We start from the raw sequence: 129,553 nt of genomic DNA on the forward strand, positions 1-129,553 counted from the left end.
CCTCCCACAAGCCAGGTGGCCTTTTGGCAAGGCTGGAAGATGCTGACCTTGGCCCTGGCTTTGAGCTTGGCTCCCACGGATGCCTTCGCTAACCTCCTGCCTGGGGCCCCATGGTGATGCAGGCACACACACACGGACACAAGGTAGGCATGCAGGCACAGAGTACATGCATATACTCAGGGAACACAGCACGCCTGGTACACATGGCAAATCCCACAGCACATATATACATGCATACATAGAAGGACAAACGGCACATGTGTGCAGACACATGCCTGTGCGTACATGTTCGTGCACACACAACACAATGATTACACATATGTGGGACACACACAACCCACACAGGCAGCCACAGAGAGCAGGGAACACTGCCTTCCTGGGGTGGCCCTTGGGAAGAGCCAGGACTCGTTTCCTCACCCAGGAGTTAGGAGTGCTGCTTGCTGACAGTGCAGCATCCCCGGAGAACAGCGTTTAGGAGGTGGGCTGAGGATAGGTGGTGGACACGTTGGCTGCCTCACTAACTAGTTGGCTTGAAAAAAGTCTGCTTTTCTAGCCCTGTACGGAGCTAGGGGAGTTGGCATCGGGGCTCCCTCGGGTCGATCCCACATTCCCTGTGCCCTCCGCCCACTTGGCCATTGTCCTTCCCACCCCACCGCACCCCACCCCAAGCACTCCTTGGGGCATCTGGCCCTGCTGGGCACCTCAGGGAGTGCTCGGGTGCCTCGGGGGGGAGGAGCCGGCCCTCCCCTGGCCTCGCGGGCGGCGACTCGACTCGGTGCAAGCAAGACCGGAGCCTGTGTGCCCGCCCGGCAGGGCGTGCGGCCCCCTGCGGGCAGCGCGGGCGCAGGGTCCGCGGTTCCCGGAGTTGCCCAAGACGCCGGTGACTCCTCCCCGGGACCCTCCCCTTCTGGGCGAGTCATTCTCCCCACCCGGGTCCCAGTGTCCGGACCCCAGCAGCGGCTGCTAGCTCCGGCCACCTGCTGCGAGGCGCGCGCCTGGGCCCTGCGCACCCCGGGGGCCCCATGGAGCTCCGGGCGCCCAACGCCAGCTGCGAGAATGGTGAGTGTGGTCACGGAGCCGGGGAGTGTCTGCAAGAGAGCAGGCACCCTGGCACCTTGTTCTGGGGGTCCCTGGGGCAAGGGATTCTGGAGCCCTTCCCTTCCCCAGGCTTGGGAGCTAGGGAAGGTGTGAGGAAAGGAGTCTTGGGGATGTAGCAGTGATTGGAGCCAATGCACAGAGACTCTGGCCAGAGATGGCCACGGGGGAAAGGGAAGGCCAGGACCGCCTGACCTTTCAGGGAAAAGAAGGGAGCACCCAGCCTGGAAAGATCCTGGCTTTGGGGAGGAAAGAATAGTATAGTTGGAATAGAAGGACTAGTATAGTAGGGAGTGATAGTACAAGGAGCGATGGTACAGCTTGCCTTGCACACACCAGAGCTGGGTTCAATTTCCAGCATTTTACAGGGTGCTCCTGAGCATTGCCAGGAGTGATCCCTGAATGCAGAGCCAGGAGCAACTCCTGAACAACCCACAAAGAAATCCTGGTTTTGCTGGGAGCAGTGCAGTCATCCTGACACTCATCTGTAGCAAATCATGGATTCCCACGGGTCTTCCCCAAATCAGAGTCCTGTACCCATCCCAGAGTCTGAAGCGGGCATTGGCAGTCCAGTAATGTCCCTCAAACTGACTCTCGGGGTCTCAGCCCTGCACCCACTTCCCTCATCTTGGTGTTCACTCTGGCCTGAGTCTTCAACTTCTTTCTTTGCAGAGGTTTACGCTGGCTGTCCCTGGCTTACCTCCCCTTCCCATATTCCCCTGGAAGCCGCCTCACCTGCCTTGCCCTGTGTTTCAATGGCGCATCTTCGGGCCATTTTCTTTTCTTTTGATTCTCTTTTGATCCTCATTTCCCCCTTTCTTTCTTTCCCTTGAGGGAGGCCAGGCTGCACAGAGGTGCCAGGGTGTTTGGGGGGCTCCCCTGGAAAGCCCTTTGCCTCCCCCTGCAGGAGGGCAGGGCCAAATCTGAGCATAGGCTGGCCTGGCTCCAGGAGTGTCTCCATGGGTCCACGCCCTCCATCCAGGCCCTGTCTCATTTCCTGGGTGCAGGGAACTCCCCATCTCTCCTCCTTCCAAGCTGGAGGAACAGGAGAGAGCGGTCCGGACAGTTCCATTAGAGACTCAGCTGGCTTCTAAGTTTCACAGCATCTGGGCTGTGATGCAAATGTTGGTAGGGAGCAGCCTGGCTACCAGATATAAAAGGATGCAGGTGTGTGTGTGTGTGTGTGTGTGTGTGTGTGTGTGTGTGTGTGTGTGTGTGTGTGTGAGCTCTGATCTCCTGGCCTCTGTACTGGCATTAAAGGTCAGCCTGGCCTAACTTGTTCCACCAGAGGCCACAAATGCCACAGCCATAGCCAAGAGGCCTTGGCCTGGCCACCACTGACCTGAGGGGCACTGGCCATTCTTCTGTCCCAGGGTATTGGTGAGGACAGCTGGTTTGAAAGAGACCTTTGCCCCAATGCCACAAACTGACTCTGGCCTGTTGGTGCCATGCTTATGGGACTGAGGAGAAAGAGAGTGGGGTGCAGTACAGATCTGGGGGTTGCTTGCAGAGCTGGTTCTTTGTGTGTGGTGGGGCTGGAGGTGACACTGCCCAGTGGATCAGCACCAGGAGGTCCATCAGTCAGGCCAGCAGAGCTACTTGGAGCTGAGTTTTCATGGGAAACCACCCTTGGTCAGGAATCCATGTCTTTTTTGGGGGGTTGGTTTTGGGGCCACACCCAGCAATGTTCAGGGGTAACTCCTGGCTCTGTGCTCAGAAATTACTCCTGGCAGGCTCAGGTGACCATATGGGATACAGGAGATTGAACCTTGTATAAGGGGTAGGCCACGTGTCCTTTTACAGAAGCCATCACAGCAGTGCTCGGGGGACCCCTTCCAGCATTAAATGGCCTGATGAGGATTGGGGGATCCTGCATTGCTAGGCATCAAACTTGACACTGTTAGATGTTACACATGGGCTCTTTCACTCCTAATTCACATTTCTGTGGGGAGGGGCCCCTAGCCTCTCCTGGCAATCTTTGGACAACCTGGCAAGACCCTGAGGCTGCTCAGGCCCTGAAAGACTGGAGGTTACATGGACCCAGTCTTTGGGCTTGAACTGGGGGTGAACATGTGCAAAGCATGTGCCTGGTCCCCTGTACTATCCCCCTAGTCTGTCAGCCTCATTTTAAAATAACCCTCAAGAAGCCAAGCCCTGGCACTGGAGAGATAGCATGGAGGTAAGGTGTAGGAAGGTCGGTGGTTCAAATCCTGGCATCCCACATGGTCTCCTGAGCCTGCCAGGAGCAATTCCTGAGGATAGAGCCAGGAATAATCTCTGAGCTCTGCTGGGTGTGACCCAAAAACAAAAACAAAACAAAACAAAACAAAAAAGAAGCCAAGCCCTGCTGTCCTCACCTGGACATGCTTCTGTGCTTTCCATTTCCTGGCCATCCTGGAGGTTCATGGGAAGCTCCAAACTGAGCCTAGCTGCTGTGGGGGTTGGCACTGCCTCAGCCCATGTCCTGAAGTCTGGTGTCTACATTCACAGGCATAGCAGGATGTATCAGCACAAGTATCAATCAGGTCCTGGTTCTTAGGGGATGGCTGGCCCTGGAAAGCAAACTAAACAGCCAATAGTGCCGCGCGCTGGGGCTCATGACCTCAGGGTCCTGACCAAAACATCAAAAGGTGGACGACTCACACTGGGAATGGTGTAGAAAGTAGGCTGAGTTCTCTGTACCCATTTTCCTCTGGTTGGTTGGTTTGATTTTGGGCCACATCTGATGGTGTGGTGGTGCTCAAGGCTGACTCCTGGCTCTGTGATCTGTAGTGGGGTTTAGGGACATCTTTGGAATACGGGTATTGAACCTGTGTTGGCCGCATGCAGTACTATCATACTGCTATAGTACTGCTATAGTACACTATAGTACTGCTGTACTATTGCCCCAGCCTTTATCTTTTTTGGGCTCTTTTAATTTTGGGGACACACCCAGGGGTGCTCAGTGCATACTTCTAGCTCTGTCCTCACGATGTATTCTCAGCAGTGCTCAGGAGACCCAATTAGATGCTGGGGATTGAACTCAGTAGGCTGCATGCAAGGCAAAAACACCCTACCCGAAGTACGATTGCTCTGGCCCTATGCATCCTGTTTCTTGGTTACCCTATGTCAAGGGTCTCTCCATATGATGATTAGTAATTCAGAAGGGAAGAAACCTGGGAGAGCAGAGTTCTGGGGGAGAAACTGCTGGGGGCCTGGGGAGGGAGGGAGAGAGATATAGCAGCAGCCCAGAGCTCAGAGTTCCCTTCCTGCCACAGGCACCACTATGCCAGGCCTTTCTCTCATGGTCTCGGTCCTCGTGGTCACCGCCTGACAGGCCTCTGCAGAGTTGGGCATGCAGAGAGAATCTCAGCTTCCAGGGGTTGAGATGGCATGTTCATGGCAGCTGGAAAGTGGCTTGGAGCTGCCTCTGAAAAGCACTTTGTGTCCATGTCTTCTAGGGTCCCTGCTCAGTCTCTACTGCTCAACACGGCAAGTCCTCTGCCAGGTGGTCCGCCACCTCGAGCCTGAGCCACCAGGCAATGTCACAGCCCTGCGCTGGCAGGACCGCTTCTGGAAGAGCTACAGCTTTTACGTGGGCCTGGGCCTCGCTGTACTGTCCAGCTTCCTCATCGGCAGCAGTGTCATCCTCAAGAAGAAGGGGCTCCAGCGGCTGGTGGCTACGGGGGCTACACGGGCAGGTAGGCTCCCGAGGCAGAGTGGGGGTGCGGTTGAGCTGGGGGCCACGAACTCTCAGGCCCTCTGCACCGCTGGCATTTGGCAGCTGCCAGCCCTGCGACCTTCCTGTGGATTCAGCCAGCTTCAGCGGGAAGCTCCTCTTCAGCTGCATCAAGGCCTGTACACAGTTCCCCTGTGACCCTGGATCCAAGCCCTTGCTGAGGTCACTCCAAAATGCCCTTTCTGTGTCTGCTGGGTGGGGGCACTGTGAATGCCACTGGCCCAGCAATGGGCTCAAAAAAGCAGAGGTGATGTCATATGCACCACCCTGACATCACCGTGTAGGGATTGTCATGCTGACGTCATCATACCTGATGTCATGGTGGTGGCAATGCCCTGCTGATGTGCAAGCCACATCCCTTGCCATCATCATGAGCTTTTCCTGGGTTGCCCAAGAGTGGCTGTGAAGCTCTGTACACCAGAGATTTTCTGCTTGGGGGCACACAGTGGAAGTGTGGCAAGGACTGGAGGCTCATAGAGACATCCTTGAATGGGGCCCAGGCTGGACTCAGAAACACAGATCCCTGGCAAGGAGGGGGGGGGGGTGGGAAAGGCAGGAGTATAGGTCATAGGTCCATGTACAATGGTGGGGGAGAGACTGGGGGTACTGCGGCAGTAGTGGGGGCACTGCAGTCACAAAGAAGCAAAATCGGGGTGCTCTGGGAGGAAGGAGCATAGCTGTGGAGGAACCACAGCACAGGAGGCATGGCAAGATTCAGATGCACAGTTAGATTAACAGGGGACCCTGAAAAGAACAGATTCCTGGGAAAGTAGGGTGGTGGGTGAACCAGACGCTGGGAGGCCAATTTGGGGAGGAGGATGAAGGAGGCTGCAGACCAGTGAATGGGGGCTAGCCCACAGTGTGGGGAGGGGACAGTGATGGAACACTGACATCAGGGTTTGCTGCTGGCTCGGGGCAGCCAAGAGCTGACACCATCCTGAGTTCCCAGGAGCCACCGTAGGCTGCCAAGGGCTTCTTTCTGAGCTGATGGATGCAGGTGGCAAAGCCCAGGGAAGGTGATACACTCAGTTCACAGTTGTATGGGGCACAGTGGTTCAGGGTTCACCTTAGTGGCAGGTGGTCTGAGCCCCTGGCCACAGGCTTGTGGAGAAGATGAGTGGGGGAGAAGACAAGTCTATATTTAAGCTCCATGCCTTGAAGGAGATCTGGAGCAATGCCAGGGGTCTTGGTGGTTGTTATAGGAGAGAATCTTTGGACAAAGAGGTCAGAAAACTGCAAGGATGGCTGCTGTGGTCTGGAAGAGGAACAGACAGGAACTTGCAGGAAGGACAGGGGAAACGCTGTCCTTCCTGCAAGCTCTGTGAGCCATGCGTGGCATGTCCAGCCCTAACTGTTCTTTTTACTTACAGTGGATGGTGGCTATGGTTACCTGAAAGATGTCATGTGGTGGGCCGGCTTCCTTACCAGTAAGTGCATAACCATCCATGCTTGGTGTCGAGGGCTCAGGTGTCACTCCCAGCTCCGGGGATGGGACTTGGGGCTCCAGTATGCACCCTCTCCCTGGCCAGAAGCCCACACTTGACTCCACTATCCAGATCCCTGAGGATCCTATCTCAACCTCAGCTTACTTGCAGCACCCCAAGAATCTGTCCACAGAGAGGCTATGTAGTTGACTCAGTTGGAGCGGAAGTTTGTATTTCCTAACACTGTTCCTGCTGAAATCTGACACTTCAGCTTAGGGGAGGGTGAGGGTGGCAAGATCCTGTGTACCTGCCCTGCTTTCCATACCCCTCCACTTTCTTTCCAATTCTAACTTCCCCTAGAGCCAAGGCCCAAAGGCAGGATGATCTGGGCCCATCCAAGAGTTCCTTTTGGGAGGACAGGCCTGGTGGGGGCTGTACCCTGGAAATGCCATCATGTGTTAGGATCTGGTTGACCACCTGAGTCGGCACTGAGAGCCAGAGTTAGATGATAATGCAAGATGCAAAAGGGAGTTTTTTGTTGTTGTTGGTGGTGGTGGTTTATTTTTATTTATTTAATTTTTTTGGTATTTGGGTCACACCCGGTGGTGTTCAGGGGTTACTCCTGGCTCTATGGTCAGAAATCGCTCCTGGCAGGCTCAGGGGACCATATAGGATGCTGGGATTTGAACCACCAACCTTCTGCATACAAGGCAAATGCCTTACCTCCATGCTATCTCTCTGGCCCCAAAAGGGAGTTTATTTGGCTAGCCGAGGTCCAGTCTTATCCAATCAAGGGAGTCTTGACAAGGACCCTGATGCAAAATCTTAGCCAAAATCTCACAAGCATTAACAGCAGCATAAGCATTCCATTGGTAAATACAAACAGTTAAACCTTTACAATATATTTGACAGGGCTATAACTTTCATCACATGCATGATTGGCTTATATCAGTTTGCCCACAAAGCACATTTTTTTCTTTTTTCTTCTTCTTCTTTTTTTTTTTTTTTTTGGTTTTTTGGACCACAGCCGTTTGATGCTCAGGGTTACTCCTGGCTAAGTGCTCAGAAATTGCTTGGGCTTGGGGGGACCATATGGGATGCCAGGGATCGAACCGCGGTCCTTCCTTGGCTAGCGCTTGCAAGGCAGACACCTTACCTCTAGTGCCACCTCGCCGGCCCCATTTTTTCTTATTATTTTTGTTTTTTTGTTTTTGCTTTGTTTTTTGTTTTGGGTCACATCCAGCAGTGCTCGGGGGTTTCTCCTGGCTCTACGCTAAGAAATCACTCCTGGCAGGCTCAGGGACCATATGGGATGCCAGGATTTGAACCACCGACCTTCCGCTTGCAAGGCAAACACCTTGCCTCCATGCTATCTCTTTGGCCCCAGCACATTTTTCTTAGCATTGATGCTTCAGCTTATCTCTGACTCATCTGACTCAACTTTGGTTGTCAATGGGGCCTTATCAGGTGGAACATTCCAGACCCACTTAATTCCTCTATCCTATCACAATAGGGAGAGTCTTGACATCCCTGCATTCCTACTGTGGTTTTATTTCTGAGTTAACTCCCTCTGCCTTGGCTCAGAGGAACTCAGTGGAAATGAGTTAACTACCTCCACTTTAGCTAAGAGTGGGAAACTACCCAACCTTTTAACCTTCTTGAAGAACTGCTTTTAACGTGTCTCAGGAAAAACTGCTTTTACTAAGGTTTGGGCTCTTCTTAGTCTAGGACCTTACCTAGGGGATCTTGGCTCTCACACATACCTTCCTTTAAGGCGGAAGGTTCAAGTCTGCAGGCATCTTCTGGAAAGATGCCAACCCCCCCTCAGCAAGAATCTTAAGTTTGCAGGAAATTTTGCTTTCCTTCCAACATGAATTTACCCCGAAAAACTGAACCTCCTTGGACCTCCAAAAACCACAGTGCTTGGAGCTGACGGCTCCAAGAGATAGGGCAAGAGCTGTCTGGCTCTTGGATAGGTGGTCTGGGGCTGAGCTGATTGCACCCCTGGAAGCAGTGAGACTGCACTACCGGGACCTTGGTGGACTGGACACAGGGTATTGCATTTCCTTATGGTCTCCTTTTTCTTTTTTCCTAGTGGCAGCAGGAGAAGTGGCCAACTTCGGGGCATACGCCTTTGCTCCAGCCACAGTGGTCACACCTCTGGGAGCGTTAAGTGTCCTCATAAGGTGAGGTTTACCTCTCTGTCTGTCTGTGGTGGAGGTTCACCAAGGGCCAGGGGCTTTGGTGTTCCCCTGGACAAAGAAGGTGTGGTAAGCCAGTAGTACTTAATCAACTTCGCCTTGCATGTGGCTGACCTAGGACAGACTGTAGTTCGATCCCCTGGTGTCCCATATTGTCCCCCAAGCCAGGAGCAATTTATGAGCACAGAGCCTGAGCATCGCCAGGTGTGCCCTCCCCCCCCAAAAAAAGTGCACTTGCTGGTGCCTGAGTAGTAGCATTGCTTTGCACGGGCCAACCCGGTACGGATCCAGGTTTGATTCCTGGCATCCAAATGGTTCCCGAGCCTGCTGGGAGCAACTTTTGAGTGCAGAGTGCAGTAACCCCTGAGCACTGCAGAGTGGGACCCAAACCCCTCATCTCCTCCCAATAAAAGAAGCATACTTGCTGGGTGGGAGGCAGCAAAAATGACACTGGCCTGGAAGCACTGACTGCAGAATGAGCTGCCCAGCAGTGGGATCAGGGAAGGCGGATGCTGTCATCACTTACCACACTGGCGTAATCTGGTAGGCGTCTCTGTGCTGACATCATCACACTGATGTCATCATAAAGTCAAATCCCGGTTGGTGTCATGGCCGCAATGTCACTGACATCTTCATGCTGCCATCTGTGTGTGCTTTGGCATGGCCTTAGGGTGGCTCGAGGCTGCTGCTCCAATTTTGTTCCCTGAGCCCCCCAGGAAGGGCAAGCCTTTCCCTAGTTTCAGTTCAGGCTTCCTTCCTCTGTCCTGCCCCATGACCTGAGCAGCTTCTTTGCAGGTTCATATGGGCTGCCTGTGTGTGTTTGGCAGGGATGCACGGGATGGAGGTAGAAATGAAGGGGTGCTATTGATCCCTTCTGGGGCCCTGTCATAAGCCACAGCCCTTGTCGCCTCTGGCTTTTACCCAAACTCAGTTGACAGTTGTGAGGCTGATACATCTAGAAGCAAATGGAATGCCCCTCCATGTGGCCCCTGTGTCACTGCTTGTCTTCTAATCCCTGTGAGTCCTATTTGTGCAGAGAGAGATGTTGTTTGTTTTCAGGGCCACACCTGGCAGTGTGTGTGTGGCTAAGGTGACCCTACGGGGTGGTGGAATTGGAACCTAGGTTGGCCAGGAGCAAGGAAAATGCCTACCCACTGTCCTTTCTCTAGCCACTAGGAGTCAGTCCTGAGCCCCATCAGGTGTGGCCCTCAAACTGAAAAGGCATGCTGGGGCTAGAAGCTGTGCAAAAGATCAGGGTGTCAACTGGGTCTTGGTCAGACAAGCAGGCTCTGGAGGGCATGTATGTGTCTGAGATGGGGCACTACATCCCTTCATCCAGGTTTGCCCTGCACTTCTGGTGAGGGGTATAGGTCAGGGAAATGTTCCCCCTGGAGAAAGCAGGGGTTTAACTTAGAATCTTTTTTCCCCACCCACACCCGGAACAGTGCCATTCTCTCCTCCTACTTTCTGGGCGAGTGTCTGAACCTGCTGGGGAAGCTGGGCTGTGTCATCTGTGTGGCCGGCAGCACCGTGATGGTGATCCATGCCCCTGAGGAGGCGAAGATCACCACGATCATGCAGATGGCGTCCAAGATGAAGGACACAGGTGGGACAAACAGGAGGCCACCAACCCCCACTTATTCGCTTACTTTGAGGGCCCCACTTGCCATGTGGTCATTTCTGGCATTGCTCAGGGAACACTGCATCCTGGGGAATTGTTCCCAGGCTTCTCACATGCAAAGCCCTTGCATTCCTCCCTGGGAGCCATCTTATCTCCATGGCACACTGCGCCTCTACGTGCCTCATATTGGGGTTCATAGGAGACCTGCACTGCACTGACTTCCCTCCCCCACTATATTGTCTCATCTATTCAAGCTTCTCTTATGGAACCCCTGGGGCCAGAGAGGGGCCTCGAAATTATAGAGATGGGGTGTTCCTGTGAGTTCAGGAGGCTAGAGGTTCAGACCCAGGCCTAGGCTCTTTTTATGGGGGCATATATAGCACTCTCCAGGCCCCCTTGTACATGGCATGTACAGGGTGGGGGTGGAGACTAGGTCTGAGAATTGGACATTGGAGGCATTTCCAGCAGACTGAGATGATGTCTCTCCCCAGAAGATGCCCAGAGATAGGGCCTGTTCTTAGAACAAAAAAGAAAAGGGAGGTTTGGAGGGATAGTGGCAAATGTAGAGGGTGGTCGTTACATGTCTCAGAGGCTGGGAAGACAGAACAAGTGCAAGAGCTTTGGGAAATAGATTGTGCCAGTTCCTAGGCCCTGCCTGGGGTTAACCTTGGTATACCCTGAGACCTCCTCCAAGGTGTGGCCCCTATATTTACCTTTTTTTTTTTTAGTTTTTGAGTCACACATTGGCAGTGCTCAGGGTTACTCCTGGCTCTACACTCAGAAATCACCCCCAGCAGGCTCAGGGGACCATATGGGATGCCAGGATTTGAACTTCTGTCCTTTTGCATGAAAGGCAAACACCTTACCTCCATGTTATCTCTCCAACCCCCTATATTTACTTTTCATTTTTGAGCCATACCTGACAGTGCACAGGGCTTACTCCTGGCTCTGCTTTCAGGAAAAGTTCTGGAAATGTTCAAGGGATCCTATGGGGTGCCAGGGATTGAAGCTGGGTCAGCTGTATGCCAGCCAAGTGTCCTCCCCATTGGACCATTGCTCTGGTCCCTGGCCCCCGAACTACAAAAAAATTCATGTGCTCAAGTTGTGATTGAGTTGTGAAGCCCGGAGGGCTGGAGGGGTGCATGGTCCTCAGACTCAGTTTCTCCCTGTGCCCATGCCCACCCTGCAGGCTACATCGTGTTCTCAGTGCTCCTGGTGGTCTTCTGCCTCATCCTCATCTTCGTGGTGGCCCCCCGCTTTGGGCAGAGGAATATCCTAGTCTATATCACCATCTGCTCAGTGATCGGTTCCTTCTCAGTGACGGCCGTCAAGGGCCTGGGAATCTCCTTCAAGAACTTCTTCCAGGGGCTACCTGTGGTGCGGCACCCCCTGCCCTGGGTCCTTGCCCTCATCCTGGCGCTGTCACTCAGCTTGCAGGTCAACTTTCTGAACCGGGCACTGGATGTGTTCAACACTTCCCTGGTGTTCCCCATCTACTATGTCATCTTTACCTCCCTGGTTGTCACCTCCTCCATGGTCCTGTTCAAGGAGTGGCACAGCATGTCGGCAGTGGACGTGGTGGGCACGCTGGCTGGCTTTGTCACCATCATCCTGGGTGTGTTCATGCTCCATGCCTTTCGGGACCTGGACATGAGTCGTGTCCACCTGCCTCATATGCACAAAGCACCCACACCTGCACCCGCACCCACGCCTGCGCCAGTCCCAGCAGAGCCCACAGTCATCCGGCTAGAGGACAAGAACATACTGGTGGACAATATTGAGCTGACCAGCACCGCCTTGTCGCAGGGCAAGCCCCAAGAGCTTACAATCCATTCTTAGGACTGGGAGGTCAAAGGGCACAGAAAGTGACCCCGGGCAGCCAGGCTTCTCAATCTTAGAGCCCAAAGGCTATGGTGTGCAGCTCTGTGGCTGCTCACGGAACCGTGTTCTCTGCAGATGTTAACAAATACCTCATGCTGTTTCCAGGAGGAAAATGCCTCTGCTGGTGAGCAGTGGTGGCAGACATTTCTAGAAACAGCCTCTGTGCAACTGTATGTGGACGCCGGTGGTGGGGCTGCCTTCCTCTGTGCGTCCTGGGTGCTGCCTCTCTGTTGCCTGGCAGAAGGCAAAATCTGACCCATTGAATGTAGAGGGTCCAAGGACCTCCCAAGCTGGTCCTGTCCAGGCAGGTTTGCCATGATCTCGGATGGACAGACAGTGAGATTCATGGGCCCCCGTGCTTTGGTGGCTCCTCTAGGGAGATGGAGGCTGGGCGCTCCATCCTTACTGTGAATGCCAGAGATGTCTCAGGAACTGTCCCCCAGCTGGTAGGGGATGCCCTGCTTTTCCAGCCCCACCCGTTCCCCAGTCAAGCCAAGACAGAAGTGTTGACCTGGAAATTGCCCCATCTCAGAACTCAGAGCTGAAGCATGGGGGTCAGTTGACTATTGTCCAAATATGACTGGGGAGTTTGGGGGGAAGATGGGGTAGAGAGTTGGGGTGTGGCAAGAGCACACAGGTGAGAAGAGTTTACCCTAAGACTCATGAGTTACCACCTCTCTACCCTGCTCCCAAGCAACTCTTGGTAGAATCTGGCAGGGCCAGATCAGCTGGAAGGTACTGTTTTTCTCCCTCCTGCACATAGGAGGCGCTACACCATTGGGTGCTGAGCAGAAAAGAGCTGAAACAGATGTCGAGAGGTCTCCTAGTCTTCAGCTCCACCACTCACACGTGTCTTCTGTTTACCTCCCTGCCAGCGTCCAGCTGGTTCCTCTAATCTCCAGCATCAACCACCTGTCTGCTCATGCCTGAAGTCAAGGCCTGGGGGCAGCCGGGGGCTCTGAGCAGGAATAAAGCCCTCATCTGTTCCCACACACTCTGCCTTGGCCTTCATTAAACACGGGTCACTTGTGCCAGGGACTGGAGGCTTCAGTGCCTGACTGCCAGAGGCTTATAGTCACTTGAAGAGCTCCTGACACTCTTAGGGCATGGCAAGGGGAACAGGCCATCTGGGGTGCTCATTCTCGTTACCCCTTTGTCCCCAGAGGACTCAGCATGCGCTAGGAATGAGTTATAAAGGTTCTTTCCAAGAGGGTCTATGGTATAGACTCTATGCTTATTCATTTGTATCCTATGGGGAAAAGGACTCAAGGCCTTAAGAAGGAGCCTGGGTCATAGCCAGGATGAGCAGGCTGCTAAATGGCTCTGGGGGTTAATTTTTTGGGGGAGAGTAAGAGGAAGTCTTTCCTCTAAAGGACTCTTGTTGGCTGGGTTGGTCTCGCCATCAAGAACTGCACAAGCCCCCACCCCACCCCCATCAAGAACTGCCATGCCTAGACAACCCTCAAATGCTATTTATTTTATTTAAATAGAAAGTGGAAGGCACTATGGCCCATTCAAGTATAGACATATAAATATTGTAAACAATACATGGCAGAGATTACGAGATCTGTTTTCCAGGAACAATCTCCCCAATCAGAAAATTCACATAGTCCTGGATCCCAGAGTCTACACAAGAGATGCAAGGGGACAGGCGAGTGGGTGGAGGGGGGTCAGGGGCCCTGGATTTGACAGAACCTGGCAGTGAGCGAGTGAGCAAGGCAAGATATCTTTCCAGTCAGCCTAGTTCAGGGCCTGTCTGGGCGTCCAGCAGGGAGCCCCACATGTCAGAACTGTTTTGAAATGTGAGTCTGCTCCAAGCAAAGCTAACCTGGCCCAGATCTGGGAGGCTTTGTTCCTGAAGGCTACCAGCGACTCAGAGCCTGGCACAGTGCTGCATGCACAGAAGTCAAGGTCAAAAGCACCTCTGGCAGCGGGATAGGGGCAGACTGATGAGTTTAGGAAGTGGGGAGCCCTGGGCTTGCTCCTCAACTAGTTAAAGGTTGTCTGAAGCTTGCTAAGGAATGGTTCTGAGGTTCTTCGAAAAAGCAGGTCCCTAGAGTGCCAAAATGACTGGAGGTGAATTCTGGCTCTGCACTCAGGGGTCACTCTTGCTGGCTTGGGGCACCATATGGAATTCTAGGGACAGAATCTGGGTCAGGTGTGTGCAAGGCAAATATGCCTTATTCTCTGTCCTGTGTCTTTAGTCCCTCTGGAGGCTAATTTGGCTTTGCAAGGTTTCTGCACTTCTCCACTCATGCTGCTAAGGTCCCCCACAGACCTTCCTGAAGGTGGGCGGAAACCCCCTTTCAGTCAGTACCACTCCCTGCCTTGCCATCTTCCCTTTATCCTTCTGGGAAGAATCCTCTGGAGGCAAGCCTTCCTTCTTGAGTCAGTAGCTGTGTTGAACTGTCACCTCAAAGCAACATGGGCACACAGAGAGGAAACGGGGTGCCTAGGGGACCCCCTTCACGCCCTGAATCTCCTAGATTCAGACTGGAAGCAGCTGCTGCTACAAATCTCCTCCACCTTCCAGTTCACAGTAAGAGTTTGAGGGGGCAGAGACGGGACCCCAACATGAGGAAACAGAAACAGAAGCAAAGACAGACCAGAGCTCTGCCACCATGCTTGGAGGCAGGCTTGGTCCATGGGCCCAGGGTGTGACACCCTCCTAACGGGGTGTCTGTGAAGCCTGGGCTAGATTTGGAGATCACTGCTTTGTTTTAGAGGGGCATGTGAAAGGGAATGGCTGTGGGTGAGGTGGGGGACAGGCTCCACACAACCCCCTCAAACAGGACGGGGTATGCTCACCATTGTAAGGACACATGTGTGAGACTCCGGGGAAACCAGCCCCTTGACCGCCCACTTGAGACTTCTGTTGAGCACTGTGCAGAGAACAGTTGGTGTCCTGGGTGGGGGCTGGAGCCTGAAAAACTCAAGTCTTCTTTTGCACTGAGGTTCTTTGGGGCTTGAAAAGCTATAGCTCTCTGTGGGAATTGGGGCAGCCTGAGCACCCAGCACCTTCTAGGGTCATCCTGGCAGCCTGGGCCCCCCTCCCTGATCTGGGGTAAACCCTTATGGCCCCCTGCTGCAAGGGACCCCTAAAGGCCAACACCAAGCAGGGGGCACAGGCAGTGGATGGTGTCAGCAACAGCAGCGGTCCCCTCTGAGGGTCTGTCTGTCCCCATCTGTTAGGGGGGCCCAGGCCCCGCCGAGGTCAGAAATTACAACAAGTTATGACCCCGTGGCCACCTCTTGGGAGAAGCAAGGTGGAAAACGGGAGCCAGTGCTGAGTGGAGGCCCCAAGCACCAGGTAGGCCCTCTAGAGGCTGCCCAGATCACTCTCTATAGCACCACATGTTGGGCGGGTCTGGAAGGGATAGAGGTAGGAGGACAGGGCGAGCAGGGATCTGGGGTCCAGCGAGGAAACTGAGCGAGCAGGGCTAGGGTAGGGTGGAGGCAGCCAGGGAGGTACACGCTTTGGCATCACTGTGGGGGGACGCCTATGCCCCCCGCTGCTGTCTACACTATCAATAGTACCTGCATGAGTCACTAACTCAGGGAAGATGGGGGAGGAACGTACATGTCCACCTGTGGCCACACAGTGGGGTCTCAGCTCGGATGTGGAGCAGGCATGGCGTGGCAGTCCCTTGTTCTCCTGTCACTCGTGTACACACACACACACACACACACACACACACACACACACACAGAGCAGGGCCACCTTTGCCAGCTCTGGGGGTGAGGGACCAGAGGGGAAGGGGCTGGCAGGAGAAGCTGCCTCTTTCCCTGCCTGTTATTGCACAGGTGACACTCCCCCCAGCCACTGTGTGGGGGGGGCCTTAGTGGTAACTCAAGGGGACACCTAGAGCGGGGAGGATGGGAGGCAGGGGGAGCACCCGCATGCTCATCTGTGGTGGACGCAGTCCCAATGACAGGTCTAGATCTTTGAGCTAGTCATGCCGTTGAATCTCTGTGATCTGTACCCAGGAAGCTGCAAAGAGAGGAAGAGTGTGAGGGGGACACACCTACTAAGTGCTAAGCCATGGAGTCCCTGCAAGTCTCACCTGGCAGGTGGGAAGGCTGGATGGACTTTGTTCCCCATGCCCTCAGCTCGCCCAAAGAGCCCTGGGGGCCCCCACTCTGCAGAGGGCTCCCTACTTCTGGCCTGCTGGGCCTTAAGAATCCTGGAGGCTTTGGCCTCATGAGCAGCACCCAGTTACTTCCTCGCCAGACTCAGGTTCAGTCTTCACCTTGGTTTTTGTTTTGGCGGGCCACACCCAGCAGTGATCAGGGGTAACTCCTGGCTCTGTCCGCAGGAATCATTTCTGGCAATGCTTGGGGGGCACATGGGATTCTGGGAATTGGACTTGGGTTGGGTGTGAGCTAGTTAAGCAGCCTCCCTAATGTCCTATCGCTTTGATCCCCTTAGTTTTCACGAAGCCCCCCTGCACTCACCTTTGGCACTGGGGCAGCCTGAGGTCGGGACTGCTGAGGAGCAGCGACTGGAGGCCAAGGGACAGTGAGACCACCAGGGCGGGGCTGGTTCTTGCGACCAGGCACGGGGTTGGCAGGCAGTGCCTTTTGGGGCGGCCGAGGTCTGGAGAAATCCTGGGTGAGGAGAGTGGTGAGCCTCAGTCAATGGTCAGAGTAGCTGCCCAGAGGCAGGCACTTTTTTCCCAATACACCCCAGTACCTACTCGGACAGAGTCCCTATACACAGTCACATCTATCCACATCCCCTGAATGGTGTGGCCATACAGTTTACTGCAAGGGTGACACTGCCTGTCTCCTGTTGGTGGGCCTGCTAGACCTCATTTACTGAGGAAGAACCTGCCTTCTCAGAGACCCCTCTACTCTCCATTAAAATTAGACATGGGGCTAACCTGCCCACCTCTGTCTCCTACTAATCTCTACCCTCCTGCCCATGCCTGAACAACACTTGCAGAGATGGGACCATCTGTGGCAGCACAAGAGCTATAAATAAACACAATGTCAACAGGGGACAGAAGTGAAGTCGGGAATGACATAGGGCAGTGGCCAGCAAGCCATAGCTCGCAAGCCACATGCGGCTCTTTATATTTTTTAATGCGGCTCTTCTGTGTGCCGGGCGGCCGCTCCCGGAGTCAGGACTCTGCTCCTAGCCTCTGTCAGTACACATCCTGTGTGGCTCTCAAAATAAATTTCAATCGTGGTTTTGGTGAGATTTGGCTCAGTGCCCACCACTGACATAGAGCAATGGTCTTACATTCAAGTGAAAAGCAAAAACAGTTGGTGGGCCACAAAGTCTTTCCCTACAAAGTGCAAAGATAGAAGCCAGTCAGGAATAATAGAGCGGGAGGGGTGGGGGAACATCCTGGTATGTTGGTTTATTTTGCTTTGTTTTGCTTTGTTTTGTGTGTGTGTGTGTGTGTGTGTGTGTGTGTGTGTGTGTGTGTGTGTGTGTGTGTGTGTATGTGTTGCTGTTGTACTTTTTTTTTTTTTTTTTTTTTTTTGGTTTTTGGGCCACACCCGGCATTGCTAAGGGGTTGCTCCTGGCTGTCTGCTCAGAAACAGCTCCTGGCAGGCTCGGGGGACCATATGGGACACCAGGATTCGAACCAACCACCTTTGGTCCTGGATCGGCTGCTTGCAAGGCAAACACCGCTGTGCTATCTCTCCGGGCCCCTGCTGTTGTACTTTTTAGGGCCATAGCTTTATTCCTGGCTCTGCACTCAGGAATCACACCTGGTAGGGCTTCAGGGACCATATGGGATGCTGAGGATCGAACCTGGGTAGATGTGTGCAAAGCAAGTACCCTCCTCCCTGTACCATTGCTCCAGCCCCAATCCTGTTGGCTTTGAACAGGAACTCAGAGCATGCATGTGTCCGCACATGAGGGGACAGGTATGCCTGGAGCAAAGCAGTCTCTCCTGGTCTGGGGACATGGGAACGGACAGCCTCCAGGATTATCCCAGACACCTCCCTTCCTGCTAGCCACCTTTTCAGAAGGGCCTGCCTGCTCAACCCCAGCCCAGCTCTTCTGTAGGTCTGTAGTTCCATGCCCCCAGCCACATGCGCTGCCATCAGTACTTCTCACATGAGGGGTCTGGGCTCCAGACTTGGGCTCTGGGGCTGGGGGAAGTGCAGCTGCAACTAGCAGGTTCAGAGGGAGAAGGGTGAGGGTGGCTGGCGAGTTCACTGGTTTTCAGGGAGCCTCTCCCTATCTCCTCCTTTCCCAGGAAAGCAGGATGGGTGTGTAACTGATGTTTCAGGGAGCACTTGCATGGTTCCTATACCCCACTCCCTGCCCAAGACCCTCTTACCTGGGCAAGGAGGCAGTGTGGGGCGGGAGGCACAGGTCGGCTTGGGGGAGGCACCCGGGCTGACTCCTTCCTATCTATGTGGACCCCAGGCCCAGAAGTTGCCCTAGTTGGCCTGCTGAGGGGAAGAGGAGGTGGGGGCAGGGGGGGTCCGCTGTGCAGGTAATCTGGAGGGGGTTTGGGGGGAGGCTGGGTGGGCTTATGCAGGATCTCAGGGGTGCTGGTCACCTGTGTGCAGAAGACAAGGAAGGTGAAAGGATGAGAGACATGGGACTCTTTTTTCCTTTCTTTTTTCTTTCTTTGTTTTGGGACCATACCCTGTGATTCTCAGGGTTTACTCCTGGCTCTGTACTCCGGGATCACTCCTAGTGGAATCAGGGGACCCTATGGGATGCCGGAGATTGAACCCACAAAGCATGCTGTACAAGCACTCCAACCCCCGGGAATTTTTCTGGGGGTGTGTGAGAAGCAGTCAGGATGACACGGAGAGGATGTTGCTTACCTTCCTCTTGCCTTGGGGTGTCTGAAGCTTGAAAGTGGGGTTGGCATGACCCGAGCCATTCTGAGACATCCTGAAAGGGCAGCTGGAATATGGGGACAATGTGGGAGCATGACTGTTGTTGGCAGCTACAGCTCTGGGTCCCACTAAGCCCTGATCTGCCTCATTCTCCCCACCATAGATGGCAGGTGTTTGGGGGACAAGATGGGCAGAACTCCCCCTCCTCAGACACACAGTCCCTGCAAAAAGTAGCCTTATACACTGCACAGCCCTTTCAGATCTGGGTCTCCTCATCCACAGCGCAAACCTAGACCCTCAACCCCACTCAGATTCTGACACAAACATGCCACTAAGATCCCCAGAGTACGTGTATCTCCACAGGGTCCCGGGGACTCCTCAGGGTGACATCCCGAGACCACCTTGGGGAGAGGCCACCAGGGAGGGAGGGACGGAGGGATCCTACCACTCACTCCTGGCTAAATTATTGTTCCCAATGCTAAAGCAGGCCTCAGTCAGGGCAGCAAGACCTGGGAAGCCTCCATTCGAGCACCTCATCTCCACCCTTCCCCCAGATAGGGTACCCACCCCTGCAATGCCAGAGACTGAAATGGCATAAATTAAAATGATATGACATAAGGGAAATGAAACAAGATTCAATGTAAACGAAGATAGAAGTGGGATCAAGGGGAGCCAAGTAATCTGATGCAGGTGATCAGGTTTGGGCAGGGGGAGGGCTGGGACCCATAAGCAGGCCCGGGTGAAGAAGGGGGGCTAGGGTTCTCTGCGGGGTAGGGAAAGAAGGGCCCACACCACACATGCACAAAGCCTGGCTGGCCTTACCGGAAGTGCTGCCGCAGTGTGGCAGGGAGTGCCCAGGGTGCCAGGTGGTCCAGCTTGGGGTTTCGGCAGCGGTAGCGGTAGCGGTAAAGCAGCAGCAGGGCGGCCAGCAGGAAGATGGCAGTGCACACCCCGGCCACCACTGCCCTGGTACCTGCAGTGGAGAAGGGAGAGAGAGGGGCCAGGACTGAATGGGGTGTACACATGATGGGGAGTTCCCATCATGTAACTACCCAAGATGCCGGATCATGTACAGGTGTAGCTGGGACCTTCATGTTGCTGAAAGCACAACCCTGGGAAACCACAGGGGGTGGCTGAGCTTTTCCAGATTGTCTTTGTAACTGGAGAGACAAGCTCAGGCTCCAGCACATGAACACACCTCTGCCCACTTTCAGCCCCAGCATCGAATGGTTTTTGAGGGGAGGGAGCACAGCCAGTGGTACTCAGGGCTTACTCCTATCTGTGCACAGGGATCACTCTGGTGGGGTTCGGGGGCCTAATGGGGTGCCAGAATGGAACCCAGGTCAGTGAGGTGTGAAACAAGTGCCCTCCTCCACTATACAATCTTATCTCTCTTGCCCTCTACCCCTACCTTTTCCCTCACATTTAACTTTCCTGCCACAATCCATAAGTTATACATGATTTTGTCAGAATCACTATTTATAGGCACCTAATTTATCCATATGTCTGGGAGGCACTGTTTGTTTTTGACCCACCCCCTGGTGGTGCATGGGAGACCATGTGGTGCCATGGATCAAATCAGAGCTCTGACCCACAAAGCACACACTAGTCCTTAAGCCCCCCAAAAAACGCATTTTCAACTGCTTTAGAGGTTAAGATTTCTCCCTTAAAAGACTTTGTTCAAAGACAAAAAACAAAACAAAAACAAAAACAAAAAAAAAAACAGGAGCCAGAGAGATAGCACAGCAGTAGGGCAAACGTTTGCCTTGCAAGCGGCCAACCCAAGATCAATGGTAGTTTGAATCCCGGCATCCCATATGGTCCCCCGAGCAGACATGTGGTCTGAGCTGGAGGAGAAAGACCTCGTCCTTCATCGCACCATCATCCAGCCCCATCAAGGGCTGACTTGCAACATAATGGCGCCCGAACAAGCTGAACCTGGACCCTCAATAATTGTAAGTGAAATACTTTATTGGAAATTTCCTCTGGAGACCATTGGATGGCTTCTGTGGTTGGTCAAGTGGATTGTGCCACCTTGTTTCAAATACATTGGTGCTGCATTAGTCAAGTGGATTATTCAGTCTTGTTTTAAACCAATTGGTTTGGTGCTAGGGAAAATCATTGCCATTGGATGGTTGTGGTCTATATTTCAAATGAAAATTTATACTCCAATACCTGTCTCTCCTGCACTGTCTCCATCCGTCATAGTTTGTGGAATTTCTGTGTTGGCTAATATTGTTATTGTGAGCATAGGTATTAGCTGGTGTTTAGGAAATAGAAAGTGTAAAATAGTGAGGCTAAAACCAGTATGGATAATAAGAAAATCTATCCGACGAAAATTCAGACCAAGGTGCACGCTGACAAATCCAGCACCACCATCAAAACTATAGGCATTTTTCCCGGAAAAAAATAACAACTTGGAAAAATAATTTAGAAACTCACAATCCTAATCCAAATTTTAACACGAATGACCAACTTCCAGTGCTAATAACTCCACAAGTGAAGCCTAATTTTATTTACAAAACTGAATCATAAAACAGCGCTGACTGACTCAATGACCAACCTCCAGTGCTAACTCCACGAGTGAAGCCTGATTCTATTCACAAAATTGAATCTCATAACAGTGCTGACTCAGACAATGAACCACATGCACGTCTTTATGTACCTACTCCACATTTCAGGCCTCAGAGTCCTATTCAGAGTAATTTTGCTAACCCGGCCTCATTTCCTTTACACAGGGTAAATGTTTCTAACTATGTACCCTTTCAGATGGAAGGATTAGATCAGTTTAAAAAAAAGATTATGGCTCAACATCACAATACTGTGTGGAGTTATTAAAAACTTTGGTGTCATAACTCATCTTGGACTTTGTATGATTTTAAAACAATCACTGACATATGCCTGCCATCTAAACAGCGAACTGAACGAGAAATGTTTTATTCAGAAGGTGTAAAAGCCAAATTATATAGCCCAGATGGTACAAAAAAAAAGTGGCAGGGGTTACTCTCCTATGAATTATTAATGTCAGAAAATCAATTTGCAAATATTCAGACACAAGCTGCTTTACCTAAAGAAATCTTAAATATAATTAGGGATATTGCATTGTTTTCATGGGAAAAAATTGATTCTAACAGCACTGGTACAAGAAACTTTTTCAAAATTACCCAAGACCCCTATGAGCCATATGTAGAGTTTGTGGGTAAGCTTAAAGATGCTCTGAAGTTACAAATCAAAGATAAGGTGGTGAGAAACTTCCTAGAAAAATGTTTGGTTTATTATAATGTGAATTCGGCCTGCAGATTAGTATTGGCTAAAATTACATGAAAAGGCAGATGTGAATGATTTCCTTTATGCCTGTCAGAATGTCTATGGGGAACCCCAACCCACTTAAACTCGGTACAAACATTCACGGTTACCAAGGGAACAATGCCTTACTCCCCTCGGGAACAAAGCACTTTCCATAAACAAGAGTTTTGCCCAAAATGTGAAAAAGGCTGACACTGGGCAAAAGACTGTAGATCCAGAAACTTTGTTGATAATAATCTGAGGAGAGGTTTCAACACAAATCCCAGGAGGCAAATCAACTGTTACCATTGTGGGAAGCCCAGGCATATCCAAAGACATTGCAGACTCCTAAATTCAACTCCTAGGGTACACACAGACACAATGCAGGGAAACGCCCACAGGGCCTCCCCCCAGGCCCTATTGAAACAGGGGCAAATTCCTCAAACTATAATCCTTCCCAGCCCAGACCAAGAAAATTCATCACGATTAGGGAATTAATTCATGCTACATCGGGGAGCACCAGATTGGACATAGTATACCCAGAGGACATTACAATTTACCCAGGAGCATGCCCTTTTATGTTAAAAACTGGCATTGTGGGCCCAGCACCCCCAGATACTATGGGTTTGATTCTTGGCAGAAGTTCCCTCAACATAAAGGGTATATCAATAACCACTGGTGTCATTGACTCAGATTCAATGGGACAAATCATCATAGTTATTACTGTAACAGCTATGTGGACCTTTAAAAAAGGGGAAGCAAGTGCCCAGATTATGATAGTACCTTATGTCAAATGTGGGAACTCAGATAAGAAAAGAATTGGAGGTTTTGGAAGCACAAATCTGGGTGCTGCTCACAACCCACTCGTGGCTCTGGTTACATTAAGAGATGAAAACCCAATGATCACAAACTTCACTTGGAAGGGTGACCCTTTCTGGGTATGCTAGACTCAGGTGCTCAGGTTACCATAATCTCTGATAAAGAATGGCCAGAAAATTGGCCTCTCCAGGAAATCCTGTATTCTCTGGAATGGAGTAGGAGGTTTAAGTTCCTGTTTGTTGAGTACGAGGAACTATGGGGTTTTATGGCCCAGAAAATCAAAGAACTATAATCAGACCTCACATGGGCCCATTTTCACCATCATTGTGGGGCCGTGACCTACACAAACAGTGAAAGACAGAATTCCACATCCCACTAGTTCCAGAAGCACCTGAACCTTCCCTTGATTTAAAAACCAAAAATTTTTCGTACAGGCCACTGCCATAAAAAAAAAACCAGCACAATAAAAATAAAATGAAAATCTGATGAACCAATTTGGACAGGTCAGTGGCCCCTTAAAACTGATAAATTAAAGGTGCTGACAGAATTAGTGGACGAACAGCTAAGTTTAGGGCATATTGAACCATCTTTTTCTCAATGGAATATGCCTATATTCACTATAAAAAATAAATCTGGTAAATGGAGACTTGATGCATCTTAGAGCTGTGAATTTATCCATGATACCAATGGGAAAATTTCAGACTGGTTTACCATCACCTGTAGTTATTCCAAAGGAATGGCCACTAATTAAAATTGATCTGAAAGACTGCTTCTATCATATTCCTATTCACCCAGATGATAAAAAAACGTTTTGCATGTTCAGTTCCTTCTCTCAATAATACTCATCCCTGCAGACGTTTCCAATGGACTGTTCTACCCCAGGGCATGTTGAATTCCCAACAATATGTCAGTTTTTTGTAGATAAGGTTTTGAGGCCTGCTTGTGAAAAATTTCCTCAAGCCATGATATTTCATTATACAAATGATATCTTGCTCATAATGAACAATGAAACAGATTTACAGGACTTATGTTATTGACTGTTTACAAATATCAGGACTAAAATAGCTTTAGAAAAAATAGACTATGCCACTGTATCAATATTTGGGTTTTATTTTGGACCGAAAGTCAATACGCCCACAAAAAAAAATTTTTTGGGGGGGGTCACACCTGGCATTGCTCAGGGGTTACTCCTGGCTCTAAGCTCAGAAATCGCTCTTGGCAGGCTCAGGAGACCATATGGGATGCCGGGATTTGAACCACTGTCCTTCAGCGTCTACCGGGATTTGAACCACTGTCCTTCAGTGTCTAAGTCAAACGTCTTACCACTGCGCGATCTCTCCAGCCCCCACAAAAAATTTCTATCAAAAAAGAAAACCTCAGGGGCTGACGAGGTGGCGCTAGAGGTAAGGTGTCTGCCTTGCAAGTGCTAGCCAAGGAAAGTTGTGACCGTGGTTCGATCCCCTGGCATCCCATATGGTCCCCCCAAGCCAGGGGCAATTTCTGAGTGCTTAGCCAGGAGTAACCCCCGAGCATCAAACGAGTGTGGCCCGAAAAACCAAAAAAGAAAACCTCAGACCGCTTAATGATTTTCAGAGACTTTTAGGTGACCTAAATTGGCTCCTGCACTAGGAATCTCGAATGCAGAGTTACCTAATCTGTTTAAAACTTTGAAGGGTGATCGTGCTTTAGATAGCCTGAGAAATTTAACAACTGCTGCCAAAAATGAACTGGACATCTTGAACAGATTACAAAAATAATTTCTCTTAAGATTCATCCCAGGAGAAAAGGTATTTCTGTTAATCTTCCCTACAATAGAAACCTGCATGGTGGCATTGATGCAACAAGCAGGACCTTTGGAATGGGTGTATTTACATAACAAACAGTCTCGCTCAGTTGTCTCCTACTTGCAACTGATTTCAGAGATTATTATCAAGGCGAGACTCAGATCTTTACTAGGTCTCGACCCAGATATAGTAGTTTTGCCAATACCAAAAAAGAAAATTGAGTCAATATTGCCTCTTATGAATCTCTACAAATGGCCTTCTCAGATTTCACAGGAGAAATATCCTCTCATTATCCAGAAGGAAAAACTTGGGACTTTTTAAAGAAAACTCAGTTTGTTATTTCTTCAATTGTGTGGGATTCCCCTATTCCCAATGCCAAAGTTTTTTACATCGATGGATCCCAAAATGGAAAAGGAGGAATAACCGGGGACAACATTAATATGACCATAGATACCAAATATAAATCTGCACAGAAAGTTGAATTATCAATGTTAATTTACCTATTAGAAAATGTATCTGGGGGCCGGTGAGATAGCATGGAGGTAAAGCGTTTGCCTTTCCATGCAGAAGGACAGTGGCTTGAATCCCAGTATGCCATATGGTCCCCCGTGCCTGCCAGGTGTGATTTCTGAGCATAGAGCCAGGAGTAATAACCCCTGAGTGTGCTGGGTGTGACCCAAAAACCAAAAAAAAAAAAAAATGGAAGAAAAAGAAAATATATCTGAAGCAATGAATATGGTTTCTGATTCTTTGTATGTGGTAAATTTATGTTCTGTAATAGCCACTGACTCCCTTAATGCTAATAACCTGATCATACAGAATTTACTTAAACAAGTACAACAATAGAAAACTGCAACATTTGTGCACGGTTAACAAAAATAAATAAACTCACATAGCAGGAACAAACCCAAGTGGCTTACAGTCTAACGAACTTTGGCAAATGGATATTACTCAAACAGATTTTATTTCCAAGAAAACCTTATCTTCATGTTGTGGTGGACACGTATTATTGGTTTGTGTGGGCAATCCCTATGTCTTCTCAAAAGTCTAAGGCTGCTTGTGTGGGGAGCCTAGCTGATGAAACCTAGAACATAGGACACCTCAGTAATTCCTAATCTGGTCACCCACGTGACCAAAGGCGCCCATGCCCTGAGAACAAAGGAAATAGACAAATACTAAAGTAATTCAAAGCAGCCCAATACATCCAGCCAGAAAGAAAAATATATAGAGCAACTTGCCTTTGTGTTAGCAAAAGGTTATTAGGATTACAGCTGATGTTTTATTTGTGCTTGCTGAGTGGAATTTGTGGGACTCTGTTTGGATCTTGTGTTTTCTATATAAACTCTCTTAGTATAAACATGTGCTCAGGTCTACCTCTTTGCCCCTCCCTATTACCTGCCCCAGTTTATGCTAATGAATGCTTGTAACTGTAATTGGTGGAAAAATCTGTAACACCCTCTGACGTATTTCAGCCCTTAAAAGCTGATTCCCCCCGACAATAAATCCCTTTTGAAGAGCATGCGTTGTCTTGAGGGCCCTTCTTACTAATTTCTCAAGTTTTTCTTTACAGGTCGGTTCTGCTCGGGCAAACCCGCGAATAACTAGCAACCTTCATTTCCACACCCCCGCGGGTCGGGGGGTCCCCCACGGGAGGTTGCATGCTTGTAGTTTTCTTTTTCAATGTTTTTCTGTGATGGGTATTCTATATTCTATAAAAACTGATAATGGACCAGATTATATTAGCAAAACTTTTGAATTTTTTGTAAAGAACGGCAGATAAGACATCTGAAGGGGATTCCTTACAATTGTAGGGGACAGGCCATTGTAGAAAGGACTCACAGAACCTTAAAAACTCAATTACAACAAAATAGAAAAAGAGGCTTAGCACCAACGGATGTGTTATCTTTGACTCTTATCACACTAAATTACTAAATTTACCCCAAGGGGAAAGTTACACTGCAGGGGAAAGACATTTTAAAGAAGATATTCAAAGACAAGAAAAAACCCATATACCTATTTGGATCAAGGAGGATAATAAATGGAAAGCTGGATATCTTCTCCTGAGAGGAAGAGGTTATGCCTATGTTTCTACAAATGACAACCCACCCAAGAAATTTTGGGTCCCATTACGCCTTGTTAGAAATTGGGCTAGTACAAATATTCAGGTTCAGACTATAAACTCCCCTTCAGATCAAAATACAAAATACTCAAGACACTAACAACAGTAACACTGCTGAGGACTCTGAGGCAGGGAACAAGGATTTAGCTTTTACACCCCATACCTTGAGTGAGACTGACAGTAGTGATAAGCCCTTACATTCCAGGATACAAAAGGAAAGACAGGAACCTGTCTTAACTGGGCTTCAAAATATAGGAGACTCTTGCTACTTGAACTCAATATTGCAATGCTTGTATAATATTTTAGACTTGACTCAGTATTTTCATCAATATCATTATAAAAAGGATATTAACAGGAAAAATCCAATGGGGCATGAAGGTAAATTAGCCGAAGAATTTGGTCAGCCCATCAAAACCATAGGAAATGGATATCATAGATATATTAACCCTGAAAGCTTCAAAGTAACAATTGGTTTACTTAATGACCAGTTTGCTGGACACAATCAGCAGGATCCAAACAAACTATTGATGTTTCTAATAGAGGGACTAGATCAGGATTTATTTACTGTAAATCTAATGACAGATACAACTATACATCTTATGGAAAATAAAAATTATGAACAAATCTATTATTTATGATCTCTTTCAAGGATAATTCAAATCTATACTTCAGTGTCTCACATGCCACCAAAAGTCTGAGGTTTATGAGACATTTGTTCATTTGTCCCTGGCTGTCATGTCTACAGATAAATGTACATCACAGGAATGCCTCTTTGAATTTTTTAAAGAAGAAAAGTTAAGAGAGGACAACAAATTTCAGTACAACAACTGCAACACTAGAAGGGATTTTTCAAAGAAAACATATTTATGGAAACTGCCACCAGTACTAATAAAACACTTGAAACGTTTTGCTTTTGATGGCAAACAAATAAAAAAACCTGCACACTTACATGGATTTTCCTTTAAAAGACCTCAATTTAGCAGAATTCACTTCAGATAATAAAAGTAAGATTAAGAAATACAACTTGGGCCCGGAGAGATAGCACAGCGGCGTTTGCCTTGCAAGCAGCCGATCCAGGACCAAAGGTGGTTGTTTCGAATCCCGGTGTCCCATATGGTCCCCCGTGCCTGTCAGGAGCTATTTCTGAGCAAACAGCCAGGAGTAACCCCTGAGCACCGCGGGTGTGGCCCAAAAACCAAAAGAAAAAAAAAAAGAAATACAACTTGGGGTCGGAGAGATAGCATGGAGGTAGGGCATTTGCCTTGCATGCAGAAGGACGGTGGTTTGAATACCGGTATCCCATATGGTCCCCTGAGCCTGCCAGGGGTGAGCATAGAGCCAGGAGGAACCCCTGAGCGCTGCCAGGTGTGACCCAAAAACCAAAAAAAAAAATACAACTTATCATCAGTGTCAAACCATTATGGTAAAGTACACTATGGACACTGTCTTTCATACTGTAAAACTGCTGCAAGACAATACTGGATCAATTTTGATGACAAGAAGATCAAAAAAGTCTCTAATACACTGGTGAAATCCACAGCAGCATACATCCTGTTTTATATTTCTTAGAGATCTACAATGAACGCCAGATAATCATTTCACTTCCTTACTGGTTGCTATTAATGCACTATGATTCTTTTCACAGGCATGATCGCTGAATAGGATTGGAAATGATGGACCCCCAATGCATTTGCTTGTATGATGGATCTATGTCTTAATTTCATTATTGCTTTAGGTCACAGTTAATCATGAAATTTTGCAATTTAATTCATTTTACTCAAGAGTCACCTGAAAGAAAAATTTCTCATCATATTAATGTTGTTTTTCTTTTTTAGGTATACTCATTTAACGACTTTCACTCTTTTTATTCTAACATCATTGCTTTATTTCCCTCAATTTAGGTTTCAAGATGGAAATGAATCCATAATGCTGACATAATGATACTTTTTATGTGGACTCTCTTCGCAGTGCTCCTCATCTATGATTGAATATCATAGAGTTACTGTTATACACTTATAGTAGCGTTTTCCATGTTCGTATTGTCCATGAAATTCTCTTTCAGATCTGCTCTACTCTGCCATAAAAAAAATTTGTGAATTTGAAGTCATTCATTTAAACATTCTGCCAACTATTATATCTTTTTTTTTTTCCTTCATGCACCCCCCCCATTCACAATATAGACCAGGCAAAGGGCTTGGGCTGAGGTGTATATGAGGTGCATTTACTGTACCTCCTCTTTCTATACAGTCAGTGTAAAGAACACAGCCTGTGGTAGGCATTGGGAGGCCTTATCTTTTTCTTTTTTGCAACATTCCCATCATCAATATCCCAAGTGTCCCTCCTCCCCACCCCACACCGACCTGTACTCTAGACATGCTTTCTACTTCCCTCATTCAGTCACATTTTGTTATGATAGTTCTCAGTATAATTATTTCTGTGACTGCATCAAACTACCTCTGTGGTGAGCTTCATGTCAGGAGCTGGACCCTCCAGTCCTCTATTTTGGCTCTGAAAATCATTACACAAATGTTTTTCGTTTTTTCTCAAAACCCATAGATGAGTGGGAACATTCTGTGTTTATCTCTCTCCTTCTTATTTCACTTATTTCACTCAGCATAATAGAGTCCATATATATCCATGTATAGAAAAATTTCATGACTTTATCTCTTCTGACGGCTGAATAATATTCCATTGTATATATGTATACCATAGTTTCTTCAGCCATTCATCTATTGAGGGGCATCTAGGCTTTTTCCAGAGTTTGGCTATTGTAAACAATGCTGCAATGAATATAGGTGTGAGGAAAGGATTTTTGTATTGTATTTTTGTGTTCCTAGGATATATCCCCAGGAGTGGTATAGCTGGATCGTATGGGAGCTCAACTTCCAGCTTTTGGAGAAATCTCCATAGCGCTTTCCACAAAGGTTGGACTAGACGGCATTCCCACCAGGAGTGAGTAAGATTTCCTTTCTCTCCACATCCCCGCCAGCACTGCTTGTTCTCATTCTTTGTGATGTGTGCCAATCTCTGTGGCGTGAGATGGTACCTCATAGTTATTTTGATTTGCATTTCCCTGATGATTAGTGATGTAGAACATTTTTTTCATGTGCCTTTTAGCCATTTGTATTTCTTTTTTTGTCAAAGTGTCTGTTCATTTCTTCTTCCCATTTTTGATGGGGTTAGATAATTTTTTTCTTGTAAAGTTGTGTCAGTGCCTTGTATATTTTGGATATTAACCCCTTATCTGATGGGTATTGGGTGAATAGTTTCTCCCACTCAGTGGGTGGCTCTTGTATTCTGGCACTATTTCCTTTGAGGTGCAGAAGCTTTTCAGCTTAATATAGTCCCATCTATTTATTTCTGCTTTCACTTGTTTGGAGAGTACTGTTTCCTCCTTAAAGATACCTTTAGTCTAGGGCTGGCAAGGTGGCGCTAGAGGTAAGGTGTCTGCCTTGCAAGTACTAGCCAAGGAAGGACCACGGTTCAATCCCCCGGCGTCCCATATGGTCCCCCCAAGCCAGGGGCAATTTCTGAGCACTTAGCTAGGAGTAACCCCTGAGCATCAAATGGGTGTGGCCCCCAAAAAAACCCCAAAAAACAAACAAAAAAAAAGAAAGATACCTTTAGTCTCAATGTCATGGAGCATTTCATCTACATGTTGTTCTATATACTTTATGATTTCAGGTCTGATATCTAGGTTTTTAATCCATTTGGATTTTATCTTTGTACATGATGTTAGCTGGAGGTCTAAGTTCACTTTTTTTTACAAGTGGTTAGCCAGTTGTGCCAACACCACTTATTGAAGAGGCCTTTCCTGTTCCATTTAGGATTTCTTGCTCCTTTATCAAAAATTAGGTGACAGTATGTCTGGGGAACATTCTTAGAGTACTCACGACTGTTCTACTGATCTGAGGGTCTGTCTTTATTCCAATATCATGCTGTTTGGATAACTATTGCTTTGTAATAGTTTAAAGTTAGGAAAAGTAATACCTCCCATATTCCTTTTCCCAAGTATTGATTTAGCTATTCATGGGTGTTTATTGTTCCAAATGAATTTCAGAAATGTTTGATCCACTTCTTTGAAAAATGTTATGGGTATCTTTATGACTATTATATCTTAAAGCTCTTTTTTATTTTTTTGATTCAGCTTAAATTTTTTCTTTTGCTCAATTTTGGATTTTCTCCATATAGTATTTTTTGTAAGTATGGGCGAGAGTGATGGTCATGTTGTTTGTGAGGTCTGTATGTGTGTTTTGTTATGTGTATTTTGTATATAGTTCCTTTTTCTCAAACTTTATCTTCCCCAATTTATTTTTTCTTCCTTATCTTTCCCTCTCTCCCTAGTCCATAACATTCAATTTTCAGGAATCTTTTCATATGTGGAAATCATCTTCTTCACCTACAATGACAAGCCTCCTGATTTTGGCCGGAGGAAGAAATCCTTGACTTTGGGAGTTTTGCATCACGTACCAAGTGATGAACCACCTTTCCAGACTCCATCGAGTGTCTTTGGTCAGACTTTTTCAGAGTTCCAAACCCTTCATCTCTACAGATTGGCACTGGACTGTAGAAAATTCACCTTTTGTATTTTACTTATGATTGTAATCATTTGAATCTATATTTAATACTTAACTTCTTTTGACTATTGTAATTAATGTTCTTCCCATTTTAATTTGTAATTTTAGGAACTGATGCTTTCTTGACTTTAGGCTAGTGGGTTGGATATTGTTGTCTATAATTTCTTAAATGATATTTTGGTCTATTCTCATGGTTTGTTGCGTGGGTGCATCATAGGAAAAATAAAGTAGGTTCAAAGGGAGGTTCTAATCTATTTTGTATGGAACCTCAAGTTGTTTACTTACATGGGGAGGTTTTCAGTCTTAAACATTTTGTTATGATCTGTGACTCAAGCTCCCATCTAGAAATAATCGGCTGCACTTGGTACATCACTTTCAGACCTCTTATGGATTTCTGCCAGGACTTAGAACTTGGATTAAGTTCAGATACCTATTGATCATCATTACAGTTGACCCCTCTACTGAGCAGGGGTGTGTGCCTCCTCCTCCAAAATAGGGGCCTATTTCTATGCCCTCAATATGGGCTTTCTGGTCAACTTGGACATGAGAGTAGAAAAAGGACTTTGTTCTGCCTGCTACACAGCCTTTCTAGCATCTCTTCGAAGGAGCTCCGTGTCAGGATGATAATTGGGCTTTTTGATTGCCCCGGGAGCTCCCCATCGCCTACTAAGATCCTGGATCATTGAATTTCAGATACTCCACTGATTCTTCCAAGGAGGAACTTATTTGGAATCCTTCATCTTGTACATCGTAGATCGATCTATCATCTCTGGAGCTTGTAGTTGATTCCTTGGCACATGTTTCTCGTTTTAGACACCCTGTGTTTAGGTTACAAGTTTTTCTTTACATTTCTCTGTGATGCACTTATGCAAACAACTGTTCTTTTCTTATTGCTTAGTTTTTCCCTTGATAATTATAGAAAATATTACTTACTTTCTTACATTATTAATGTTCATTTACTAAAAAAGGGGGAATTGTTATATATGAAAACATTTCCATAAGATTATTATGTTACTGATTCTTCCTAATCAATAACTGTGCCCTGCCCTAGGGTGTGACCTGGCATTTTGCTCCCACCCTAGGGTGGTACCTGATTCTGGTGTATAAAAGCAAGGGTCTGTGGAAGGCAAGGGCTTTTTTCTGGGGGTGATTCTGGGGCTTTTTGCTTCAGCCTTATCCACTGAATAAAGCTGATATCTTCTGAAGTTCGACTGCCTGTGAGTTTTCTACCTGCTGCTTTCACCTCAGAACCTCTGGCTAAACAGGTGGCAGACGCGTGGTCTGAGCTAAAGGAGAAAGATCTCATCCTCCATCCCACCATCAGCCAGCCCAGTCAAGGGCTGACATGCAACAGCATCCCATATGGTCCCCCAAGCCTGCCAGGAGCAATTTCTGAGCAGAGAGCCAGGAGAACCCCTGAGCACCACCAGGTGTGGCCCAAAAACCAAAGACAAAAAAACAAAGCTGAGGAAACAGAGAGAAAGTGAGGGCACCGACCATGCACATGTGGGACCCCAGTTCAGCACGATAAAGCATTACAGGGAGGTCCTGGAAGCTCCCAGGCAACACAGTGGCTGGGCAGCTGCACATCCTGGGCTCCCTCCCCCGCATGAAACCATTTAGCCCAGTGACCTCCTGCACACCCTTCAGGCACGAAGAAAGAAAAGGAAAGAAGGAGGGAGGAGTGAGGAAGGGAAAGAGAAATAAAGAGAAAGGGAGTGAGAGGAAGGATGGGAAAGAGGAATTTGTCACTATTTTAAAAACAGCATGGAAATCTATACCGTGCTAACAACTAATTGGAATATGAATCAGGGAAATGTGCCTAGAAGCTTATTGGCCCAGAAGGGCTACTTGCCACCCCCAAAGGAAGGAATGGTTTACTTCCACCACCACCCCTACGCAAGCAAGCCAAGTCCCCAGAATCCAGGCAGAGCTGCCCCCTTGGCCTTTCCTCTGTGCCCAGGTGTGAAGCCGACCCAAAGTGACCACTCTTCACTGTGCCCCTCCAAGAAGGTGGGCAGACCACGGGCCCCGCACTTACTTTTTGCAGGCAGGGGTCCGCTGTCCGTGCTGCCCCCAAAGCCTGGGGTTTCACAGAAGGGCGGGGCCCAGCCAAAATCGCAGTGACAGTTGCCATTATTGTTGCACACCTGGAGGGAGGAGTATGGCTTAGGTGTCAGCACCATGGACAGCGCCAGCTACCCAACCCCACAGCTGGGTCGCAAGTACATACCCCGTGGCCATGACACTGCTTCTGGCAGTCTTCCACATGGAGGAAGGAGATGTTTCTGCACTGGCCCTCGAAGCAGATCTGCGGGGAGGGGGGATCCAACCTCAGCACACATGGAGGACAAACTGGGTGGATGAGGGTTACAATTGTCAGGATCCTCTGGGAACCACATTCTGCTATTGCTTTGTGATTAGGGAGGAATCATTGATACAGAACACAACATGAATAGGAACAGGTGCTGGATGGTGGCCCCACCTCTTTATCATATATTTATCACTTCATCACTTCTTCCTGTGCGCTCATTTATCTATTCCACAAAGGAATAAGGGCAGCCACGTCATCTGTGGGCTGTCACAAATGCAAGCTCTCTTGGTCTCACAACCAGCTGGAGAGACATGCATGTCCACATGTCTGAAGGCCAGGAGGTCCAGTTCCTAATTCACATGCCAGTGACAGGACTGACATGCAGTGAGGAAGGGAGAGAGCAAGTCTAGTTCTGTGATTTGCAGGGACCAATTCAGTTGTCCTCTGCAATAGCCCCTGAAGTGTAGGGTGTGGGCCATGCTATGCTAAAGAAATCACTACAGAAGGACAAGGAGAAGAAGATGGGACACGGGGCTTAGGAGGGAGGAACTCACATGGTCGTGGCCACACTTGGTTCCTGTCATCACCAGTCCTGGATCCAGAATGTCCCCGTCTTGCCCCGGTTGGTCTGCGTAATGGAAGGTTCCCCTGCACAGGATATGCCTCCCATCTATGTAGACATTGGTGTTGACGGACACAATGCTGGACTCCAGGGGCTGCTGGTTGGGGCTCTGGCATTGGATCTTGCCACACTTGGCGTCTCTGCACACAGGAGAGAGGAGAGTGAGGCGATGCAGTCACATGGAAATGGAACATGTTGGTGAACAGATGAAGAGACAGGTGCATGGGTGAGTGGATGGACAGATGAGTGCACAGTGGGGGAGTAAGTAGGAGGGAGATGGATAAGCGGGTAGAGGATGGGCAGATAGCTGGGCGGCTGGGTGTTTGGTGGGACTCGTGGGTGGTTAGGTAGATGAGTGCACAGGTAGATGGATGGGTATGTGGACAGGTAGATGAGAGGACAGGCAGACAGACAGATGAGTGGGTGGATGAGTGGGCAGATGGCTGGTTAGTTGGATGGACAGATAGGTACAGAGATGTGTGGGTAGATGGGTGAGAGGGTGGGTAGAGGCTGATGCCACCATAGGTGGACTTTGACTTCCCAGAAGATGGTTCCCAGAGACAGTAGAACTGGCTTTCCAGGCCTGGGCACTATCCCTTCCTGGATTTTCCCAGGACCTATAGTGTAGGGTCACACCCAGGCCTGTGATGGCTAACTGAAAAACAGACTGACTTAATGGCCCACCTCTGAGCACAGCAGGCTGCACAGCGGGCGAGAGAGAGAAGGCAGGGCAAGATGTATTTACCCCTACCCGAAACACACACAGCCCAGCTCACTGGTGGGGAGGATCCTCTGTTGTTTGGTTCTTACCGAATGCTACACTTCCTGTGTGCCCCAGTTATGTCCTTCCCGCAGTTTCCATATTTGTTTCCAGCCACATTCACCTGCTCAAAACAGACATCTGGTGCAGGCCAGGCATCTGCATGGGCAAGAAATTGCTGTCAGTGCACCAGTCATTTCAGCAAGCAACAGAGCCCCCAGCAGCTATGATAGGGAGCTTAGGGAGATCATGAGTTTAAATAAGTTTAGGGGGGGGTGTGGAGAGATAGCACAGCGGTAGAGTGTTTGCCTTGCATGCAGCTGATGAAGGAGGGATGGTGTTTAAATCCCGGCATCTCATATGGTCCCCCGAGTCTACCAGGAGTAATTTCTGCAGAACCAGGAGTAACCTGAGCACTGCCTGGTGTGACTCAAAAACCAAAAAAAAAAAAAAAAAGTTTTGGGGCACTATTTATTTTTACCTTTTACATACACAAAGACATTAAATTTTTTTTGCCTTTACACACACACACACACACACACACACACACACACACAAACAACACTTTTCAGTTGTGTTGGGGAATTTTTTCAATAAGTTGTTCTGCTCCCCCATGAAGGGAGCTGCTGAATGCTGCATGTTTTAGAGGGACATGCCTCTTCCAAACACCATCCCTTTCTCTGAAAATCCGCTGGGGACCAGTCTTGCCTCCTTTCTGTCAGTACTCATGGCACCAGGGACTACACTGCTCCACCTACACCACCAGAGAAGCCCTTTGGCTTCCTTTCCCCACACCCCCCAGAAAGAAGAGGCCAGAGCAAAGTGAAAGGTTGGTGAGGCTCCTGACTGCTTTTTCCATAGGGACTGGGCTGTCTGTGTCCCCACATGCTGCCCCATAGTAAGGGGCCTGCCCTCCAATGTTCCCCACTTCCCTTACAGGGCAGCCCATCAAAGCCAGGAAATGCCTCCTCTTGGGAGTCAGACAGATGCGTCCACCTGCATTTCTTCTGCCCATTTTTTGTGGGGAGGGCTCAGACCCATTCATCACCCCCAAGTGGAAAAGCATCTTGGAGCCGCAATGAGAGAGCAGAGCTGGCCGCTGCCTCTTCCTGGAAGCCCATCCAGATGGAAGAATGCTCTGAAGCCAGGGAGGGAAGAACTCACTGTTCCCCCACAGCTGTTGGCACTGATCCTGGTATGTAAGGCAGATGCCGTTGTAGCAGTAGGCCTGGCCCCTTTCACACGATGTGCCGTCTATCTTGTACAAGTTAGTGGGACAGTGGGAGGACGTGCCCGTGCAGAACTCTGGGAGGTCACACTGGCGCATCTGCTTGCGGCAAAGAGTGCCAGGAGCCAGCAGCTAGTGGGGGCAAAAGGGAGATAGAGTGAGCACCCCCGTACCCTGTGGGCACCCTGTCCCTCTGTTCCTGCCCTGATTGGCTCTCCAGGGAAGCTGACAGGTGAAGGCACCCAGCTTGGTCTCCTCCTGGGGGTGGTCAAAGAGGAAGCCAAAGGCTACACAGGCACCGGGGCACTCAGCAGCTCTCTGGGGCTCCCAATGCCGCCCACTTGGCTGTTGGGAGGGCCCTTGGCTCCCCCAGAATTGGAGGGTGCCTGGGCTGGCACTCACCTTGCATTGGTAGCAGCAGGCACCGTGGGCACACTGAGCCCCTGACTTCAGGGTGCAGTTACGGGCATTACAGCAGGGGTTGTCACACTCCTGGGGAGACAAGTTGGGGGTATGTGTGAGCTTCTGGTTGGGGAAACAGGGACCATCACCCTCTGGATGGTCCACCCCCACCCCACATTCTACTGGGGAGTTAGCAATAAAGCCACCAGGGAGAGCTGGGCTGCAGCGAGAGTATAGTGGGAGGGTGCTCGCCTTGCATCGTCAGCTCATCGTATGGTTCCCCCAGAGCCCCACCAAGAATGCAAAGCCAGGAGGAAGTGAGCATCAGTGGGCATAGCCTCAAAACAACATCCAAAAAACAACAACAACAACAACAACAACAACAACAACAACAAAAACCCAGGGGCTGGAGAGATAGCATGGAGATAAGGCCTTTGCCTTGCAAGCGGAAGGACGGTGGTTCGAATCCCGGCATCCCATATGGTCCCCCGAGCCTGCCAGAAGCGATTTCTGAGCGTAGAGCCAGTAGGAACCCCTGAGCGCTGGGTGTAACTCAAACAAACAAACAAAAAACCCAGAGTCCGGACACAGGGGAGGCATGCCAGGGGCATTGGGTCCTCATCAGCTACAAGTTCCTCCACAAGCTCCTTTCATGCCAGCAGCTCCAGCCCAATTTACCACAAGTTCTTGCACAGGTGGGGAAACTGAGGAAGATTTTCCCTTCCCCTGCTTCCCAGAGACATGGGGTCAGAGGTCACTCGCAACCATACTGCTCGTCATATCTGCCCTGACACCATGTCCCAGCATCCACTGTGGACTGACAGGACAGCAATTCTAACCAAGTACATGCCCTGCCTGGACTGGACTCAGACTCTGGCCTCTGTCCCAATCCTGGAGTGCAGTAGCACATCCTAACCCAACCACAGCTGACAAGCAGGGATCCATGTACTTAATACTCATTAGCCAAGCCTACTCCTGGTTCTACACATACACACAAACATACATACATGAATGCACACACACACACACACACACACCATCTTGGGGTCTGGGCTGATCTGTGCATTGATGGTCAGGGTGGAGGCAAGGCAGGATCTGCTGCATTATGAAAGGTGAATGCAGAGGTCAGGAAATGCACCAATCTTACCCACAAATAGAGACTCTCACTTCGTCTCAACCCAGTCTTTGGATAGTCATGAACTATCCATGGACTCCCCCCAGGTGGTTTTGTGTGGGTCAACAGACAGAATTTTGTGTTTAAAGAGAAATAACAACAAAACACTCAACTTCTCTACTCTCCTCTGCATTCTTCTTTTCTCTCCCTTTTCTTTTTCTCCCCTCTCCCACTTCTCCTCTTTTGTTTTTGGACCACACCCTGCAGTACTCAGGTTCTGAACTCAGGGGTCACTCCTGGTGGGCTTATGAGACCATATGGGATGCCTAGGATCAAAGAATCAACCCCAGGTTGGCTGCGTGAAAGTTAAGACCCCTCGTGCTATACTACTGCTCAGGCCCCAGTTCCACCTGGCCAGTAGTAGAAAACATCCCCTGTGGTGCACTCCTCCAAACAGAAGAGAGCTTGGAGGCTCAAAGTACTATTTCTCGTTCCCCCATTTCTATCCTCCCCTCCAGGCTGAGCTCAGCCAGCCAATTATTTGTAGCAGCATCCTAAGGCCCAGTTTCAAGTTCATACATCTAGTCCCAAGATCATGCAGCTGGAAGAGGAAGGGTTTTGTGTGTGTGTGTGTGTGTCTGTGTCTGTGTGTGTCTGTGTCTGTGTGTGTCCGTGTGTCTGTGTGTCTGTGGCTCTCTTGGGAAAAAAAGACTGCAGTTTCTGGGGAGACAGACGCCCCCAAGAAGAAGAGAGACCATGGAGACCAGCCAGTGCCAACTAGAGCACTGGGCTTGAGGGCAAGGTGGGCCACAGAAGTAGGATATGGTGGTGTTGGAGCTGCCAAGCCTACCTGTGATCAGGGGCCACAACAGCCGGCAGAGGAGAGGCCCTGAGTCGAGGCTGCTCCACAAATACTCCCAGCAGCCACTGGCCACGCCTCCCACCCAGGACCTGGCCTCACCTCCTCCTCACCGCAATCACAGTCTTCTCCCTCCTCCAGGTAGCCATTCCCACACCTGCGGCCACCGTATATCCGACTGGTGTCTGGTATGTTGGACAGGCACATGCCCCCGCCAGTCTTCAGGTAGCGCTCCAGATCCTTCCGGTTGCAGTTGTTGAACACTTTGGGGAAGGGGTCACTGGAGGGAGCACAGGGTGGGGGATTCAGGCTGACTTAGCCTCCCCTGAGCTCAAAGCAGCCTTAGGTGGCACACGGCAGCTACCCCGCCTTCCTTAGATAAATGTGCCAGAGGCTGGCTGGGAGGTAGGCAAGAAATGAGGCCCCATAGGGACCCCCGCCTGGTCCCTCCCACCCCAGGGCTCCCCACTAGGAGGGATGCTGGTACCTTCTCTCTCTGTGGGGATCCTAGCTGAGCCTTTTCTGAAACTGAAGCTCAGGAGTTTTCTCAGACACCAAGCTCTTGGGTTTCAGGTCTGTTTCTTTTGTTTTTGTTTTTGGGTCACACCCCGCAGCACTCAGGGGTTACTCTGGCTCTATGCTCAGAAATCGCTCCTGGCAGGCCCCAGGGGACCATATGGGATGCTGAGATTCGAACCACCGACTTCTGCACACAAGGCAAATGCCTTACCTCCAGGTTATCTCTCCGGTCCTTCATGTCTGTTTTCAAGGTGGAGACGGCCATTCCCATTCACATAGCCATATAATACACACAAACACAGAGAATCACACACGTTCGCTCCTCTCACATGATCAAACATGCTCAAGGACACACAGACGCTGACACTGATATGGATACACTTTCACTCTCAGGTTTATACCCCACACATGCTCACATGCTCACATGCTCATGTAGACATTCACCTGGACTCACATATGTTCACATGCTTAGACACGTTTGCACTCACAGCCCACATCCAGTCACACATGCATAGTCAGAGTCACTCTCACACATGCATACTGTACTTTCACACAGTTCCTCACATGTGCTTAGACATGGTCACACTCAAGTGTGTTCACTCTCCCTCACTCACGTGTGCTTACCCTCACACTCACATATGCTCCCTCTCCCTCAATACTTGTGTGTTTTCACACTCACAGATCCACGTCTACTCACATTCTCACCCTGGGTTGTTATATATGAAAGTATTTTCATAAGATTATTATCTCTGCCTGTAGTCCCACCTTGACCTTCCAGGTGGGGGCGTGGTTGAGAGTCTAACAGTCTGGAAGTGAGGTGTTCGGAGTCTTTTTTGTAGAGTTTACGAGCTGCTCCAGGTATTTTTTGGAGCTGGTAGTAGGCTTACAAAGGACTCTACACCCAATCTTCTTACCCCTTTACCCTCCTGTCTGTGCGGATTATTTGCTGTGGATAAATATTACCAAGATCTCCCCCCCCACACACACAAGGGGATAGAGGTATGGGAATAATTTCTCATTCTGGGAGCTCTTTGAGGATACACCGATAACCAATCAAGGGGTAAACAGGACCCAACACTGGGTGACATACTCACATGATTTCACACTCATACACCCACATGTACTCACACCCGCCCTGCTCAGGGACTCCTTCCTGCCCCCCCCCCACATCTGTCCGGCAAGTTCTGACTCACCCAGTGGCAGCTGCCATGATGCAGCCCCCTTCCTCTGCACTGGCCTGGCAGCAGTTCGGAGAATCGTGGCTCATGCCGAAGTTGTGGCCCAGCTCATGGGCCATGGTGGCTGCCACACCTAAGACGTTCTCGGAGTGGTCCTGTCCGGGGCACAGTCAGGTCAAGGGCATGGCTGCTTCCTTCCGTGCCACTCCAGGCCCCACATGCATGGCCCAAGTGACTAACGGAAGGACAGAGCAAGGGGAGACAGGTGGGGAACACTTGCAGGCATCCCTCACGAGGGAGCAGTGAGCCCAGAATCTACTACTTCCCCCCAAATTGGCAGGGATCCTCAAAGAGGAAGTGGTACGCTAGCAGATTTGCACTTGCGATATGGACAGAGATCGGGGTACAAACACACTTCCTCTCTGGATGCTCAGCCCTGACCCAAAGCAGGTAGGAGACTGTAAGGCACCCATGTAATTTCTCACCCTAAAACCTCACCCCAGGTGTCCAAAAGGTTTCATCAGCAACTCTTCCTGCCTCCCTGAATGTTAAAGGTTAAGCCTGACCTGGCAGCGGACACCCCATACACTCCCAGGGTCCTAGCTGAGACTCACCATGCTGACACCCCCGGACTGGTACATGGAGCACATGGACATGAGTGGAGCCAGGCCAATGGTGATGCCCTGGAAGGCCACACCCCTGTGAAGGACAGGAAGGGTGGGTGTCAGATGGGAGTGGTTTTGCCAACGTGCCCCCATTATTCCTGGGGAGAGGCCTACACATTCAAGCATCACTCCTCACGTATGCTCTTGACCGCCCACCCACTGCTCCCGGAAAAGGTCCTTTCTTTCTCTCACAATGGGCCCGGGGCTTTGTCCCTGAATAGATGTGAGCTGAGACTACCAAAGCTGCGACCTATTCCCACTATCCAGGAAATGGGTAGAAGGAGGGGAGGCTCGCCTAGGTCCCCACAATCATGTCCTAAGTGAATCATGCCCATGTCTACCACTTCACTAGGGGGCGGCTGGGGACTGTGGGGAAACAGCTGGCAGTGATGGTGATGCTTGTTTCATATCCATCGGGGTTCAGGGAAATAGCTGTGGCTCTGGAGCCCAGAAAGAGCAGCTGCGCAGCTGGGGGCCCAGTTTCTGATCCTAAGGGTCAGCAACCCCCTTTGGGCCTCCCTCTGGGGCAAAGCCAGAGAAACTTTCAGGCAGGCCACACACACACACACACACACACACACACACACACACACACACACACACACACATGTCTGTGCGAGTAGGTTATGCACCACCTCATCTCTGAGCTAAGACTCTGTAGCTGATTCTGGAGCTGCAAGGAAAAGTGCTGGAGCTTCCCTGAATCTGGACAGACTCAGAGGCAGGGCCAGAGGGACAGTGAGGCAAGACACTCATTTCCCAAGTGCAGCCTGGCTCTGCAGCTGTGGAGCAGTCTCTTTCTCCTTTAGCATGAGCTAAAGGCAATGGTGGGCGGATTTGGAACTTAGGGACCCACGGGGGGGGGGGGTGAGGAGGGCAGTGCCTGAGAATGCCTTTGAGCATCTAATCATGATCGGTGAGGAGAATCAGCCTGTCCCATCCTGTGTCTTCCTCTTGCAAATACAGAATTGCCCACAGCCCTCCCGCTGGCGCCCTCTGCACCCTAGACTCTCTAGGGCTGGCAGCCCCTGGGACCTAGGAGCCAAAAGAAGAAAACCTCAGGACCCTTGCTTAGGGTGACAGCTCATGCACAAATCAAGGTGCCTAGTAGAACAGCCAGAGCCCCTGGGAAAGGTGGTGGTGGTGGTGCAGGCAATCTTGGCACCGCCTCTCTATTCTGTTTCTTTTTGTTGTTTTGTTTTGGTTTGGTTTTTGGTTTTTTTTTGGGTCACACCCGGTGGCGCTCAGGGATTACTCCTGGCTGTATGCTCAGAATTCACCCCTGGCAGGCACAGAGGAACATATGGGATGCCAGGATTCGAACCACCGTCCTTCTGCATGAAAGAAAAACGCCTTACCTCCATTCTATCTCTCTAGCCCACGGCTCTCTATTCTGAAGTGACCCCATTCCTGGGCTCACTGGGGTTTACTAGATGTTTACTGAGGTGCACTGAGGGCAGAGCCTTTGTCTGAGGGGGCAGCCTATACCCTTAGGCCCCCCGCAGAGATGTGGAGGAGTCTCCTTACGTGATCAGCTGCGCATTGTCGTGTTTTATCCCGGTCAGCAGCTTGTGCCGCCAGCTGAGGAAGGACGAAAGGGTGGAGTAGGGATTCGCAGACACCTTACACTGGTCCCCATGTGTCCACACTTCCACGCCCACCAGGGCAATGCGGATGTTCAGGGGCCGGTAGAACTAGAAGACATGAATCCACACAGGTCACCTGGATGCCTGAGCCACACAACACATTGATGACAACCCCTCCTGGGTCCCACGGTGTAGATATGGTCCTTGTCACAAAGATGTCAACATCTTCAACCTGAAGCCAGAGCTATAGTACATAGAGTAGGGCACTTGCCTTGCACACAGCATCCCATAAGGTCCCTGAATCTTCCAGGAGTGATTCCTGAGCACAGAGCCAGGAGGGACCCCTGAGCATTGCCAGGTGTGGCCCAGAACCAAATAAACAAAACAAGACAAAACAACCCAAATCTTCAATCTCAAAAGTAGCTCTCATGGGTTTAGAGCAGTAGTAGAGCAAAGAGGGTGTTTGCCTTATACACAGCTGACTTGGGTTCAATTCCCTGTATCCCATATGGTCCCCATATGGCATCCCATATGAACCCCACCATGATGATCCTGAGTTCAGAATCAGGAGACCTGGAACTGCCAGGTATAACACCCTCCTGCTCCAAAATAGAAATAATAAAAATATAAAATCAAAATAACCCTGTGTATGTATTCTTTGCGGGGAAAAAGGAGTTTGGGGCCATACCTGGCTCTGCACATAGAAATCACTTCTGATGGTGCTCACAGGACCATATGGGATGCCAAGGCTAGAACCCGGGTCAGCTACCTGCTCCAGTCCCTAGTGTGCAAATTTCTATTTCTATTTCTTATTGGCCAAGTTTAGCAAAGCTGAGCACCTTAACTTGAGCCTAGGAGAGCCCATTGTGGCAGCAACATCCCTTCCAGCCATATTCATATTCAGGCATTGCCACAGTCAAGTCTAGGATCAGTCCTCTTTGAGCCACTTTCTATCTATGTATTTGCCATTTCTGATCTTTCTCTTTAAAAGTAGTTATAGAATACACACACACAAGGGCCCGGAGAGATAGCACAGCGGCATTTGCCTTGCAAGCAGCCAATCCAGGACCAAAGGTGGTTGGTTCGAATCCCGGTGTCCCATATGGTCCCCCGTGCCTGCCAGGAGCTATTTCTGAGCAGATAGCCAGGAGTAACCCCTGAGCACTGCCGGGTGTGGCTCAAAAACCAAAACCAAAAACAAAAACAGAATATACACACACACAGTGATCTTCAAAAACTGCCATCTTTCACTTTCCAGGTTTTGAGAATTCATGGATCTGGGATTGCATTGTCATATCTCCTTTTTGTGTAGGTAAAAAGAGCTGACACTGTGGCACCCTGGTCACTCTGGGGATCTGCATGCCAGACTTCTCCCAGAACTACTGAGAGTCAGCAGTTGGCACTCACTGGACAGAAGTTCCCTTTCCACTCCCAGGTATTCTGGCTTCTTCGAGAACACGCTGTCATCTGGTATTGGCAATTATCCAACTACGGAAACTTCCCCTGTAATTAATCTTCAGGCTTCGATACGACCCTGAGATGCAAGTCTACACATGATTTCACACCTTTGGGATGCCCCATGATGAGCAGGCCATAGTCTTTCTGGTCTTCCTTCTTGCAGATATGCAAATAGGAGAGTGTCCTTCTGGGGTAAGCCGAAAGGCTGGAGGTACCTGGATCCCCAGGTTTAAGATTCTCCCCTTGAGATTGCGGAAGATAAGTGACTTAAGTACAAGGAAAATGCCACATGCGAACCTGGGTCTCATGAACGAGAGATGCTGCATCAATCTCAAACTGGCCGGTACCACCCTTGAGCTGGATTCCAATGGACATGCAGTGGTGACTCAGCTGCTCTTCGTGGGAGGATGACGAGCCGGGATGAAATCCAGGTGGTCAAACTCTTAGTGCTGGCAGCCTTGCTTGTCTTGACAGGCAAGGGCCCCCCAGACACTGTGGGGGTGAGGCTAGCTTCAGATTTGATGGAAAATTTCCTTTTTCTATTTTGTGTCCAACCAATCATTATAGCAAACAGTCTGGCTCCTAACTTGAACTTGCATTAAAGAGAGCATCTTCGGGCCTGGAACTTGGCTTTTCCACACTTCAGGAAAAACATCTCAGACCGGCTGTGATGATTCAGCGATTTGAGGCTCATATGGCCCAGCTGTGGCTTAAGAGCAGTTCCGGCCAAACAGTTACACAGCTGGCTCGGCAAGGCTTGAGGGGAAGAGAAGGCCTGTTTCATGGACCCCCCCTTTGTGGGCAGGCGAGACAGCCTCCTGGAGCAGACAGGGGGTCGCTGAGGCCTCTCGTCCTGGGATTTCTTGCTGCACACGAACCAGCTGCAGGTTGTCACAATGGAAAGACAGGACCAAGCCTCCCACCTTCAGGGTCAGCGGAACAATGGAGCCACGTGGGAGCAGAGTGGGGCCTCCGGGTCCCCTGCCCCCAGGAAACAAGCTTTCCTTGTTTTCCCACATGCAGAACGCTAGCATGGTGGGACTGTCGGATGTGGGGGCCGAGTATGTGGTGGTAGCCTGGGCACAGGACATGGCCCTGGAGTCTTTCCTTCCCAAATGTGCCAATGCCCGCCTTCCCCTGCCACTGTCACTGATACCAGTGTCATTACCAGTGTGGCTGGAGCCAGCCGGGCAGACAGGCACCACAGGGGCCACTCTGCCGGCAAGTCTCTAGAACTCCCAGTTCTCTATATTCTTCAGGACCTGGCCCATGGCCTCTTCCAAAGTCCAGGCCAGTTCTGGCAAATGGGAAACATTTGGGAGATTTGGGTTGTGTGGCCTCCATCAGAAGCAAGGATGGATTCTGGACATTCCCACAGGACCCCCTGCTCAATTTTTGGTTTTGGTTTTGGTTTTGGTTTTTTCGGCCACACCCGTTTGATGCTCAGGGGTTACTCCTGGTTAAGCGCTCAGAAATTGCCGCTGGCTTGGGGGGACCATATGGGACGCTGGGGGATAGAACCGAGGTCCTTCCTTGGCTAGTGCCTGCAAGGCAGACACCTTACCTCTAGCGCCACCTCACCGGCCCCAGTACCCTCAATTTTTAAGGAGGGTCCTTCCTAGGCTGGCCCCATTTCCAGCCTGAGAGGTTCCTGGGTTTCAGCATGGGAGGAAAAGAGCAGAACCTGGCTCTGGTGAGCTCCAGGGGTGGCCACAGCTTATAACCCTTTGTTTATACTCATTTGAGTTTTTCCAGGAGATGCTGACAAAATTCCAGCCAAAACACAGGGATTCAGCCAGTTTTTCATTGGTTCAGACATGCTGTTGCGAGCTTGTGAGTTAACAGCAGGAAGGGCACTTGCCTTGCATGTGGCCAACCAGGGTTTGATCCCCAGCATCCCATAAAGTGCCCTGAGCATTCCCAGCACTCAGCCCTGAGTAGAACCAGGTGTGGCCCCCAAACAAAAACCAAACAAAGTATAAGAAGCAAACAACCCCACATGGTGTCCCCCCATCTAGAAACATTCCTGGGCAGGTCACCTCACTGGGGTTCTGCACCCTCACCCCTACACACATACACACATACCTAGTCTTACCTTATCAGCGTAATTGGCGATTTCCATGAGCCTGAGCTTGGTGGCTTCTAAATTGTAATGGTTCTTCTGAAACTGTGTGGGGTGGAAAGGGAAGGTGAGGGACTAGAGTCATTGCAGTCCCTTGTCCACTACCCTGGCTCTTGTTTTTGGATTCATCCCTTTCTCTTGCATAAACTGCCCTCAATCCCCCAACCGTCCATTGACACAGGGCTAGCTGGTAGGACATCCAGAGCAGAATCCTGGGTCCTTCCATCCTGGTATCCCCACACTCAACTAGTTCAATTCTAGACAGGCTCATATGCAACTGGGCAGAGAATATCACAGATTCTCTCTGACCTGTCTTCTGAATGACAAGTGTTTTCACCAAACTCCCTCAGGGTTGAGAAGGTAGATGCAATGCCCCTGGTTTATGCCCCCCACCCCAAAACCCAGCCTCGGCCATACCCTCTCATGACCATGTGGCCTCCCTTCAAATGGCTGCCCCTGGGCACAGTTGCTGGGTGCCCCTGGTCTAGCCCAAGAGTGGCCATCAGAGACAGGCTGTGACAAGCAAGGTATGAGACCAGGCAGGCAGGACATTTAGGGGATGGTCGGGTCCCCAGGGACTATGAGGGCCTGGGAGCAAGCAATCTGTGAGAACACATGCACGAATGCCTGAGCCACTGATATGGAAGCATGGGAGCATGGGTCCCGCCTAGTTTTTTTGTTCTGCCTTTTTTGTGGGAGGGGGGTGAGTCATACCCAGCAATGCTCAGGAGTTACTTCTGGCTCTATATTCATGAGCTTTCAAACACCTGATAGTGTTTGGGGGACCATATGGGATGCCAAAAAAGATTATTGCCCATCATTCTGGCCCCAGATGTCTGGGGCACATCTGGACACATGACTTCGCCATCCCTTCAGTTCCAAACCTTCATATCCTCCCTCCAACCTGGCCCATAAAGATGTCCAAGGGAAGAACAAGCCGTCAACCAGCCAAACTACTGGTGTATCTGTCAGGATACTGGGGAGAAGCCCCCACCACCCCACTCCCCACTGTCATACTGGGTCTTTCTGGGGTCTTTCTGGGTCTTTCTGGGGTTTCCCTGGTGACTTTGGGAAGATAAGTTCACTTGTACTTTCTATTTCTGGTTGGTTTTTGGTTTTAGGGCCATACCGGCAGTGTTAGGACTTATGCACGCAGAGCCAGGTAGATTCGGGGGATGCAAGGCAAGTGCCCCGCCCCACTGTAAGCCTCATTCTCAGTGGGTCACCCTCAGGCATTTTCGGGACATGCATGCCCTTTAAGTGTCCTCTTTCAGACATGCCCTCTAAGTGGCACACAAGCACTGTAGTCCTTGGGGGATCCCAGGCCCAGGGATGATCCACACTATCTTCTGGCGGCTTTTCACCCTCCCACAACTGCCTGACACCCAACCTGTTCTTTGGGGCACAAAGTTCTCATCCAGAACCGTCCAGAGCTGGAGTTTTCCAAAAAAAAATCCCAGTAGAGGTGCTTGAGGATGTGTGGGGCTGTAAGGGGACAGGATGTGAGGCTGTACACACACACACACACACACACACACACACACACACACACACAGCCTTGACCAAGAGCTGGTATGAGCCACTGTCTCCCACTGCATATCCCTGATGGAAAGCAGAGACCATCCCAGGCATTCTGGTGCAAGGGCACTGCTGTTCAATGCTGGTGCCAATCTCCAGGCAGGTGCTGCCAGTATGGAGTCAAGGGCTCAAAAGTACAGTCCCTGGCTGTGTCCAGGCCACCTAATTGACAGCTCTCCCAAATATGAGAGAGGGGAGGGAGAGGGAGAGAGAGGGAAGGAGAGAGAGAGAGAGAGAGAGAGAGAGAGAGAGAGAGAGAGAGAGAGAGAGAGAGACCAAGCCCAGCACTCCCTCTGCACCTTGTGAATCATCCAGCACTTCCATTGAGTGCAGTTTACGACGCCTGTTCTTCCCACAGTCCTTGCACTCTGGAATTCCCAAACCCCCTTCAACCCTGTAGGCTTGCACCATCCCCTTGTAACTATATGAGGAATGCTGGGAGAAGAGGGCACCCCTTAGCCCAGGAATGCAGCGCTGATGGCAGCACCACTCTTAGAGGCACTTTGGGGAGACACCTGTCCTTGCCGGGGCTCAGGTGGGCACACCTGCTGGGCAGAGGGGAGGTGAAGGGGAGCACCGCTCTGCAAGGGGGAGGATTCAGGCAGAAGTACTGGCAGTACTGGGGCACACAGGGACCTGGAACCCCATGGGGTCTCCTCCGATCCCCATACCCTCTGTCCTGTCTTCCCATGTAGCAACACTGCCAACCAAGCTCCCCCATGCTCCACATGCATATCAGTGCCTGGAAAGAAAAACAGGAAAAACGGGGAGTGGGCTGAGATGGGGTGCAAACGCTGCTGGCAAAGCCCCTGGAGCCCTCAGGAACAAACAAACCTCTTCTGCGGGGAGCCCCAAGTCCTCTCCAACCCCTGCCCACGCCACTCCCTGTCCTCAAGGAGGGTTCAAGGGCCACTCTTCTCCAGCTGCCACTGCTCAGAGCTCTTGTGGGGGGCCTGGACACCACCTCTCCAGTTTACCTCTCAGGGATCAGGAAGAGCTGCCTCTGGCAGAAATGTGGGGGGGGGGGGGCTGGCCACTATGCCATCAGCTGGGGGGCAGTGAGGACCAGCACTAGGCTATAACTTGCTGATTTAGGCCAGTAGACACACTCAGCCTGGGGCCCATTGGCAGAAGCCAGATTCCAGGGCACTTCTCCTGCTCCCCAAGCCTGCCTGTCAATCCTACCCAGCATCATGACATGAAGGTGGGTCAGTGCTGCTGGCTGCCCACAGACCCTGCAAACTTTCTGGGCCTTTTAACATTTATGGCCTTGGGCAATCCCCGAGAAAATTCAAGAAAATTCCGGGGCCAGAGCTATAGTACAGTGTGGAGAGCACTTGCCTTACACAGCTGACCCAGGTTCGATCTCCGGCATTTCATATGGTTCCCCTAAGTCCACCAGGCTTAGGGGTAGAGCCAAGAAGAAGCCCTAAGCACCACGGAATGGGATGTGGCCCCAAAATAAAAAAAAATGACAAAAGAAGAAAATACCAATTGGGGTAGATGTTCAAGTGTGAGGCCCTATCCAGGGATCCCCACTTGCCAGAAAATGGTGGATTTTTTAGGTTAGATGTACAAACCTGCTTGAAACACAGGCAGAGGGGTGGAGATGGGGCTGGGGATGCCCCCCAGGACCATCACCATTAGGAATCCCACAGCTTTGGGTCCTCAATATGGGACCAACAAGATCACAGTACCAGCAGCAGCACCACCACCACCACAGGCAAGGATACAGCTAAATGAGAAAGAAGAAGCTTTGCTGAAACAAAATCACAGGAGCCATTTCCAGGGAGGCTCCCAGACCCACAAACTCATATCATCAAACTGAAATGTCCTGCCTGAGACCCAGCCAAGTGGCAGGGGCTAGACTGATACTTGATGGACAGATTCAGCTGGGGGGAGGGGCAGCTCCCTTTTTAAAGTTTTATTTGGGAGGGTACTTGCCTTGCACATGGTCAACCTGGGTTCAATTCCCAGCATCCCAGATGGTACTGATCTGGTGCAAAACCAGAAGTAACTCCTGAGCACTGTTGGGTGTGACCCAAAAATAAGCACATAAAAATTTATTGGGGGGTGGTGGTGGAGCAATAGCACAGCAGTAGGGCATTTGCCTTGCATGGGGCAGATCCAGGAAGGACCTGGTTCAATCACTGGCGTCCCTTTTGGTACCCGTGCCAGGAGTGATTTCTGAGTGCATGGCCAGAAGTAACCCCAGAGCATCACTGGGTGTGGTCCCCACAAAGAAAAATTTATTTGGGAGCTGGAGATTTAGTACAGTGGGTAGAGTGCTTGTCTTGTATGAAGCCAACTCAGGTTCCATTCCCAACACAGCACCGCTTATGGTCCCCTGAGCCCACCAGGAGTGAGCTCTGAGCAAAGAGCCCAGAATAAGTCCAGAGCACTTAAGGGTATGGCCCCCATACTGAAAATAATAGTCAAAACAAGTTTTTAAATAAAAATTTTAAATGTTTGTTCTCAACTCTAAAGCACTGGAAAGAGCTAAGGGTGACAGAGTGGGACAGGTAGAGAGAGGAGAAAGCCACAATCTGTTCCCTTGGTTTCTGGAATGATCACAAAGGTCCCTTGATCAGCAGGTATCTATGAAAAGCCCAGAACCTCCTACCTCTAGGTAGTCGGCCACGAGGTACAGCTCCACGAACTTCGTGGTATGCAGGTCATCCCTCTTCACCTGCGGGAGAGATGGGGCAAATGAGAGTAGGGTATGGTGGAGACCACCCCACCTCCATCCACATCTCTTTCTCATGAATGTTAAATGTTTTTTCCAGAACTTGGTCCAGTGGGGTTGGGGAGTGTCCCTCCTACCTGATATTTAAACTTAGCATCCAGTGGAAGAATCACTCAAACCTTTTGAGCCAGTGTTACTTTGTTGTTATTTTTTTTCCCCTTCAGTTTTTGAGTCACACCAGCCATGTTCAGAGCTCACCCCTGGCTCTGCACACAGAATTTACTCCTGGTTGTACTCGGGGGACCTGGGTGGGCTGCATGCAGAACAAATGCCCTCCCTGCTGTACCACTGCTCTGGCTGAAGTCCTTCTAGCCGAAGACTCCTGAATGCAAAGTGGAGGAGGGGTACCATGGCATCGTGTGGCCTTCCCTTCTGCAACCCGCCAACTCACCCTGTGAGGTGGAGGTCGGGGCCTGGTGTGGTTGATGGGAAGGAGCCAGTGCAAGGTGCTGGGTGGGGAGAGCGTGAGCCCGCAGGAGCCCTTGGGCATCGATAAGTGGTCCAGTCTGTAAAGGCGGTGCTGGGTCTGGAGGCCAGGCACTGGCTCCAGGACGTAGCTGAGGTTTCCTTTCAATGTGATCAACCCCCTTGGGGAGAGAAGCAGGACAGGGGGCCCTCAGAAGAACTGCTCGGGAAATGGTCCTCAGTTCTTCATGGGCAGGTGCTGGGTGAAAGACTTCCGAGGGATGCTGAGATGGCGCCCCAGCCTTCCACTCCCTCCTGAGCCTCTCTGGAGAGGAAGTCTGGCTTTGCATCCCTGACCAACCCAGTGTGATGATGCCAAGGGTGTCCTGGTCTTCTCCTACAGATGGGAACAAAGTCCTGGAGGGATGCAATAGCAAAAGCTCCCAGGGGTGATGGGGAGTCTGCTGGGGTGGTAGACTCTAGACCCCAAATCCCTGCCTCTATCTCCATGCGTGAGCTTCAAATCTATGAGGAAGAACCAGGAGTAAGTCCTGAGCACCGTTTTGGGGCCCCAGAGCGGACTTCTGGTGCCATGTGTGAGAATATTCCGGAGGCTTAGAAAAGCAAGAGAAGGAGACCTACAAGTGTAGGCTACTCACCAGCACCCAGCCAGGCCTCCAACCTAATCCCTGCCTGGCATCTGTCTTGCCCACCTCGGGGAACTGGGAAGATGTGAGGTCATGGCACCAGGAGGTACCTTCCTGCCAGTGTCTGTCCTGCCAGACTACCTGGTCCCAACATCCTCCCACCCTCAAATCATCAGCCACACCCCAAAGTATACCTCCTCTGATGCTCCACCGGGCATCATTTGCTCACCACTAAAACCTAGGGCTGGTCCTTCCCAGCTGGGTGGCCATGCAATGTCCATACACTGTTCACTCCAGATGGCTGAGAGCTTGAGTGAGGAACTGGGTGGGCCAGGCCATGGGTGGGACTAGACAGCAAGATGTAAGGAAGCTGCATAGACTTTCCGAGAGTGAGTCCAGTCAGGGGCAGGCTGGGGAGGAGGGCATATGTACCCCACTTCCCCACGGACAAAACAGGGAACGTCTTTTTTAGAAGAGTCAGCAGCCACAGAACCACTTTGAGCATCAGTGACCCTGAGAAGACACGTAATGTAGCCCCATTCATGCTTCTTTACTCCTCCATCCGAGAACCATTTCCCTTTTTTTATTTGGGCCACAACTAGCGGTGTTGAGACTTACTCCTGTTTGCACTCAGGAATCATCACTCCTGACAGTGCTTAGGGGATGATATGGGATGCCGGAGATCAAACCTGTGTGCGAGGCAAGCACTCTCCCCGCTGTGCTCTGGTCCAGCCCCAAGAAACAATTTTTTATTTTATTTTATTTTATTTATTTTTTGGTTTTTGGGCCACACCCACGGTGCTCAGGGGTTACTTCTGGCTGTCTGCTCAGAAATAGCTCCTGGCAGGCACGGGGGACCATATGGGACACCGGGATTCGAACCAACCACCTTTGGTCCTGGATCGGCTGCTTGCAAGGCTAACGCCGCTGTGCTATCTCTCCGGGCCCAAGAAACAATTTTTAAATGCAAGCACAACATCCAGGAACAGTGTCACCTCCGGAGGGGGATGGTAGGGAACCCTGGAAATCCAGGGTATGAAGGAGCTGAGCTGCCTCCACTGGGGTATTTGAATTCACCTCCACCTGGATGACAGTGCTGGCGGCTGCACAGTAAGAAAGGCCTGAGAGAAAGGGGAGGGTCCAGGCCTCCTCTCAGAAACTGTCAGATTCCCGAGTCCATGTTATCATCGCCACTTGGATACAAGTGATACAAAATCTTTCTCTGTGCAGAGAAACTTCTGGAAGTACAGTAGAGATTTTCCACTGCAGTTTCAGGCCTGTGAGTCTGGGGATTTGAGGGGAGCCCTGGGGGTGAATCAGGAGCTGCCTCACCTCTGCAGCTGCTCCTTCTGAGTCTGAAGGGAGCCCTGGGGCCTGCCTTTCTTATAACCTATTTTTTTAACTAGCTGGAAGCATAAAAGCAGGAAGCATGGAGAAGAAGAACGCCCGGCATGACAGCCCTACCCTGTCAGCTCAACTGTGGGGCTGAGGAACAACCAGAGGCTGAGCCAAGTTCCCAGCATGCTAGCTGCACCTGTTTGTTCTGTTCCTCTCCTGGGGATAGGCCTTGTTTACTTTCAGAACCCCAGGGGCCCAGTCTGGCCACACCACCAGCAGGCCAGATGGCTAGAGCAGGTCACTGGAGAGGGTAAGGGTGTCTTGGGGACCCATGATGTGGCCTCCTGGACAAAGCTCATTTCCAAATTCGTGGAGAAGTCAGGCCCTCTGATCAACAGATGTGCTGGATCAGGTCTGGGCCTTCTACCCCGAAAGTGGGGGACAACAAGGGTGCAAAAAGTAAATCCCCGTTGGAGCCTGAGTGATAGATAGTACAGTGGGTAGGGCGTTGGCCTTGCATGCGGTCAACCAGGGTTTGATTTCCGGAATCCCACATGGTCCCCCGAGCACCTCCAGGATAATTTCTGAGCTCAAAGCCAGGAGTAAGCCCTGAACACTGCCAGATGTGGTCCAAAAACAAAAAATAAAATTAAATAAATAAATAACCCCCTCCAGTGTGCATGGAAACTGAAAGGCAGGATCAGGGAGGCAGTGGGCAGAGAGGAAAAGGCCTCCTCCTGGTCCACAAAGTGACTTACAGGCATGCCTCATCCTGCCTCACAGCAGTGCCCCCAAGACCCCAGTCCAGCTGTCCATGTAAAATGGGCTCAGGTGATGGGCTCAACACTCTGGAGACTGGCATGCTGGGCCATTTCTTGGCATGCAGGCAGACCCTTGTTCCCATGTAGGCATGTTGGGAGTTGCATAAAGCAAACAGCACCCCATCCATGCCCCTGTTCCTCCCCATGTTTCCTCTGTCCCTCTGTCTGTGTCCTGCCAGTCTGGGCACCTCTGTGGCAGACTGCAGCAGACAGATCCAGAACCATCTGTCTCCTAAGGCAGACAACCTCTTTCTCTGCTGGCCTCACCAAACCAAACTCAGAACACTGCCAAGTCCCTGCAAAGAGCAGGGTTAGCTCCAGAACACCCTTGGCAGAGCTGGTGCCAGACCACACTGGTCCTGGGGCACTGCTAGGCACCATCCCCACCCCCTGCCTACTTTAGAGGCTCTTACCTCATCCCCTGGCAGGTGCTGAGTGCGACACTGGACCCAGCTACGTTCTTCACCGTACCATGGTAGAAGCAATGATTCTAATGGAGAGAGAATGAGAGAGTAGGCATTTGGCCAGGCCAAGGGACTGCATTCCTGGCTTGTGGTATGCAGAAAATACCCTCACCATGTCTTCCTGCCCAGATTTCTGAACAGAGGCTGAAGCTGGCCTCAAGCATGGTCCCTAGGCTCAGAGGCCACCTGCATCCCAGTCACCTCTGTGACCCCTTGCCTCTACACACACACGCACACACACACACACACACACACACACACACACACACACACTTTCGGAAGGGAAGCAGCAGTAGGGCCTACACAGAAGACCCCAATGGCCTGTCCTGAGGTGGGGGTCTGGAACAGTTATGGGGAACTGCCTGTCAGGATAGCTATAGGCCTCAGGATATTTTGCTACAGTGGCCTCAGGAACATACTTCACTCTCCTACAGTGTGCGTGTACATATACACACTCAGAGAGACATGCAGACATACACACAGAAACACATGGAAATATACACACACAAATCAAACACACAGAAGAAACAGCCTAGACTTGGCCTCTGTGCCCACACCAGGCTGGGTCATAACTGGGTCATTACCGGACCACCCAGCAACTCTGCCTGTCTGCTCATATGCTACCCCAACAGGGATGGCATCTGCCTTGCACATGTGAACCCAGATTAGATTCCCAGCATCCCACATGATCCCCTGAGCACTGCCAGGAGTGATTCCTAAGCACAGATCTAGGATTAAACCCTGTGTACCACCAGGAGTAGCCCAAAAACCAAACAACAAAAACCTAGGTACCAACTGTCTGTTCCTTCAGCTGACCAGAGGCCAGCAGGTTTTCAAGTAGATCACTGGGCTAGCTGCATGTGCACATGAAACTGGCCTTGTTCTGTATGTGGGGGGGAGGCACATCTCCTTCCCACCGAGGTTCTGGTCTCCACAAGGATCCTTCCACCTCCCAAGGATGGGGCAGAAGCTCTTAACATGGGCCCTGATAGTCTGCATTGACCCTGAGGCCAAAGCCAGACTCACTCGTGTGTGTGTGTGTGTGTGTGTGTGTGTGTGTGTGTGTGTGTGCGCGTGTGCGTGCATGCATGTGTGCTGGCCTGGAGCCTCCATCCTGATTCAGGTCAGTTCGGAGTGTCTGTGCCTATCTGAGGCTGGAAAAGGGCCTGAGAAAGGGCCAGAGTGGTAGCTCAAGTGGTAGGGCATTTGCCTTGCACATACTAACCTAGGATGAACCGTGGTTTGATCCCCTGGCATCCCATATGGTCACCCAAGCCAGGAGCAATTTCTGAGCGCATAGCCAGGAGTAACCCCTGAGCATCACCGAGTGTGGCCCAAAAACAAAAACAAAACAAACAAACCAAAAAGGACCTGAGAAAGGGACTGGGCTGGGTCCCCCACAAGTACTCGGCATCACAACTCTTGCCCTGCACCCCAAGTGCTAGGGGCCAGTGTTAGATGAGAAGACTCTGAAGTGAGTCACCTGGACCCCAGGTCCTGCCACTCCTTTGCCCCTCTTCTGTCATGCCCAGCAACTCTGGGGGTACCACAGGGCTTGGAGCAATCAAGCCTGACTCTGGGTCCCGGCCAAGTATGGAGAGAGGCCTGAAGCAATCATTAAGCAACCTCGCTCACCCCCAGCCCACAGGGGCTGCTAGCAGGAGTGCTCAAGGGGTTGTTTCAGGTCATGGGGTGCATGTCAGCCAAGACTCTGGCCCTGGTTGGCTTTACACCACAATCTTGTAACTCTTGAATCCACCTCAATCCACCCTGAGTGACCCGCCCTTCACTTAGGCTGATCCCCAAAGCTGGGGTGGAGTCAGCTGCAATTCCCAGAAATTGTGCTCCCCAAGGCTTTCAGGCCCCTTTTGGCTGACAGAGGTGCAAGCCTGGACAACCCTGGAGGCCTGAGGGGCCTGGACCATCTCTGCTGATTCTGGGAGCACAAAGCCGGAGTCAAGGCTCTCATGAGTTCATCACATTCCTTCCTGCACTCTTGACCCCAGGGGGCCCCCATGGGGTAGGTAGTACAGCTGGATGTATGAGCTCATGGCACATTTGCAGACTGAACCCCATTCATTCTTCAGCATAGATAGGAGGAGGGGGTGAGCTCAGAGGAGATGCCTCTGTGCCAGGATGGCCTTAGGGGTCTGATTGACCTCTCCCTGGGGACAGAGACGGAAAAGACTGTTCAAGAAGGGAGTACTGTAGACAGCTTCCAAGAAGCAGGCTCCAGGAGGGTATCTAGAGGATATCCCAACAATCCCCCACTGCCATGTCTCTAGGTCTCAGAAGGCACAGTGGGCACAAATCATGGTCACATGTTTTGAGCCCACCCCGTAAATCACACTAGGCCACATTAGCACCTCAACATTCAAAAGAAAGAAATGCCTGAATAAACTTAAGTTCAGCCTCCACCTCTGACAGGCACTCTTGAGAGGGAATGTCTGACACCCACCTTCCCTGCCATGGCTCCCAAAAGTGGACTATGGCTATACAAATAGATTAGAATGTGTTTCCTTACAAGTTTCCTACCTGAGCAGGAACCATAGTATAGAGGGAAGACTGCTTGTCTTGCAGGTGGCAGACCCAGGTTTGATCCCCGGATCCCCTGAGCAGCCCCAGGAGCAATCTCTGAGTGCAGAGCCAGGAGTAAACCCTGAGCATTGCCAGGTGTGGCCCCCAAACAAAACAAAACAAGTTTCCTTCAAATACTTGCTTTGACATGAAGCCAGGAGTGGGAAGTCGGCCACTAGGGGAGCTGTGGGGAAGATCCACCCTCAACTCAGACCACCCACACACCAGAAAAGAGGCCCCTGAACCTCCACATTGGGAGTGAGGGGACCACTTGGGCTCATCACTTCCCTCAGGCTGACATTTCTCAATCTCACTGGCTTACAGGCAAAGACACTTGTTTTAGGGCTGGGGCCAGAGTGTTCCACTAAGCTCCATGGCCATAAGGCACAACTGGGTTGGGGAGAGACCCTCTCCTTAGTCCTCCAGGAGGGATTCTGGAAAAATCCAATCCATACGAGGCTACCCTTGCCATTTCCGGGGTTCCTGGCATGAGGGTGGTGCCCAACGTACCTCGGATTTCAGCGTGCTGCGGACGAAGCGGCCAGGGGCAGAGTAGTGCGTTTCCATGTAGGTGGGGGCGAAGAGCTGCCTGCAAAGAAGGGGCCAAGGTTTGTCCTGGAGGTGAGCATCATCCTCCTGGGAGATAGGATGAGCTATCCCAAACACCACCCCGGGCATGGGAAGTCAGGGGCAAGGGGAGCCGAGGAAAAGGAGGAGAAGATGGGGTGCTGGTTCTGAATGTGGAATCCAGGGATGCAGACATGCCAGGGGGCAGAGGGCAGAAGGACTGAGACAAAGGCCATCACTGTCCTAGAAATATCTGTCCATACACAGACATACACAGACACACAGACACAAAAGCACACACACACTCACATACAGTTCCTTCCTTCCTTCCTTCCTTCCATCCTTCCTTCCTTCCTTCTTTCCTTCCTTCCTTCCTTCCTTCCTTCTTTCCTTCCTTCCTCCCTCCCTCTCTCCCTCTCTCTCTCTTTCTTTCTTTCTTTCTTTTTGGTTTTTGGGTCACACCGAGAGTGCTCAGGGGTTACTCCTGGCTCTATGCTCAGAAATCGCTCCTGGCAGGATTGGGGACCATATGGGATGCTGGATTCGAACCAATGACCTTCTGCATGAAAGGCAAACGCCATACCTCCATGCTATCTCTCCGGCCTGCATAGTAGTTTCTTCCCTCTATCTTCCTTCACTTTGTCCTCCCTCTCTCTCCCTTGCCACCTTCCTTCTGTCCTTCCTTCTTTCCTCCCAGTGAAGTGGACTGTGAAGAGTGGAATATTAGGTTATAATCCACTCTTATAGGTGGATTACATAAGATAATATATATCTTATATAAGATAATATATAATTGTCTAAAACCAAACCAATCTACCATCAACAAGGAAGACTGTACGATAATAACCCTGCATAGCACTGGTAAGTCACTACATAGATGAACAGTAGAAATCTGAGCCTCAACTATGATAAGCCACTTGCCCCCCAAGTGCTCCTATCTTGACAGAAAACCTCATTTACCACCAATGCCATACTTGACCACCAGAGTATGAAAAGGACTTCAATGGTATCGCCCACCTCAATGCTACGCTCATTGAGGTCGCTATGCATATGTTGCGTTCATGACATATGTGGTCATAAGTATTTGTGTGGAATAAATGATTGCCAGCATCTCAGTCTAAGTCATATGTCTCATAGATTGCACTCATGACTTTCTCTTCCTTCCCCCTTTTCTCCCTCCATGGACCCTACTGTGATCTGGCTTGGCTCAAATATACTTGATTTTAGGATGAGCACAGAGCTTTCTTTCTTGGTTTGGGGATGGAGGGGAGGTCAAACCTGGGCAGTGTTCAGGGATTACTCCTGGCTCTGTGTTCAGATATTATTACTGGCAGCACTCAGGGATCTTATGAGATGCCGGGAATTGGACTCAGGTTGACCACATGCAAAGCAAGCACTCTACCTGCTTGTACTATTGTTCCTGTCCCCAACAATCTCCTGCGAAGAAGAAAAAGTCCATACTGGGGATCGGGTGGGATTGCAATTGCCCGTTGCATGCTGCACAGGTGGGGGTGAATGAGCTGGGGGTGCTAGAGTAATAGTACAGAGGGCAGGGAGTTTGCCTTGCATGCTGCTGACCCAAGTTCTATCTCCAGGACCCCACGTGGTCCTCTAAACCCACCAAGAGTGATCCCTAAGCATACTCAGGAGAAAGCCTTAAGCACAGCCAGGTGTGGACTCCAAACAAAAACCAAACCTAAAAAAGGGGCGGGTCTTCTAAGAAATGACTGTGTACTCAACATGAAAGCCAGAAGCCTGACTTGAAACTCAGAAGTATCAAAAGCAGGAGTGGAAGCCAGGAGGAAAGAGTTACAGGAAAGAGTTGCAGGGATAGACTTGAATTCAGAAGGGGGGTGGGAGGGTCATTCCCAGAACAGCCATCCCAGTCACACATTCTGGACACACTCCAGATCCAGCCACTCCATACCTGCCACCTGCCAGCCTCTACCTCTCAATCTGGAATAACTCTACATCAGAAAGATCCAGAGACAGGAGTCATCTTGCAGCCAGCCTAGTCCCCACATCCTCATTGTGTTCTATCCTCACTGTTCCACATCCACTTCCCTGTACCCCTCTGGAGCAGGCACCACTCCTGTCCTTTCTGCAAAGGCATTGGGCTAGGGACGTGGCCCTGAGTGGGGATTCGGGGATTTGAAACTCTTTGAGTTTCTTTTTCTGTCACGCCTAGCAATACTCAAGGGTTACTCCTGGCTCTGAGCTCAGGAATCACTCCTCGAAGAGTCGGAAAACCCTATGGGATACTGGGGATTGAACCCAGTTCAGCTACATGCAAGGCAAATGCCCTACGTGCCTTGTCACACTTTGATGGGGATGAGAGTGAACGGTGACCTTGAGGACAAGTGTAATGTCATTGGAAGGACTTAACGGCTCAAAGATGACTGCTACAGATAAACAACAGGGATCAGCAGGATGAGGAGTTCTGGAAACAAGCACCTCCCCCAGGGGGCTTGTGGGTTTGTGCCAGGAAGGGCCATCCTTCTAGAAGCTGAGGGAAGGGCCTGCTCTTTCCCATAAAACCCCCACACTCTGCTATTCAGTGTTCCCACCATGCCCCATGCTGGACCCAGCTCTGCTAAGATGCTCTGGTGGGGTGTCCCTGCACTGCCCGACTCGAGCTAGGCTGTCCCTATGGAGAAAAGCCAACTAGTCCCCTCCCCGGCCACATCTTGTTCTCATCTCCTCCCTGACGGGGATGCTGGCTCAGCACAAGGACAGGAAGCAGCCTCTCTCCAGGCCAAGCTGGAAATCTCAGGAAGCCGACCCACTGACCTGTGTCAGTATGTGAGGCAAAATAACCGATGCAGTAGGCTGGTGTCACTTTGGTTTCTTTCTCTTTCAAGGATAAAAGGGAGAAGAGTGCTCAGGCCAGCCCATTTTGGAAGCCAGGCCCCCCAGCCAGGGTTCACTGCATCACTGGCTCCAAAGGAATGGAGCTGAACCATCGTGTCAGGAATCTGGCTGGCCCCACAGCCATGAGAGGCCACACTGTGTCCTGGGGCCCATTGGTAAAGGCACCTGGTTTTTGAGGGCAGAGGAAAGAGGGCCAAGGAAGGAGGGCAGTGAAGGTTGCCCACCCCACCCCCACTGCCCCAGAACAGGGGATTAGCTCCTGCCCTCAGATCCCTTGACCACTCTCACCTCTCTCCACAGCCAGCGCTGCAGCAAAGAAAGGGACAATGCCAGGAAGCAGGATGGCACCACCAGAGTCAGCACGGCTGCAGCTCTATGAGCTCTGTTCAAGCCTCGACATAGGAGGGGGCTTCCCTAACAGGCACTGAAACCAACCCTGCTCTTTACCCACCACTTCCCATTTCTCTGAGTTCTATGAGACTCGCCTCCTGGGCCGCTCAGTCTCTGGGCAGTAAAAAACAAAGCAAACTAAGTTAGGATGAGCTGAGTCCATGCTCTGGCCCCACAGGTCCTTTGTCTTTTTTTAAACTCCTCTGTACGTCCCTTGTGGTGGCCTCTTAGGACATGAGCGGCCTCCTCTGAGCGGATCTCCTGGAATCAAGGGGGGGATGCTGAACAGGGAACAGATGAAAGTGGGGAGGGCCATGGAAGAGCTCACAGACCTGCTGTCACGCTGGAACTCCAAGGGCATTTGCTGGAAATGAGTCAGAATGATTCAGGGAAGCTGGTACTTACTTGGTACTTCTGGTACTTTTGAGAAAAATGACAACGCCAACAGCTGCAGTGTGTGTGTGTGTGTGTGTGTGTGTGTGTGTGTGTGTGTGTGTGTGTGTGTGTGCGCATGTAATATCATGAGTACATGCATACAAGCCTGTGAGGGTGAGAAGATATGCACTCTGGAGAAGAATGTGCACATTGAGATTTGGGGCACGAGTGTTAGTGCATGAAGGACTGTGTCATGGAGGAGGCTATATCAACATGAATGTGGACATGTGTGGACATGAGTGTGCTATATGTGTAAAGGTGTGTGCACATAAGAATATGTAGCCAGAAACTGGTGCTCCCTGCTCAGTCACGTCCCTGCGGCAGCTGAACCTCCTCCATATGCCTCCTCCAAATCCCCCATCAAGCAGCAGGAAGCCAAGAAACAAAGAAGCTTCTAGAATGTGAGGGCTCTGACATCTTTCCAGCCCTTTGTCACCTCTGCCGCCCATGTCCAGCCTCCCTCCAAAGGCTCCCTCTGCAGCACTTGCCCTTCCTGTCCTCAGAAGGGGGGGGCTTGGAAAAGGGGATCAGGAGTGATATAATGCAGCCATTATGGCCCCATGGCCCATCTGGAGCTTTCTCTGGGGAGGCTGATGCAAGAGAAGATGTGGAGTTTGCCAGCTTTCTTTTTTGTTTTTAATTTTTTAATTTTCTACAGGCCTTTTGGTGGGGGTGGGGTGGGGTGGGGTGGGGTGGGCAGGAGAGGCAGGGAGTAGCTGGAAATGAGCCCCAAGTGCAGAAGCCAGAAAGCCTCCATTTCTCTTCGGGCTGCTGGGGACAGCTTGGTCCAACTGCACCCCTCAATGTGATCATTGTTTAAGGCCTGCGAGGCGCAGCTGGAGAGGATATGAGTGAGGCCTCAGTAGCTCCCAGAGAGAGAGATCAAGTGCTGAGAAGGAAGATGAGGAGGAAAATACAGTGGAAACCGCCACTGTGGTTTCCTCCAGGCCTTGGGGAAGGGTGGTGAAGGAATGTATTGTGGAGGAATGTCACTTTGAAAAGATCCTATCAGCAGTATCACCTCATCCTGCTAGAGCAGCTCTGTCTTAAGCAAAAAAGTTCACAACCTGAGAGCCCAAACAATGCATCCAACGTCCCACCACAAGCCCAGCCTAGGAAGCACAATTCTGTCCCTTCTGCTGAGCCCCAATTCTCGGCTCCCTAACTATACCAGATCAGTATGTCAGGAGCATCTCAGGCCCTCACATCAATTCCCACTCCCCTAAATTGATCCTATCCCCTCACTTCACTCAGACTTCATAAAAGGTCAGGGCGCTGTACTCTTGTCCACTTCCAATCCGCCCCTTCCCTTGGTTCCAAGTCCTGAGCAGTCACCACCATCAGCAACCTGGTGCCCTTGCGAGAACTCCCAGTGCCTCTGTGAGACTCGCACAGTCAGTCCAGACCTCCCACATGTTTGCCTGGACAATCTCTTATCTCTCCTCCTCTCCCTCCTTTCTGGAATGCCCAGCCTCTATGCTCCTTTACTTCCTTTGTGCATGTGCCTTGGCCTCCTGCAAGAATTTTGCTTTCTTCACTAAGTTGAACGCCCTTCTCCAGGGAATAAGATTCTGCACTGCCCCTCCTGGGAACAGCCAACACTTAGCCCCAAGGCTGCTGGAGAGCTGGCGCCAGCCAGGCTCGCTGAAGAAAGAGAAGGAAGCAAAGGTGTGAGGTGAAGAATTCTTACCCTGAGGATAGAACAGCAGGACAGCAGCAAAGAAACTTTCCCTGCACAAAGCCAACCTAGGTTCTATCTCCGGCATTCTCACATGGTCCTCCAAGCACAAAGACAGAAATAATCCCTAAATATTGCCACAAAACAAAACAAATCAAATGGAGAAAATATTTTTTTCAGGCTGGAACAATAATACAGTGCTTGTTTTGCATGTGGACAAACTCAGGTTCAGTCCTCAGCACCTTATATTGTTCCCTGAGCTCTGCCAAGAGAATTTTCTGAGCATAAATCACCGGCTGTGGTCCAAAAATAAAACAAATAAATTCTCACTAAGGGGCCAGAGCTACAATACAGAACAGGGTAGTTGCCTTGCACAAGGCTGAAGTGAGTTTGATCCCCAGCACTGTCCATTGATGGGCAAATTACATTTTGGCTCATTCATTTGACGTGATCCTATGGTGCTCATTAAAATGAATTAAGGTAGATCCATGCATGTGCTGATGTGGAGATAGTGAAGATAAATAGTGAAAAAGTAAATTAACGGTAGTAGGTCAAGTCTGATCGCATTTGTTGGAGGGTGGGGAAGGTACCCAGTGAAGCAGACTCTTCCACTAAGCCACACCCTAAGCTCCAATGTCATGCATTTTATTACTTGTGCCATTTTGTTTTCTAGAATATTATCACCAAAGGTTCTAAGCACACCAAAAACCCTTGTATACATTTAAACAGATGATCATTGGATGATGAGCAGCTATGTTATTATTTCCATGCAAAGGGTGGTAATGGAAGTAGACTATAAAACAAACAATAACAGACTCAGTTCATCTGGGTAAACACAACCTATACTAAACATCCTAAGCCAACCAGCCTGCTCAGGGCCAGCATGCCTTGCCTGCATACTGGCTGGCACAGGTGGTTATCTTGGTGAAACAGCCCCATGCATGAGGGTTTTACATGCTAAGAGTAGGCTCCTGGCTTCCTTCACAACTGCTGCCCTTGCCTATGGCCAATGGGGCAGGTGGCAGCTTCCTCCTATTCAACTCACCCTGTGCTCAGCTGAAGGGCCGCCAGGAGAAATAAAGCCAGGACATAAGAAAACCACGGACATCCTTCCTGCTCCAGCGCTGGGAGCGCCTGGCAGGAGATAGAGCCAGAAGCAGTGAACAAATCCCCACCTCCTTATCACAGCAGAGTCAAGGCTCTGGGCAAAGGAGAGCCAGGCACTGTGGCAGCAGCCAGGAAAGGGGTACAGTTGGGCCTAAGTCAAGAGCTGGGTGGCACCGTCCAGATACAGTGAGGTCAAAACTGGGCAACGCTGGAGTGCAGAGGGCACTTCCTGCTAGGTTTCCAGGTCAGCTCCTCTTAATGAGAACTGGAAAGGCGCTCTGGGGAATTCCCTCTGACTTCATTCTGAAATGTTTTTCTGAGCATAATAGTGACTGTTTGCTGAGCTTTTGCTCTTCCCAGGAACAAGAGCCCCCTAAAGAGGAAGGGAAGTGCATAGGGGAGGGCTGGGGGGTTTTGTGTGAGGCCACTCCTCCCCTGACATCACCAGGATTCGGAAACCTTCCAACAGTAAAGCTGTAACTAGCCCATCATTTGGGTGTGGAAGCTGAGATAGGTCAAGGGCAAGACCTGCACAGATGCAGGGAGGAGACCAGAAGCCCACTCCTGGCTGCAGTGCCCTGCATCCGTGGCACCCCGAAACTGACTACTAAGAAATAGCACCTGGGCAAGGCAGAGGGTGAGTGGAAAGACAAGGGGCATGTTGGCATAGGCAAGAGCAGCTAGACAAACACAGGGCACATGGAGTGGAGACATGGAGATTCCACAGCTAAGAGGCTGGGCTTAGTGAACAAACATCTGCATTCTGCATCCTCCTTCCAATCCCCAAGATGATCCTGAGCATCAGTCCTGGGGCCCCCGCCAGTCACACAGGGCTAACACACAGGGAGAACTCGCACCTGTTGGGAGGTGTTGCTAACAATCGCAGTATCATTGGATGCCCAGAATTTAGACAAGGACAGATGATAGACATACCAGGTTCCCTCAGCATTATCTCTTTTTTTGCCAGCCAACCTACCCGGCACCAGCATTATCTCTTTTGTCACCATCATAGAACTGACCGTAAGAACTCGGAACCACATATGAGACTGGGCCTTGCCACCATGAGGCTTAGGAAAAATCTGTCCTTGCCTCGGCCTGGCATTGCTCAGTACTGCTCTGCCTAGCAAACTTGCTGCATAGGTGCCAGTAGTCTCGTCACTATGGCCTTGACCTGAAAGGCCCCAGACACTCACTTCCCACATGCCACTTAAAGCGGCAGAGAGAGCCTCTCATAAAGCTCAAGAGCCTAGAAGTACTAAATCCAGCCTGGCATGAGAATCCACACCTGGCCTTGGCTTCTTTCTGGTGGCCAGTGGGACCATCATGTCCATTTCTGACCCCTCCTCTAAGATCAAATCTCCCTCTGCTCCCTTATAAAAGCACAGTATCAAGAAAAGGCAGCTGCACTCCTATATTCATTGCAGCACTACTCACAATAGCCAGAATCTGGAAACAACCCAAATGAACAGATTAACAGGTGAGTGGGTAAAGAAACTATGGTACATCTATACAATGGAACACTACATGCTGTTAGGAAAAAAGAAGTCATTAAATTTGCTTATATATGTATAGATATGGAGAGTATCATGCTGAGTGAGGGGAAAGATAGACAAAATGGTCACACTCATCTGCAGGATATTAAAAAAAGTTGTATAATATCAATAAAATGTTGGGTAGAAAGTGCAGGCTGGAGCAGTGGCGCAGTGGTAGGGCATCTGCCTTGCACGCACTAAACTAAGATTCAATTTGATCCTCCAACATCCCATATGGTCCCCCAAGCCAGGAGCGATTTGTGAGCACATAACCAGGAGTAATCCCTGAGCAGCACCAGGAATGGCCCAAAAACCAAAAAAAAAAAAAAAAAGACAAAAGACAAAGAAGAGACCACGACAATAATAGTTGGAAATGACCATTCTAAAGTGATATGCATGATACCCCTTCAGGAACAGGATTGCAAACCTTAATAATGCCTAAAAGGAATAGGGAATTAAGAAAAGAGAGGAAAGGGGCCGGCGAGGTGGCGGTGGCACTAGAGGTAAGGTGTCTGCCTTGCAAGCGCTAGCCAAGGAAGGATTGCGTTCGATCCCCCAGTGTCCCATATGGTCCCCCCAAGCCAAGGGCAATTTCTGAGCGCTTAGCCGGGAGTAACCCCTGAGAATCAAACGGGTGTGGCCCCCCAAGAAAGAAAGAAAGAAAGAAAGAAAGAAAGAAAGAAAGAAAGAAAGAAAGAAAGAAAGAAAGAAAGAAAGAAAGAAAGAAAGAAAGAAAGAAAGAAAGAAAGAAAGAAAGAAAGAAAGAAAGAAAGAAAGAAAGAAAGAAAGAAAGAAAGAAAAGAAAGAAAGAAAGAAAGAAAGAAAGAAAAAAGAAAAGAAAGAAAGAAGAAAGAAAGAAAGAAAGAAAGAAAGAAAGAAAGAAAGAAAGAAAGAAAAGAAAGAAAGAAAGAAAGAAAGAAAGAAAGAGAAGAAAGAAAGAAGAAGAAAGAAAGAAAGAAAGAAAGAAAGAAAGAAAGAAAGAAAGAAAGAAAGAAAGAAAAAGAAAGGAAAGTAGAAAGAGGAGGAGGAAGAGAAGGAGTAGGAAGAGTAAGAGTAAGAGGAGAGGAAAAAAGAGGAGAAAGAGGAAAGGAGAAAAAGGAGGGGAAGAGAAGAGAGAGGAGGAAGAAGGGCAGAGAGAAGGAGGAAGAGGAAGAAGAGAAGAGGAAGGAGAAGGTAAGAGAAGAAGACTAAAATGACAATAACGAAGAAGATAAAGAAGAGGAAGAGGAGTGTTTGCTATAGGGGTAGGATGGAGAGTAAGTGAGGAAACTGGTTGCTGGAAATGAACACTGGGTGTTAGAACACTATATGTCTGAAACTCAGCTATCAACAACTATTTAATTATCTCATGGCGATTTAATTTTAAAAAACATGGGGCCGGGAAGGTGGCGCTAGAGGTAAGATGTCTGCTTTACAAGCTCTAGCCAAGGAACGACCGCCGCGGTTCAATCCCCCGGCGTCCCATATGGTCCCCCCAAGCCAGGGGCGATTTCTGAGCACATAGCCAGGAGTAACCCCTGAGCGTCAAACGGGTGTGGCCCAAAAACCAAAAAAAAAAATAAATAAAAATAAAAAAAATAAAATAAAAAATAAAAAAAATAAATTTTAAAAAACATAAAGAAAAATACATGTCTCCTAAAAAGAAAAAGCAGCCAAAGGTCAAGCAGCCAAAGGTCGGGGACACATGTCTTGCACATATCTCTCTCTCTCTCTCTCTCTCTCTCTCTCTCTCTCTCTCTCTCTCTCTCTCTCTCACCCCTCTCTCTCTCCTCTCTCTCTCTTTCACCCCCACAGGTGCTCCTGCACTGCTGGGTCTAGCCTAGAAGGTCCACAAGTACTACCAGGGTGTCCCTAGTAGACCCCAGCGTTGAGCCATCTGGCCCAGTGGGCTGAAGGTCACTGGGAAGAGCACTGTTTGGGGGACCACCATAAGTAAATGTATATGAAGTCACATGAAATATGATCCCATCTAGGGCCCAAGGAGATAACCTCCCTTCTCAAAATTGGGGATTTAATCACACTTATAAAGACTCTTATTTGTCACAACAATATCCTTTACACCAGGAATTTGAATGTGGATCTCTTCTGGGGATCATTCCCGCCCCCTTGCCTTGCCAGGAAGGTATTGATTCTATTTTCTACATGGGCAGTAGGATATAGCTAAGAATAAATTTAATCTAAGCCTGATTCCCAGCTCAGCTGGATGTTGGGTCATATACAATATTGGGTAACATCCAAATATTTAAATGCCTCGTGTTGGAATGTCCTCATTTTAAAAAAAAAAAAGGTGAAAAACACCAACATCCCTTGATAGCAACACAACAGAACAATAAATAAGTGAGCAGAGGAGGCCACAAAGTCCAGCAGGGAAGGCATTGGCCTTGCATGTATCCAACCTGGGCTCCACACCCAAAATCCCACAGGGTCCCCGAGCCAGCCAGGGATCAGAATAATTCCTGAGTGCAGAACCAGGAGTCAGCTCGGAACATGACCACGTGTGGTTCCCAACCCTTGCAAGTCCCCATGAGCTAAAACAAGCATAGGATACAAACATCTCCCCAAAGACAGAGGAACTGTTAAAGAGTTCATCCCAATTGCTGGGCAGTGCTGAATCTTGTGTGTGTGGAAGGACATTCCCAGAGGGGCCAAAGAGAGTAGGTGCTGGTGGAAAGGGGCCATGTGGGCACCCTGTGGGTGGGAGTGGAAACTGGCTGACAGCATGAGCGTCCTCAGACAGATCTGCTCTGCAAGTCAGCCTGAGGATCCACCTCTGGGTACTTACACAGACAAAATAGACACTAACTCTTGCCTGCATCCCCATCCAACGGCAGAAATCATTCACATTCACCATGAGGAAGAATGAGCAAATTTCTATTGATGACTGGGTGGGTTAAAAAATAGGACCATAGGGGCCGGAGCGATAGCACAGTGGTAGGGCGCTTGACTTGCACGCGGCTGTCTAGAAAGAACCTGGGCTCAATCCCTGGCATCCCATATGATCCCCCGAGCCAGGAGCAATTTCTAAGCACATAGCTGGGAGTAACCCCTGAGTCACTGGGTGTGGCCCAACCTCCCCCAAAAATAAACATTAAAAACTGGGATGGGGCCGGAGAGATAGCATGGAGGTAAGGCGTTTGCCTTTCATGCAGGAGGTCATCGGTTTGAATCCCGGCGCCCCATATTGTCCCCCGTGCCTGCCAGAAGCAATTTCTGAGCCTGGAGCCAGGAGTAACCCCTGAGCACTGCCGGGTGGGACCCAAAAACCACAAAAAAAAAAAAAAAAAATTGGGACCATGGGGACAGAGAGATAGATGGAGGTTAGGTATTTGCCTTACATGCAGAAGGATGGTGGTTCAAATCCCAGCATTCTATATGGTCCCCTGAGCCTATCAGGAGCAATTTCTGAGTGTAGAGCCAGGAGTAACCCCTGAGCGCTGCCAGGTGTGACCCCCCAAAAAAACAAAAAATTTGGGACCATAAGCATGCATATGTACACACAAACAGCAGAATAGTAACCAACCATTAAACCATTAAAAGGTAGTTTTCAAGCCTTTTTAGTACAACTTTTTAGTTTAGCAGTTTAGCAGTAGTAGAGCATGTGGTGTCTGAAAAATAAAATTAAATAAATAAATAAATAGGCAGTCTTAGGACTAAAGATAGCATTCCCCCTGCATACAGCCAGTCCCCTATACCACGTAGGAGCCCCACCAGGAATACCACGGAGCTCCCGTAAAGTGCATGGCTGTGCAGAGGCCCTTCCACTCTGAGGATATGCGAGGGATGGGACAACCCCTTTCTCCTCTTTGGGATCTGCTTATTTCTGGTTCTGGGGGATTTTTGCAGGAAATTTCAGCCACTCACAGGTGCTTCTCATCCAGCCCTGCCATTCTCCACACAGACTCCAACCAACTCCCTCCAGTCCCAGAGGTGGGAAAGGGGAGGCCCAGCTGCATGCCAAATTGGTAAACTGCTTCAAACCCCCACCCCACCCCCACCCCCATAGTTCGAAGGACTTGGTTAAAAATGAAACCAAACCAAGGCTCTCCTCTGATTCCTGTGTGGCAGTGGAGAGACTGAAATGTGATCCACTAGCCACACAAATAGTGAGCAGTGACTCACCAGCAGCCTCGGGAACAAACTGAACCAATCAAGACAGCCCCTTAGTTGTCTGAGCCCCTCTAAGCTAGCTCCTCTTTGATCTGGGGAAATGAACAGAACTCTGAGAACTAAGGGGGCCCCTTGTGAGGAGAGGTGGGACAAGGTGGGCGCTTCCCTAGAGATAAGATGCTAACGGCTACTTCTGACAGGGGGGGCAGAGTGGAGGGTTTGGGGGAGTCAGGGCCTGCACCCCATTCTGTACCGTCCCCAAAGGCCTCTTGGGTTTCTTTTTGATGGCACCTGGTGGTGCTCAGGGCTGATTTCTAGCTCTGCACTCAGGGATCACTCCTGGTGGTGTTCAGCAAACCCACCTTCTGTGTCGGGGATCAAACCCAAGCTTGGGTGTATGCAAGGCAAGGTTCTTCTCACTGTGCTTCCTGGAGAGCAGAGAAAGGTGCTAATTGTGGTCCCCAAACCTCCTCACTGGCCCTGTGGAGCTGACAATGCCATGGGCTCTAAGGCGATGAGACTCCACGCAGAGCTGAGGCCTCTTGGTGTCTGAGAAGGGCCAAGTCGTGGGGGAGAGTGCAAGGAGCAGCAGAAGCTGTTTGGGATCCTCTCCAGCCCCCCTTCCACCCTCACCCACAGGGAGTAAATACCCACAGGTCAGAAAGTGAATCTCAGGGGGCCAGAGAGATAGCACAGCGGTAGGGCGTTTGCCTTGCATGCTGCTGACCCAGAACCCCCAGAACGGGGTTCGATTCCTGGCATCCCATGTCCCATAATAATAAAGATATTAATAAAAAAGAAAACATTAAAAAAATTTTAAAAAAGTAAGCCCTGAGCACTACTGGGTGTGACCCACCCCCCAAAAAAAAGAAAAGAAAGAAAGGAAGCCTGGAATATCAGACAATGGCTGCCTAGCTGGAGCAACACAGAAGATAGAGGTTAAAGGCTTGTCTCTCCCTCTCCCTCTCCAGAGCCTCACGGGCCAGTGCAGAGCACAGACATGTGCACAAGGAGTGGACACGGGTCCTCACATGACACCTCTGCCAGCCACTGGCTCTTAAAAATACGCAGCTCTTCTTGAAAGAAGGTATCATGGGGTGGGGGGTGGGGGTGCTGGAGAGATAGTATGGAGGTAAGGCATTTGCCTTGCATGCAGAGAAGGCTGGTGGTTCGAATCCCGGCATCCCATATGGTCCCCGAGCCTGCCAGGAACGATTTCTGAGCGTAGAGCCAGGAGGAATCCCTGAGCGCTGCTGGGTGTGACCCAAAAACAAAAAAGAAAGAAGAAAGAAAGAAGAAACCAGATCTCAGAGGTCTAGGTTGATCCATTCGCCTTGGAGCAAGGCTAAGCTTTCCACGGCTGGAGAACTGGTTCTGTGGCCTTGGAAGATGAGGGCTCCCCTGCAGGCTGTCCAGAGGTGCAGGCATCTTCTAAGCAGAGCCAAGAGTTGCCAGAAGGGGTGGGGAAAGGGAGGGAGGTAAGGCCAGTTCTCTGCAGACACTCACCCTCTTCCCCCAAGCCAGGCTTGTCTGCAGCAGAGGGAGGATCCCTCCAAGCAGTCAGCAAGGTTTGTCATCTCCAGTTTCTGGATTGCAGAGGTCCCCAGAGCCCAGGGGAAAATTACAGAGAAGGGAAATAAAAATATCCTGGTTTTGGGTCCTTTCCTGCTTCAATGGACACCCCTCAAAAAGCTGTGGGGCCTTTTTGCTGCTGACCTACGGGGAGAACTGACCCTCCCTTACCCACAAGCATAAGTTTCTTTTCTGTTCCTTGCAACCTGAGAGAAGGTAAGAAGTGTGGCCCCAGGGAAGGGTCCTGCCACAAGTCTGCACCAAATCCCCAGCTACTGTGCTGTTACCCTGCCCCGTGCCCCAACCACCTGCTTTCTTGCCAACACCTGCACACTGTCTCCTGAGGCGCCTCTGGCACCCTTCCTGGGGTACAATGACGCAGCACATGGGCAGCACCAGATAACAGGAGAGAGGACTGGGGTGGTGCTTTCCCCTTTCTGCCACTGCCACCCCCAACAGCTCTCTTGTATACCCATGTCTTGGCACTGAGTTGCCCCCCACAACAGCCTAGGCAACTCCCACCCATCTGTGCACCCCATGTTGTCCCACAAGCCGAAGGGACTCTGTCTTGCTCTCTCAACAATAGTGCCCTGGGCTGGAGAGATAGCATGGAGGTACGGCATTTGCCCTGCATGCATGCAGGACAGTGGTTCCAATCCTGGCATTCCATATGGTCCCCTGAGCCTACAGGAGCAATTTCTGAGCATAAAGCCAGAGAAACCCCTGAGCACTGCTGGGTGTGACCCAAAAGCCAAAAAGCAAAAACCAAAAAAAAAAACAATAGTGCCCAAGGTGATGTGCACTGCAGGGCACAAGCAGGAACCAGAACACCCAGGGGTGCTTACCATAGTTCTCCAACCTGCTCCAGTGTCTGCTGCAGGGAAGGGCAGGGAGATGAGGCCAAGGAGGGCTGACCCTGAGATGCTAATGCACTGACTCGATCCGTGAGCTCCATCTGTCTCTCCTGAAGGCCACACATGTCCCCTGAGCTGCTCCCTAGTGGGACAAGCGGACTCAGGTTCCCGAAATGCATCTGTGGCCTCCTCACTGACCCCAAGGTGGTGAGTTCCAGTGACTTCTGCTATTCGGACACATGAGCTAGTCCAGACCCAGACAAAAATGAGAAGCTGCAACTTCAGAAAAGCCTCACCTATGAGTGGTGGGTAGGTGGTGGTGGTCGTGGAACGGAGCTGAGGGGCAACAGAAACCTCCATCACTCAACAGAGCTTTCAACTGAGCCACACCTTACCCCTGGAATTGTCACATTAGCTGTTCAGCTAGCTATTCAAGATCTTTTTGTTCATCCACTGGAACAGGGGCCCCAAAAGGCTTGTGTACACTAGGCCCATGCAGGGGGACTCACGGACTGATGAATGATCCTTGGGAGGAGAAAAGGAACCTGAGGAGGGACATGGCCAGCAACACCCCACACACACCCCAACACACACATCCCAGCATCGGGGAGCACAACAGCTTAAACTCTCAGTGTAGGAATCCCAGGAGTCCTGAGAGATCCTGGTACTTGCATGTATGAGGAGTACCAGGCAAGCCGGGGAATAAACATACAGGAAGTTGCGTGCATGACAGGAATTCCCCTTGCCAAGGCGGCAGTTGAAAACAAAAGTCCTGTCAAGTCTCCTGTCTTGTGCCCTCTGCTATCCTAAAGCCCCTAAAGCACCCCGCGTGGGTAGGCCTGGAACCTGGGGCTCCTGGCACAGTCACGGCGGTGGTGACAAGGGAGGGCTCTGTACACTGGGGCATTCAGCCTTCATGACCCCAGGAAAGCAGCCTCGATACACAAGTAGGAACCCAAGTTCCAAAGATGCAATGGCTCAGCCCCTAAGCAACTGCGACTGTGTTTCTGGGACTCTGAACTCGAGCCCAGCGCACAGGTATCTTGGCCTCACCTCTCTATCCACTTGCTGTGTGATGTTCCACACAGGCCTGTCCCTCTCTGAGCCAGAATCGTGCAAACCAGAAACACAGGCTGTTCCATTTTCTTTTGGTTTCTGGGCCATAACTGGCAGTGCTCAGAGATTACTCCTGGTGATGCTCAGGGGCCCCTAAGGGTTGTTGGAGATCAAACTGTGTGCAAGTCAATCACCCTCTCCTGCTGTACTAGCTCTCTGACCCCAAGCTGCTCCATTTTCTAAGCCACCTCACCTCCTAACTTTTCATTTCAGCTCACCTCTCACAGAGATTCCAGATTGGGGGGGATGGAGGTGAGGAGGACTCCCAAAGTGTCTGGTCCACCTCCTGCTGGTGGCTGTGCCACCCAGTACAACCTCAAGAAGCTCCAGGGTGAAATGTACCTCTTGGTAGCACAGGATGGGGCCACTGAAGCCAGAATAAAGGAGAGGCAGGTCAGGGTGGAGAGATAGGTCTCCCTGTCTGTTCCTGCACCTCATTTCTGTCTGGTTTTTCTCTCAGAGGTGGTAAAAAAGCCACGCCGACCATCAGCCTGCCTTCCTGGCCCTCCACAAGCCACAACTTATGGAGGAAAGGGGGTTGGTGGTGACTAGGCTTTCCTCTCAGCTCTCGATCTGCTTTGCAGCGTCCCCAAAGCCCAAATTTGGAATCATTTATAGTCTCGCTTCCCTTCCTCCCACTCCCTCACCCTGCCCCGCCCCTCCCCACTCAGCCAGGCCACCATTCCCATCCTTCTGGATGCAAGAGGGTCCCTCTCCGTCCATTCCTTTCTTGGCAACAAAGCATCTGATTACTCATCCACTTCCAGGGGGCGCCGCACGCATGCTGCCTGCAGAGAGAAGCCAGGCAGCCAGCCAAGCCCAGTTGGCCTTATCTGCAAGGTCTGTGTGGCAGAGTGAAAGCAGGACCGTTGCAGGGAGCCACAGGTCTGCCAACATCAAACCATGTAAGGCCGGGGCAGTGAGGAAGGACTCTAGGTCAGCCAACGACCAGGAAGAATGAGGTTGGGAAGATGGAGGAGGCGGGAACCAAACCCTGCCGGGTAGAATCTCAGCCTTGGCTGCTGACCCCAAACAGATGGAGCAACCAGAGGCACCAAGTCCCAGAACGTTGCTCCTCAGGGCTGTTTTCTTCTAATCTCCCTCATTTCCTGCCATACGCTGTGCTGGAGCTGCCTAAGGACAGCAACCCAATCCTGCAGTCCGCCCCTTCCTTCTCTCTCTCTCTCTCTCTCTCTCTCTCTCTCTCTCTCTCTCTCTCTCTCTCTCTCTCTCTCTCTCTCTCCTCTCTCTCTCTCTCTCTCTCTCTCTCTCTCTCTCTCTCTCTCTCTCTCTCTCTCTCTCTCTCTCTCTCTCTCTCCCTAAGGACAGCAACCCAATCCTGCAGTCCGCCCCTTCCTTCTCTCTCTCTCTCTCTCTCTCTCTCTCTCTCTCTCTCTCTCTCTCTCTCGTCTCTTTCTCTCTCTCTCCCTCTTTCTGTCCCTCTCTCTCTCACACACACATACATGCTCTCTCTCTCTCTCTCTCTCTCTCTCACACACACACACACACACACACACACATACATGCATAGATGCATACATGTCTCTGGGCCAGCAAAATTCCCCAGCTCAAAGCTCCACAGGCTTGGGGCAAGGCTGGAAGCCTGAGACGCAGGGCCTGGCCAGAGGGAAGCCAGCCGGGGTCACTAATCCAGGCTTCCTTCCAGGCCACCTGTGTCCGGTCCCTCGGAGCCTGGCTGTGAATTGCTGTTGTGATTAAGACCAAGAAGATTTGGGGTGGGAGGTGGGGTACTTACTTATTTTTCTCTAGATCAAGAATCAGCTCCCGGCCCTCAGCCATGACCCTGAGCTCAGCGCGGTGTGGATGCTGCAAGAGACAAAGAGAAATGGATCAGCTCCTCGGCTGCAAGGAAGGATCAAGGTTCCCAGGAAAGGGCCCCAAAACCAACCCAGCAGGGCTTGGAAACAGAGAAAAGGGAGCGAGGAGGCCGCCAGCAGCACTACCAGCCCATGGAGAACTTCATGTCCTGAAGGAGCCGCCAGACACACAAAGCTCCAAAGTGCCTGCAGATTCAGCAGTCAGGTCAGGACCCCACTAAGAGAACCCCAGACATGATACTTCCAGCCCCACCCCAGATTTGTTTCAGTGTGCAGAAAGCAGAATCCCTGATATTCAGCTGCCTCGGATTCAGTGCTGGTGAAAACCCAAAGACGGCATCATTGTACCAGGCACAAGCTGGATATTATCCACAAGACCAGGGGAAGCCTTCACAGGGGGTCTTCTGCCTTTCATAGGCTTTGTTTGGAAATGTCTGATCCCTCAGGGAGGACAGCTAGAAGAACCCCCAGTGAAGGTTTTATAGCCCAAAGAGACATAACACACCCCACACGGGGGGGGGGGGGGGGGAGGAAGGGAGGATTGGATGATGGCCAGAGCAACTCTATGCTCAGATCATAGATAACCTATCTACAAACACAAAAAAATGTGTCAGACATCACCAGTAATTGTCGTAACTGCGCTCTCTTGCCACAACAACAAAATTCTTTGAAACAAGATGCCTCACCTTTCACAAAATAAAAAGCCACAGGATGTTTGAAAACTGCACTATGCAATGCAGTATCACAAGCTGCAAGCTCTCACTCTTACTCTCTACTGAGAAGGCACTCTGAAGATATGGAGGAGAGTTGAAAAGTATTTAGATCCGCCCTGGCCAGGAAAATTAGACTGTACAGGGAGCATGTGGAAGCAAAAGGTCTGTGTACAAGGATGCCCATTACTTGCAAATATGAAGAACAGATCATAAGCTGAATGTCCAAACTTAGAATAGGTTACAAGCATCCTATGTTCAAACTCTAGGCAGTCATGAAAACGATGAATTAAATACTTGATAAATGATTAAGAAAGTAGGTATTATTAAGTAAAGGCTCAATATATAATACTTTTTTTTTTGGTTGGGGAAAGTCACAACTGGTAGTCAACTCAGACCTTACTCCTGGTTCTGCACTCAGGTGATCGTAATGGGTGCTCGGGATCAAACCCAGGTCTTCAGCATGCAAGGCAAAAGTCCTACCCACTGTATTATTGCTCTAGCCCCAATACTATAGCTTTTTTGGTTTTTTTTTTGTTTTGGGGTCACACCAGGCAGCGCTCAGGGGTTACTCCTGGCTCTATGCTCAGAAATTGCTCCTGACAGGCTCAGGGGACCCTATGGAATGCTGGGATTCGAACCACAGTCCTTCTGCATGCAAGGCAAATGCCTTACCTCCATGCTATCTCTCCAGCCCCAATACTGTAGATTTTACTTTTTTTTTTTTTTTGGTTTTTGGGCCACACCCGTTTGACGCTCAGGGGTTACTCCTGGCTATGTGCTCAGAAATCGCCCCTGGCTTGGGGGGACCATATGGGACGCCGGGGGATCGAACCACGGTCCTTCCTTGGCTAGCGCTTGCAAGGCAGTCACCTTACCTCCAGCGCCACCTACCCGGCCGCTAATACTGTAGATTTTAAGTGCACTTCTGTTAGGAAGGAAGGAAGGAAGAAAGGGAGGGAGGGAGGGAGGGAGGGAAGGAGGGAGGGAGGGAGGGAGGGAGGGAGGGAGGGAGGGAGGGAGGGAGGGAGGAAAGGAGGGAGGGAAAGAGGAAGAAGGGAAGGGTGGGAGGGAGGAAGGGAAGGAAAGAAGGAAGGTGGGATGGAGGAAGGAAGGAAGGAAGGAAGGAAGGAAGGAAGGAAGGAAGGAAGGAAGGAAGGAAGGAAGGAAGGAAGGAAGGAAGGAAGGAAGGGAGAGAGGGAAGGAGGGAAGGAGGGAAGGAAAGAAGGAAGGTGGGATGGAGGAAGGAAGGAAGGAAGGAAGGAAGGAAGGAAGGAAGGAAGGAAGGAAGGAAGGAAGGAAGGAAGGAAGAGGAAGGAAGGAAGGAAGAAAAAAGGTACAGAAATAAACCAAAAGATTACTTCTTAGCAGTGGGATCTGGAGTTAATTTTATTTTTTAAATTTATGTTTTTATAATTACATCTATAAATTTAAGAAAATGATCTTTTAAAAATTTTTAAATTTTGTTTTGGTGGGGACCTCACTCAGCAGTGCTCAGGGTTTACTCCTAAGTGCAATCAGTGATCACTTCAGGTGGTGCTCAGGGGAACCATTTGGGATGTTGAGGATTGTACCTGGGTTGGTCATAGGCAAGGCTACCTTGCTGTACTATCTCTTCTCCCCATTCTCTCTTTTATTAATCGTTTAACATGAAAAATTGCAAGGGAATTAAAAATACAAACTTCAAGGCTAGAGTGATAGTACAGGGGGCAGGACACAGACACAGATTTGGTACCCAGCATCCTATATCTTTTCCTGAGACCACCAGGAGTGATTCCTGAGTGTAGAGCCAGGAGTAAACCCTGAGCACAGCCGGGTGTGGCCCCAAAAACCAAAAACAAAAATGTGAATACTAACCGAGCTTCAACAATTTAACATGGGATATATGACTCAGTTTTGCTAAAAGAAGAAGTGATGGTATTTCCACATCGAAAATATCCAAAGCAGGCTGTTCTGCTTCACGAATCTTCTAATTTTAATTTTAATTCATAGAAGTCTGAATTAAAACAAAGCTTCAGAATCCTCCAGCTTGACCTCCGAACAAACGAGGTCTCAGGGTACCTGAGAAATAAGGTGCTTCTGGGCATTTCCAGAGCTTGGAGGGAGCTGAGCGTTCATCGGCCCCAAGACTCAGGCAACCCTGTTCTTGCTGTCTTTGACTAGCATATCCCAACAACTTCTCTTTAAAAATACTTTAGAGGGGGATGGAGTGGCGGTGCAAGCAGTAGGGCATTTGCCTTGCACGTCCTAACCTGGGACTAACCGTGGTTCAATTCCCCGGTGTCCCATATATTCCCCCCAAGCCAGGAGTGGTTTCTGAGTGCTTAGCCTGAGTGTCACGGGGGATGGTCCTAAAATAAACACACAAAAAAATTTTAGAACAGAGGCCAGAGTGATAGCACAGTGGGGAGGGCGTTTTGCCTTGCACATGGCCAACCTGGTTTGATTTCAGGCATCCCATATGGTCCGCAGCCTGCCAGGAGTGATTTCTGAGAGCAGAGCCAAGAGTAACCCCAGAGCTTCGCCGGGTGTGGCCCAAAAACTAACCACAAAAAAAAAAAATTTTTTTTTTTTAGAACATTTCAAAACCTTTTTTGCTTTAGAAGAGGAAGTTTGCCCAACTTTCACTACGGGACTCACTCATGTTTGTGGTATCCCTGTTTGGCTTGGTCATCACCACCTGCTTCAGCCAACAGGTCCCCTGACACCTTCTCTGGTGTCTCTGGCCAAGCACCAGAAGTATCAGAGAATTGGTCCTAAGTGAACAGAGGAAGGGGTGGAGGAAAGCACCTCCCTTCTGCAAGACGGAGGTGACATCCCAGGCAGAAAAATAAAAACACACAAAAAGGGAAAGTTATCTGGAATCAAAGCAGGGCCACCTCTCCTGCAAGGACAAACAAGTTTCAACACAAGGACTCATCTTTATTTTTACACATGTCATCCAAAAATATTCCTTCCCAGGCCTGGAAGATGCTCAGACACCAATCTTTTATATGGTGTCCCTAGTTCCCCGGAGGCATGTCAAGCCAAACAATAAAACAGCATAGCCATCCACCCATGGTGGCCAGTGGCCGAATGCCTAGTTTCTACAGCCCTGAAAGATAAGGGGGACTGAGGCACTACTTGAACTTCCCCAGGCCTGGGCTAAAAAGCTCCTTTAGATTTACCGTTGGATGAAAGAGACCTTCAGCCCCAGAGGTTGTGAGAATCATCAATCTTCCCTTCTTGGAACTAGGCACAATATTGAATCTACAGCAAACAGTCATGGACATTTGACGAATGAGTGGATGAAATGATACAGAAGGCCTGGGCAGGACTCACACACACCCTCTCTCGGCTCACACAGTCATCCGTTCAGGCACTATTCAAACCGCTGCCTAACTCCATGACTATATTCTCGGGGCAGAAGGCAGCTGGGAACAAAGGCAGGATCTGGAGGCCCATTTGTTTCTCCGGCCCTTCCTGAGGATGCACCCACCCCCCACATCTGGAGACGACAGTGAAACCTCTGTCAAAAGGCCCAGATCCACTCCTTGGGTGACTGGGGATCAGATGGACCAGGCCAAGCTCCACTTTTTAAAAATAGCCTGTTGGAGCAGAGGGATCCATTCATCTGTCTAGACTTCCTGCAACTATTTACAGCCTCTCCACTTTAAGGTGGACTGAGTTTCGTGCTTGTGCTGTCTCCGAGATCTCAAATTAACTGACTTTTTCTTTTGTCTTCCTATTTTCACTGGAATTACCCTTCCTTAAGAAAGCCCTTTAGATAGCTCCTGCCATGCTGTGTGGAGGACAGACATTATTCCTCTCTGAGCTCAAGAAACACCAGGTCTAAATGCCAGCTCCAAGATTCTCGCTCGTAGGAGTGGCACCATGAGTGTTTGACCATCTCAAACTGAGGACTAAGGAGCCCAACACCCCACCCTCTTTTCTCTCATTCTAAGCCCCAGTTAAGAAAACCTTTTTTGTTCAAGTTGGCAAAGAGGTTGAGCCATGCCCAGCAGTGTTCAGGGACTACTCCTGACTCTGTGCTCAGGGGTCACTCCTTGTGGTGTCTTGGGGACTTTATAAGATGCCAGGGATCAAGCAGGGTTGGCCACATGCAAGGCAAGAGAGTTTTACCCGCCCTGTTTATCTCTCCAGCCCATGTGTTAAAAAAGACCCTCCAAGCTGGGTCCTCGAGTACAGTCCTCCCTTCTTCCTTTCTGGCTCTAGCCAGAATTCTCTTGAGAATTATGAACAACAGGAACATAAATTTAGACACACATCCTGGAAGCCCAGGATACCTCTAAGGATGGTCCCACTCCGAAGTGCTAGAAGGGTGGAGAGCCCAAAGAAGTTGATCTTTTTTGTGTGTGTGTGGTTGTTTCTTTTGCGTGGGGACACTCCTATTATTAAGTAAAGGCTCAATATATAATACATTTTTTTGGCTGGGGGAAGTCACAACTGGTGGTCAACTCAGGGCTTGTTCTTGCTCTGCACTCAGGAATTACACCTGATAGAATTTGGGGGTTCGGGGATCCAACCCCATTGACCACAATCAAAGCAAGAGCCTCATACACTGTACTATTACTCAGGCCCTGGTTGGCTGGATCTTAAATCCCTCTTACATCCCTCCCCATTTCCTGTTTAAAGCCAGAGCCTGCCCACCCTGAACACTCTCTGGCTGTAATGAGATTAAGACTGCATAAGAGTGGACAGGTGGCAGCCAATGCCCAAGGGAGCTGGTTGCATGAGTGATACAGTCTGCGCTTAGGGTGGATTTTCATTTCCCTAACGAAATGCCTTCAGAAGTAGTTTAGACACCAGTCACTCACTGAGTGATAACAAAGGGAATGAGGAATTTCCAAAGCCAGAGCAGAAAGGACAGGGTAGGCCAAAAATAGAACTCCCAGGGACCAGAGAGGTAGCACAGGGGAAAAGATGTTTGCCTTGCATGAGGCTGACCAGGGTTCAATCACTTGGACCTCCCAAATGGTCCCCTGACCACTGCCAGGAGTGATTTTCAAGTACAGAGCCAGAAGTAGTGCTGAGTACTGCTGACAAACAAAACAAAACAAAAACAAAAAGAAAGAGAGGAATCCAGAATGACAGCACAGCATATAGAGGGTTTGCCTTGCCAGAGTAATTTCTTTTTTGTTTGTCTGTTTTGGGGCCACACCCATCAGAGTTCAGGGGTTACTCCTGGCTCTTAGCTAAGAAGTTACTTCTGGCAGGCAGAGGACCATATTGGATGCTGGGGATTGGCCACATGTAAGGCAAACGTCCCACCCACTATGCTAGTGTGGCCCAAAAACCAAAAATGAAAATAAAAGAGGAAAAAACCTCATCTTCTGGAGATGACTAGATGGCCCCCCTCTCTCACAAGCTCCAAGGTTGAGGACGTGGTCCCTAGGTGGAGATAGTGGTACCTGAGTACCTCTTACCTTTTCTCTCCTGGGGCTTTCTGGCCGTACAGACTTCCACTGAGGTATGACGAGCTCGTGCTGGTGTGGAGTGCTACTTTCCCCACTTCTTCCTGTCAAGAGAGATAGTGCACACTGCCACCCAATATCCCAAGCCCTTTAATCTGTCCCAGGACAGAGCACTGTGGCTCAGCCACCACATGGTGAGGATCAACAAGGGCTCCAGGTCCCTATCTAGTGTCCTTTGGGAATCAGGCATGGGACAAGATACCAATAGGCGCCAAGGATATGGGCTGAGTGGGGTCATTTCCAACTGGCAGATGTGCAGAAATGGAAATCTGAGAAAAGCAGAGACAGCAGGGGATCCACAAGGGGCCTTCTTGAGAGGAGGGTCAGGGAGGTGAGGGGGGGCAGTGTTGGTAGGAGATCTGGCCAGCAGAACAGTCCACGGGATGTCTATTAGAAATGCACTCAGAGGGTTGAGCCCCAAAGCAATAGTAAGTGGATTGGGTGAGAGAGAGAGAGAGAGAGAGAGAGAGAGAGAGAGAGAGAGAGAGAGAGAGAGAGAGAGAGAGAGAGAAAGGGCTGGGATGAGATCAGGGGAAAGGAATGAAAGGGGGGGCTACACTGGCCATCCATCCAACCCTCGAGTATTGTTTCCCACAGAGCAAAAAGAAGACAATGGCCTTTCTGCCCATCTCCTGGCAGCCAGGACCTCCCCAGAAAAGCTTCTCAAGCCCAACCAGCCTACCTGCCCCTGGGGGCCATTGGGAAGGCTGAAGAGGGCTTTGTCATGGGCAGTTCTAGTGGCACATAGCTCTGGCCTAGGGCAAGCCAAATCTATAGGACAAGAGGGATTGGAGGGAGGTGGGTGTTGCAGAGACCAAATCCGAGTTTCTCAAGCCCAGTCATATCTGCCAGCAAGAGCTGTGACCTCTAGAACCACTACAAGTTCTGTCAAGAGGGTCTGGGTTGCAAGCCACATCTCTTTCAGTTCACACAGACAAAGCACAAAACTCCTCGGACAGTCCCCTGAGCCTGGGACTTCAGCTCAGGGCACAGGTCAGCAGCTTGCCTCTAGGGCTTTGCTCTGGGCAACCTTCTCATGCCCACAGCATTATTTAGGAACCTGTCCACCACCCATGGGTTGGTCAGAACTTGCTCTGCAGACTGGAATGCCTGTAGATTCTTTGCAAAAAAACAAACAAAAAAAAACTTGACAATTATTTTTCTATTTTCTTTTCTTTGGGATGTCAGGGCCACACCCAGTGATTCTCAGGGCTTACTTCTAGCTCTGTAGAGGAATAGCTCTTGACAGTGCTCTGGATCATCTCTGGGTCAGCCATGTGCAAGGTAAACATCTTACCGGCTGTTCTATCTCCCCTTTCCTCTCCAGCCTGCAATCTACATTGTAAAAACAAGACTTGTTGTTTCACAAGACTAGTTAAAAAGAGATATGCACGCAGAGTACTGCAGCCAGACCACAAGCTCCATAGTAAGAAAGATGGGGGAAGAAGGCCCTTGTTGAACAGGGTCTCTCCTCCTGGACCAACTTTTTCTCCCCCTACACTTTGGTACCCCTGTGGGCTGGGCCGCATGCTGATGGCAGAAGTGCCAATGATTCTGCAGAACAGAAAGGAAACTGAGGATAAGGGCCCCGTGGCTCCTGGGGGCAGTGCCTACTTTGGTACCCACCGAGTTTTGGGCCAAACAACCCTTCTTTCTACCTTTGGGGGGGCAGCTCCTTCATTCATCCTTGCATGTAGGGGTCGAGGAACCGCACTCTACATGGAGCGCAAATAAAAGAAAAAAAGGAAATCAAATAAATTAATGAAACCCGGCTTTCTAACGGTTTCGGGTTGGAATCTCTTAACTCTTTACATCTTGGGAGCAGGGGAAGGATGGGGGGCCAATGGCCCAAGGCGCAGTGGAACCCAAAGGGCTCTCTCGGTCCAGGGGGACGCATCGTGGGAACAGACACACACACACACAGAGACACACACAAAGCCCGGAGAGCCCGGGCCGGGAAGCAGCGGAAAGAGAAGGGAAAAGGCAGGAAAGGGAGACAGAAAGGGGGAGCTGGCGGCTGCAGGCCACTGGCCGCCTCCCACCCAGGGCGCGGGGCAGGGGAACAAAGCCCAGCGCTCGGGACTCGCTGGGATGTGGGGCGCCGGGGGCCCTCCCAGTCTCCCCACTCCCGGCCCCGGGACCCGCTCTCCGGCCTTGCACTCACTCACCCGCCGTCCAGCCGGGCAGCGCCAGGGCCAGCAGGCAGAGCCGCGCGGCGCCCAGGCCGGGCATGGTGCAGCGGCCCCTCGTGTCCGCGGCCACGCCAGCCCCTCGGCCGCCCGTGCCGCTGTTTCAAGGCCGCCAGCCGGCCCGGCCACGCCTCCAGCGCAGGGGTGGGGGATCTCGGGGCGGGGACTCGGGGACCCCCGGGAGGGAGGGGCCCGTCCGCCCAGGCCAGCTCAGGTGGCCGGAGGAAACAACCCGGGCCGGACCTGCCCGGAGGCGAAGGGAGAGGCTGGTCGGTGCGTTGCAGTGCGATGTGGGGGGCAGTCTTGGGCTAGCAACTCCAAAGCCTTCTGTTTTCCCTCTTTCTTTCCCCCCACAGGGCGTGCCAAGACGCCTTTGGGTGGCCCTCGGGACACTGGTCCAGGAAAGGTGCCCCACCTCCAGTTCCAGGCCTCTAGGCTCTCTGGAGATAAACCCCGCGAGAGGAGTTAAGGCCGTGGCCAGCACAAAGAGCTAAAGGCCGAGGCGCGGTCGCCTGGGCCCGACCCAGATCTGGCAGAGGAGGAGGGGATAGGAAGAGCCCAGGGTGGAGGAAAACTGGGGAGTCTGGCTGGAGGAGGCAGGGAGACAGACAGCACAGATAGACAGGGCAACCTAGAGGGCAGGATGGAGGCTGGTCTGGGAGCAGGCCCTGGGAGACGAAAGGGGACACTGGATGAGACTGCCTAAGAAAGGACGCTCGCTCGGGCAGTAGAAAGCAGTTTAGCCTCCCTGCTGCCAAAGCCAAGAGGAAAAAAAAAGAACTGGGGTAACAAAGACCTCGTGGTGTGGTGGTGAATGGAGAGGCATGTCCTTAGGGGTGCTCAAGTCCAGCTCACACTCCATCTAGGGAAAGCGCTCACGAGTGCCAGGCATGCCTCTCTGCAAATAGACTGCTTCCAATGAGCCCAGGAGTCCCCCACCCACCCACTAGACCAGCGTAAATCAGTCTCTCTTCCCCCCCCCCCCCCTCCATGAGAAAACAAAAGCAGAGAGGGGTTGACTGGCCCAAGGTCACATACACATATGCCAAGCAAGTGCCAGATTCTGGCCCCTAGCCTGGTACTTAAGTTCAGTTGGCAGAGAGCATGCCCATCCACTGTGCCTTACAGGGGATGACTAGAATGCAGAAGAGTGGCCAGTCCCAAGATTCCCAGCAAAGGTTCCGGGCAAGCCAAGTTGTGGGAAGGGAGGGCCCAGCCTCGGGGGTCTGTTTCTTTCTCTGACCTCTTTCTTGAAATCAATCCCTGGTTTGCTCAGCTCAGAAGGTGAGGGCCAGGCGCTGGGGGATGATGTGTCAAAGCCATTGGGCACCGTGAGAGAAAGCGAAGCTTGCTATGGGCACGTGGGGAGGCTACCCTGGCCTGCTCAAGCTGCTACCATAAAGTATTCCAAACCAGGCAGTTTATAACTCGGGATGATCTTGCCCATGGTTGTGTAGACAAAAGCACCGGATGAAGGCGGTCGGGTGTGGTGACTCTATCTATAGAGTTAAAATGATGGACGGGTGATGACTTCAACATAATGTGGGCAACATGGAGGGCAGCATGGCACAGGCCACCTAGCAGCATCCACTGGTCAACATTTGTGTCCTTCACAAGTTCAAAATACATTCAGCCCCTTCTACCCACGAGTCTTTTGTTTTGTTTTGTTTTGTTTTTTGGTCACACCCAGTAGCGCTCAGGGGTTACTCCTAGCTCTGTGCTCAGAAATCGCTCCTGGCAGGCTTGCGAGACCATATGGGGTGCCGGGATTCAAACCACCGTCCTTCTGCATGCAAGGCAAATGCCCTACCTCCATGCTATCTCTCCAGCCCCCCACCTTCGTGTCTTAACCCATCTACTTCAATTCCAAAGTCTAAACCACTATCAGCCAGATCAGATAACCCTGAGACACACCTGGGGGCAAAATTCATCTCTTCCTGTGACATCATTTGCTGAAGTTATTTACTTCCAAAACACAGGGTAGGTTCAGGAGGGCAGCCATCTAAGAGTTTGTAATGTTGTTACCCTACCTCCACCAGGAGTGATTTCTGTGGACAGAGCCAGGAATAACCCCCCAAGAATTGCTGGATATGGCTCAAAAACAAAACCAACAAAAACAGAATTTTGAGTCAGTGTTCTTAGTGCTGTTACTTCTGCTAATGAGAGAACTGGAAATAACCTCAGTATGCAACTAGAAAGTAGTAGATAGTTACAGCATATCCATGTGATGGATTGCTAGGCAGCCTTCTCAAAAACATTTACTAATGTATTTACCACTCCGATGTAAAGGGAAAAGTGGAGAGAGGCAGGGTTTAACATTATATGCAAGGGGCTGGATGATAGTATAACAGGGACCTTGCAGAGATGGCCTACCAGGGCTGGATCCAAGGCATACCAGAGGGTATTCTTGAGTGCAGAGCCAGGAATTACCCCTTAGCATGACTGTGTGGCCCCAAACCCAAAATAAATAGAATAAATTACATGCGAGTATAAGTCTGTTATATCGGTAAAAGTTTGTTTTAAAAAAAAAAGTACCACCGGCTGGGAGAAAGATCAAGAGATAGAAGTGAATACATAGGGAGGGCCCTTGATTTGTACGCAGCCTACCTGGGCTCCACTCCTGGTACCCCACAGGGTCCCCTGAAAACTCTCAGGAGAGATCACTGAACCCACAGTCAGGAATAAGCCCTGACATACTGCTGGGTGTGCCCCCCCCCCCAAAAAAAAAGACAGAAACCTCAGAGATCCGAGTACATGCTTTATATGCAGGAGCCTGGTGTTTGATCTCAGCCATGGCTTGGTCCCCTGAGCACTCACTAAGAAGGGAACAACCCTTGAACACCGTCAAGTGTGGTTCAACCCAAAATCTGGACCATTGGGAATGTACCCAAATGTTAGCAGCAGTTAACCTAGTCCTAGACAGTGGGCCTATGAAAAATGAAGGAGTTTTGTGTTGGTTTGGTTGGGTTTTGTCTTTTTTTATTTGGGCTTGTATTTTTTTTTCTTTGTTTTGTTTTTTGTTTTGTTTTTTACTAATATGGGGGGCTCTTCCATTTTTAAATAATTATGTACTTTATGAATGATGTGGGTGGTTATGTGTAAGCCCAGGGGAAAACCTCGCAGGAATAATATTGGTCATCCTTGGTTCTTCCTTAGTAGAAGTTTGCTAAATACCTTTGCTCATCTGTGAAGGATGCTGGAAATGACAGTTTCACAATGAAATCATACAGTTTGCTGCAACCTAGTTGCAACAGGATGATCGTATGTTGAGTGAAGTCAGCCAGAGAAGAAAGACAAACACAGGATGATCTCGCTTATCTGTGGTATGTAGGATAACTGGATAAGGAAATGTAATGTAGCAAAGGGGGATGTCTAGCTTCCCCCTTGACCCAGAACTAAGGGAGAAGGACAGAGAAAAAAATTAATGAAAGGGGCCAGAGTGGTGGCACAATGGAAGAGCTTTTGCCTTGCATGCGGCTGACCTAGATCAGACCACGGTTCGATTCCCCAGCGTCCCATATGGTCCCCAAGCTAGGAGTGATTTCTGACTGCAGAGCCAAGAGTAACTGCTGAGGGGTCAGGAAGGTGGAGCTAGAGGTAAGGTGTCTGCCTTGCAAGCGCTAGCATAGGACAGACAGCAGTTCGATCCCCCGGCGTCCCATATGGTTCCCCCAAGCCAGGGGCGATTTCTGAGCACATAGCCAGGAGTAACCCCTGAGCGTCAAACTGGTGTGGCCCAAAAACCAAAAAAAAAAAAAAAGAGTAACTGCTGAGCCTCACCGGGTGTGGCCTCAAAAAATAAATTAATTAATTAATTAAGGCAGAAAGGAAAAAGATGAAAGAGGGAAATAGGGGCCAGAGAGATAGCATGGAGATAGGGCGTTTGTCTTGTATGCAGAAGGATGGTGGTTTGAATCCTGGCATCCCATATGGTCCCCCGTGCCTGCAAGGGGCAATTTGTGAGTGCAGAGCCAAGAGTAACCCCTGAACGCTACCAGGTGTGACCCAAAAACAAAAACGAGAGAGAGGGGGGGGGAGAGAGAGAGAGAGAGAGAGAGAGAGAGAGAGAGAGAGAGAGAGAGAGAGAGAGAGAAGAGAGAGAGAGAGAGAGAGAGAGAGAGAGAGAGAGAGAGAGAGAGAGAGAGAAAAGAAGGAAGTAATGGGGAAACAGGTGTCAGGCAGAGCTGTGGTTAGATATGTGGTTAGTTATATGTCCAAAGCACAGACTCAGCAACACTGAAAACATGAGATCTAGGCTGCAGCCACCAAACTTTGTGATGTGCCTGTCATGGTGGCAGGCAGCAGCAGGTGTGGGGTAGAAGGAATGGAATACAGTTGGTGATGGGAACTGACACGTGATGGGATTGGTGCTGAACTATTATATGCTTAAAACCTATCAATAACTGTGAATCCTGGTACTTTAACTCAAAGATATGGGTTTTTTTTGTTTGTTTTGCTTTTTTGTTTTTGGGCCACACCCGGCGTTGCTCAGGGGTTACTTCTGGCTGTCTGCTCAGAAATAGCTCCTGGCAGGCACGGGGGACCATATGGGACACCAGGATTCGAACCAACCACCTTTGGTCCTGGATCGGCTGCTTGCAAGGCAAACGCCGCTGTGCTATCTCCGGGCCCAAGATGTGTTTTTTTAAAGAGATAGAAACAAAAAGAAATGACAGTCCCAGCTCACCAGGTTTTTGTGTGATTGAAATGTGTGCTCCCCACCCAATAAGCAGTGAGAGGGAGGTAAGTGTTCTCATCCCCCCAAGTGGGAGGGTACAAATCAATATCTTATTAACTACTTACATATAATAATCATTTCATTCTGGCTCATCAGAGTATTCCAAAAGGCTTGGAATGGTGTGAAGAGGGTGTCTGTGTTGGCTCCTAACTGTGGGAATCTCATGAAATCTGTGCTTTCTAAACCATTTCCCAGCAGTGAGCTCTAGTTTGTTGGTTTGTATTTTTTAAGTTTTTTTTTTTGTTTGTTTTGGAGGGAGGGTCATACCTGGCAGCGCTCAGGCGTTACTCCTGGCTCTGTGCTCAGAAATAGCTCCTGGCTTGCACGGAGGACCATATGGGATTCCAGGATTCGAACCACCGTCCATCCTAGATCAGCTGTATGCAAGGCAAATGCCTTACCACTGTGCTATCTCTCTGACCCCTTAAGTCTGGTTTCTTACAGTATAATGTATTATGTTAACATGCTCCACTCTCTTGTCTCCACAGTTCAAAGTGCCAACAAATGAGGACATTCAAACAATTCCTTCTATTATCATGATCAAGTTCAAAGCTTCCCCTCCTACTTCTTGATCCCAGTTGGCTCCTATGCTCCTATACATTACCTTTTCCAGAATAGTCTGTAGATGGAGTTATATATACTATATCTTTTGGAGCATGTTGTATCTAAGACTCCTTCACAAGGCACATGAAACAAACTTTCTGGCTTATTGGCATTGGGACGTTATCCATTGTCTGGCTCCATCACAGTTACTTCATGCACTTTTTAAAAGAATTTATTTAAAGAATATGCATCTGGGGCCGGAGAGATAGCATGGAAGTAAGGTGTTTGCCTTGCATGCAGAAGGTCGGTGGTTCGAATCCCGGCATCCCATATGGTCCCCTGAGCCTGCCAGGAGCGATTTCTGAGCGTAGAGCCAGGAGTAACCCCTGAGCACTGCCGGGTGTGACCCAAAATCCAAAAAAGGAAAAGAAAATGCATCGTGTAGTTGACATAATTGATCATAATAGATTTGGTTTCCAGATAAGTGAAAGTAAAGTGATTTTGTTTGTTTGTTTTGGATCACACCCAGCAGCACTCAGGGGTTTTACTCCTGGCTCTACGCCAGGGGTCTCAAACTCAATTTACCTGGGGGCCGCAGAAGGCAAAGTCGGGTTGAGGCAGGGCCACATAAGGGATTTAGCTTACCAAATATTCGCAATAAAAAATCGCATTAGTAAGAATAAAAATCACAAAAAATTGCATTAAACATTTGCATACCCCAAACGGAACTGCTCGGGGTATGCGAATGTTTGATGCGATGCTTTTCTTTTTTTTTTTTTTTTTTTGGTTTTTTGGGCCACACCCGTTGACGCTCAGGGGTTACTCCTGGCTATGCGCTCAGAAGTTGCTCCTGGCTTGGGGGACCATATGGGACACCGGGGGATCGAACCGCGGTCCGTCCAAGGCTAGCGCAGGCAAGGCAGGCACCTTACCTCTTGCGCCACCGCCCGGCCCCCATAGCGATGCTTTTCTTACAAATTTTTTGTTTTGTTTTCAGCCACACCCGTTTGATACTCAGGGGTTACTCCTGGCTAAGCGCTCAGAAATTGCCCCTGGCTTGGGGGGACCATATGGGACGCCGGGGGATCGAACCCCACGGTCCTTCCTTGGCTAGGGCTTGCAAGGCAGACACACCTTACCTCTAGAGCCACCTCACCGGCCCCTAATACGATTTTTATTGTGATTATTTGGTAAGCGAATAATCGCGAATACTGCGATATTTGAAGGCCGGCCGCGGGCCACAAAATGTTATATGGAGGGCCCGCGGGCCGCGAGTTTGAGACCCCTGCTCTACGCTCAGAAATTGCTCCTGGCAGGCTCGGGGGACCATGGGATGCCGGGATTTGAACCACCAACCTTCTGCATGCAAGGTAAACGCCTTACCTCCATGCTATCTCTATGCCCCAGAGCAAAATTATTTTAAAAAATGGAAGATAAGGGACCAGAGAGATAGCACAGCAGTAGGGTATTTGCCTTATGCATGGCTGACCAAAATGGATGGTGGTTCAAATTCCAGCATCATATATGGTTCCCTGTGCTTGATAGGAGCCATTTCTGAGTGCAGAGCCAGGAGTAACCCCTAAGCGCCACTGGGTGTGACCCCCCCAAAAAAAAATCAAAAGAAGAAAAAAGTGCAGTTGCAAGCACATTTGTGAAAATGATTGTATCTCCAATGAAGTAATTAATGACAAGATTTTGTTTTGGTTTGGTTTGGTTTTTGGGTCATACACAGCAGCGCTCAGGGGTTCCTCCTGGCTCTATGCTCAGAAATCGCTCCTGGCAGGCTTGGGAGACCATATGGGATGCCGGAATTCGAAACTCCATCCTTCTGCATGCAAGGCAAACGCCTTACCTCCATGCTATCTCTCTGGCCCCTAATGACAAGATTTAATAAGCTCTTGCTGTTAGCTATCCATTCTGTTAAATTGGGGGTATTCCTTTAGGGAAGACAGCATCAAACAAATGAAGTCATCCAGAAATTCAAAGCACTATTTATTACTGATACTACAACCTTTAGTGGCATGTCTGGCAGGCCTGGAAAAAAGATGATACATGGTAGGGCGCCTGCACTCACTACAAAAAGCCCGAGTGATATCAGCCCTAAAATTGGCATATCTGAAGTCTGGTCAGATTGGTATCCCAGCAGAGAATCAGAGTGGCGATGAGGCAGGGCCATAGGGGAAATAGTGTTTGTGGGTGATGGAGGCAGCAAATATAGCTTTGGCAGGGCAGGGACTTTGCCCACAGTTTCCTTCCAAGATAACCAGTTTTCTACTGTATGGGCCAGCATACCCATGATGTGTCACAGCTCAGTTGACATCTTGTTCAAGAAAAGTGTGAGTCTATGAAGCTGGCCTGATTCAAACAAAGCATCTGCTTGTTGGATGGCCATAAATCTTCATCAGCGTCTAAGGGCTTTCAGGGGCTTCCATTTTGGCATAGCAATGAATAAAGTATCATTGTGATTATTCACGTTTATATGAGCATACATTTTTATTCTTCTAAAGTAAATAATTAGGTGTGGGCTCATCCATCGATCTTCTGGTTAAATATGGCTTTGACTTTGTTTAAGTATATTTCTTTAAAAAGGCGTTTTTCAAAGTGGCTCACAACTTTTGCATTCCCACTGGCAGAGTAGGAGGAAACAGAGGTCTGTTTGGTCCATGCCAGCCCTGGACCTGGTATGGTCAGTTCTGATTAAGGCCATTCTAAGAAGTGGTATTATTAGCTAGACTCTCCATGAAAGAACCATGCCAGAATTTCATTGGTCTATTAGGATGGAAAGACATAAAGCCTAAAGAGGATCCTGCTCAGATCTCTTGTTTCTGTTCAGATTTCAGTCTTAGTTCAAGGCTTTCCCTCCCTCACCCATGCCCTGTCTCTCTATAATTCATAGAAGCAGCAAATTCCTCCCAACTCTTGGCAAACCCAGAAAATTCTTGCAATCACCCATTCAGCAAGTATTTATTAACATCCAAGACATGCTGGCATCTGCTAGGGTTGTCAAAGAGACCATGATCTAAAGCAAGATGTTCCTTTTAACCAATAGAAACCCCATGTCTCTAGATGACCCAGTTTCTTAGTATATAGCCTGGGTACCTTGATCTCTCCATTACAGCAACTAACATCAAGACTGTGGTACTTATAACTGATGCCATGAGTTGGAGCCAAGCACAGGGCCTATACAATCTAATTTGGTGCCTGGTAAGAACCATAGGAGCACTAAAGCAAAGGGAAATACTTATTCTGGAAGGCAGAAAGCTTGCCTTTTGTTTTTATGGGTTTTTTTGTTTGTTTGTTTTGGATTTTTTGGGACCACACTTGGTATTGCTCAGGGTTACTCTGAGCACTGTACTCAGGAATCACACCTGGCAGTGCTCAGAAGAACATATAGGAAGGTGTAGATTGAACCCCGGTCAGCCATGTGCAAGGCAAGCACTTTACCTGCTGTACTATCACTCTGGCTCCCATAAAGGTAGAAAGGGGTGTCATCTAGCTCAAGCTGAAAGGAAGTGATAATTTATGCCATGAAACTTATGGCATTGTAGGCTGTGGGGAGGGAGCTTGCCTTGCATCTGGCCAATCCAGTTTGACTTTTGGTATCTCATATGATCTCTCAAGCACATTTGGTTCTTCCTTGTAAAATAAAAATCCATGAGTGGTGAGACCGCCCAGGCACCATGTCTTTAACCCCTTAGGCAGACGAGTTTGATGAAGCAGGGTAGCTTTGAAGAAATCAAAAATCAATCGGAGTCAGTCTGCTTTTTGCCTCATGGCCTGCCTCTCTCTCTCTCTCTCTCTCTCTCTCTCTCTCTCTCTCTCTCTCTCTATATATATATATATATATATACATATATATATATATATATTTCATGCTGCCTCTGTCCCAGTCAAAAGCCAGAGTCCTCTTTTTTTGGGGGGGGTCACACCCGGCAGTGCTCAGGGGCCACTCCTGGCTCTACACTCAGAAATCGCTCCTGGCAGGCTCGGGGGACCATATGGGATGCCAGAATTCAAACTACCGTCCTTCTGCATACAAGGCAAACGCCTTACCTCCATGCTATCTCTCTGGGCCCAGAGTCCTTTATTTATCCAGTGGGATGGGCTTTTATATATCAAAGGAAGAGGTTATTGGGAAGAGGAAGTTGGTAAACCACCTTTGTTTAGGGTTGTAGCTAGTCTCACCTTATACTTCCTGCCTGCAGAACCAGAAGTAAACCCTGGTTTACACCTGCTGAATGTGGCCCAAAACAACAATAAAAAATATATATACCCAGACCATTGACATTTCTCTTCTTGGGACTACCCCTCAGTGGTAGGTGCTTGTGATCCTGCTGGGTAGGTAATATCTACCAGAGATATCTACACAATGACATATTTGGTGGTACCTGGGAAGGTCTATGGTGGTGGAGGAGGAAGCACGTGCAAGCTGCTGGGTGCTGCAAACTTCTTAGCTACAGGAGTTGGGGAGACACCATGAGCCTCAGCTGTGCAGGGTGAGGACTGAGGATTCTGGGGACCCACCACGTCCAAGTTCTTGGGACACCCCAACTTCAAAGTCCTGGCCAGAATGTCCATTCTCTCTCTCTGGAATTGGGCTAAATTCAAGCACATCCCAAGAGCAAAGACATTCAAGGGGGAAAGACAGCAGGACTACAGCCAACTCACTCAACAGCTCCCCAGGCCCAGAGGAAGGAAAGCAGGAATTCAGGGTGCTCTAGGTGACGCTTTCAGGTCTTTAAATTCAGTGGCTGTGTTGTTGGACTTTTTTTTTTTTTTTTTTTTGGTTTTTGGGTCACACCCTGCAGTGCTCAGGCGTTACTCCTGGCTGTCTGCTCAGAAATAGCTCCTGGCAGGCATGGGGGACCATATGGGACACCAGGATTCGAACCAACCACCTTTGGTCCTGGATCGGCTGCTTGCAAGGCAAACGCCGCTGTGCTATCTCTCCGGGCCTGTTGGACAACATTTTTATTTCTTCTTCCCCACTATATCCCTCTTTTTTTCCCCTGGTGCATTAGCCAGGACTTCTGGAAGAAAAGTGGAGAGCAGTTGGGAGAGGGCAGAGCTTTGCCTTGCTCCAAAGCTTAATGGGGAAGCTTTGAGTTTCTTTTGAGGAACTAGAAGTCCATATCTTGCTGGTGTAGGTGAGGAGTAACACTGGGACCGTCACCCCTGTCAGGGAGGCCCTAATATCTTGGTTAATTTGTTCCCATTTTCCTGAGGGACAGAATTTTTCTTCCCCAGTTCTCTTTAAGACAGGGGTCTCAAACTCAATTTACCTGGGGGCCGCAGGAGGCAAAGTCGGGGTGATCCTTGAGTGCAAAGTCAGTAGTAAGCCTTGAACATTGGGGGGTGTGACCCAAACAACTAAAACAAAACAAAACAAAACAAAAATGATTCTTCTAGGGCAGGGCCACAAAATGTTGTACGGAGGGCTGCAAACGGCCTGCGGGCCGCAAGTTTGAGACCCCTGTCTTAAGAGCTCATTTAAAATTGTGGTTTTTTTTTTTTTTTTGGTCTGGAGCTATAGGATAGCAGGTGGGAAATTTGCCTTGCATATGGCTGACCCTGATTCAGTCCCCCAGCCTCCCGCAGGATCCCAAATTCCCAGGAGTTATCCTGAATGCAAAGCCAGGAGCAAAACCTGAGCACCACAAAATGTGGCTACAAAATAAAATAAAATAAATAAATAAATAAATAAAAACAAAAGGTTGTAATTGGAGGCACCATGGTTTACAAATGTGCTCCTTGTGGAGCACAAAGTATGTATGGGGAAACCTTATAACCTTTATAACTTAAAGCCATATTTCTGTCTCTAACAACAGCCTGACATTTCTAAAGATGGGCCCCTGGTAAGCTCACCCCCGCCCTGCTTTCGGTTATCGATTGCTGCCAGTGGCAGTTGGCAGAGGGCCTGCCTGCCTGCTTTTAGGTCAGTCTCCTCTTCCGTATGTGTTTGGCACATACATAAGTATATTGGACAAATCTATATCTAATGCAAACGTCATGTTCAAAGAAATGACTTTGCGTGCTGCTTCCTGCGGGAACCCTATATAATGGTATGTAAGACTGCTAATAAACAGATTTTGCTGCCTGTATGCATTTTCCTCAACTGCATAGTGCATGGTCTTGCCAGCTGAGTCTTCTCCCCTAGCTGGTCCTCAATTCTGGATAGGAATGACGGGATAGCAGCACCCGCAAGGGAAAGTTCTCCCCTGCTGCCTTTTGTGAGCTATCGAACCCTCTGTGCAGGCTTTTTGTCTAGAGTTGCTGCACTTGCACAGTGGGCAATGGACAATGGGGCCCAAGGGCTAGTGAGGAAGAAAGCGGAACCCTGCTGTGCCGGACCAACAAGCCGTGGGTCCGAAAAGTACATTCCTGCACCCACACCCACCACCTGTGTGCCCACTTCCTTCTGGGAGAGGATCACCTGGTGGGCATCTTGAGAAGAACTGCGATTCTTTTTTGTGGGAAGTGGAGTTGGGCCACATCTATCAATGCTCAGGAATGAGTCCCGAGGTGGTTGATGGGTTTCCATATGGGTTTCCAGGGATCAAACTCAGATCAGCTGCAGGCAAGGCAAGCACCCTGCCCACTGTAATATCTCCCTGGCTTCAAGAACTCCAGCTCTAAGTGCTTGTGGATATTCATTTCTCTCTGAGCTCCCCAAGGCACACAATGGTGGACACTCTAAGGCCAAGGCTTCACTTCCAAAACCGTGTGGATGGGGTCTTGTTTGGTCCTTCCGTTGTCTGCAGCTGTGATTCTTGTGACTTCAAGGTGATTGGGCAGGCTCTGGCGGCCACCCTATCCTTGTGGTTGTGGCTTGACATCTGAGAGCTGCTAGCTTTGGAGCCCAGCAAAGGGATGTGCTGATGTTTTTTCCCTCAAGGTGACCAACACTGGGTAATCAGATTTAGTCTTTGAGAAGAAAAAAAAGTCCGAATCCTGTGCTCCTCTTGAAAGAGAAGGCGAGGGCCAAAGGTCGCCTTCATTATCTGCATACGGGCCCTTGGGGCCCTAAGGGTCCACCCGTGTCTTCTGCCTTTGAACATTCTTCTCAGCGGCTTTTGGACAAGAAGCCCTGGTTTCACTTCATGTAGGATCCCAGCCACCCCCCATCCCCCCCCCCCCCATGCATCTCAGAGCCAAATGACCCCACACTTACTGACTCACTGGTATCTTCAACTCCAGGCTGCTAAACATGTGGGGTGAGGGGCATGTTATTCCTGGGTTAGAGATCTCAGTATGCCGGGAGGGGAGCGCATACTCTGAAGACAAGGCAATTCCTTTTATTTCAGAGCTTAGTCTTCAAATGTTACCCCCTCAACACCCATTTTCAACCCCTGCAACGAAAAAATGAGGAGGAAGAGGAAGGGGAAGAGGAAGAAGAAGAGGAAGAGGTGGAGGAGAAAGAGGAAGAGGCAGAGATTTCCACCGAACTGAGAAACAGTCCCTCCCCCCAGTTTGTGGGCTGAATCCCGTAGTTGGTTAGGGGGCCTAAAAATACAGCCCAGTCTCCACTCCCTGTTTACACCTGCACTGTGGTTGGGGTAAGTAGGGCAGTGGCCCCCCACCCCCACCCCTTCAGTGACAGCCAAGGATCCCAGATCTGGATGTCTAGTTCCGCCATTTAGAGGCAGGCAGGTAGGTTGGAGGGTGTTGAAATGAGAGACTTGCCTTTTTCAGATTTGGTGAGCAAAGAAGTGGCCCTTCTGAGACCCTGTCAAATGGTCAGGTGGAAACGGAGGCCCCATTGTGGAGAAAGGGAGAGAGGAGAAAGAGCGGGGATGAAACAGTGTCTGAACCTGTGCAAATGAACCAATGCCCAGTTACTTGCACCCAGAGTCATTTTGCTGAGTATGTCCTTCATTCTGCTTTGTTTTGGGGTTTGCACCCAGCAATGCTTGTGGGGAGCTCAGCTCAGTTCAGCCTGAGTGATCAGCTTATTGATCAATTATGTCTGGCAGTGCTCAGGGGACCATATAGGATGCCAGGTATTGAACTCAGGTTGTCAATGTGCAAGGCAAGCACCTCAAGCGCCCGAGTCTGTTCTTCAGGAGCAATTGTAGGGGCATTTTTGTTTATTTGCTTCAGGATCACATCTGGAAATGTTCAGGGCTTACTTCCAGCTCTTCATTCAGGGATCACTCTTGGTGGAGTTTAGGGAACCATTTGGGGTCCTCGCAACTGAACCCTGTGAGCCACGTGCAAAGCTAGAGCCCTCCCTGCTGTACCATTGCTATGGCTCCAGAAGGAGCTGTTAAGTCTGGAAAAGAGGTGACTTTTAATTTTGGGGTATAGCCTTTTAACTTTGGATTTCAGTGTGTAACTTTTGAAAAAAGACTAGGCCCAAGGAGACAGCTGATTCCTGAGACCAGGCTGTAAATCACAAAGGACATTCCAAGGAATGCAAGGACATCTTCTTTTCCACCAGACACCTTGAAGAGAGGGGAAACCAACTAATCATCTTACATTCCAATAGGGGAACACCTCGACCCTTGTGGAGGAGATCCCCCGCAGAGGACAGATGGCTCTTGAAGATTAGGAAGGAATAATTGCACACAGTCACAAAAAGGAATAACACATAGGTATAAAATAAGGGTAAAATCTAGTTTAATGCTATTCTCGCTTCTGTCCCTGGCTTGCTTGATACAATAATCACTCCGATCACTACACTGTCAGGAGAATGGGTCCTCCACTCTGTGGATTGGGGGACCACCTGAAAAGTTTAACACGTATCTCTGCATACCATCAATCTGGGAGTTGGGGTAAAATGATATCATGAAGGGGCTGAACAGAAAAAACAAATTGTGCCTTTTCTGTAAAAAAATCATTGAATGATTCAAACTGTATAAACCTATAAAATGCTTTAACCTGTATGCTCATTATCATATAAATTCCCTTAAATGTTTGTAAATTTGAGGGCCCGGAGAGATAGCACAGCGGTGTTTGCCTTGCAAGCAGCCGATCCAGGACCAAAGGTGGTTGGTTCAAATCCCAGTGTCCCATATGGTCCCCCGTGCCTGCCAGGAGCTATTTCTGAGCAGACAGCCAGGAGTTACCCCTGAGCAACGTCCGGTGTGGCCCAAAAACCAAAAAAAAAAAAAAAAAAAAAAAAAAAAAATGTTTGTAAATTTGGATTCTCGAGGTTTCGCTGCAGACCGAATTCCTGGCTTGCGGTGACACCCCAGGATCCTGGAAAGAAAATAAACCTACGTGTGATTGCATCCTCCAAGGTTTGTGTCTCAATTGAGCAGTGGGCTTTCCTCGGACCTTGTGTATCCCTAATCTGCCCTCCTCGGGCTTGGCATCTCCAACTCCGAACCCCAATCCAGATCCAGGCCTTTTTGTTTGTTTGTTTGTTTGTTTTTGTTTTTGGGCCACACCCGGTGGTGCTCAGGGGTTACTCCTGGCTATCTGCTCAGAAGTAGTTCCTGGCAGGCATGGGGGACCATATGGGATACTGGGATTCGAACTAACCACCTTAGGTCCTGGGTTGGCTGCTTGCAAGGCAAACGCCACTGTGCTATCTCTCCAGTTTCAGTTTGGTCAGCTTTAACAGAGCCACATTTTGTGTGTTAAAGCCACATTTTACTTAAAGGAAGAGATTTTTGGGCAGGGGTGGAACTGAACAATTTTTTCCTGTAAAAGGGGCAGTAGGCAAACTTAAATTTAGTGCCCCTCTGTGCTATCCAAGGCTGTCTCCTCCACGGCCCAGCTCTGACTGTGGAACCCACAGCTATCTTCATGCCGAGAGCCTGAGGAAAGCAGACAAACACACAAATAAGCTAAATGGAATAATTGAGCATTGGTATCTGTCAACAAAAGGAGTGAATGATGAAGCAGAAGGGATGGAAGAGCATGAAACAGCAGAGGTGGGCACAGACTCTCAATGAAAGGTCTCAGAGTCAGCTGTGAGGACAAGTCAACCACTAGAGCCATAAGACTACACAAAGGGTCCTATGTATGCCTTGCACACAGCCAACTTGAGCTCAATCCCCCGTATTCCATATGGTCCCTCCATGAGTACTGCTAGGAACAATCTGAGTGCAGAGTAGGCCATGAGCACTACCAATATGATAAAAAAAATATATTTTTTTATTAAAAAAAGGGGGGGCCGGAGTCGTGGCACAAGAGGTAGGGCATTTGCCTTGAACGTGCTAACCTAGGACGGACTGCGGTTTGATCCCCTGGCATCCCATATGGTCCCCCAAGCCAGGAGCAATTTCTGATCCCATAGCCAGGAATAACCCCTGAGCGTCACTCGGTGTGGCCTAAAAAGCAACAAATAAATAAACAAACAAACAAACAAATAAAAAGAAAAAAACTGAGCAAGAGTTCCGTGCAAAAGAAAACTGGAACTGCACTGAGGCTTGAAGGGGCCTGATTCACTCAGGGAACTGAAAGCAAATCCTTCACATGCATCTCCGTCCACTGAGGCATAGTTCATGACACAGAGGATAGGCAAGCAGTCCGTCGGGGTCCTTGGGTAAGGGGTACTGGGAGTTGGAAAAATGTCCAAAGCATTTGACTTTGTGATCGCACCTCTGGGAATTCAGTCAAGGGAAAAGAAAAAAGAAAAAAGAAAAACCCAAGGATGTTTGCAAATGTGTGGCAACAGGCAATAGGGGCAGCATCGTGGATTCCTTCTATTTTGTGCTGATGCGTGCTTCAGCACACAGCTCCATGGCTTGCCAAGTACATGATTCCTGAAGCAGAGACCAGGTCAGCAAAGAGAATAAGACCCTTTCATCCTCCCTCTGACCCTCTACTCATGTTTGATTTTTTTGGCCACACCTGGCAGTGCTCTGGGCTTGCTCCTGGCTCTGCACTCAGGAATCATTCATTTGTGTGGTGCTCGAGGGACTGTATGGAATGCCAGGGATTGAACCCAGGTCAGCTGAATGCAAGGCAAGAATCTTACCTACTCTACTAGCGCTCTGGCCCTTGCCCCTTCAATTCACGAATCCTTTCCTCCCCCACAGGGAACTGTAAGCCTAATTTCTCAGAGTGTTGCTGTCGATTAATATTTAGCCTCACTGCATACTTGATTTTGGGGCATGTCACATCTGGCAGTGCTCAGGGGTACTCCTGGCTCTATGCTCAGAAATCGCCTCCAGAAGGCTCGGGAGACCCTATGGTATTCGAACCACCGTCCTTCTGCATGCAAGGCAAACACCCTGCCTCTATGCTATCTCTCCGGCCCCTGAGTACTTGACTTTTAATTCAAAAACTTTTGGTTATTGTACCACACTTGGCAGTTCTCAGGGCTTATCCCTGGCTATGTGTTCAGGGATTACTCCTGGTAATGTGGGATTGGGGAGCAGGAATATGAGATGCTGGAAATTAAACCTGAGATAGTGGCATACAAGGCAAAAGTCCTACCCACTGTATTACCTCTCTGGCCCCCAATGAGTACTTTAGACAAAAGGAATCACATATAGCTTGCTGGGGCCCAGGAGTTTTTCTCATTACTTTGGTGTCCGTTGGGTTTGTTCACTTCCACTCAATTGTTTATGTAGTTAGGGATTTCCTATGCCATGCAGTATCCCACCGTTGGAATGTCACAGTGTTTCATCTATTTAGCTCTGCAGGCAGCTGGGTCATTTCCAGACTAAGACAACTGTAAACAGTACAGTTGTAAACTTTCTTTGGGTGGATATAAATCTGAAAGCTTTAGGGATCTATGACGAATTACTGTGGGCTGGGTCACAGCATATTGTCTGGTTCTGAAAATTGACATGGCCACCAGTTTCATATGCAGCTTTGTCATTTCTTTATATTAAAAAATGTTGTGCCATTAAAATGAGAAAATACTATACATACAAATAAGATCCTATCTAATAGAGATTGGAATACACAAATCTTGTAGTGCAAAGTGACCTTACACCCTGAACACTGACATAATGACCTGGCACAGGTCTCAGAAGAAAGGGCTTTTTCCATTCACCCCTGAACCAGGGAAGCCATCCATGAAACATTCAGGTTTGTCTATAACATCACCTGGAAGCAATCCTCTACCACGGAAGACCCTACCACTGCTCAGACATCGACCTGCTCAAAAGAGATTTCCCTTAACACTGAGAAGACTTAACAACAACGACCTGCTTACAGGACAGGGCTTCCTGCATTGCCCTTTAATGGTGAGGTGAAACAAGAAGACGCTCCACATCCTGATTTCAATGTAGAATATGCAGATTCCAGGATCTTTAATACAGAAACATGATACCAACAACAGAGACTGTGTGAAAAGTGTGTTGGTACTACGGACCATGTTTTGGATTGGACGATAACTTGCCTGGAGCCTAGAGTTGGTCTTATTCCAGGAAACTTCAGGGGTAGGATCTCTTTGTATTTAGGCCAAGGTTATTCCTTTCCATGCCTCTCATATTTTGGTGGGCCTATGCAAACAACAATTGCTACTCTAACACCGTTTTTACTGTGCTCCTTTGACTCTAATCCTTAAAAAAAAACCCACTTAAAATTTGAGGTTAACTTAAGCTAATATGCATGTACATGGAAATGTAAAAAATACTATGCCTCTAATGTTTAAGGAGTTACATAAGTTTTATGGCTTTAGATTGCCTTGTGTGCTGTTAAGAAATACTATAATGTGTTACAATTTGGGGACTTGAGGAACAAAGTAATTGTACATGGATTCTGTTTTATTTATCTTAATGTTCTTTGGCTGAAAGTTCAAAGTTAAGATATCAGCAAGGGGACTTCTTCTGAGAATTATGTTATGGCTGATTGTCCTTCCACTGTAACTTTACCTTGTCCTCTTTCTTTGCATCTTTGTTCTCATAATTCAAAATAAAAAAAATTTTAAAAATGCTGTGCCATATTCAGCAATGTTCAGGGCTTCCTTCTTGTTCTGCACTTAGGAATTGCTCCTGGTGGGGTTTGGAAGACTATGGAATATTGGGGATCAAACTTGGGTCAACCATAAACAAGGCAAGTACCCTATCCATTTTCAGGCCCCTCTTCACATTTTTTTCTTTTTTGGGGGGGACCACACCCTGTGATGCTCAGGGGCTACTCCTGGCTATGTGCTCAGAAATCGCTCCTGGGTTGGGGGACCATATGGGACACCGGGGAATTGAACCATGGTCTGGTCCATTCTAGATTAGTCCGACCCCCCTTCACATTCTTGAAGATACTGAATTCTCTGTTTTCCACTTCCTCTTAAATTGTAGCCATCTTGTGTGTTAGTACTGTACTGTGCTTTTCAGTTTTCATTTTCCCAATGATTAATGATTAATGAGTTGAAATTTTCTTCACGAATACTAGCCATCCCTTTTCCTGAGGCATCATTTAAGTCTATTTCCCATTTCTCTGCTGATGCATCCCTTTTCTGTTGCTATTGCTATGGACTTGCAAGAATCCCTTCAACATCTGGGCCACAGACCATTGGCCAGATGTATGTCTGCCACCATCTTCCATGCAGCAAGGTACCTTTTTTAAAAATTTATTTTGAATCACCGTGAGATACAATTACAAAGTTGCTTGTGATTGAGCAATATCTAACAGCCATCCCTTCACTAGCTCATCATTTCCTGTCATAAATGTCCACAGTTTCCTTCCCATCCTCTCCCACTGCCTGCCTCTGGGGTAGATATTTTACTTCCTCTCTCTCTCCCTCCCCTTATCTCTCTTTCACCCTCCCCTCCTTCTCTCTCTAATGTTCCCTTCTCTATCCTAACTGCACTGCTTCATTATTTGTGGCAAGCTTCCTACTACCTGCTGGTCCTCCTGAACCTAGTCATGGATTCTTGCTTATTAAATTTGTTGCCTATAAATGGGACCTTACACCCTGAATATTGGCATAATAACCTGGCACAGGCCTCAGAAGATTGGGCATTCTCCATTCACCCCGGAACCAGGGAAGCCATCTATGAAACATCCAAAGTTGTCTATAACATCACCTGGAAGCAATCCTCTACTGCTGCTCTGACATCGATCTACTCAAAAGAGTCTTCCCGTAACACTGAGAAGACTTAACAACAACAATAACCTGCTTACTGAACAAGGCTTTCTGCATTGCCCTTTAATCGTGAGTGGAAATTAGAGAATGCTCCGCACCATCCTGACTTCAATGTAGACTATACAGATTCCAGGATCTTCAATACAGAAACATGATACCAACAACAGAGACTGTGTGAAAAATAAAACTAGTGGCAGTACAGACAATGACCTGGATTGGACAAACTAGTTTGCCTGGAGCCTAGAGTGGGTCTTATGACAGGAAACTTTAGGGGTAGGGTCTCCTTCTTTTTAGGCCAAGGCTTTTCCTTCCCATGTCCCCCATATTTTGGTGGGCCTATGCAAATGATAATTGCTACTCTAACACCATTTTTACTGAGTTCCTTTGACTCTAAACCTTAAAAAAAAACCACTTTGGGGCCGGGCGGTGGCGCTGAAGGTAAGGTGTCTGCCTTGCCTGCGCTAGCCTTGGATGGGCCGCGGTTCGATCCCCCGGTGTCCCATATGGTCCCCCAAGCCAGGAGCAACTTCTGAGCACATAGCCAGGAGTAACCCCTGAGCGTTACCGGGTATGGCCCAAAAACCAAAAAAAAAAAAACCACTTAAACTTTTGAGGTTAACTTAAACTAATATGCATGTGCATGGAAATGTAAAAAACTATTATGCCTTCAAGTTTAAGGAGTTACATAAATTTTATGGTTTTAGATTGCTTGGTGTACCGCTAAGAAATGTTATAATGTACTACAATCTGGGGACTTGAGGGACAAAGTAATTGTACATGGGTTTGGTTTTATTTTTCTTAATGTTCTTTGACTGTAAGATCAAAATTAAGGTGTCAGCAGGAGGATTTCTTCTGAGAAAATGGGGGATTTCTTCTGAGAAAATGAACTACTTGCTGTACTATCTTTCTTTCTTCTAACCAAAATAATAGAGTCAAAGTGAGAGGATGTATGTAGGTGGGGGTGGGTGGTAGGTGGCTACCCCCAGCCCACCTCGCAAAAACTCTGTTTTTGGGTGATTACCCTTTCACTGTAACTTTACCTTGTCCTCTTTCTTTGCATCATTGTTCACATAATTAAAAATAAATACAAAAATTAAAAAAATTTGTTACCTATATAGCAGACATTTTTCTTCTCTCTTATTTTCTTGCTTTTCCCTTTTAAACACTGTTTTGCACATGTAGTGACCTCTTTTCGGCACCCAATTCTTTGGTTTTTGTTTTTGTTTTGGGGTCACATCCAGCATCGCTCAGGGGTTACTCCTGGCTCTGCGCTCAGAAATCACTCCTGGCAGGCTCGGGGGACCATATGGGATGCTAGGATTCAAACCATCATCCTTCAGCATGCAAGGCAAATGCTCTACCTCCATTCTATCTCTCCGGCCCCAGCACCCAATTCTTGATCTTCTGATCTGAACAAGAATTCTTGATCATCCCTAATGGTCAGATTGGTACCTTCCCTACTGTAACTGCACTCCCTCGCTCTTTGTGGCAAGCTTCCTATCATGAACTAGTCCTCTTGACTGGTAAAGGCATTATAAAGACATCTCTATTGTCTTTGGGTATTATTACATACATACACACACATATATATATGTGTATGTATGTATGTATATATATATATATATATATATAGCAAGGTGCCTTTTGATGAAAAAATTTTGTCCCATGAATGTAGGCAACTATATATATTTTCTAGGTTTTTTGAGTTCTGTTTAAGAAAGGGCATTCCACCTCAGGATCAGAAAACTCTACTATGTTTTTCTCTAAATACCTTCTTGTTCTCATTTATATTAAGATTTGTCTATAGTACATGAATTTGCTATTGCTGGTGGTGTGATGTAGGGGGTCAGTCAGGGCCTCAGGGTCTATTATTTACTTATTTATTTATTTTGATGGCATGGTTACAAACTGCACCCTTGGGTGACATGTGAACCACAGAGGTGCCAAGTGATACTGGAAAGTGGGAGAAGCACAGTGGCTGGATGCCACATAAACAACCCAACCTTCACTAAGCAACAGTACACCAACTGACTCTGCAAATCATCTACATGCCCACCAGCTTTGAAAGAGGCTTTCTCGTTTCTTCATTCTTTATACTCATCTGTGACATAAATTTAGAAAGCTGTTCTGAAGTCTTCTGAAGTGATTGCCAGGAAAACTCAGTCCTACGTGAAGTCTGGAGCTGAGAATGAGGGCATTTGAGCTGAGCTCAAGTCCTAGTGAAATTTTCAGGACCCAACTTTATGAATAAAGTATCATGGAGCTTACAAATAAAGTATTTTTTCTTTCAAGGGATAGCTGCTTTTTTAATGGTTATTATGATATAGAATATAAATATTAGGTGGCTTGGACCTAATGCCATCATAACAGAATTGTCTGGGACCTACTAGGTGACCTTGTCAGGGGACCATAGATATGCTGGAGATCAAATCTGGGCTGGCCATGTGCAAGGCAATACTATACTATCACTATATATTTTATATATTTACATAAATATATAAAATAAAATATATAAAGTACCAAACCAAGGTACAAATACTAATTGGTATTTGGGTCATACCCAGCAATGCTCAGGGGTTACTCCTGGCTCTGTGCTCAGGAATAATTCCTGGCAGTGCTCTGGGGACCACAAGGGATGCCGAGGACCAAACCAGTGTTGGCTGCATGCAAGACAAATGACCTACCTATGTACTATCTTTCTTGCTTCTAACCAAAATAATAGAGTCAAAGTGAGAGGATGTATGTAGGTGGGGGTGGGGTGGGCTGGGGGTGGCCGGCCCCACCTCTCAAGATAGTTGGTTCTGAAAGCAATGAGCTACCAGGTTGGGACATACGACAGAGAAGGCAGAGGGTAGGTGACCTGGCACTGGGAGCCTGCAAGGAACCACTACGCAAGCCGTTCTACACTCGAGTGTGATAACTGATCCTTCCAAAGCTGGGCCTTTGATGAGGTGGGGCCCTAGGGTTTGGAGTTCCGTACAACAGTGAGGGTACTTTCCTTGCATGTGACTGTTCTGGGTTCAATCCCTGGTATCCCATATGGTCCCTGAGTACTGCCCAGAGTAATTCCAGAGCAGAGTTACTTCTGAAAATCACCGGGCATGGCCCCCAAAATAAAAAAGCAAAGGTGGGGTAACTGGAGTAACAGTATAGTGGGAAGGGCACTTGCCTTGCACATGGCCAACCCAGATTTGATCTCCAGCATATCTATGGTCCCCTGAGCACTGCCAGGAGTTATTCCTAAGCAAAGAGCCAGGAGCAATGCATAATTGGGTATACTATGGGGTTGGTTTTTTTTTGGTATACTATGTTTTTATGTTCTTAAAAACCTTTAAAAATAAATGGGGCACGGGCCGGAGAGATAGCATGGAGGTAGAGCGTTTGCCTTTCATGCAGGAGGTCATCGGTTCGAATCCCGGCGTCCCATATGGTCCCCCGTGCCTGCCAGGAGCAATTTCTGAGCCTGGAGCCAGGAGTAACCCCTGAGCACTGCCGGGTGTGACCCAAAAACCACAAAAAAAAAATAAATAAATAAATAAATAAATGGGGCACTAATCAATACCTGAATTGTAGCTTACAAGTCCCTATGCAAACCAAAGCCAAGAAGCCCAGTTGTACATTTAGGAGAAACAGCGCATTGTGTCAAGGGGAAACTTTGTTCAGGTGTCATAGAGACAACTAATACTCTCACCTAAGTATTAAGCAGGCCCGATTTTCATGAAAAGACCATTTTTAGTAGTTTTCTCTTCCAGGCAAGTCAAGCAGGGTATGTTTTACTATAATGAATAGAAGACTGGGCTGGAGTGATGCTTAGATCCTCCTGGGCAAGGAGGATGCTTACCTTGATTGCATCCAACCTGGGTTTGATCTCTGGCATCCCAGGAATAATTCCTGAGTTCAGAGCCAAGAGTAACGCATGATCATCGCCAGGTATGTCTCAAAAACAACAACAACGAAAAGAAGTAGAACCCTCTGCATTTTCAAAAGTGTTTTGATGAACAGAAATGATACATTTTGGGCCAGAGAGGTAGCATGGAGGTAGAGCATTTGCCTTGCATGCAGAAGGATGGTGGTTCGAATCCCGGCATCCCATGGGGTCCCCCGAGCCTGCCAGGAATGATTTCTGAGTGTAGAGCCAGGAGGAACCCCTGAGTGCTGCCCGTGTGACCCAAAAAACAAACAAAAAGATACATTTTATCCAGTGAACAGAATAAGAAGTCAACAGAAATCATGTGTAAAGAAGATAATAAGTTACGATAGACACTTTTCACAATCAACTGAAAAAAAAGTTGTGTGTGTCTGTGTGTTTGACTCAACCTTATAAGACTGAAAACATCTTTGAGAGAGGAAGTGATTACAGGTATTAAAAGACTTTTTCTTTTTCTTTAAACATATTTTTAAAATTTCCCTACACAGTAATCACCAAAGTTCTGATAAAGAAAACAGGTGATTTTTACATGTACACGAAGTCTGACCTCACATATTTGTAAAGATCAAGGAGGCTCTGCCTTGGAGCTATTTCCTGCGAAACTCAGAGCAAGACAGCCAGGCTCTCTGAAGCTCAAGATCAGATGCTCACAGTCAATTCAGATCATGTGATTGGTCTGTGTAGGTTACAGGCCACCCTGGCAAGAACTGTAATAGTCAGAATGAGAAGGATAAACCCAGACCTTGAGTCCACCCTGTGAACTCTCTCCCCTCCCTTATCAGCACCACAGGGGCCTGGAGTGGGGCTGTGGGGGGTCCTCCCAGTGCCAGAAGGATTCCCTAAGCAGAAGATTATAAAAGAGCAGACCATATTAGTCAGGAGGCAGGCAGCTTTATCTGGTGTTGGAGCAAAGGTGCAGAGAAAGACATCTAAGAGAAGAAAAGAAGGTGACTGATTTCAGGAAATTGTTGTCAGGGGGTTTCTAGGGTGCAGGGTTTCTGTGGTCTGATCAGTGTTGACAGGAGCCAACGGAAGAGTGGCAGTCAGAGGCTTCTAGATCAGGCTGGAGGGGGTGGAAGGTAATGAGTGAGTGGCCACCCCCAAAAGACTTATGGGCTGGATGAGTGATCACTATAGTGTGCCAGACCAACTTTACTTTCCAGAAAGTATAGGTCTTGAACCAAGCGATGGCACAGCGGGGAGGGCTCTTGCCTTGCCAAGGTCAACCTGGGTTGGATCCCTGGCACTCTATAACTCCATAAGTTCCCAGAGACAGTCAGGAGTCAGCCCTGACTGAGTACAGTTGAGCGTGGTTTCAAAAGCAAAACACCATCACCAACACCCCAGCAAAGGGGAAGAAAAAGATCCCAAAAGAACTGGAACAAGCATGTCTCCTGCTGGCACGTGGACGTCAGATGTGAAGAAAATGGCGTGAGGAATCGTGACAAGAGCTGCCACAAGGTCAGTGAGTGCTTCAGTAGACATAGAATTTTCAGGAAGAGGGGCCGGAGAGATAGCATGGAGATAAGGCATTTGCCTTTCATGCAGGAGGTCATCGGTTTGAATCCCGGCGCCCCATGTGGTCCCCCATGCCTGCCAGGAGCAATTTCTGAGCCTGGAGCCAGGAATAACCCCTGAGCACTGCCGGGTGTGACCCAAAAACCACAAAAAAAAAAAAAAAAAGAATTTTCAGGAAGAAACATCTTTGATGCCACATGCAACAGGTTTTCACTCAAGTGTTAGAAAACAGCACACTACCCTCCTCTGCCTGTTCTGTGATGGTGGTGGCCATAGGGGTTTTGCCTGATGTGCACACCTCGGTGCTGCTATGACATCACTATTCCTCTGTATTCACTAACTTGCTAATGATCGAGGGTCTCCTAAGGAATTAAAAGTGCCTCATGAACAACCAAGTGTTGTTTAGGTACCAAAAGTTGGTGCACATGACCAACCCAGAGCCCAAGATCAGAGACTACAGATAAGCTAAATCATGCAGTGGGAAGCAGAAAAGAGGGAGTCAGAGTTGGACTCTGATGCCAGGGTGGGGGCGTCCCCATGCCCAGACTGGTACGATTCATGCTGTTTCCAGGGCCTGGGGGTGTAGCTCAAAGATTGATGCATACCCACAGACTATGTCTGGGTGGGGGGAGAGCAACTTTCCTTGCATGTGGCCAATTTGGGTTTGATCCCTAGAACTCATATGGTTCCCCAAGATCATCCAAAGTGATTCCTGAGCAGAGCCAGGAGTAAACTCTAAGCATAGCTGATATGGTCCTCAAACCAAACCAAACACAAAAACACACACACAAAATATGCATGCTGGGGATAGAGATATAGTACAGCAGGTAGGGTGCTCGTGCTCGTCTTGCTTGCGGCAACCTGGATTTGATCCCTGACACCCCATATGGTCCCCCAACCACTGTTAGAATTAATTCCTGATTGTAGAGTCAGCAGTAACAAATCCTATTCTATATCCTGGGTGAGGGCCCTTCTCCATAGTCTGATAAGAACTGAAGCCACAGGCCCAGAGATCAATTTCCTCTCAAAGAGGGCACAATGAAATGTGCTAGACTTTTCCTTGGGATCTGGAACTGGGCTTGGAAAGGTCACAGCTGTGAATCTCCTCAAAGTGCACTTGGCCCAGAAAGGTCTCTAGGGAGTGTTTCAGCCCATAATTTCTTCCCTGCCTCTTGCATCTTATTGATCAGTATCAGTTGCAAGTGCTTCCTGTGTGTTCTCTGTTATCCAAGTTTTCCACGTCAAGAAGCTAAGGCCCGGGGCTGGAGAGATAATGCAGTGAGTAGGGCATTTCCCTTGCACACAGCTGACCTGAGTTCAGTCCCTGGCATCCAATAGGGTTCCTTGAGCCCACCAGGAGAAATCCCTGAGCACATAGGAGTAAGCCCTGAGTACAGCTGGGTATGGGTGAAAAACAAACAGAAAAACAAAAACCAACAGAAACCATGGGAACTGGAGTACCAGGGATCAACCTATACTGGTTGCATGCTAGGCCTTCCAGCTATCTTATCACTTCAGTCGCCATCAGGAACCCTTTTCATTCATAAAACAGCCCGGGTTTCTTACTGTGATTTAAGGTGGGCCTGAGGGTTGAAGGTAAGAGAACAGACAGTCCCCAGCTTCGTTCTCCCCTGTACCCTTGAAGTCATAACTAGGGTCAAGTCCACAAAGGTACTTGCCTGACTCTCCAGTCCTCTGATTACAGAATACCTAAGGTACTCTGAAGATCAGAACACCCAAGGGAAGAAACAAGACACTGGGCAGGGCAGGGCAGGGCAGGCAGGAGTCTCAGCTAAGGTCTGGTAGGGAGGATAACAGAAGTCATCATTTGAATTACTCTTTTTTGCTAAAGTCAGATGAGGAAAGTAAAAGATTTTTTACTCAGAATCCAGTTTGTGGGGGAGGCTGGAGCAGCAGTAAAATGGGTGGGCACTCAACTTGAAGGCAGCTGACCCAGTTACGATCCCCAACATCCCATATAGTCCCCCAAGTACTGCAAGAAGTGATCTGAGTGCAGAAACAGGAGCCAGCCCTGAGCACTGCTGAGTATGTGCCCCTGTAAAATAAAAATAAAATATAAATCCACAAGTTGGTGAGGCCAACCCAGGCATTTTATTTCCTTTTTCTTTTTCTTTTTTTTTTTTTTTTTTTTTCTTTTTTTGTTTTTTGGGTCACAACCTGGCAGCACTCAGAGGTTACCTGGCTCTATGCTCAGAAATCACTCCTGACAGGCTCGGGGGACCATATGAGATGCCAGGATTCAAACCACCGACCTTCTTCTGCAAGCAAGGCTAATAACGCCTGACCTCCATGCTACCTCTCCGGCCCCAGGCACTGTGATTCTAACCCCTCAGGTGGACGGGTCTGGGAAGTTTTTACAAGAGGGCTTTTTACCTAGATCACCTACATCTCCACCTTTCCTGTTTTAAACAAAACAAAAATAATGATAAAAGTGTCAAAAGATTTGTTCTACTCTTCTCTGTCCCTAACTTCCTTTCTTCCCTAATCTCTTCTTTTGGTATGTAAAAGCCCACCTGGAATATCACAGGACTTTCTCATACACTGCTGGGTGGGGTTCTGGATAATAAAGAAAAGGCTTTGATCTAGAGAGGGGGAGAATGAGCACATAGCAGAGAGAGCAAATGGCAGGAAGAACTGACTCCATTCTTTTTGATTGTCAGTTTGTTTTTGGGCCAGACCTGGCAGCGCTCAGAGGTTACTCCTGGCTCTACGCTCAGAAATCGCTCCTGGCAGACTCGGGGACCATAAGGAACACCGGGATTCGAACCACTGTCATTCTGAGTCAAGGCAAATGCCCTACTGCTGTGCTATCTCTCCACCCCCCTCTTTTTTGACTTCTTGGTATTATTTCTCCGCTGCTACCCTGCTTTATAAGACGTGTAAGCCTAAGGGTTAGAAATATGGTGCCTGGGCGGTCTCACCCAACTTGTGGATATATATTATATATTTTTATTTTTATTTTACACCCCCCCCAAATTAAAGAATCCAGGTGGTAAAATGAGATGGATGCCCCAGCAGTCAGAGACAGATGGTATTAGAGAGCATGTGCATGTTCCTGTTTTTGTCATAGGAAAGACCTTTCCCACCAAGATAATCCTTCAAACACTGCCAGATTTCATTTCAAACATTCCTTCTTTTCAGTCATTCATTGGTTGGTTTGCTTACTTGCTTGTTTATTTATAATGGTAGTTGGGAAGGGGTCACACCATCAGTGCTCAGGCTTACTCCTGGCTCTGTTCTCAGGGATACTCGTGAGACCCTACCGAATGCCAGGAGATGAAACGGAGTGGGTGACATGCAAAGCTTTCCTTCTTGTACTGACTCTCCAGCCCCACATTTTATTTCAAAGGCTGTGATCTCATGGACTCTCCTTGACCACTCAAGGCAAACAGGATCTCAGAAGTATGAGCCCCCTTTTTTGTGTGTATGTATATGTACTCATATGCACACATGTGCACCCCCTTACAGACTTTTGAGGAACACTGTTCCCTACTTGAGCTATTTTGAATGAGTTTCTGCTTCTTGCAACAAAGCCAATCTCGAGTTAGATGCGGGCCAGTGGAACGTGGTTCTAAACATATTGGGTGTGAGCGAGAGTGTTGGAGACACAGGAAGGAAGCAAGCCAGGAAGACAGAGGATGGGATGTGGGAGTCATGGCTGTTTGCTGATGTATGGGTTCAGAAGCAATGAGGTCTCTGCCAGGGGGGATGGAAGAAAGAGGGGTGATTTAAGAAGGGCTTAGATAAAAAAGAGCTTGGATCATAAAATCAGTTCACACTGTCAGCTAGACACACAGACATGCAAATAACACATTTAGACACACAGACATAACACACACACACACACACACACACACGCTGGGTCTTGTCAGAAAGAGCACTGGTGAGCAAACATATGTTTGCCCTTCCAGAAATAACAATTCCTTCTTCCGTGGCCACAAAGCACAAGAGCCAGGGGCTGGGTGACTGTTCCTTCTCTCAGGGGCCCTCAAAACCTAATTTGGAAGAATGAGACCAGATGACATCTTCAAAAGTGCCTGTCAAAGAAAGAGCACTTTGCTGAAGTAAGTGATGTCAGTGCTCATTACCACAAGAGCTTCAGCATAGAATATCACGGAGACAATCAAAGCTTAACACATGGCCGGAAAACAAAAACAAACAAAACAGCTTCCTGCGTATTTCTCCTCTCAAGAGGAAAAGAGTGCTTTAACTCTTAAAAGGGACTCAAAGTAGGTCTTCTATTATCCTTTTTTTCTGGGATGGGCTGCACCCGGTGACGCTCAGGGGTTACTCATGACAATGAGCTCAGAAATCACTCCTGGCTTGGGGGACCATATGGGACACTGGGGGATGGAACCTAGGTTAGCCACATGCACGGCAAACACCCTACTGCTGCGTCACCGCTCCGGCTCCTATTATCCCATTTTATTAGATTAGAAAAGTAGAGAATCCAAGAGGCTCAGTTACGAAGGCTAAGAAGCAATTTGCAAGGCAAATTCAGCAAGTAGGGCAAGTAGGGAGGGTGATTGCCTTGCATGCAGCCAACCCAGGTTTGATCCCCAGTACCCCATATGGTCACTGAACACTATCAAGAATGATTCTTGGGGTAGGAGAGATAGCATGGAGGTAGGGCATTTGCCTTGCATGCAGAAGGATGGTGGTTTGAATCCCGACATCCCACATGGTCCCCTGAGTCTGCCAGGAGCATGGAGCCAGGAGTAACCCCTGAGCACTGCCAGGTGTGACCTAAAAACAAAAACAAACAAAAAACAATGATTCTTGAGCACGGAGCCAGGAGTAACCACTTAGTAACCCCTGAGCATCACTGAGTATGATCCCCAAATTAAAAAAATAACAACAACAACTACAAAGCACCCAAACAAACTAATAAAAACCCAAAAGTAAACCCACGTTGTTTAGCAAATTTTTAGAAGTGTTGCGGTCATTTAAGGGGGGAGAGGGTGATCTTTTTGAAAAATTTTCAGTTACTTTTTTGGGGTTTGGAGACCACACCTGGTCTCCAAATTCAGGGCTAATTGCTTGCTGGCTCTGTATTCAGAGATTTATAGGCTCAGAGGCCCATATAGGATGCCAGCAATTGAACTCTGGTCTGCTGCATGCAAGACAAATGCTCTATCAACTGTACTATCACTCTGGTTCAAAGGGGGATCTTTTCAACAAATAACATTGGAACTGACTATCTATATGAAAACAGAGCCCTGATTTTTAGTTCAGTGTCTGCAAAATATTATTTTGAAACAGAACACAAGATTAAAACTACCAACTTCGGAGGCTGGAGCAATAGCACAGTGGTGGGGTGTTTGCCCTGCACATGGCTGATCCAGAACAGACCTGCGTTTGATCTCTGGCATCCATATGGTCCCCTGAGCTAGGAGCAATTTCTGAGTGCAGAGCCAGGAGTAACCCCTGAGCATCACTGAGTGTGGACCAAAAACCAAAAACAAACCACCACAAACAAACAAATAAACCCAACCAACTTCTAAAAGGCATAGGAGAAAAGATTTGCAATTTTGAAAGTCTAATTTTTTAATGAAGAGAACCCAAAAATAATACAAATCAATTAACACTATAAGAAGAAACACAGGTATGCTGGATTTCATCACAATTTAAAAAATTCTGCACTTTGAAAGGCACTTTTAAGCACCTGAAAGGAAAGCTACAGTTTGAAAGAAAATATTTATGATGTAAGCATCAGACAAAGGGTTTTGGCTCATATCAGAAAATATTATGCCTCCATCAGACTATAGGAATGATAATCTAGGGAAAGTATGAGGACTTTTACTTTTTTGTTTTTGTTTTTGTTTTTTTTTGTTTTTTGTTTTTTGTTTTTGGGTCACAACCAGCAACACTCAGGGGTTACTCCTGGCTCTATACTCAGAACTTGCTTCTGGCAGGCTCCCAGGACCATATGGGATGTCAGGATTCGAACCACCGTCCTTCTGCATGTAAGGCAAATGCCCTGCCTCCATCCATGCTATCTCTCCGGCCTTATTTTTACACTTTCAATGAAAAAGAAGGCAACCCATTTTTTCTTTTTTTTTTTTAATTTTTTTTCCAATTTTTTAAACTAAGAGACTATTTGAGCAAACCCTGCAGAAATAGATGGTACAGCAATGGCCATAAAGCCTATGATAAAATGTTCAACCTAATTAAATATTGGGGAAATGCAACTTATCCCTGTCCTGCCTCCCCCCTGATCATGATACTCTGGTGACCATGAGGGACTGAGCTAGAACGGCCAGCTACATTGTCCTGAGCCAAGGATAATATGAAGAAATCAGACCCTTCCACCACCCAGTGCACCTCCGAAAACAGCCTGGCTACTTCTGACCCAGTGAAACACAAGCCAGAGATTTAGCCAATATGCTCATGAGTACGAACAGCAACTGTGTTTGCAACCATCAAGATCTGGCAGACTCCAGTGACTGGACCCATTCCAGGACGTCCAGGCAGAGAGTGGAAAAATAGTGAAATAAGAATGTTCTATGCAACATCATTGACCGTTCTAAACAATGTCTTGCTGGCTGAAGGAAGCCAGGACTCGGATTCCATTCATAACAACTCTGGCACAGGCAGAGTCAAGGCTGATGGCCTGATTGGGAGGGAAGAGGTGGCATGAAGAAGGCAAGGGAAGGGTTTTTTGAGGTGATGGGCATGATTTAAATCCTGAGGCTGGTGGTGACATTTATATGGGTGCACACATTTTTTGCAAATACATCGCACCACGTGTACACTGAAAATGGGTTCTGGTGACGTCAGCTGGGCCGCAAGATGACTTTTTTTGGAAGCAGGATGAGTGGCGCTGTGAAGGGCACTAGGAGGAGGAGAAGCTAAGCTTGGGGGCAGGGCTCTGAGGAAGCACTGGTGGCAGTGACAAGGACAGGAAGCCGCCAAGATCGAGCCCCACCTCCAGGGCCTGGTCAGGAGTGAGTGTGGACCTAGCAGGTGTGGGCAGCCATAGGAGCAATGGGCCTGTTTTTTCCACTCAGCAACCTGGAACCAAGGGTGAACCAACTAGCTTAGTTCAGAGCATCCCCTCAAAGCCCTTTGACACAGTGGAAATCCACCCCCCCAGGACAGCCTATGCTGGCCACCACTGACCAAGGCTATCCAGCCCCACTTCCCAAAGGCCCTGGTTGTCAACTCCAGACTACCACCAAGAGGGTTTGACCTGACTGACCTGTGACTGTGAAAGAACTTTACGTCTGGGAATCTCCTACAGGAATGATGCGTAAGTCTTGGGTGGTGCAGAGGGGCAGAAAGGACCAGGATCTGTGGTGTGGAATGACCACATGAATTTCTCTGTCATATTACATGCTGTTTGGTACTCTACCAACAGCCTGAGGTAGTGATATATGATTTATTTTTTCATGTAGTGGCTTGCTCCAGCTACAAAGGTCCAAAGAGCTTGTACTGTACCCGGTTGCCAGCTCTTCAAGGTCACAGCCATCACATGGACTTCCTCTCCTTTCCCTCCCTTCCTCTTCCTTCCCTTCCTTTTCTCTATTTCCTCCTCTCATCTCTTTTCTTCTCCCTTCCCCTCTACTTTCTCATTCTCTTCCCTCTCTCCCTTCCTCTACTCTCTCTCCCTCTCCTCTTGCTCTTTCTTCTTCCTCTCCTCTCTCTTTTTCCTTCCTTCTCCCACTTCTCCATCTCCTCTCTTTCTCTCTTTCCTCTCTCTCTCCTCCTCACCAACCCCACAGCCTGGCCTCTAGCATCTGAACTGCCATCACTTCACCCACCACCCAGAGGAAGCCCTGATAGCAAGAAACACTGCCAAGCCACGAGCATTCAGACCTTTCAAGTACTGTTCTTTTAAAAAGCTGGAAAGTTGGGTCCAGGAGTTTGGGGCTATTCTTAGCACCAAACACTATAAAAAGGAAATGCCAGTGAGAATTTTAGATGGCTGTATTTTTATCTGGGATAACTCAAGCTTCCTTCGTATGGTTCCCAGTCATAAGAAATCCTTAATAAAAACAAATCTTAAGACCAAGGATAGAGCTCAGGGACCAAGCACATGCTATAAATGCAGGATGCCTGAGTTTGAATTCCTGGAGCTGTGAGGTGTCTCCCACGCCTCTGCCAACACCACTGGGGATGACCTCTGGGTACAGAGCCTGAAGCAGCCCCTGAGCTTTGCTGGATGTGGTCCCCAAACAATAAAGCAGAGTATCGGGCCAACTCTCAGAGCCAATTTAGGGTTGCTGCAATCCTCTGGGCTTTTTGGTGGAGACCAAGAGACTGTGGGCATTCTGAACTCCTTTTATGGTGCTCTCTTCTGAGTGCTCAGAGGAAATGAGTCAACTAGTCAACATATAGGAAAATATTCATTTGTACCAACCCCATGGAGGCAGATGGCACAGGAGTCAGTGTATGTTTGAACCTCCTTGAGTTTGGTCGCAATACACACTAGGTAAGCCTGATAAAATGCTCATTCTTCAGCTCATGTATCCAGTGTAAGTTCTTGCTATGGGCACTGCTAAATGTGATTTTGTTTGTGGGAATTCTCTACTTTATCCTGGAATAAGAATTATAGGTTCAGGAGAGGGTCACAGTGATAGAACAGTGGGGAGGGCACTGGTTTTGCATGCCATTGGCCCAGGTTTGAACCTCAGCATCCCATAGGGCTCCCTGGGCCCCACCAGTAGCGATTCCTGAATGTAGAGCCAGGAGTAACCCCTGAACACCACCAGATGTGTCCCCCAAACCAAAAATAAATAAATAAATAAATAAATAATGGAAATGAAAAGATCCTGTGTTGGTGAAGTTGTTGTAAAAACAAATAGCTTTGATCCTTTACACACTACTGGGCCATGTGGCAATCCTCCAGCCCTGCTGAAAAACACTTTACCAATGTATGTCAAATCTAGATGTGGGCCAAAGAAGTAGTACAGTGGTGAGAGTACTTAAGCCGTGCATCCCGGCATCCCACATGGTCCCCTGGGTTCACCAGAAGTAATCCCTGAGCACAGGGTCTGGCATTAAGTCCTGAGCAATGCTGTGTGTTGCCCCCAAACAAAGCAAAATAAAAAGAGGCAGAAACAGGGGGGTAGGAGGGAAACTGGGGACATCGGTTGAGGAAAGTGGACACAGGTGAAGGTATTGGTTTGAACACTGTATAGCAGAATCTCAATCATGAATAACTTTGTAATGCACTGATTCAATTAAAATTAATAATTTTTGGAGGGGCCAGAGAGATAACATGGAGGTAGGGCATTTGCCTTGCATGCAGAAGGACGGGGGTTCGAATCCCAGCATCCCATATGGTCCCCAAGCCTTCCAGGAGCAATTTCTGAGTATAGAGCCAGGAGTAACCCCTGAGCACTGCCGGGTGTGACACCCCCCAAATTTTTTTTGGAATAAATTAAGTTTAAATATATAAAAAATAACAAAACAAAACAAACAAAAAGGAAAAGCCTGGAAACAAAGATTTTCTTGGGCTTAACTTAGTGTAACAAAAGTTGGTTCTAGTCTATATGTCTAGCAAAAGAAGTTCCATGTAGATTCTGTCATCTTCGTTGATAGGCAGGTACATGAAGCACATCAAGCCAAAGTTGGCCTTAAGGTTCACTGGGAGGATCTGTGATTGTCATCAGTGACTGTGAAGAACTTTTGGGGACCAGGAACTCTAAAGTGAGGCTTACAAAAATCAAGACTGTTTAGCTATACAAGCATTTAGAGAATCTGAATGAATGAATCTGGAAAAATGAACATTTTGGAGAAGTGAAAGTTTTTAGGTGTGTGTGTGTGTAGGGGGTGGTGAGTGGGGGCATTTTAGAAAAGAATTTAGTTTCACTAACTATGTTTCCACAGAATGGAATGGGGGGGGTGGGAGAACACCCAGAGATGCTCAGAAGTTATTCTTGGTTCTGCATTCAGGAATCACTCCTGGCAGTGCTCAGGGACCAGACGAGGTGCTGAGAATCAAGCCTGGGTCAGCTGCACATAAGACAAAGGCTCTACCCATTGTGCTACTTATTGTTCAGGCCCTGAAAGGCACTGCTTTTACGTTAATATTTTTATTTAGGGGGGGGTCACTCCCAGCAGTGATCAGATCTTATTCCTGGTTCTATACTCAGGGATTACTCCTGGTGCAATGGGATGCCAGGGATTGAACCCAGGCTGGTTGCCTGCAAGGCAAGTTCCCTACTTGGTGTATTATCACTCCAGCCCTATGTTAGATTTCTTTTTAATTAGAAAGATAAATCAGGGCATTTGCTTTGCACACAGCCAACCCACGTCTGATTCTCGGCATCCATATGGTTCCGATTACCACTAGGAGTAATTCCTGAGTGCAGAGCCAGGAATAACCCCAGTAGCACCAGTATGACCCCAAAACAAACAAAAAACAAAACCAAAAAAACCCCAAACAAACCCAGATCTAGAAAATAGGAGAGAACCAATAGCACTCAGTTAAGCCTGAATTGGCATATTTCTTGTGTGTGTGTGTGTTTCTTTTTTTTGAGGGGGGGGGGGTCACACCCAGCAGTGCTCAGGGGTTACTCCTGGCTCTATGCTCAGAAATCACTCCTGGCAGGCTCAGGGGACCATATGGGATGCTGGGACTTGAACCACCAACCTTCTGCACGTAAGGCAAACGCCCTACCTCCATGCTAGCTCTCTGGCCCTGGCATAACATTTCTAAGACCCTTGGGCTCCACATGTCCCTCATTTCCCCAAACCTCGATTGTCATTACTGAGCTGCTTTGAGCAGTGAATTGCCAGCCATGCTAAACTGGTGCAAGCCTCAGAGCAGAGAATGAAGCAATCAGATCTCTTGCATCTGCTTCCCTCCTGGGCTTTCTGGTATATCCCGCCCCCAAACCTAAATGTGGTCTGTCAGTGACCTAGATGGCACTCAGCCAAGTGATGTGGTACATACCAGGCTCCTGGTAGAGTGTAGACCAGATTGTTCCCTCTCTGGTTCTCAGTTTTCCCTTTATAAAACACAAGCACTGGGCTAGGTCAAAGATGGCAGGTAGGGGCAGGAGAGATAGCACAGCGGTGTTTGCCTTGCAAGCAGCCGATCCAGGACCCAAAGTGGTTGGTTTGAATCCTGGCATCCCATATGGTCCCCCGTGCATGCCAGGAGTTATTTCTGAGCAGATAGCCAGGAGTAATCCCTAAGCACCACTGGATGTGGCCCAAAAACCAAAAAAAAAAAAAAAAAATATATGATGGCAGGTGACTTTGGCCTTTGGCACCATCTTCACAGGTTACATGCCTGTGAGGTACATGTGAGGTATTGGGGCAGGAGAGAAAGCACAGTGGTAGGGCTTTTGCCTTGTATGTGGTCTACCCAGGAGGGACCTGGGTTCAATTGTCCATATACCATATGGTCCCTTAAGCCTGCCAGGAGCGATTTCTGAGTGTAGAGTCAGGAATAACCCCTAAGCGCCTCTGAGGGTAGCCCAAAAACAAATTAAAAAATGCATGTGAGGTATTATAACTCTATAAGCATAAGACTGAGCCTTCACTGAATAGGCATAGAGACCAGGGAATCTACTTTCTGAGGCAAGTAGACCAGATGACTCATTTCTCATCTTATGTCACAGACTCTGAGACATGCCTTAGGATTTGTGATTTGGAAGAAAATAGCCACAGCAGTTGTTTCCATTGTACTTAACACCCATCAACTCTCAAATCAAGAACAAGGAGGAAAATCTGCAGCTGTTGTTGCTTCAACTTCTATCTGAAACCACAGCTGTCGGAGGCACAAAAAGTCTGGTTCCGGCATTATCCTTGGGTCCGTGTCTCATGTTTAATGGAATTTGCTTTAGAGCCACACTTATAGGGTTGAGTCAAAGAGGTCATTTCCCCTAATCATCATTCTTTGAGGAAGCAGAATTCGAGCTGAGGTCTAATACCGGAAAGGTCTGTTCTGGTCTAGAGTCTATGGAACTGAGCCCCAGAGGGAAGTGGATATTAACTTAGGGGGTTCTTCTCACAGGTTTGGTTCCCAGAAAGCACAACATGGGCACTTTGACCAGTGTCTCTCAGCAGCTTGGTTCTTTGGGTGAAGGACAGTCCAAAGGACCTCAAGTGAATGCCATGAAGTTTCTCTGCTTCATTCAGGGCTCTCTGCCACAGCTATACCTTGAAAACCAAAAACACCCCCAACACGGGCCAAGTGTCTCATCAGGATCTGGGGTGAGAAGGGGGACTTCTCAATTCAAACAGCCATTTGCGTGCTTCTAGAAGTCAGGTCTTTACCTCATGAATGGCCAATACATGATGGACGGCTGGGCAAGTGGCTGAAGACCGGAAGGGCAAGGCCTGACGTGCTTAGACTTGTTTTGGGCATGGGGTAAGGAGTAAGAAGATACTGGCTAAGGTTTTTAGCTCCATGTGGGTGTGATAAGCAAAACAAGGCTGGACTGGTCCAGGGTTCCTCTGTGGCTGCAGAATTCAGTGCCCATATTGCCAGCTTCTGTCATCAGGGAAACCATCTGTCTGTCTTTATACTCAGCACCCTTTGCTGACCTCTGCCGTATGTTGCATGGCCCTGGAGGGCTCTTCCAGACTTTGTACCCTGACAAACTCTTCTGCATTCCTTTGGGTTCTGTCAGAGACTCACCTCTGACCTCTCCCAGACACAGGCTGGGGACCACTATGTAAGAATTCATACTCTTGGGGCCGGAGAGATAGCATGGAGGTAAGGCATTTGCCTTTCATGCAGAAGGTTGGTGATTTGAATCCCGGCATCCCATATGGTCCCTGAGCCTGCCAGGAGCAATTTCTGAGTGTAGAGCCAGGAGTAACTTCTGAGTGCTGCTGGATGTGACCCCAAGCCCCAAAATAATAATAATAATAATAATAATAATAATAATAATAATTCATACACTTGGGCTGGATATGGAAGGAAGGCAGTGGAAAAGGTAGCACTTCAAGAGATTCTAGAAGTATCCCCAAGTCCTGGTGGTAGGGCAAGCTGTGGGGGATCACACATAGATTCCTTGGGCCAGGCCTGATGGCAAGCAGAGAAAATGAACTAAACATGTGAGTGTAGGGAATGAACATGCTCATGTGTGAGTATAAGAAATGACCTGGGGGCTGGAGAGATAGCACAAAGGTAGGGTGTTTGCCTTAGACGTAGAAGGATGGTGGTTCGAATCCCGGTATCCCATATGGTCCCCCAAGCCTGCCAGGAGCGATTTCTGGGCATAGAGCCAGGAGTAACCCCTGAACTCTGCCAGGTATAACCAAAAACCAAAAGCCTCCCCCCCAAAAGAAAAGAAAAGAAAAGAAAAGAAAAGAAAAGAAAAGAAAGAAATAACCTGGGTTTGTGAGCTCAGACACAGGCCCTATGGACCAAACCAAAAGGGCCAAGGGAATAAGTCAGAGTGTTCTTTTTTTTTTTTTTTTTTTTTTTGAGCCACATCCAGTAACGCTCAGGGGTTACTCCTGGCTATGTGCTCAGAAATCGCTCCTGGCTTGGGGGACCATATGGGATGCCGGGGAATTGAACCATGGTCAGTTGTGTGCAAGGCAAACATCCTACTGCTGCGCTATCGCTCTGACCCCAAGTCAGAGTGTTCTGAGGCTGAAAGCTGTGCCCTGCATGTGGTGCTGAAACAGTTTTCAATCATCAGATTCAACCCACTTTTGTACTATGGCTGAGCATAGAGCAACCAGGGGATCCTTAAGAAAATTTGGCTCTGGCACTGACAGAAATTTACAAGAAAAATAACATCTAATCCCATCAAAAAATGGGGAGAAGAAATGGACAGACACTTTGACAAAGAAGAAATACAGATGGCCAAAAGACACATGAAAAAATGCTCCACATCACTAATCATCAGGGAGATGCAAATCAAAACAACTATGAGGTACCACCTCACACCACAGAGATTGGCACACATCACAAAGAATGAGAACAAGCAGTGTTGGCAGGGATGTAGCGAGAAAGGAACTCTTATCCACTGATGTAGCGAGAAAGGAATTCTTATCCACTGCTGGTGGGAATGCCGTCTAGTTCAACCTTTATGGAAAGCAATATGGAGATTCCTCCAAAAACTGGAAATCGAGCTCCCATAGGACCCAGCTATACCACTCCTAGGAATATACCCTAGAAACACAAAAATACAGTACAAAAATCCCTTCCTTACATCTATATTCATTGCAGCACTATTTACCATAGCAAGACTCTGTAAACAGCCAAGATACCCTTCAACAGATGAATGGCTAAAGAGACTGTGGTACATAAACACAATGGAATTTTATGCAGCCATCAGGAAAGATGAAGTCATGAAATTTTCCTATACATGGATGTACATGAAATCTATTATGCTGAGTGAAATAAGTCAGAGAGAGAGAGAGAAAGATGCAGAATGGTCTCACTCATCTATGGGTTTTAACAAAAATGAAAGACATTCTTGCAATAATAACTTTCAGACACAAAAGAGAAAAGAGCTGGAAGTTACAGCTCACCTCTTGAAGCTCACCACAAACAGAGATGAGTTTAGTTAGAGAAATAACTAAATTTTGAATTATCCTAATAAAGAGAATGTACGAGGGAAATAAAAAGCCTGTCTAGAGTCCAGGCGGGGGTTGGGTGGGGAGGAGGGAGATTTGGGACATTGGTGATGGGAATGTTGCACTGGTGATGGGGGTGTTTTTTACATGACTGAAACCCAAACACAATCATGTATGTAATAATGTTGTTTAAATAAAAAAAAAAGAAAAGAAAAAAAGAAAATTTGGCTCTTTGGGACCACTCCAGAGGCCACGATGCATGCTCTAGCACTGAGATTACATATAGGAATCCATTATCAAGAAATGACTGTTCAGGGGCCAGGCGGTGGCGCTAAAGGTAAGGTGCTTGCCTTGCCTGCGCTAGCCTTGGACGGACCACGGTTCGATCCCCCGATGTCCCATATGATCCCCCAAGCCAGGAGCAACTTCTGAGCACATAGACAGGAGTAACCCCTGAGCGTTACCGGGTGTGGCCCAAAAACCAAAAAAAAAAAAAAAAAGAAAGAAAGAAATGACTGTTCATGCAGAATGGTCTAGATAACAGATCGTAAAGCACTGATAGTAAACCACTGAACACTGAGAAGTATAGTTGGCACGAAGTACTTTGGACAAACCTCTAGCATGAAAATATGAGAGGATTTTTTTTCTTATTCTTTTTTATTTTTGCAGGGGGAGGGTCATTTCTGGCAGTAGTCAGTAGTTACTCCTGGTTCTGCACTCAGGAATCAGTCCTGGCAGGGTTTGGAGAACCATGTGTGGTGCCAGGTATCACATCCAGGTTGGCCAGTATGCAAGACAAGAGCCCTCCCAACTTTACTATCTGTCCAGTTTATATAATCTCATTTTTGTTTTGTTTTGTTTTGTTTATAGGCCATAACCTGTGGCGTTCAGGGCTTACTCCTTCCTGGATTTAACTTCAGGGATCACTCCTGGTGGGCTCACAGGACCATGAGATGCCAGGGATCAAACCTGGGTCATATACGTGCAAGGCAAAAATGCTACTTGCTACTGTTGCTCTGGCTCCTGATCCTATTTTATAGTCACATGTGAATTTGTGAAAAATTTACAGAGATATAAACCAAAACTATGATTTTGGTTTTTTTGGGGGTCGGGGCACACTGGTGATGTTCAGGTGTTACTCCTATTTCTTCACTCCAGAATACACTTCTGGTGGACTTGGAGGACCATATGAGATGCCGAGGATTGAATCTGAGTTGGCTTCATGCAAGGCAAGCACCCAACCCCCTGTACTATTGCTACAGCCACATGTTATTTATTATGAATGACTAAATTATGGTGAGTTATCTCTTTGGTGCTCAAAATGTTAATGATAGTCATAAAAATAAAATATTCAAAAATATTCATAAAAATAAATCTATTTTCAATGATAGAAGTACATACCTACTTACAATTTGCAGAAAATAAGTTAAGAAAAGATATTGTAATTTGGGATTATGCTGTGGCATCTGAATTTGTGTCAGAGAATAGTAGACTTTGTTGTGAAAAGCAATGGCTTTTTTTCCCCCCAGAAAATGTCTGGATACTTTTTAACCCACTGTGCATAAATTGTCTCTGTAGAGTTTTAGCTCATCCAATGGGACAGAGGTTCTGCTCTTCACTAGAGAGAAAAGACTTCTTCCTCTCAATGCCTGTTCTTGACTTTCCTTCTCATTCTGCATGAAACTCAGGGAAGGCCAAGGACTCCAGAAGCATTTCTCCAGGGTGAATTGCCTGTGGCTTCTCACTGTGACACACATCAAATGTGAAAAGATAACCTGAGTGGATCAAGTTGCAGGGGGCAGTAGGGAAGATGTATTGTTGTGGCTGAAGGCCAGATGGAGCTACTACTTTTGTTGATAACAGCAGGAAGGGAAGTTTGTGCATGTCCTTGGACCTATCCCCTCAGGGTGGACGATGTTAATTTCTGCTCAGAAGACAAGATTCTGAGAATACTGGGGAGCCTGTGGACGTCAGCACTCAAGGCTCAGATCTAAGTTCCACAATACTCACCACACCACTTCCATCCAGCCTGTCAAACCTCATACCAAGAGTCGCTAAGATGCACTGCCAAATCCAGTGTGGTCCTTTCATTAGATTCTTTCTGCATTCCACCTTCAGCTCTCTGATGCAATCATTAAAGGTATAAAAGGTGGTCAGTGAGGAAAGCTACAGAATCTATAGTTTTGTTTTTATTTGGGGCCACACCTGGCTGAGCTCAGTGTTTATTCATGGTTTTGTGCTGACAGATCACTTCTGTAGGGTCAGGGACCATATAGAGTGCTAGAGATCAAACATGGGTCAGCTATGTGCAAGGCCAGTGCTCTACCCACTGTACTATTGCTCAGTCCCACAGAATATTTCAAGAGAGCTCATGATAAAATACTGTGCCAATCTGTGCACTGTAATTATGTGAAAGCCTTACGTATATGGATAATAAAAAGAACAATTTAACTTCTTTTTTAAAATATGAGATGCTCTTAAAATGTTTTCCTCTGAGAACTTGCTTTATATCTTGTTCTCAGAACAAATAAAATTGGAAACATCTTGCAGTTTTTCCTGTAGGTATGTTTGAGAATTTGACGAGTTCATGAGAAACAGACTTCTGAGCTTCAGCCCTAAGTGATTCTGGTTTTGCCATTCTGGTAAAGGATTTCATGTGGTCACTCCCTGCCACCCTCCCCATTGGCCACCCCTTTGATAGTGACACACTGATCACACATGTGGATGCCACCTGAGACATGTGGTCAGGATGCCCTTGGAGGACAGAGTCGGCATTCTTGTGTTGCCACAGTCTAAGCTGTCCCTCACACTGACTGATGTTCCTCTGTGTTCTGGGAGTAATGATAGGAAGAGTTCCAAATGAAAGACCCAGCAACACCACAAATATGTTCTAGCCCTGACTTATAAGATACAATAGTGAAAGGCACAGCTCTGATTCTTCTTCATTTTTGTTTGTTTGTTTGTTTGTTTGTTTTGGACCACACCAGTTGTGCTCAGGGCTTACTGAGCTCTTACCTAGCTCTGTGCTCAGGGAGCACTCCTTGTGAGGCTCAGGGAACCAGATAGGGTGCTGAGAATCGAGCTCAGGTAGGCTTAGTGCAAGGCGTGTGATCTTCCTGCTGTGCTATCTTCTTCGCCCCAAATTTAACTGCTCTGATAGAGATTGTCTTAACAGCACTCAACCATGAGCAGCATCACCTAGTCCCTCAAGGAGTTGTCACCTAGTATGGCAGTTGGCCTCTCTCTGACATTGTTGCTGAAGGTCTCCTGGTATTGGGCACTCATGCAAAAAGACTGACTTTTCCCCAGAGGGCTGTCCATCTCCATTGTCCGTGTCACATCCGGGGATACAGGCACAAGCAGATTAGCACGTGCGAAGATCCGCCTTTGAAAAATTACCTATGTGCAATATTTCACAATAGGAAAAAAACATTTTCCTTTAGAGAAATGTTAAAAAGTCAACTGTTAAAAGGTAGAGCAAACATCCCTCCAGATAAGACATTCAAGAAGATTGCATTATAGCAGAAGGGGAACAAAACACTGGGTCAGGCAGTTACAATGCAGATAGCAGAGATAAAAGTAAGTCAGACTTGAGGATGTGGGTTTTTTTCATCAGGTAGAATTAGAAAGAAATTCTATGTGTAGAAGTCATTTTGGAGTGGGTGAGACTTTTGAGATTTTTGGATTCTAAAGTTCTAAAAGACTTATTTGATACAAAAAGCTAATAGAGGGGCCAGAATGGTGACACAAGAGGTAGGGCATTTGCCTTGCACACACTAACCTAGGACGAACTGTGGTTTGATTCCCGGTGTTCCATATGGTCCCCCAAGGCCAGGAGCGATTTCTGAGGTACAGCCGGGAGTAACCCATGAGCAACACCGAGTGTGGCTCAAAAACAAAAACAAAAAACAAAACAAAGCTAGTATAGAACTTGCTTTGAACTTTGCCATTCTAAAGGGGGTCAGAGATGGCACAGCGGGAGGCATCCCATATGGCTCCCTGTGCCTGACAGGAGTGATTTCTGAGCACAAAGCCAGGAGCTAACCTGAGTGCCAGTGGGTATGACCCCTCCACCCAAAAAACCCCAAAACAACAACAACAAAAAACTTTGCCATTCCAAAAAGGATGACAGATTTCTTAGCATTACACAAGCAAATTGGGACTACTTTTGGGGGAGTGTTGGGTCCCCCTGACAGGACCACTGTCCATCCTGAATCAGTGTGTGCAAGGTAAACGCCATATTGCTGTGCTATCTCTCCGCCCCAAAATCAAACTACTTTTAAATATCACAAGTTCATAGAGCCCCCAGAATTTTAGCTGAAAGTCAGGCCAAACAACTACTTTTAAAAGTAGACTTAGCCGGAGAGATAGCATGGAGGTAAGGCGTTTGCCTTTCATGTAGAAGGACGGTGGTTCAAATCCGGGCATCCCATATAGCTCCTCTTGTGCCTGCCAGGGGCAATTTCTGAGCATAGACCCAGGAGTAACCCCTGAGCGCTCCAGGGTGGGACCCAAAAACAAAACAAAATTAAATTTGATTTAAAAGTACACTTAAATTTTCAGCTCAGGAATGATCCTCCTGACAACTGGGGGACCCAAAGAGAAATACTTGTAGCACACTTGCCTACACTTAAAATCTTGACTACAGGTCAATTTCCATTAAAAACCAGCTTAAGGGACCAGACACAAAGTCTAAGAGGTAACCTTGCGGCCATTCCCAGTTCAAATCCCAACACTAAACACTGTAGGGGTTACTCCTGAGCACAGTGCCAGGAATAGCTCCTAAGTATGGCTGGGTATGACTCTCCCTGACTCCCAAGCATGCAAGATACAAAATAAAAACCACCAGTTTTATAGACAAAAACAACTTCTGTGTCATTCAATATCTTAAGACAACCCCCATCTCCGCCCTGCAAAGAAAATGCAAAGAAAACAAGTTAGCTGCCTCTGACTCTCAATTATTTATGTCAAGCTGAAAGGAGGTAAAGTAATATGTATGACATCCCTCAGTAAAAATATATTGCAAACCACAATGTCTAAAAAGAAAAAAGGGAGAGGGAGGGAGGAAGGAAGGAGGAAAGAGGAAGCAAGGAGGAAGGAAGGAGAAAGGAAAGAAGGAAGAAAGGAGGGGGAGGATGAAGGAAGGAAAGGAAGGATGAAAGAAGGAAGGAGAGAGGGAGGAAAAAGGAAGGGGAAGGAAGGAGGGAAGAGGAAGGGGGTTAGAAAGGAGGGAGGGAGAAAGGGAGGAAGGGGGAAGGAAGGAGGGAGGGAGGGAGGAAGCGAGGAAGGAAGGAGGAAGTAAGGAAGGAGGAAGGAAGAAAGGGAAGGAGGGAGGGAGGGGGAAGAAAGAAGGAAGGAGGAAGGAAGGAAGGGAGGGAAGAAGGAAGGGAAGAAGGAAAGAAGGGGAAGGAAGGGAGGGAGGAAGGAGAAAGGAAGGGAGGAAGGAAGGGAGGGAAGTGGAAGGAAGGGAGGGAGGGTGGAAGGAAGGAAGGGAGGAAGGAAGGAAGGAGTGCCATAGGAAGGCAGGAGAGGAACTGGAGACTCTGGTGGCAGGAAATGCACAGGTAAAGGGATGGGTGTTGGACATTGCAGGGCTGAAACTCAATTACGAACAACTTTGGAACTGAATATCTCATAGTGATTCAATTAAAAAATTATATCAATTTATAAAATAAAATAAGTAAGTGGTCAATGCAGAACAATATGTTGTTGATGAATGAAAATAGAACCCACCAGTCATAACTGGATCAGCATTTCTCATAATGTATTGTGAGAGACTAGTTAGTAGATGTTATATTAAATATAACAGTGGGGGGAGTATCACAATCTAAATGAGTTTGGGGTGCCCTTAGACAAACTGTTCAATATGGCCCTTCATTGACTTTGCAGGGTACAGAGGAGCACATGTACTCAGATTGTGGAACAAATATCATTGGAGTAACTAAAAATGCCCCCATCCTGACTCACATGCTAACTGATAGAAACACTCAAGTCTCAAGGACTAAATGTATTTCCAGTCTATTTGCAGGTACAACACTTACTATTTGCAAATAACCAGAGCTGCCTTGTCCAAAGCACAGAGCAGTTCAAGTGACATTCTCAACATATTGACATTTCAACATGCTCTGAAAGGAGGCCATGCTTTGGACAAGTATCATCATTGCCCCAATTTTTAATGAAGGGCAAACAAGGCAATGGGACCAGCCAGATGGTGCTCATGGCTTCAGAGTTAGGGAATTCCTCCTTGAGGACTTGGAGGAGGGCAGGAAAGGAGCAGGGTTCTCTCTGCCATGTGAATGAGAAGTGGTTTGAAGGGTGGCATGCAAGCAGGTTCAGAGCTGGGCATGCTGGGCTCGCTTTTTCTGCAGCTGCACACTTTGCTACCTAAGAGCTACCCAGATGATATAGTAGATACATAAATAATCTATGCTCTTGACATCTGAGCACAGCATGAAGGGAGAGGAGAGAGGAAGTCACTTAGTCCCAGGGTCATCACAGAGATGATCCGGGAGGAACCAGTGGATAGTGCAGGACTGATCTGAGGACTGGAAGTGAGGAAGTGAGACACTTCCCTCTCACATCCTGACCCAGGATTTGTCCCTATGAGAACAGGACATGTGATCCCAACAAGGCTATCTCTAGGGTGTTTAGGGAGAATAAAGGGAAGAGACAGGAGAGATATGAACATACATGCCCCTCGTGCTACACAGACACCAAAGTACTAAACTGGCCAAATACTGCTGCAGTTCCTATGTGAAGCAACCAGCCTGCTTTCTATCCATTAAGAAATTTGAGATGACAGAGAAATTTGAGATGACATGGAGGTAGCGCATTTCCTTGCAGAAGGACAGTGGTTCGAATTCCGGCATCCCATATGGTCCCTGGAGCCTTCCAGGAGCGATTTCTGAGCATAGAGCTAGGAGTAACCCCTGAGCACTGCCAGGTGTGACCCAAAAACAAAACAAAAAAAATAGAAATTTGAAATTTTGGGCGGGAGAGATGGCACGAAGGTAAGGCGTTTTGCCTTGCGTGCAGAAGGATGGTGGTTCAAATCTGGCATCCCATGTGGTCCCCTGAGCCTGCCAGGAGCGATTTCTGAACATAGAGCTAGGAGTAACCCCTGAGTGCTGCCAGGT

General features: G+C 48.6%; 2 protein-coding genes and 1 non-coding gene across 3 annotated transcripts; 1 reads left to right on the forward strand and 2 right to left on the reverse strand.

The window, feature by feature from the left end:
• The first annotated feature begins 836 nt into the window (after positions 1 to 836).
• On the forward strand, positions 837 to 11,938 carry NIPAL4 (NIPA like domain containing 4). Its single transcript, XM_049775734.1, has 6 exons — positions 837 to 1,059; positions 4,536 to 4,775; positions 6,184 to 6,240; positions 8,333 to 8,423; positions 9,884 to 10,044; positions 11,249 to 11,938. Exons 1-6 carry the CDS (start codon positions 1,023 to 1,025, stop codon positions 11,896 to 11,898), a joined length of 1,236 nt encoding a protein of 411 aa, XP_049631691.1. The 5' UTR covers positions 837 to 1,022; the 3' UTR covers positions 11,899 to 11,938.
• A 3,199-nt stretch (positions 11,939 to 15,137) lies between these two features.
• On the reverse strand, positions 15,138 to 83,268 carry ADAM19 (ADAM metallopeptidase domain 19). Its single transcript, XM_049775795.1, has 23 exons — positions 83,163 to 83,268; positions 80,947 to 81,038; positions 74,729 to 74,799; positions 57,254 to 57,332; positions 54,116 to 54,192; positions 50,883 to 51,078; positions 50,369 to 50,434; positions 46,141 to 46,212; positions 42,529 to 42,695; positions 40,951 to 41,035; positions 40,352 to 40,491; positions 38,742 to 38,919; positions 36,667 to 36,756; positions 36,201 to 36,396; positions 35,087 to 35,195; positions 34,209 to 34,416; positions 33,574 to 33,651; positions 33,382 to 33,490; positions 19,579 to 19,729; positions 18,742 to 18,823; positions 18,243 to 18,467; positions 16,396 to 16,548; positions 15,138 to 15,931 (listed from the first exon to the last, which is right to left on the reverse strand). Exons 1-23 carry the CDS (start codon positions 83,224 to 83,226, stop codon positions 15,878 to 15,880), a joined length of 2,742 nt encoding a protein of 913 aa, XP_049631752.1. The 5' UTR covers positions 83,227 to 83,268; the 3' UTR covers positions 15,138 to 15,877.
• LOC126012572 (small nucleolar RNA SNORA51) lies at positions 28,916 to 29,051 on the reverse strand. Its single transcript, XR_007497027.1, has one exon. It is a non-coding gene; the product is annotated as a small nucleolar RNA SNORA51 (small nucleolar RNA).
• Positions 83,269 to 129,553: the final 46,285 nt, after the last annotated feature.

The sequence above is a fragment of the Suncus etruscus genome, chromosome 6 (assembly GCF_024139225.1).
Source record: "Suncus etruscus isolate mSunEtr1 chromosome 6, mSunEtr1.pri.cur, whole genome shotgun sequence".
Lineage (NCBI taxonomy): Eukaryota > Metazoa > Chordata > Mammalia > Eulipotyphla > Soricidae > Suncus > Suncus etruscus.

Excerpts from the sequence above, each read along its gene's own strand:
- NIPAL4 (XM_049775734.1), top strand. The coding sequence starts at position 1,023 with ATGGAGCTCCGGGCGCCCAACGCCAGCTGCGAGAATG. Across the intron at positions 4,776-6,183 it reads TACGGGGGCTACACGGGCAG|TGGATGGTGGCTATGGTTAC; the intron begins GTAGGCTCCCGA and ends TTTTACTTACAG. Across the intron at positions 10,045-11,248 it reads GTCCAAGATGAAGGACACAG|GCTACATCGTGTTCTCAGTG; the intron begins GTGGGACAAACA and ends CCCACCCTGCAG.
- ADAM19 (XM_049775795.1), bottom strand. The coding sequence starts at position 83,226 with ATGCCCGGCCTGGGCGCCGCGCGGCTCTGCCTGCTGGCCCTGGCGCTG. Across the intron at positions 35,196-36,200 it reads CCAACAGCTGTGGGGGAACA|ATGCCTGGCCTGCACCAGAT; the intron begins GTGAGTTCTTCC and ends TTGCCCATGCAG. Across the intron at positions 16,549-18,242 it reads CACACTGCCTCCTTGCCCAG|GATTTCTCCAGACCTCGGCC; the intron begins GTAAGAGGGTCT and ends CTCCTCACCCAG.